General features: G+C 37.9%; 3 protein-coding genes, 1 non-coding gene and 1 pseudogene across 6 annotated transcripts; 3 read left to right on the forward strand and 2 right to left on the reverse strand.

Moving 5' to 3' along the window:
- Window positions 1-11,904: 11,904 nt before the first annotated feature.
- NAA15 (N-alpha-acetyltransferase 15, NatA auxiliary subunit) lies at window positions 11,905-79,614 on the reverse strand. Of its 3 annotated transcripts, none has more exons than XM_020902989.2 (20): window positions 79,215-79,613; window positions 54,772-54,856; window positions 52,535-52,639; window positions 50,111-50,268; window positions 48,704-48,838; window positions 47,329-47,482; window positions 43,846-43,965; window positions 42,406-42,501; window positions 42,142-42,248; window positions 40,002-40,074; window positions 37,277-37,446; window positions 35,940-36,092; window positions 35,079-35,207; window positions 33,670-33,883; window positions 29,059-29,252; window positions 23,774-23,882; window positions 20,247-20,345; window positions 15,390-15,533; window positions 14,390-14,487; window positions 11,905-13,351 (listed from the first exon to the last, which is right to left on the reverse strand). In XM_020902989.2, the coding sequence occupies exons 1-20, from the start codon at window positions 79,266-79,268 to the stop codon at window positions 13,151-13,153; spliced, it is 2,598 nt and encodes an 865-aa protein (XP_020758648.1). In that variant the 5' UTR covers window positions 79,269-79,613; the 3' UTR covers window positions 11,905-13,150. The 3 variants fall into 3 exon arrangements, with proteins under 3 accessions (XP_020758648.1, XP_020758647.1, XP_070330940.1); XM_020902988.2 differs by having other exon boundaries at window positions 15,390-15,536; XM_070474839.1 differs by lacking the exons at window positions 11,905-13,351; window positions 14,390-14,487; window positions 15,390-15,533; ... (5 more) ...; window positions 35,940-36,092; window positions 37,277-37,446 and having other exon boundaries at window positions 40,022-40,098; window positions 79,215-79,614.
- Window positions 79,615-86,970: 7,356 nt separating this feature from the next.
- NDUFC1 (NADH:ubiquinone oxidoreductase subunit C1) lies at window positions 86,971-90,807 on the forward strand. The gene is made up of 4 exons (XM_020902990.2): window positions 86,971-87,080; window positions 87,590-87,693; window positions 89,628-89,707; window positions 90,658-90,807. Exons 1-3 carry the CDS (start codon window positions 87,014-87,016, stop codon window positions 89,685-89,687), a joined length of 231 nt encoding a protein of 76 aa, XP_020758649.2. The 5' UTR covers window positions 86,971-87,013; the 3' UTR covers window positions 89,688-89,707; window positions 90,658-90,807.
- A 105-nt stretch (window positions 90,808-90,912) lies between these two features.
- On the forward strand, window positions 90,913-109,635 carry MGARP (mitochondria localized glutamic acid rich protein). The gene is made up of 4 exons (XM_070474840.1): window positions 90,913-98,380; window positions 102,301-102,404; window positions 107,253-107,346; window positions 108,803-109,635. Exons 1-4 carry the CDS (start codon window positions 97,951-97,953, stop codon window positions 109,222-109,224), a joined length of 1,050 nt encoding a protein of 349 aa, XP_070330941.1. The 5' UTR covers window positions 90,913-97,950; the 3' UTR covers window positions 109,225-109,635.
- A 9,742-nt stretch (window positions 109,636-119,377) lies between these two features.
- Window positions 119,378-120,086, reverse strand: LOC110143383 (large ribosomal subunit protein eL15-like; annotated as a pseudogene).
- A 16,688-nt stretch (window positions 120,087-136,774) lies between these two features.
- On the forward strand, window positions 136,775-136,904 carry LOC139037905 (small nucleolar RNA SNORA11). Its single transcript, XR_011490854.1, has one exon. It is a non-coding gene; the product is annotated as a small nucleolar RNA SNORA11 (small nucleolar RNA).
- Window positions 136,905-140,754: the final 3,850 nt, after the last annotated feature.

Genomic DNA, 140,754 nt, shown 5'->3' on the forward strand with positions numbered 1-140,754 from the left:
TAAGCTGTATGTTAGAGAGCTCAGAATTGGTATTGCCCTTCTTTGTCCCATATTCCCTTCTAAAGCATTTCACTTTTCTATAAAAAAACTTTCAGTCTTTTGAAGTTTATTCCATCTAATTTTGCTATTCTTTGCCTTGCTTTTGTCCTTCACATCTTAATCTCCAGGTCATTCTCTAGAAAAACATTATACCTGGATTATTTTATTTCTTTAAACTTCAATTCACTGCATGAAACATTTCCTATTTCCATATTTGTGTGGATGGTCTGTTGAACACCCAGACATCACAGATCAAGGGCTACTTCAAGCTCACTCCGTGGGCCGCAGTCTCTGCTTTCTATGGAGTGGCTGAGCGATTTCAGTGCCCTTATCCTTCCATCCAGTGTCCTCAGTACGCCTGATCCACAAGCTCATGAAGACCTTCATTCCTGTAACACTGCCTTTCCTTCCAGGTGGTTCTTCCATTCCACTTCCTTCCATAACTGGCTTTTACTTGGTGCTTCCAATCCCCCTCCATATGCTCCCTTCCCTGCTCTCTTCCAACACACATTTCTAGAACATCGCTGTGTTTTGCTGGGCACCAGTGCCCTCAACGCGCTTCCCTTTACCCTCATCTATGTTCTCTGTACCTCATCCAACTCACAGTTCTCGGTCAGTCCTGTAACATGCCTAGTTTATTATGAGCCATTCAGCTAAGGTACTAGAAACAATCAGAAAATTACTATCCTTTCATGATTTCCAAAATCAGTTCAGTGGTTAACACTGTTCTTTAATGTTTTTGTCTTTACTCAGCTTCCAAATCATCCCCATCTTCTTTTCAAACCCCTCCCTGGCTTCACTTCCCACTATTCTGTGGAAACTGATTTTGCAAAGTTTGTGAAGGGCTTCCTAACTACAAAATGTAACAAACATTAGAATTGTGAGTTTATGTTACTTTTCACTAGTGGTAATGTTTCCTCTCATTTTACTCAGGAAGAGTCACTCTTTGAAGTATACTGTTGTAGTTGGTGTGAAAGGACAAAATAGACTCAGTTATCTCAGTTTTTAATCATAATATTTTAGCAAGACAGCCTGACAATCTCTAATAATCAATACATCTATAACTTACAGCTCTTGGCCAGGTTACTATGGGTATCTTAGTAACTGCAGATGTTTCTTTCATTGCATGAAAGTTAAGGAATAAAGAGTGAATTGGTAAATGATCTTAAGGGATAAAGGAGGAACTGGTAAATGATCTTAAACATTGATCTTCACTATCTTAAAAATTCACTTCCCACTGAGTGGAAATCCAAACATAAAAGGGTTGTGGGGGAAGAAAGGTTAAGTTTGAAACAAAGCAGTGTCAACGTAAAATATGTTGCATATAGCAAAAAGGATAAACAAATACTGAACAAAAATGCATAGTTTAGAAAATACCCATTTTTTAAAATGGCAGCAACTCTTTCTTCTAAGGCAGTTCTAAATAGCCAAGGCATTTAACCTCAGTAATAGCTCTTTAAGCAAAATAATGTGAACAAGGAATACTGTGTAGTTTATAGTTTGCCTTCAAATGAAAACCTGGGCTCAAGTTCTGCTCTAACATCTAGTTTCGTGAACTTGAACACCTAGTTTATAATGGGAGAAGGAACACAAGGAAAGATGCACACAGATCCATTGAACCCAGCTTTCTACCACGAGCTGGATACTTTAGCCAGTCGTGTAACGTCTCTGAAACACGTATCTCTATCCGTGAAGGAAGGAAACACCCACACATGAGCACTTTGCTCTCCAAGGCCAAACCTGCCTGCCACTCCAGTTACTTCCTGACTTATGCATTTCAATGCTCTATGATGAAAAGGATGGAAAAAGATCAGTTTTCACTCCAATCTCAAAGGACAATGCCTGAGAATGTTCAAACTACCATACAATGGCGTTCATTTCACACGCTAGCAAGGTCATGCTCAAAATTCTTCAAGCTAGGCTTCAGAATTATGTGAGCCAAGAACTTCTGCATTTAGAAAAGGCAGGGGAACCAGAGATCAAATTGCCAACACTGGGTGGATCAGAGAAAGCAAGGGAATTTCAGAAAAACATCTATTTCTGCTTCATTGACTATGTGAAAGCCTTTGACTGTGTGGTCACAACAAACTGGAAAATTCTTAAAGAGAGAATACCAGACCACCTTACCTGTCTCCTGAGAAACCTGTAGGCAAGTCAAGAAGCAACAGCGAGAACTGGACATGGAACAACTGATTGGTTCAAAATTGGGAAAGGAGTACATCAGGGCTATATATTGTCACCCTGCTTATTTAACTTCTATGCATAGTACCACATGTGAAATGCCAGGCTGGATGAAGCAGAAGCTGGAATCAAGACTGCCGGGAGAAATATCAACAACCTCAGAAACACAGATGATACCACTATAATGGCAGAAAGCAATGAACTAAAGAGCCTCTTGATAAGGGTGAGAGAGTGAGAAAGCTGGCTTAGAACTCAACATTCAAAAAACTAAGATCACGGCATCTGGTCTCATCACTTCATGACAAGTGGAGAAAAAGTGAGAACAGTGACAGATTTTATTTCTTTGGGCCAAATCACCGGTGACTGCAGACATGAAATTAAAAGATGCCTGCTCCTCTGAAGGAAAGCTATGACAAACCTAGACAGTGTATCAAAGACATCATTTTGCCAACAAAGGTCTGTATATTCAAAGCTATAGTTTTTTCAGTAGTCATGTATGGATGTGAGAGTTGGACCATAAAGAAGGCTGAGCGGCAAAGAATTGATGCTTTCGAACTGTGGTGCTGGAGACTTCTGAGCCCCTTGGGCTGCAAGGAGATCAAACCAGTCCATCCTAAAGGAAATCAACACTGAATATTCATTGGAAGGACTGATGCTGAAGCTCCAATCCTCTGGCCACCTGATGCAAAGAGCCGACTCACTGGAAAAGACCCTGATGCTGGGAAAGATTGACGGCAGGAGAAGCAGGCAACAGAGGTTGAGATGGTTAGATGGCATCACCAACTCAATGGACAAGAGTTTAACCCTGGGAGATAGTGAAGCATAAGGAAGTCTGGCACGTTGCAGTTCATGGAGTGGTAGAGTTGGACGTGACTCAGCAACTAAATGATAAATGAATACTTTGGAAATTACAGAGGGCAATAATGTTTTAGGTATTATTTGAGTCTCTTTTCTTCTGGAAAAATTTGTTACACATCCTCCAACCGGGTCTTCCGTGCTGTTTGGGCTTTTCTCCAGTTGTGGCAAGCACGCGCTTTTCATCGCGGTGGGTTTTCTTGTTGCAGGGCACGGGCTCTAGGGCTCGTCGGCTTCAGCCGTTGTGGTTCCCAGGCCGTAGAGCAGGGACGGGTGAACAGTTGCAGAGCATGGCTTGGGTGCTCCACAGTATGTGAGATCTTCCCGGACCAGGGACTGAAGCCCTGTCTCCTGCATCGGCAGGTGACCTCTTTACCACTGCCCCACCAGGGAAGCCCCTCATCACTCGTAATACATCGGTAAAAGTGCTCTTAACCTTCTGGGAAACCAAAGCAGCGTTTGTTTTGACCATAGGTTATTTCCCTCTACATTCTGAGTTATTATTATCTTAGTATATTCTTGTCCACCCACTTTTATCAGTAGGGAATTTAAAAAAATTTTTTTAAACTTTCTAAAAAAGTATCCCACCCAAATGAACAAAAACACCTAATGTTAACATTTTGCCATATTTATCTCAAACATGTTTTTTAAGAAATAAAAGCTATAGGACCCTCACCTTCCCAACATGACTCTCCCTTGTTTGAAGAGAACCACTGTCCCGAATCTGGACAGTGGTTCTGACAGTTTAAAATTCCCAAACCTGTTTTTAAACTTTTACTTTATGTGAATATTCACATAAACCATACTTAGTATTATCTGGCTTAAAAACTTTAGAAGAAATTTTTAAATTTCTACACACAAGAAATATAATGCCATTTAACTTCCTTTTTGCTTCTGGATCATTACTGTTTTGGAGAGCAAGTCTTGATTCACTTAATGCTAGCTTATTTAACTGTAGAGCATTTAATTAAATGAATATACCACAATTTATTCATTTATGTTACATTTTATTTCCAAGTTTCATTATTATAAACAATACTGCAATGAACATCCTTGCACGTATCTCTGGCAAATGTGTGGGAATGTTTACAGGGCATATCTCTATATATCTACAGACACAGAGACCTATGTCAAGAGTTCGATCTATAGATACAGGTATCCTATCAGAATAGCTGGTTTATGCACGCTTCATTTTAGTAAATGAATATTGCCCTCATAATGATTATACCAATCTATACACACAAAGACAGGATACCTGAGAGTTCCTCTGTTGTTTTTCAACATCTTGGCCAACATGTGATATTCAGACTTATTCTAAAATGTTACCAACTAGATGGATGTGAATTATCACATCTTGATTTTGAACTTATTGACCCCAATCCTTGAAAACCTTTGCTTCCTCAAAACTATTATTTTCAAATTCTAGCTTCTTGACCACTAGGTTCTTTTACTAGCTTCTCTTCCTCTACCCCCTTTTCTTATTCTCTTTGAGCAGTTTTGTCAAGTCATATCACTCATAGCTCACTCTTCAAGTCACTTCTAAGTTTCAGACTCATACACCTAGCTGCCCACTACACGTTATGTTACATGCCTAAAATTCATGTCTGAAAAGACCTCTTTCTTTTCCCCTCAATTTCTTCTTCTCAATTCTTGACTCTGTTTAATGATAACATTAAAGATAGCTGTTTTTTGCCAAAACCCTGGGCATCACTGCTAACTTCCACTTGTCGCTGATGGAGGTCCTATCTGCCTAACGTTTCTTGTATTCTTGGCTCTCTTCACGTTAATACTTAACTGTTGCTGTCCTCTCTTCTTCCCAGTTGTTATACTGATCTGAAGCAAGCACTGTTATACTGATCTGAAGCAAGACATACCTGGGCCTGAACGCCTATTTTTCTCACTCACAAGCTATGTGACCAGAGGAAAATTATGATTCTCAAGGTGTTAAATGGGAACAATACCTGCCTCATATTTTTTTTAAGGTTTAAATGAGCTAACCAGTACAAAATGCTTACTACATAGCCTGGCACAGAGTAGGAACTCAGGAGTATTTTAGTATATGTGCTGCCGAAGCGAGCATGGAACTCAGGAGTATTAGCTCAGCTTGAGTCTTCTGATTAGCCTTGGTGCCTCCAATCTCACTCCCTATTCCCACCATCACATTGCTAGTGGAATTTTTTCAAATACTTATCATCTTTCCCTAATTCTTCAATAACTGACCTCTGCTCACACAAAGCCAAATCTAGTCTTTCTGTGGGCCATCTAAGTATCGCTAATTTGAGCTCCAGCCTTATTTCCCAGATTCTGTTCATACTATTTTTCAGTCCCTGAACACATGACCTTGTTTCATGTATCTGAACCTTTAGGCACATGCTATCTTTTGTCTGTATATGAAATTCATCTTTATCTTTCCAAGCTCAAGGAACATACACTGTTTTTCCCAGTTCATCCAAACAGAATTGAGTACTAATTCCTAGGGGTTTATATACTGCTGCTGCGATCATTTCTTGATTTGCCCGTCTCCTTCACTAGCTGCTAGGGGTTTATATACTGCTGCTGCGATCATTTCTTGATTTGCCCGTCTCCTTCACTAGCTGCGAAAACTGTGAGAGCAACGGCCATGTCATATATCCCCAGTATGAAACATAGTTTCTGGAGGTGGTAGGCATTTACCAACCACTGAATGAATGAAAGGAAAGACACTGGGACTGGTCTTATTTTGTATCTTTTAAGTAATTATAAAAGCAGCATCAAGAAATCTGCCACATATACTAACACTAGTAAATGTTTCCATGAATGTCAGAATGATGGGAGGATGGAGGTGTTACTGGTGGTTTTCTCTATTGTACGAAAAGGCAAAATAATCTACAGTGCTAGAAGATGTAAAGTAAAACACTAGGGGGAAAAAAAGCATAATTTGAGCCATTATTATCTACAAAAAGATATGATTTCCTGAGTATACTGGTCCAGTGTACTACAGGAAACAAACAGATAATCAAATAGAATGCTGACAAGTAAACAGAAGAGAACACCCTTTTATAAATGCTACTACTTAAAATGAATGTTATGCCTATGAATATTTATAATGAATCCTTATGTGTCAGGCTTTCTGATAACCACTTATATACAATATGTTACTTACTCCTTCCAACAACTATATGAACTAGGAATTCCTAGTATCTTGCCTAAGGTACCTGAGCCAGGATTTAAACTTGGTTCTGTCTGATCTAAAAACTTAAGGTGAAGGAAAACCATCCATGTCTATAAACACAAAAATGGCAATGAACAGTATTAGCTTGTCTCATTCATCAAAATCTTTAACCAATCAAGAATAAAGTAGATAACATAAGGGCTGGTCTATAAAACACTTCCTATTTCATTATAGAAAATTACTAGGTTGGATAAATTTGGGAGAACTATTCAGAATATTATTTCAACAGCTCTCATAAGCTAGTTTTTAATTTGATATATGATTCTGTAGCACATAAACCTTACCAGGTTCTATATCAATAAGCCATATTTTAATTCTGTCACAGAATCAGGGTTCCTCTCATACCTGAGATTTGTAATAGAAATTCATTCATTTATAGAAATGCAGGGACTTGCCCGGTGGTCCAGGGATTAAGAATCTACCTTTCAATGCAGAGGACAGAGTTTTGATCCCTGGTCAGGGAACTAAGATCCCACACGCTGCAGGGCAACTAAGACTGCACGCCACAACTAGAGGGCACACACACTGCGACTACTGAGCCAGCGCACTCCAGAGCCCGTGCTCCACAACAAGGGAAGCCTGCATGCCGCAACTAGAGAAAGCCCGCTGCCATGACAAAGACCCAGTGCAGCCGACATTTAAAAATTAAAATAAAAAATTTTTTAAGTTAACTTTCAATTAAAAAAAAGAAGGAAAACGCAGTCCTTTATGGAAGGAAAAAAAAACCCTACATATTTGATTGGAGGTTTAGGTATGTATATTAGGAGTGTATGAATTCTCAGGGAATAATACCACCATCTATCCTTATTTAAACGACTTTGTGCTTTGCTTTGGTATTCATCCATTAGAAAACTCAATCATGCATCTACAGGAATTATTGCTTAAATGAAGCCAAGTTACCAGGACATGTAACAAAACTATGTAGAAGTGATTCCGCCCCCCCCACTTCTTTGAATACCAGCATCTCAGAACAGGAAGATCTCCTGGAGTAGGAACTGGCAACCCAATGCGGTATTCTTGACTGGAAAATCCCATGGACAGAGGAGCCTGGTGGGCTACAGTCCATGGGGTCTCAAACAATCAGTCACTACTGAGCGCTAAGTGTACACACACACACCTCAGGTAATAGAACAGCAGAATGAGGGAAAAAAGCATGGGCTTTCAAAATAACCCAGAAGGTTTCTGACAATCTTTTCACAGAAAGTTCAAATACAAATTCTTTCCCTTAATGTAAGATAGGGGAAAATTCACCTTTTTGCACTTACAAAGTTGCTTGTATCTCTTTAAGAAAAAAATCAAATACTATGAAATATTTTGAACTTCCTCAAAAAAAGAATAGTATACCTTAAGAATCACTGGGATAGTCTTGAAAGAAAGAAAATAAAAGACCAATGTCCAGGCCTAGCTCCAGGTAATTTAAATCAGAACTTCGAAGGTGGGCCTGGCCACTGGGATTTGTGGCTTTTTTTTTTTTTTTTTTGGGGATTTGTGGCTTTTAAACAATCCCCCTGGGATTCTAATATACAACCAGGATTAAGTTTTAAAAGATTCAATTACCAGTCTTAAGCAGATAAGATCAACTTGACCACAATTTCAGTTGTGATGAACACTGGCTATCTATAGGTCAAGTGTCTAGAAATAACCACTGCAGATCTCCACCTAGTGTCTCCTTACTTGTAATGATTAAAAGTGGAGATACTACGATCCATGGGGTCGCAGAGTCAGACATGACTGAGCAACTGAACTAACTACGACGCAGGAAACAGAGCCTTAAAGGTTAAGTGGTTTGTGTTACCAATCTCCCTGTACTGTCTGAAAGAAAGAAAAACTACTGAGAGGCAATCTTTGAAATAACTTAATTCCACTGGACGTGACTGTTACCTGGCTGGTTGGTTGGTTGCTAAAGACATGAAGGATGAGAAGATTCACTGCCAACTAACGCCACAATGAGGCAAATGAGAAAGAGGATGGTCCTTCAGTTATCTCCTTCCTACAAGGCCAGTCACAACCACTCCTCTGACAAACTAGAGGAAGAAAACAAAAAATTAGATGTGAGAAATTCATTAAACATAAAAATAAAATAAAATGGATCTGTGGTATTCTGAGGAAATCTCTTAAGACTAACAGGGCCAAAGGGAAGAAAAATGGGACTATTCTAAATCAATAGATTAAAAAAAAAATCTTTAAGCCTGTGCAAATGACCTGAAAGTTAATAGTGCTTTATTGCTATTTTCTACTATCTGTAGGCCAATATTCATAGCAAATTTCACAAATATTTTAATATCAACTATGTACTTACTTAGTCACTACCCTAAAATGTACCCAATGTAAATTCTTAAGATTTCATACATCACATTAAAAATGAGTTTGAACCAAAGTATTAATCATTTAATTTAACATTGTAATTAGATATTTGTCTAAGAAACAAGCATCCTAGCAGGTCACAGAAAAATACTATGAGAAATGGAATGCGTCAGCTAACAGTAGGACTATTCAAAGGCAAATATTAATAGTTCAAAAGAAAGATGAGAAGTGGTTAGCTTAGTTACTCACTATTAAGAAAACACCAAGTTTTACAAGAATACTTAAGAAAACCCAGTACCTAGACCAGTTGTGATAAGGCATCAGGCACTAGACAATGGACTTGATAAACTTGCAGATCAAAGTAAACAAATAGCAGGTTTATCAAAGCTCAATGCCAGAAAACTATGGTAGATTGGAAAGACAGCCAAAAATGGTATGGAGACTTAGACAATTCACAGGTAACTAAATATAGAAGGCAAATTTAATTACTAGCTGAAAGCAGGCCATGGGATCCAGAATATATTAAAAAAAAATCTCTTCACTCCTATGTTGATTCTGAAACTTTATACTTATTGAGGCCAAGTTGAGGATTTAAGCAATAGCAGAATTCTTTATAACACAGATAGGAAATTTCCCATCTTTTCATCACCATCGAGTTTTTTTTTTTTTTCAGTTAAAGAGAACTGTACCAGTTGTATGAAATAAAAGACTCTTTAGACAGCAAAAACAGTGTATTAAAAAAATGTAAGAACTATATTACAGTCTTATTAGATTGCCAAGTATTACTTTTGTTACAAGAAGCCTTGAAAAAAAGTGTATTCTATTTCTTGCACATAGAACCTTTACAAATAGCACTGAGGATTAAAATTCCAAGTTTATCTATAGTTGACAGTTCGGTAAATTCTAATTTAAATAGTATCAATTTTTCTTTCTTTGGCTATAATCCCAAGATGGCACCACTTCAAAGGCCAACTGGGTAAACCAAGAGGCTGGACACCTCTCTCCTGCAACACACTGCTCCCCTTTCCTTCCGCCCTTTTTCCGTCACTATGAGGGAGGGTATGTCCTGATGGAGGCAGCAGCGTTAAATAGGCTGTGTAACCTAAAGTATGTACCCGATAATCTGCTTTATCAAAGTGAGAGCATTCTTTTCTCCAGAACCTCCTGCACACTACCAACATCCCTCTAGCAGGAGCATACTGAAAGGTGAAAGTGCAATTCAACAAAGAATAACCTTTTCCAAAAATGTTTTATTGCTACAAGTTGTAAGATTTCCAACCATCAAAACTGGAACAAAACTTGAAAGGCTCAGCCCCCTATGGGGCAGCACGGCCACTTCATGGGAGTTTTTCATGTAGATCTGGCAGTGGATTTAGCAAAGTTCAGATGACAGCAGGATGGTATCAAGAAACCTTGCCTGTAACTTAAGAGGTGGAGCACAAGGTAGAACAAGACTACCTTCCATTGGAAACATCAGTCTTTCTCTGAATTCTCTTAGTAAGAGTAATTTCAAAGTTTAAGGCTGGTTATTATTAAGACAAATAGATACACATCTTGTAAGAAAATCCAACACTTCACTTTCAAACTTTTCCCAAACAGATGCTACACGTGGTAGCTGAAACATTCCTAGAAATGGTGTACAAGAGACTTCCCTGGATTTATCACAACCTACCTGATCTAGACCGCATTTTTCTGGCCTCTTCTTACAGTCACAGCTTTCATTTCACAGCTCTAACAGCAAAATATCGTGGAGTACAAACAACACTGTGAAAAACAAGGAAGTGATAAAACCCACAGGAAAGCTATTCACTAGTATGACTACTTTTAGTCATGCTATTAGATCCTTTATTCTTGTGCATAATAAATAGGTACAGAAAAATGTTGAAAATGCTAAAAACTCAACTATCGAATTAAAGCTGAGGAAAACTAACCTGCTAGCCAGATTTTAGTTTTTAAATGAGAAATGACAAGAGTAGTAAATATAAAGAAAAACAAAAAGAACTTTACTTCTCCTATGTTAATACAGGTCAAGGGACCCTTTCTTTTCAAAAGGGTTGATAACACCATTCTTAGCAATAAACATAAGGCACTTGTTTAGATTACAACATCACTGCATTTCCCCCCCCCCCTTTTTTCCTAACCCTGTTTTCCCCCACAGCATCATTTGGAATAGAGTGAATGAGGCAAATGTGAGATGATCCAGTTCATACTATCCAGGGTAAGATAGCACAGTACAATGTTTTAGGGGTGATGTCTGGACATAAAATGAACCTATGTCAATATCCTCTGAGACCAGACAATGTATCCACTATCAAGTAAACCTGAAAGAAAATAAAATATTTATTTAATAGTTCCAGTAAAATTGGGTTGGAATACAATATACATGTTAGGAATTTAGCTCCTCATGGGTGGCCTCTGCATCAAGAGTTCTTAGTACTTATGAATATTCATTCTAAAACAATCTACATCATTTGAACATTGTCAAGACAAATATAAGAATTTCATTTCAATATACAGTAGAGTTTAAACATAATTCACACATACACCCCCTATTTTATGGCTGGTGCCTCCTCCAAACACCTCATCAGTGGCAGAGGTAGCACTAGGGTTCTTTACCAACAATAAGAACTTCAGTTGCCACTCACAGGAGAAGTTGAAAAAAGTTTTTTGTTTTTTTTTTTGCCATCTGTTAAGATGTTCCTGAGACAGGGCCAGTTAATAAACATAACAAAGCACTAGAGTCCAGTCTGTACTTGTCTTTACACCACTAAATTACTAGACTGGGATGTGGAATGCAGGTCATGTACTATGAAATGCTGAGTTTAGCACAACTGTTCAATCAGTAAAAGGATCATGTCTCCTGAAAATTCCCTTTAGAATATACTTTCTATAAACTAAAAGTACCACAAAAAGGTCAATTATATATACAATCGATTCATTTTACTTAATATCCTTATTTGCTGAGATCTTGCAAATGCAATGAGAATACAGAGCCTCTGGCTAGTTCTGTGTTTGGGTTTAAAATTTTAAGGCTCATTTTCTCAAACAAAATAGCAGTCCTCACTTTTCCTTTCAAATTACTAATTATATTCATAGTACCTGCTGCCATCCTAGCCCTCAAGGAAATCTTAATGCAGGAACAGCACTATGCTTGCTTAATGGAATTTCCCTGACACCAACACTAAGTCCATTCCAAAAAGTTCCCATCTGAACTAGCCTTACAGCACATCACACTGCCTCTGGTTTGCACCTCTGTTTCCACCTGTGTATTTTCACAGAAGCCCAACACATATTAGTTGAAATATTCACACAACTGTTTTTCAAAACAATTTATTGCATCATATTTGGTACCTTATGTTTGACAACAAAAAGGAAATTACATCTGTAACTGCAGGAAAAAGAAGCTGGTCTGTTATTGAAAAAAAAAAAAGAAAGAAAGAAAGAAATCTTGGGCCCTTTAAAAATTACAAAGTCTTGGGCTTGCCTGAAACAACTGAGCAAGAAATATATTCTTAGAAATGTAGGGCTTCAAGTATTACAAACCTGTGACACTGTGGAAAAATTCCAGAGGTATCTAAACTGCAGCACATTTTTTTCTGCATATCATGAACAAGGCCTGCTGAGGTTTTTAACTATTAGTCTCTTGATCAGTCATAGAATGGTAGTCAGGAGTTCTGCTCTTTAACTTCAAGCCATGGTAGATTTTCTTTTTTCACACTTGGGTGAAAAGTTCATGCTTGCTAATTAGTTGGTGCCACATCACAGTGCATTTGGTTCTTGCATTACAGTTTTAACAAGTTTGGCCAAAACAATGCTGAAAGGTTTGCATTGTTATTTTAGTTCTTCAAGTTTTAGTTAGAATTGAGATTGTTCCAACTGGTTCCTTCAGTTAAAAACTGTGGTACAAGAACACCAAACTGATCATGTACAGTGAATTTTGGAAACACAACAAGCGTATTGAACACCCTCTAGGTTTTCTTATAATTCTGCTTGGTATCTATATGTCCCAGCTTCTACAACATCAAGCATCTGTTGTAGGTTTCTCTGTAAATAGTGATTCACATTGCATACTTCCTATGGTCATAATCAACCCCGTAACAAAATCAGTTAGATGCTAAAGCCCCAACAACTCTTTGTGCTCAGTGAAAGAATCCAGTGCTAAAACAGCATTTATGCTGTCTGAGATATAGTAAAATCTCACAAGACAAATTTAAAGTAATATTTCTGCCACACACCTGCTTTGTTAGCTGTAACAGCCTCCAGATTTTATATAAATTAGTTTAAAAACATGGGTGGGTAGGAAGGAATAGGATAAGGTATCTTTTTTTAACCCCTCAATTTTAGCAGCTTTTAATTTTTTAAGAAACTGAACCTATATCCTGTAATATGTTAGATATTTTATATATACTTTTTCAGCAGGATAAAAAACGTAAAACACTATTTGAAGGCAAGAACATTTACTCTTCTCATTCTGTGTAAGTTAGAGCAATGCAGCAGGTGCGTGACAAAAATATTATACACTAGATATGGTCCAAAGTCATTCCGTTTGCTTAATGATGTTCAAATTTCATTGGCCAGTTCTTCAGTTTCTGCAGAACTATCTCCATTAACTGTGATCTTCATATCCTCTTCATATCCAGGAGGCATGAAAGCCAAAGCGTAAGGGAAAAGCTTATGACAATTTGCTCTATAAACTTCAGCAGCTTCTTTACAGTCTCCTAGGCTACCATCACACAAGGCTTCTAATACCTCCATACATGTCTAGAGAAAGAAAAAAGGTCACATTATAATTTGCTTAAAAGAAAAAAAAATTTATTGTGAATTTATTGGACATTTCATTATCAAAAGGTTTCTAAAACTAGAGGCAAAATGTACATATATAAGATACAGAAAAGTATTTATTTCCACTATGCATTCCATTAGAATTAGCTTCTTCAGAACTGCAAAGTTTACACAAAAGGATGGATATATAAACAGGGTCAGGACTAAGGTGAGACAAGCAAGGTGTGGCGTGCTACATCCAAAGACACTCAACTCTCAGCAAGTAAACCTCTGGCAATGTTGCCTCAGCCTACCTGGCCCTGTGCATGAGTACTGACATTTACATGCCACTGTCAATGACTATACCTAAGTCTTTAAATTTTTTGGAGGCTCAGAGCCAGATGGCAAAATCAAACATTATTTTTTAACCTTCTATTCAAATTAAAGAGAACCTTTAGGGTATGTCCACTGATGAAGAAGGAAAAAGAGTCTCAGAAACACAAAGGATATACATCCAAGGAAAATTTTTCATGAATACTAATAATCCTTTCAACCAAACCCTTAAGTCGGTCTGCTTATATTTTTAAATGATTCATGGTGACTTGGCATTTCTCATGCTTTCTTTCTTCACCTTTTCACTTGGAAAATACTACGAAGTTTCCAGATGTAAGTACCCCACAAACTCTGGCTGTCTACAAGGTAGTAACCTAACGGAAGGTGGAGGTGGTAGCTGCTCTGCCCTATGCGAGCCCATGGACCGTAGCCAATCAGGCTTCTGTCCGCGGGACTTTCCAGGCAAGAGATACCGGAGTGGACAGGAGCCATTCCCTTCCCCAGGGATCTTGCTGTATATGTGTGCACACATATACACTCTTAAATAAATTTAAGATAAATTAAGTTTCTGAGATGGAGTCATAATAGTTTGGAGAAGAGTATGCATAAATAACAAAAAAATTAATTGGTGAAAATTATTCTGGTGAAAATAGAAGCAAAGAGAGTCAAGTAACTCTTACAGAGAAATAATGAAAAACTCTTTACCTGGAGGTTTCTGTTAGTGAGGGATTCATCAAGTGTTGTTGCCAACTCTATAGCTCGCTTCTGACTAGAAGGATCTAAATAATATACCATTTTGGCAGCTAAATGAGAGGGAAAGCGGAAATGTTTTATTTCAAGGTAACACCAGCATTTTATCTTCTATCCATTCAAATATAAAAAGCAAGATCTATGTGCACACAGTGTGGCACTTTACTAGAAAAATGGGAATAGCCATTTGAAATGCTGTTATTTGAAAAAACAAAAAACACAAACCTGACAGAGTAGACCAGAAGCAGTCTAACTGTCCAAACTAAGAGAATGGTTAAGGTAAGAGAGACTAGGAAGAAATACCAATACTTCTAATAAGATTTGTCTTTGTGTGCTGGGACCATGAATAGCTTTCTTCTTTCTAGAATGAACGTAATTTGGGATTAAGGAGAACACTTGTGTGTCTGTGTGTTGTGACAGAGAGGGGTGTGGGAGATACCCAACCCTGACAGGTATGAGCACACTGCTAAAGCACTACCCATGGGTCCCATCAAGTCCAGAGTTTGGCTCATTAGCACAGACTCTTGCCAGATGATCCCTACTTGTAAGATGGTTTTCAGGTGTTCAGTACTGTCAAGTTTGACAGCTTATATAAGCATGAGAAATGAAAGATGGTTGCATCTAAGTGAATTTTAAGAGCATGCCAATGAGAGAAAAAAATAAAAAGAAAGATTCTCCTTCAGTGTATGTAATAGATAGATAAATTCAGTTATACCTGCTTCTTTATAATGCCTATGCAGAACCAGGAGAAACTATTAACCTTGACTCATAGTAATGATTTTATCCAAAACATTTAAAAATATAAAGGAGGTTAAGCTGTCTGTTTCATACGATTAAAATGTAACATACACATTTGCCTTTGCCATACAAAAAGTGTGTAACCTGTCAATGACCCACTGTAGTAAAAACTGAAGCTGTTTTAGAGGCTGAGATAAGGACAAAATAAACTGATTACCTGATAATCTATGTGGCAATGAATCAGAATTCCTTTTCAGAAAAGTTTCATTAAAGTTCTTTGGATTCGTTGCTCCAAAAAGACGATTCATTTCTTGTTTTAATACTGTTCTAACTGCATCAGGTAAATCTTTACTTTCACACACTGCTAAACAAATTAAAAACAAACTGTTATTAGGCAGTTAGATACTGACACAATTTGTGGAATTAAGAAATTATCTACCTGATGAGGTCAATGAAACAAAGCAATTATATATACAAAGACTGGATAAACTTACTAATAATCCAACATTTAAAGAAGAGCTAATCTACATAAATTTAAAGAATGTGTTGCTTCAGCAGAATAATCTAATAATTTTCTAAAGGCTACCAAATATAGTGCAGAAGATTAACAGAATTTTCCTCACCCTATCCCATATTCTTCTGTACCCACGCAAACCATTACAAATTTATCAGTTAAAAAAAAAAAAAGCCATGGATCTCTATATTCAGTGATTATGTGAACTGAGCTATCACTACGTAATAATTTCCAAACGACCACCAAAGCATTTTCCTGTAAGGAATACACTGTTGTCATCATATGCTTTGGCATTCAGAGATGGAAAAACTGACTCCCAGCCTCTCTGGGCTGAATCCTAGTTTGGTGCAGAGAGATAGTCTGGAGCTTTGAGCCAGACAGACATGAGTATGATTTTAGCGTGGACAAATCATAACCTCTCTGAACCTATTCCTTAATCTGTAAAATTAAGGTGATATCTAACCCAGAAGGATCACAGTAAGAAAAAGCTACAAATAAAATGTTACTGTTTAGTCGCTAATGGAATTTATAGTCTCCATGGAATTTTCCAGGCAAGAATACTGAAGTGGATAGCCATTTCCCGCTCCAGAGGATGTTCCCGACAAAGGGTCAAACTATATCAAGCCCATGTCTCCTGCAGTGGCAAGTGGATTCTTAGAGCTGAGTCATCTGGGAAGCCCCACAAGTAAAATAGCTAATGACATAACAGATATTCCATATACTGTCGGTACTATTTTTGTCACAGACTGAAGAAGATATAAATAGATTTTCCTTATGATTAGAAACTAATGTTGTGGCTTTCAAACTCTTGACTACAACCAAGTATCTGTACTCTGATGAGCATGTTTCCTATAAACATAACTTATTATGGGGAGCGAAAGTTTCACAGAACACTGACCCTTACATGTGCAGCACATTCTTGTATTTTATACTCTAATTTATTTCTATTTTAAGTTTTCAAATGCTTTCAAATGATGATGACCCACTCAACTTCTTCCATTTCTAATAGATCACTACCCTAAGTTTAAAAAACACTAACTTTTAAATAGCAAACATCCAAGTGAAATATTGTACATGTAGTTAGTAACTAAATAACTGATTGATATGTGCCCTTTGTTGGTTGAACAGCATTTCTTCTATCATTCTACAGAACTGGTTAACTCAAATAAATGAGTTACTAATTAAAGAATTTAGCTTAATCTCTATTATGCCTGTATTTTCAACTTGGATTTGGCAAATTTATCAATATTTGTCTTGCGGGTGGGGAATGGGCTTAGGAGAAGAGAGTGAACTGGAAGGAGAAAATCTGTTAAAATAGGTTATAGCCAATTACAATGAATATTATGTCAACAAACAGGTATCTATAAAATTTGTTACTTCTAGTGGCCTCAGTGGTTTGCCTGAAATGCTTTCAGGACACTTTATATATGCAGACAGGAAAGTAATTTTATGGCTCATAGCTGGAAGCCATACTTTTCATGTTTTTCATCACTTTCATTAACTTGTTTTCCTCAGATTAAAAAAATCTCAGAAAAATCAAAACTGCTATTTAAAAATTCCCATACAGTTAAAAATACACATATATGAATATATATGTCTTGTGTTTAGGATGTGTCAAAGAGGGAATATTTAAATAACTCCCAACATCAACTAACAGCTATTTCCCTTTTTCTGTATTAACAGTTTATATCAATAAAGCATTCATTTATTTAACAGATTAAAAAAGGAATGTTTCCAAGAACACTTCCTTACTAATTCACAAGTTGTTTCTGGTCAACTAACTCAGTCTTCTCCTCTAATCACTGATCATGTAAACTGGAACTGCAATTTCCAAGAAGATATTAATTACAATCAACCAACCAGTCAATTCTGCTGTAGCAAAATTTAGACTGTCCCATGGAAGGAGCAGCCTCAAATGTCCCAGATTTATTAAATAATCTTTTGTGGGTGAAGATTAATGGAGGCACAGAGAGTCAATCTAAACATTTTGTGACACTGATAAAAACTAACCAAAAATTACTGATGTCTCAAGAAAGTAAAAAATCTCAGACTAATTGTCTTCCATGATACATTAAACCTTTTCCAAGGGGCTTATGAGTTGAGTCCTGAGATACCCTAAAATTAAAACAACGTTTGGTTTATGTTATTAGCAGACTGAATAAGTTTAGTTATCACCAACAGTTAAAAGTCACATTAAAGAGGGGGCTGATTCTTAGCAAAAGGAGTTTCCCTGGGTTCCCAGACTAGCCAGCATTTTTTTGTTAAAATTTCAGTAGAAAAGGATATTTTGTGTGAGATAATGGTTACTTACTACTGGTTATAGTACAACCTACTGATTACTACTCAAAACAGCAAAATAAATAAATGACCATATTAAGCAAGCAAGGTTTTTTTTTTGAGGAAATACATAAGTACAGATGAGAAATAATCTGCAGAGAAAAGGAAAAAAAGAGTTTGTACAAATGAGAGAGGAAAATAATGTAAGATTCATTACAGATTAAGGTGACCAAAAACTACTAATTTTAAAAACATTTAACGGAATATAAACATGTAAGCAGGTATCAAAACAAATGAATACCTAAAGTCCTATTTCTACTTGGAACTGACCAGAAATATAATTAAAATTGCCTTAAGTTCTACAACTTAAAAAAAAAAAATGAAAACTTGGAAGAGATACTATCATTTGCATAATTAAAGGGGGAAGGGGATATCCTACATAGTAAATGACTTCATGGGGCGATTACTATTTACACTGGTAGTGTAACATTCTAAAGATTTGGAAGATGCTCATAACCATGCTAAACATTCACTTAGAGAAGCTTCTACAACTGATAAAGCAAGTGTGGAGCCATTGTTTTTTCTTTTTCCTCCATAATTTCTGGAAAGGTGTTACTGTGAGGATTTCTTCATAAAGAAATTGCTACAATATAACTTAGTAAGACAAATGTGCTCCTGACAAGTTACTTCAAAATCAAGTATTTTTCTCAAGAACCAAATATATTAATTAGTAAAAGGAACTCATAGGATGCCTAAATTTAGTGAAAATAAGTATTACTTTGTAAATCTCTTCCTGACAATGATATCAGATGAATACCTGAAGCAATGACAATAGCTAACATTAACTCCACTCAATTCTAACTTTCAATGTTAGGACCATTCTTTGTACTTGTAAAGTTCATAAGCATTTTAATTTTCTGAAACAACTGTTACAAGAAAATGGTTATATGTTCATCAAGCCACACACTCATTAGAAGTATTTGCTTGTCACTTCCAATTTATATTTCAAAGGAATATAACTCTAACTCCATTAACTTTATATGTACTGTTTTATTATCTTTCAGGAAAGAACTGACTGCATAAAAATGAATTGTGTATATATTGAAAATAGCCTGAATGCATTTCATCCTAACTGAAAATGATTTATGGCTGTTATTTCCAGCCTTAAATTTTTGATTCATGATTTCAAAAATTTTTTTTCTTTAATACCAAAAAAAAAAAAAAGACTAAAAAGAAACTTCCTTATTTTCACTAAATACAGCAATTATTTCTACTTTCTACAATATGACTACATAATTACTTTAACTTCTCTAACAGGAAATCACTTTTTTGACAAGCATAAATATGATCTAAATAAGGCTTTACCTTTTCTTCTAAGTCAAAACAATGCTAACTAATTTAGCATTTTCAAAAGAATGATTGGGATACCTAGTTTAATCTCATTATTTTTATATAATGCATGGATCCACATGGAACTGAGTACTTAGCAATGAGACAGCTAACAGTATTTTCAAATTCTGCAGACTGTTCTACTAAACATTCAATTCTCCTTATCCAGTTACTTAAAAACTGAAACAAAAAAAAACACTACTTGACTAGAGAAGCTCTTTATTCTAAATTTAAAGCTCTGGTAGTAGAAGAACAATATGAAGATCTGGGCTCTCATTCCTGTTTCATTACTAATTATTGGTGTTATCTTAAATAAGTAATTTAGTGTTTTAGCGTCCTAGATTTCTCAACTATGAGAGATAATTGGCATAATATTCCACCTTTTGTTTTCTAAAATTCTGTAGCTTTACTTCACATTAAAACTTACATATGGATCTTATTGACTAAACATTTGAAAAGGACAACAATTTGTTTTAAAGTTACTTTTACCCTACATTTACTGACAAAAATTTTATGATTCAAATCATTATGCTAGAGACAGGTAAACAAGATAATTTGTCAATTTCAAAGAGATTTTAAAATTTTAGAACAATTAACTACGTCACATAATGACGTATTCATGATTCAAAATTTCAACTTATTAACCTTTAAGAAACAGAAATAAAGATGATTCTCAAATATCTGGACTGAATGATTCTGTGTCAAAATCAGGTAACACTTTTAGCCTTAAAATAAAGATCTTCACCACAAAGAAAAGGCTTTGTTTTTTCCCCAGGCTAACTTAATACATAACAGCTTTAAAATGATTTGCGTTTATGATAAACTTGTATAAATCTCTTATTCAGTCACTATCAGCTACTGCAAATACTTAAGTAACAGAAAATTAAAACATACCAGTACTAAAGAGTCGAATCATACATTCATGAAGCCAGGGATGACTAGAATCAATAGCAAATGCTCTCTTTACTGATTGTAGCATCAAAAGAAACTTTTCTATAAAAAGGAAAAAGATATATTTTGATCATTTAATAAAAAGAGATACCCTCCTTTAGAGGACTAATAGTATCTTACAAATAGAAAAACTCATTTAGAGTCAATCACATCTGGACAGCAACTGTATGACTGAAGCAATTGACTTCCTCAGGTTAGCAACATTAGCTAATATTTTCCACGCAACATTAAGAAAAATCGTTTTATTAAGTATAAAAAATTTAGACAGCACTCAACATTATTTGGACTAATGCCATATAAACAAAAAATTTTTGAAGCCATTTCACTTCTTAATCTCCTTTATGTAGTCAAATAAACAAATTTTTCCTATTACTTAGAAAACTTCATTGTTTATGCTTAAAAGTAACATTGTTTACACCTTTCTTGTGTTTTGCAACATGTGAAATCGTTTCCCTTCTACCTCACTGTTCCTCTCCGGTCAATCCCTGGCTTCTCTTCCCCATCAGAGGTAGAGTATTGCCCAAGGTCATGTTTTTAATCACTTTCTAATCTTTCCCAATGCTATCTCTTCCCACCCCATCCCCCAAGTTTTCCAAGCTTTAGTAGTGTCTCAACCTGATAGATGAAAAAGTGCGCCCAAATACTCACCACAATTCCAAGTCTCATCCACAGTCGGACTGTGTCTTTGTTAAGACTTCTCTAATAGGGTACAATTCTCCAAATATCAAAATTTGAAACCCTAGGCTCCTCTGACAATTCCTTTTCCCCAACCCCTACATTCAGAAAGCTAACAATACGTCTATGTCCTTTATCACTGCCCATTTCAGGCTGTAGCAACAGACTCCAAATGCTGGAGAGTGATTGAGAGGTAGTACATAGCAAAGAAGCCAACTCCACAGGATTCAGACTGCCTTTCACTATTGAAAGCAGAACAGCTTTTGTATTTGACACTTTGGGGTTCCATGCAAAAATATTTGTTTAAAAAATATTTGCTTAAAAGAAAGCTGTGTTAACTATTAACAAAACTTTAAAATTATTGGACTATTTATTAAACTAATTTTCTAAATTACAACAGGAGCACTGTGGAAAATATAGAAGAAAGTATTTTAATCACTCAAACTCCATCAAAAGACAATCTCTTATGTTTTGATCTATTTTCTTCTTAGCTAGTGTTCTATTTTACATACTCATATAAGTATCTTAATAGAGATTAAAACAAACTATAGTTAGTTCTGAACCTTATTTTGAAACAATGTTATAGAGTAACCTTTCCCTAACATTTGATAATCCTGATTTTTTGATGGATACTCTACAGAGGTATCATTTTATTCTATCTCTTTTAGCAGGACAGTTACTGTTTGGAGCAGTAACTTTTGTCAGATGTTACTAACCAGTTTCTCTTTCCTTGAATACCTATCACCTTAGTGATACAATTTTTTTTGAATGAATCATTTGGATTCAGTTCAGTTCACTCACTCAGTCGTGTCTGACTCTTTGTGACCCCATGAATCGCAGCACACCAGGCCTCCCTGTCCATCACCAACTTCCGGAGTTTACTCAAACTCATGCCCATCAAGTCAATGATGCCATCCAGCCATCTCATCCTCTGTCGTCCCCTTCTCCTCCTGCCCCCAATCCCTCCCAGCATCAGGGTCTTTTTCAATGAGTCAACTCTTCGCATGAGGTGGCCAAAGTATTGGAGTTTCAGCTTCAGCATCAGTCCTTCCAATGAACACCCAGGACTGATTTCCTTTAGGATGGACTGGTTGGATCTCCTTGCAGTCCAAGGGACTCTCAAGAGTCTTCTTCAACACCATAGTTCAAAAATATCAATTTTTCGGTGCTCAGCTTTCTTCACAGTCCAACTCTCACATCCATACATGACCACTGGAAAAACCATGGCCTTGACTAGACGGACCTTTGTTGGCAAAGTAACGTCTCTGATTTTTAATGTGCTATCTAGGTTGGTCATAACTTTCCTTCCAAGGAGTAGGCATCTTTTAATTTCACAGCTGCAATCACTATCTACAGTGATCTTGGAGCCCAAAAAAATAAAGTCTGACACTGTTTCCACTGTCTCCCCGTCTATTTCCCATGAGGTGATGGGACCAGATGCCATGATCTTAGTTTTCTGAACGTTAAGCTTTAAACCAACTTTTTCACTCTCCTCTTTCACTTTCATCAAGAGGTTTTTCAGTTCCTCTTCACTTTCTGCCATAAGGGTGGTGTCATCTGCATATCTGAGGTTACTGATACTTCTCCCAGCAACCTTGATTCCAGCTTGTACTTCCTCCAGCCCAGAGTTTCTCAGGATGTACTCTGCATGTAAGTTAAATAAGCAGGGTGACAATATACAGCCTTGACGTACTCCTTTTCCTATTTGGAACCAGTCTGTTGTTCCATATCCACTTCTGTTGCTTCCTGACCTGCAAACAGGTTTCTCAAGAGGCAGGTCAGGGGGTCTGGTATTCCCATCTCCTTCAGAATTTTCCAGTTTATTGTGATCCACACAGTCAAAGGCTTTGGTGTAGTCAGTAAAGCAGAAATAGATGTTTTTCTGGAACTCTCCTGCTTTTTCAATGATCCAGCAGATACTGGCAATTTGATCTCTGGTTCCTCTGCCTTTTCTAAAACCAGCCTGAACATCTGGAAGTTCTCAGTTCACGTATTGCTGAAGCCTGGCTTGGAGAATTTTGAGCATTACCTTACTAGCGTGTGACAGAGTGCAATTGTGCGGTAGTTTAAGTATTCTTTGGGATTGCCTTTCTTAGGGATCGGAATGAAAACGGACCTTTTCCAGTCCTGTGGCCTCTGCTGAGTTTTCCAAGTTTGCTGGCATACTGAGTGCAGCACTTTAACAGCATCATTTTTCAGGATTTGAAATAGCTCAATACCATAATATCTTCTTAGTATCTACTACATTTAGCTTGTAAGAATTCTAAATCTAGCAACCAAAATCCTCCATCCAACCTTTTCCTGGCTTAGGCAACAATGGCAACCTCAACATTATTTATACACACTTGTTTTCTCTTAATAGATATTCCTCCCTTCTGTGCATCTTTTCTAAGTATGGTCTGTTCTTCAAGATACACCTCAAACATCCCATCTTCTATCTGTAACAATAGCTAATGGTTGACATTATTTACTGCTTATTGTGTACCAGACACTATTCTAAGATCTATGTGTATTATTTAGTTACTAAATTTTAGCCACATATGAGCATGATAATCACTATATTTCACCTTAATTTTAGTTATATATTGTACATCTATTTTTTATTTTAATGCCCTAGGAGAGATCATCACATCACTTAACTTCCCCATAACATACTGTAAAAAGCAGGCATTTCTTTGTGAGGAAGCTGCATTTGCCAAAATATCCTACAGTGGTGAGGCCATCAGAATTGACAACTATATTCTGAGAAATAAAGTGATCAATTTTATCAGAGCCACTATTCCCTAATTGCCTACCTTTCCTAAAGTAAATCTCAAAGGCAAAAAGATGAGTTTCTATCTTGTTCTTCACCAAGTTCTTCAATGGCGTTAAAAATTTAATAGCTTCTTCCAATGGAGTTTCAACCTAACAAAAATAAGAGATATTATACAAATGGAAGCAAGATTTGTCAGGGTGGGGATGTCAATTTTCTATTTCTACTTATTAAAAATACTTTCTCAAGAGAACAGCATTGAAACATGTATATTATCTAGGGTGAAACAGATCACCAGCCCAGGTTGGGTGCATGAGACAAGTGCTCGGGCCTGGTGCACTGGGAAGACCCAGAGGGATCGGGTGGAGAGGGAGGTGGGAGGGGGGACCGGGATGGGGAACACATGTAAATCCATGGCTAATTCATTTCAATGTATGACAAAAACCACTGCAATGATGTAAAGTAATTAGCCTCCAACTAACAAAAATAAATGGAAAAAAAAAAAAAAGAGGAAACAAAAAAAATTAAAAAACAAAAATACTTTCTCAGTAAAAACCACTTACTAGTCATCCAGAAATACACTGCTAAATTTTACCCTCCCACAACCTAAAGGAAGGGGATTCTAAACTCCTCATTCACTGAGATAATACATTATCTGTGGATAGAAACTATCCAACAAGTAAAGAAGAAGATAAAACAGAACCAGAACCAGGAAAAGAAAGACAGTAAGAGAAACAGGTAAGATAGCCAAGGGTGGGGGGAAAAAAAGAGAGAGAACGGATGTGGAACAGCATGACAAGGGCTAAGAACTGTAGAGAATATTAAAGAATGAGTGAAAGTTGAGTACAATCAAGCTATTAAAAAATAGTGCAATATCCACCCTGTGTTGCTTTGTTCCACTCCAAATTCTACAGAAATCCATAATTATTCAAATGCCATACTACAGGTGTGGTGTCATTTGAAAAGTTGTATATTTATGGAATGCTGTCTCTATCACCCTTTGAGTACTGAGACAGGACTAGTCTCTGTAGACTGGGTCCAGGACAAGGCATGACACTATATTTGCACTCAGCACCTGGGTCCTTATACTTGCCCTCTCTCATCATTGAGGCAATAACAATGTACTCGCAGTGGAATTCAGATGTGCCATATCTGTCCAACATGACTCTGCCCATACAGTAATCTGTGGTTTCACAAATTTAGATTTAGGCCAAGGAAATTATTTAACAGCATTAAAAACAAAATCAAGTTAAACAGTAAGTGGTATCTATAGGATTTACCCTGTACTAGTATATAAAGTTGGAGAAGGCAATGGCACCCCACTCCAGTACTCTCGCCTGGAAAATCCCCTGGATGGAGGAGCCTGGTGGGCTGCAGTCCATGGGGTCACGAAGAGTTGGACACGACTGAGCAACTTCACTTTCACTTTTCACTTTCATGCACTGGAGAAGGAAGTGGCAGCTCACTCCAGTGTTCTTGCCCGGAGAATCCCAGGAACGGGGGAGCCTGGTGGGCTGCTGTCTATGGGGTCGCACAGAGTCGGACACAGCTGAAGTGATTTAGCAGCAGCAGCAGTATGTAAAGCACCTAGTCATTATTCAAGGATATAAGCTCTAAACCAGAAATCAGTATGTGGCAGTATCACTACTGTAACAGTCGCAGATATCAAGAATCAGAGGAGAAAATAGGGGCCCTCATAAGTACACCTTTCTCACACTGGTGAATATCCTGCTTCTTATTCCCATGACTTTTTTAAAAATTAATTTATTTTTTATTGAAGGATAATTGCTTTACAGAATTTTGCTGTTTTCTGTCAAATTTCAACAACTCTATGCTTTAATGAGTTAGAATTTGTGGTATACAGGGGGAAAATGGTTACCAGGGAAAGTAGAGAACTGGAAACTGAAATTACCACCCAGCTATAGCAAGCTTTTCATTCCTTAAGAAGTACAGATTGAAGTGAAGGTCACTGCATTGACCAGGATAATTTAATGGAGAGAGACATGGCTGCTACCATTATAAAACAGAAACAAAAAAAAGGATATTGTAAAGTTGAATCATTACAAGCACTGGTGGTGGTGATGAAAGTCGCTCAGTCATGTCCGACTCTTTGAGACCCCATGGACTATACAGTTCATGGAATTCTCCAGGCCAGAATACCAGAGGGGGTAGCCTTTCCCTTCTCCAGGGGATCTTTCAAACCCAGGGATCAAACCCAGGTCTCCCACATTGCAGGTGGATTTCTTACCAGCTGAGCCACAAGGGAAGCCCATTACAAGCACTACTGTGACTGAAATTGAGTATTTTAATTTAAAAAGAGAAAAGAGAGAAATTACTTCTGTCTGCAACTCTAGTAAATGAAAACATATGCCCTCAAAGGAGATGTGGGTTTCTCGTCCCCACATGCTTCTGTGGGCCTCTCAAAGGTAAGACTCTGTCAAGTTAAATCTAAACAATAAAATAGTATGTACATAACCAAGACAAAGCTAACTGCATTCTACAGTTACATATATATAATGTAGTAGAGAGTGATATAAACAAAAGCATATAAATAGGGATGATGTTCTACAACAAGTGCTTTAAGATAAAACTACCCTTGAAAATCCCTGAAGTTAAGACACATAGATATAGCTATGAATATACAATATCACTAGTTTGAGTTGTATGTATGAAAACCATATATTTAAGTAGCAAAACTGCAATCACTGTAGTAAGACAGTCACACTGTGACAGGCATATAAGAACTGAGACGGCAGTCAAGCCTCTCACATCTCAAACTCAGGTGGGGTCCTAATGTTCACTGAGTAAGTACAGGGTGGAACTGCCAGCATTATGTATACTCTTTTCTGCCTCTCTCTCAAAATCACATCCAACCTTGAAGATCTGAATTTGTGTAACTTAAATAGATGTAGAAAAGAACGACACTGTGTTGATGGCACTTAGTGCCATTTAAGACAGTTATGAGGGCATTTTCTTCATATGCAATTTTTTAATTTATAAACTGACCTGAAATCTAATCCAAGTAAAATACGTGGTATAGGAGTTATCTCCTTAAATTCCCAACATAGTAACAAAAAGTGTAAAATTAGTTTAAAATTCAAAGTCGCAGAACTGAACACTACAGAGGGACCTCCCTGGCAGTGCAGTGTTAAGACTCTCCTTCCCAGGCGGGGGCACAGATTCAGTCCCCGCTCAAGAGTTCAGATCCCACAGGCCTTGCAGCCAAAGCCCAAAACATAAACAGAAGCAATAATGTAACAAAGTCAATAAAGACTTTAAGAAATGGTCCACATTAAAAAAAAAAAATCTTTAAAAATAACAACTAAAAACTATTGCCTCATGGTAAGTTGGATAAGCAAACAATACATTACATCAAGCTTTCAGATTTACACTCAGTTAACTCAATATTAAGCTAATAAACCTCCTATTTTCCTTCTCTCTTTCTTAACTAGAATAACTGCTAATTTAACAATGCTTTTATTTAAATTATCTTGATCTGGTGAACTAAATTTATCATTTACTACCTGGAAGAATAATGAAACATAAGATCACCAAAACAAAAAGAAACAAAAAAACCAACTATAGATTACAGACCCAGAATTGGCAGGCAGCTTTTAAAACAGCCTGCAATGCCCCTCCCGATTGTGACAGCTTGGTGTAAAATCTGGCCTTGCCACCACTTTGGGGTATGGGTGAGTGTGGATTCTATTAGATGCAGACATCTTGGATGCAGTCATCCTAGAAAGAGAAAGGTGTTATGTGCCTAACAGGTAAGAACAGTATACACTGAAGAGGAGTCCATGAAACTGGGTGCCTTCCACTAGGCTCCTTCCAAATAAAGGAGTCAAAAGTACTTTCTATAGTGCTTTTGCTGGAAGACTTTACAACCCTCTAGCTATAAATGACTAGACTATAACCTGACATCTGGGCCCAAAGCAGCTATCATAGGCTAAACAAAGAAAATGAAACAGTGTAACAGGAGACTAAGTGCAAGAAATCTGCTATCCAGGTACTCCTTATTAGACAGTAACTAAATACAAACAGATCCCCTTCTTTAAACTATAAACAAAAACATAAAGAGTTACAAGGAAAAAAGGTCATTAAGTCATGAGACAGAGAGAAAAATGTAAAGAATGATAGTGGCAGGGAGTCAGTGATGGTGGTAAAAGTGGCAGTTAAGAAATAAGCGGAGGCATAAAGATGGAAGGCCCCGTAAAGTTGGCATTATCCCTGAGAACTCTGCAGTTCTCCATGGGGCCTGAAAGGTCAGTTTTCTGTGCTTCTTCACAACCCTGTATAGTCTTTCAATAAACTCCCAACAACAATAAAAAGGCAGTATCTTTGTTTCTAGAAAGCACAAAATTATTTGTCAATACAGCTTCGTGAAATCCAAGCTACATTTATCAATGGTTCTTAAATAGCAATACTGCTATGAGATATTACTGTCCATCTGCTAGGATATAATTCTAAAAGTATTTTTTAACTCTACTCGTTGGGTATTACAATTTTCCTTAGTTATAAAGCAACCAATGACCAAGGAATTTTTAGTTACTAATAAGGCTAAAACTCAACTCTAGGTTTACTGTTTACTATATTGCTTTAACATAGTAAAGCATGCAGTTACTCGCACATGGAGGAGGAGGGTGTCAAGGGTCAGAAGAAAACTGCATAGGTATGTTACTGATCAAAATGATTTACATGACAATGAATGCCTTGGTTTCAGTTTAACAGTTAAAAATGGCAGATAAGATTTTTGGCTTGGGGAAAATATTTGAGGACTTTAAAGATATCAGGTACAAATAGTTAAGTACAATATATTGTAAGTTGACAACACAAGTGAGAGAGACATACAGAACTCACTTTTTAAGAAGCTCAATTTAGACTATATAAAAACTTAAATGCTACCACTTTTAACAGACTATATTCTTTACACATACATTTTCCTGAGTCCTAACATCTTGTCTAGTAATGATTTTTCCTAGTCCCATTTTATAGTTAAGAAAACCATCAAAGAAATTAGACAAAGTGTCTAAGATACACAGTGACATGTAAGAGCTATTATGTGGTCCCAGATCAGAATGACTCAAAAGCCAAAACTTTCCAGTATATCATACACAGTACTCAGAATCATTATTTCCAGTTTTAAATGTGACATACAATCAGAAAAGAGAGAAGACAGAAGAGAAAGAGGAAAGAGAGAGAGCAAAGAAGGAAAACTAAAAATAAATCTTACTCTAAAATCTATCAAATTGGCTGAAAAAGACTCTATAAAGACAATAGCTGGTCATGAAATTTCACTCAGTTGTGCTAAATACTACTTTTAAGTACCTTGGCCAGTTTCTCCGGAATAAGTTCTTCTTTTGGACCTCCAATTTCCTCATCATCATCATCCTTCTTCTTTTTCTGATTTCTCTGCTGCTTTTCTTTTTCTGCATTTTTTTTCTCTTCCTCTATCTGGGCTTTCTTTTGAGCTCTTCTTTGTTTATTACGTAGCTTCTTAAGCTCTTTATCAGACATGTTTGCTGTAAGCAGTGTTAATAAAACCATCAATGTGTTAATCAGATTTATAATGATCAATTACTACTATGTATTAATATTCCCAAACTCCCATTAAAAATGTCTCATATTACACATGTTCATGTGCCTTTAATAAGGCTGCATTTGTTAAAGAATATAAACATCTTAAAAAAATTTGTGAAACCAAGAGGAGACCTATTGTGACAACCACAGCAAAGCAGACAAGCATGAGCTCTTCCAGCAAAATTAAACTTCTTGCAGTTCTAAGAATGTAACAAGCAGTTTCAAACCCCTATGGCACTGTATTATGCTTTAGTTATGCCTTCTCTAATCCTGTCAAACAGTGCTGCCACCATGCCTTACATATTCTGCTTGTCGTAACACTTTGTCTACACATCTGTTTCTCTTTTAGACTGTGAGTTCCTTGGTGGAAGAGACTTTTGTTTTACTCAAAATCTTTGTGCTGTCAAGGCCTAGCAGCATACCAAAACACACAGAAAACACTCAAATATTTGTTGAAGGAAGAATGAATAACTGTATAGTAAATTTAAAATGTGACATTAAAAATTAACAATTATTCTTTGAGGTACAAGCCACAGAATGTCTTAAATAAAGACTAGAAATCTCTGATAAACACGCTACAATACAGTGGGAAAATTGCATTGTGTAGACTTAAAGCAATAAATCTGAAAGCCACATGTTCAATAGGTATTTGAAAAACACTTTGTTAATAATGAGAAATGAAAAAAGTCATTCTAAAATACTCTACCACTGTGGTGATTTTTAAATATGTTCACAAATTCTTCCCTTTAAAAAGTAAAGCCTATTTCCCCTCCCCTTGAATGTGAACTATACTTAGTGATTAGATTCTAACTAATAGAATGTACTAGAAGTGAATATGCATGACATCCAAGATTAGGAAATACAAGCACTGTGAATTCCTCTTTGCTCTCTCTTGGATCACTCAGAGGAAGCCAGCTGTCATGCTCTGAAGAAACCCAAACCACCTCATGCAAATACCCATGTGGCCAAGAACAGGACTCTGGCCATGAGTAAGCCATCCTGGAAGTAAATTCTCCAACCTAGGCCAATCCTTTGATGCCTTGGCTGCTATCTTGACATCAAGAAGAGAAAGATGGGTAACAGAAACCTGTGTACCGATATCAATACAACATAGTTTTCAGTATGACTTTATAATAAGCTTTGGGCTTCCCTGGTAGCTCAGGAGTAAAGAGTCCACCTGCCAAAGCAGGAGATGCGGGTTCAATTCCTGGGATGGGAAGATGCCCCTAGAGAAGAAAATGGCAACCCACTCCAGTATTCTTGCCTTGAAAATCCCATGGACAGAGGAGCTGGGCAGGCTACAGTGCATGGGGTTGCAAAGAGTCAGACACAACCAAGCAACTAAACAACAATAATAATAAATTTTAATATATTGGAGAACAAGACACCATGCCCACAACCCACCAAAATATTTTTTCAGAGCTCAGATCATGATTAAAGTGACATTTTAAACATATGGATGACCCATTCAAAAAAGTACTATTTCGAAGACAGCAGTGTTTTATTTGGGGATAAAAAAGCCACCCTTCACTTCCCATCACATATAAAAATTATCTCCAGATAATCACACAGCCAAATGTAAAAATAACAAAGCAAACATTACGAGAAAACAAAGAAGATATTTATAAATATGTTATACATTTTGAAGAAGAAAAGCCAAGACCCAGAAGCCACAAAAGACTAAAATAGTTTTGCCTCCGGAAAATTAAAACTTTTACATAATGAAAGATACCCATCATAAAGAAAGCTAAGACCTAAGCAATAGGAAGAAAACATCTGCAACACATAAATAAGGATTAAGGTCCTGAACACATACAGATCTCCTACAAACCAAGAAGTTTCAAAATAAAATAGGTCAACAATATGAACAGGCAATTCATGTAAGAAACCCAAAAGCAGGACTTCCCTGGTGGTCCAGTGATTAAGAATCTGCCTTGCAATGCAAGGGACTCGGGATGCAGGGAACTAAGATTCCACAACCTCAGAGCAACTGAGCCTGCAAGACCCACGTACCGAGCTCTGCGTCACACCCCTGAGGACCCGCACTGTGCAGCGAAGACCCTGTGCTACCACGGAGACCCAAAGCAGCCAGGTAAATAAATGATTATTAACTAATGTTTCCCCTAAGTAACAAAAATGTGAAGGATGAACAATTTTCAATGTGGGCAATAAAATAAAAGACAATCTCAATACACTGTTGGTGGCAACAAAAACTTTTATGGAAGGCTATGCAATTCTCATAATCTTTGACCTAGTTAATTTCCTCTTCTAACAATCCCTGCTAAATAAATATGTGCACAATGATGCCTTACAGGACATTTACTTTAGCACTGTAATGGGGACAAGGGAACCCTCATTCCCATTAACAAAATTTAAAATGTTGTAATTTTAAATAAAATAAAATGTAATTTTAGAACATTGGGAATGATATCATCCCATTTATGGGTTAAAAAAATAAAACAAACAAAACCACAAAAACCACCCTGTAACTGTGTAGAACATATGTACATGTGAAACTGAACATGGTAATTGTGCACAAAAGAAACTGAACACCTAATAGGGCTAGCTAGCCCTTTGAAAGGAGAAAACCTTCAGGTAGGAGAAAAGTGAAGAGGGAGTTTCACATTTGCTAGGTGTTTTTCTGAGTTGGTTTAACTTTGTATATTCCAGAGTTAATTGTGTATTGGGACTTCCCTGGTGGTCCAGTGGTTAGTACTACACACTACCACTGCAGGGGGTATGGGTTCAATCCCTGGTTCTGGAACTAAGATCTTACATGCCACGTGCGTGGCAAAAAAAAAAAAAGTTAATCGTATATTATTTGCAGAATTCGAAGAAGATGTGGAAGGCAGGAAGGGTAAATAGGAAAGTAAATAAGCAAAGCCAGAGGATCACTGATATCATCTTCAATTATAAACTGTCCTATAGATTCTCACTAGCATTTTCTTTCCAGCTGAAGCAGTAACAACAGAGATTTAAGTGAAATTTGTGCAAGGGTTTCAATATGTGACCTTAGAATCTTCTAAATTGTTCTTAGGTATTGTAAAAATAACAAATTAATAAAAGGATCCAAAGGTCTCAACAGGAGGAAGAATATAGAAAGTAACCAACCATAACCTCAGAAGAGGAAGAAACTCAGGACTGAGGAAAAAAATTCTGACAGCTTTTATGCCCCAACTCCTGTAACATTTTTGCCCTGAATAAAGACACAAAATTTTTAGACAATTAATTTTTTATCTTTTTACATGCGTAGGTCACTTTTATTCTGAGATCCTTTCCCAAATAATTAATTTAAGGAAGACTTCTTCCTACACATCCTGACATCTTGCTATTAAAATGGCATGTTTAAAATGGTCAAGTGAAAAATCACTGAGCAATGTTACTGGCTTAGTTTTAATTCTAACCCAGGTATTAACGTTCAAGCAGTATTTATCTTTTAGTATGTCATGGCTTGTGCTCAGTCGTGCCTCACTGTATTTGCGATCCCACAAACTGTAGCCCACCAAGCTCCTCTGTCTATGGGATTTTCCCAGCAAGAATACTGGAATAGGTTGCCATTTCCTCCTCCAGGGGATCTTCTCAACCCAGGGATCAAACCCACATCTCCTGCATTGGCAGGCAGATTCTTTACCATGGAGCCACCATATTAAGTTGATGAAATCCAACTCCTTAAAAGCTAATGACCTATGGCTGATTCATGTTGATATTTGGCCAATAACAACAAAATTCTGTAAAGCAATTATCCCTCCATTAAAAAATTAATTAATATTAAAAAATGGTAATGATCAGCTACAAATTTTTGCTTAGCTTTTAAAGACAAGAGTCAATAGTATTTTTCTTCTGTTGCTCAGAGAAATTCACAAAACAGCCATCACCATTTTCTAAAGCATGGATAACACTGTCCCACAATGCGCAAATAGAAAGCTCGGGGAAGAGGCTTCCCTGGTGGCTCAGGGGTAAAGACTCTGCCTGCCCATGCAGGAGACACAGGTTCCATCCCTGAGCTGAGGCGACTCCACACGCCGGGAAGCGGCCAGACCCACGTGCCACATTACTGGGTTTGTGCTCCACAGCCCACATGCCCTAACTCCTGAAGCCTGCGAGCCCCAGAGCCCTGCTCCACAAGAGAAGCCACCCCAACAAGAAGCCCGTGCAAAGCAACTAGGGAGAGTGGCCCCTCCTCTTCATAACTAGTGAAAAGCCCTTGCAGCAATGAAGACCCAGCACAGCTAAAAATTAAATTTTTTTTTTAAATCATCTTTCAGAAAAAAATTAAAAGCTCAGGAAAAATCTGTTATGCAAAAACATAAATATATATATACACACCACAAAAAAAAAAAAACTCTTTGAATATTATACCTGTATCAGCTTCATGTTCTTTATTCTCATCTGTAAGAGGGCTGTCATGAAGCTTCAAATAGATCTCTATAGCAATTCTTGCAGCCTTGAAGTAAAACGGATGCTGTCGAAGTACATCTTCTAGCTTTAGTAAGTCCACATATGATCTAAGGGTAATCTTCCTCATACAGTATGTATGAAAGTCAAACTGGTCATCAGTGATTTCTATAAAATGCTAACAAAATTATCTTTTTTACTATAGTGAAGTATAGCGACAGCAAAGAAGCTACAAAAATGAAAGCCTTGGAATTACTTGTTTCCAGGGCATGAAAATAAAAATCAGTAAAATTCTAAAATATTAAAAATTACAATAATTCTATTTAAATACTTTACATGTCAATTAAGTAAATACAATAGGCCATTACCTAGCATAGTTTGTGGCGTACATTAGTGACTGAATTATTTGTTGAATGAAAGGAAACACAATGCTTTATTTTTTTCTAGTTATTTTGTTTATTTGATGAATTCACATTTTAGAATATCAATAAATATCTTTTTTTCACAATGATGCTTTAAAATATATTTATTCCCTCCTTAATCATTTAAATAAAGCTACCATCATAAATCCAACAGAATTTATTAGCATACATAATGGTGTAGTGCAATACAGTAGATTTACATGTTAAACATCCAGCTTTTATATTTAGAACAATCTGCAAAGGATTTTAATATGTAGTATTTGTCAATTTTTCTAAGAATACAAATCTGAAATGTTGGTATGTGGGAGAGAAATAGTCAGGAAGTCAGTCAAGCAACCAGAAATTAACACATTTCAACTAACCTCCAGGATTCTCAACTTATAGTAACAAAATAAGCATGAATTTATATAAATTATATATATTAAAAAACATTTTAAAAACTGAAAGCCAACTACTAGTCATAGAAATGACTAAAAAGTGAAAGGACTAAGAAAAAAAATAAATTTATCAGAAAATGAGAAATTATATAGGTTACAGAAGTACTGTGAAAAGGCTTCAAAGCTTGCATCTAATATTTATCAAGGGCATATGGCACCACCAATCAAACTCAAAACCAAGACATTTCTGGCATAGCTTAATGAGCTTTGTATGTATTAATGAAGAAGCAGCATCAATTTGAAAGAAACATCCAAAAATCAATGAAAACACAGTCAGGATACAAACTTTCCATTAAGTTTTTTACATGAATTCTGACACTAAGAGTAGACAATGGAGAAGTCTGCTGAATATGTAATCTATATTATTTTTATTATAAACTCTGAAAAATGTGAATAGTGATTTTTAGCGATCATTTGTTATGCATTAGGAAGTGAGAGGAAAGAAAAAACTAAGCGGATTTCTGTCAATGGGTAACAGAATAAAATGAGAAACTTTTAGGTATGTGTTACTTACTCTCTCAATCTCATGGCATTTCTTAAGTGCTTCACCAAATTTATTCATTGCCTTATAAGCTTGGGCACATTCTGTCTGGAACCACATGCACTGCATTTCATTTAAGTTCTCGACCGCTGATGTTCCTTCCTATATGAAAAGCAGACATACTCAAAGACAATTTCTTACCAAATACATTATTACACCATAGGATTTAATTGATTTGAATTCTCAGAACAATTTTCTATTTTTTAAAACCATTCTCAGAGTAAGAGGGAACAGTTAATATGTGAAAGAAATTAGAATTATATTTCTAAACACTAAAAAACCCTCATAAATGATTAATCAAAAAGATCTACCTAATCTGGGATAGAAAGTAATATAACAAACAGAACAGCAGCACATACTCAATTAATATGAGTATATTCACCCCTAAAAATTTCAACTGAACATATCTCAGTATAAATCAGAGTTTAAAAACCTACTGTAGAAACATATTGGAAAAATGGTGTGTGTGTGTGTGCTCAGTCATCTCCACCTCTTTTGTAACACCATGGACTGTAGTCCACCAATTCCTCTGTCCACAGCATTTTCCAGGCAAGGATAACTGGAGTAGGTTGCTACTACCTACTCCAGGGGATCTTCCCAACCCAGGGATCAGAGCCTGGTCTCTTCCATTTTCTGCACTGGCAGGCACATTCTTTACCACTAGTGCCACCTGAGAAATGATGTTTTATAGTAATACTGATTTCATTTTTTTTTGATAAGGCAATTTAATTAAAATCTTGTCTTGATATTAAAAATATCAGAAGTAAACTTTGAAAAATAAACAAGTTATACACGTATGAACTTTTTATTCATAAACAAACTAGCTATACAAACCCTTGTAAACTTGGAGCACATTTCTTCAGCCTCTTTTATCAAATTGGCTTTTAGCATGTATTTTGCACACTTGGAGTTGATAAATCTGTCTGCTGTGTCCAAGGCCTGGGCCTCATCCATCCACCTTGCAGCTTCTTTAATATTCCCAGCATGCTAAAGTTAGAGGGCACAAAAACAAAATAAACCTGTCAGTATGCTAATTTTACTATGCAGGTAATTTCTTTCCTGTTCATAAATAACTAAGACACAAATGCTTCCAAAGGTAATCTTCTATCTCTTACAACCCTAATCAATGTAGATGCATACAATCTACTGTAAGTTCTGATACCTTTCTGGCTATGTAGACTATGAGCTCTCTGACAGTAAAGATATGTTTTAAAAATTTTGTCTACTGTTATAACCTCATTGGCGATGCACTACACAGTGCCTGGCATATAATGAATACTGAAAAATAATGGTGAATACTGAAAATTAATGGCTGAATCAAAGAAAATAATCAAAACCTTTAAGTAAGAACAACATAATTCAATATAAAGGTCATAACAGGCAAAAGGATGGCCAAATTTCTATTCTAAGGAATCGTGGAAACATTACAATTAGGACCACTTGTGGACATTCCACAATGATCCTCATTCTTAATTCATCTAACTAGTCCATTTGGCAAAGCCACAAAACTAATGAGCATTACCCGGCATTTTAAAAGTGGTTTAAAACATTACTTAATTTCATCATTTTTTGGTAAATAAACGATTGGTTTAGAACTTCTTCCCCAAGAGCTTCTATTAGTAAATTTCATTTGTATTAAAATTTTTAAAATGATACTGGAACATATGACTAGAGATTCTCAAGCAAGACACAGGAATTGAAGAGTCAGAGATAACATGTAGAATTCACAGTAGAAATCTCCAGTTTCATTTTATTAAGATTACCAGATACTGATACACGATCATATTCAGATGTTAAGAGAAACAAACATTTGACAGCAAATTTAATTACTTTTGATTATCTATCTCTGCTAGTTAAAATAAAAAAAAAACCAGATATGTATGTGTGAATGCATGAGAACATATATTATGAACAACACATATATGAATAACCATATGTATATTTGTATACATGTGTTGGTATATACATACAGATACAAATAATTGAGCAAATCAGCATGACCATGAAAAGTCTAAAAAGCAATCAGACTGAGAAAAATACTATATTTGTTATTACATGTGTTCTGAGCTATCCAATACATCATTTTTCTTAGAGCATTTACAATGTAACATATGTTCTTAAAAATTTATGCCTCATTACCTCATAAGAAAAAAAGCAGAAAATATTTTTACCTTATAGATTTTAGCTTTCACAAGAAAGAGTTCTATCAACGTGGGTGTACTTTCAATAGCAGTATTTATGTATTCCAGAGCAATAGATGGCTGACCAATTTTATCATAATGTTGTGCCAAGTAGTACTGGACCCAAAGTAATGTGGTTGGTGGTTCCTCTTTTCCATCATCTTTAAAGAGTGGGGGAGGAGGTGGAGAAGAATTAGTCATTACCTATATTAAAGAGACTAGCCACCTCAAAGTGGCTTTATCTTTATTAATAAGGAAAGTAGGTCAAATTGTGTTATTTATGCATCTAGTTATGAAACTAGTTCTAAATGTATAAGATCTTTGACCAGCACCACACTACCTGCTCTGTATCATTATAGCTCCTAGCACAATGCCATGCTTATCATAAACATGGTAGATAAATGAGATCAAAGCTTTAACAAATTACCTAAAAAGAAAACTGGGGGGTGGTGGATAGAGAAAACAAATTGCACTAGAACTATGGTCAGGATGTTATGTATGAGGGGGAAAAATAAGAATAAAGAGAAAATTTCCATTAATGTAGGGTTAAAAAAAAAGAAAAAGAAAAAAAGAAAGGCATGATTGCTTAACTGGGTTTCTAATGTACCAAACTATACATAAATATACTTGTGATGTGGTTATTTTGAATTCTGCTGATAAGATTCTTAATATATCTTAATCTTATTTTGAATATGCAAAAATGTACACTTTTGGTTAAACTAAAAATTATACAAAAAATGAGATAAGTAAAAATACTTATTCTGTATTTTAGTTCAGTTTTATTTTTATATACTCACAAGAAAATGTGTAAGTTAAATATACAACCCACACATTAAAAAATGCTTTTTAATACAAATTTCTAAAATCTAAAGAACTGTTATTTGCTTTCAAAGAAAGCAACAGATTGCTTATTTTTATCCTAGTAGAAGTAGGATGGCTCAGTGGACAAACAATAGGAGTGGAACTCACCAACTCCCGATCTGATAGATCTGCAACTAAAGTGCTGCATATTCTTGGGCATGTCATTGAACCTCTTCCACATTTGTAAAATATGTAGGAAAATGCTGATAATCAAAGGAACATCATGATGATTAACCAATGAAACCATGGTAACGCCTTCTAAAAAGTACTATTAAAATTAATCTGAGACCTAGAAACAGTGATCAACTCAATAGCAATAAGCACCCCAGGTCCCATACTGGGTTTTCCCACTGTAGGAAACAGGGGTCCTTGGGAAAAACAACTTATTACAGGTCTGTTATGGGCAAGTATACCAGATGAACTAGAATATTTCTTTATACAAAACTGCAAGGAAGCTATCAACTACTACCCTAGTACGTGAAGGCTGGAACCATTTGAAACTGCAATTATTTAAAACATCAAATATGTTTAAAGCCATGAATTCAAAATAATACTTTTCTAACACTTTTGAAAGATGCTACTAATAGTCAATTCACTAATAGTCAATTCACTATTTTGAAATTCATTAGTTCAAACTGGTAAAGAACAAAAAAGTAGGACAGGCAAAGGAGAAAAAGCAGCATTTATCTCGCTTTTTCTGTATAACCTGAAATGCTACATTAGCAGATATTAAATATTATAATATTACTAGTTTGTAATTTGTAACAGTTCATGTAACACATTTAATAAACACTTCATGCCTCCTGATCAAAGGACACACCACCACTTGTGGAATAATCTTGCTCATCTCTTTGTCTTTAAAACAAAAAGGGGGAAAAAAATAAAATTCCATCAAACCTGTAGACAGTCAGACCTGTCCATGTGAAGTTTCTGCAATGATGGAAAGGTTCTAGATCTGCCCTGTCCAGTATGGTAGGCATTAGATTTACAAAGCTATTGAGGAGCACTTGAACGTGACTACTGTGACTAATTAAATTCATTTAATTAAAAAAAATTTAATAGCCCTGTGTGACTAATGGCTACCATACTAGACTACATAGCTCTAAACTTACAATGTATAATAAATCCAGAGGACAGAGAAACAACTTGTTAAGCAACAGCATATGGGTATATTCAGCAAAAACTAGACTAAAGAAAAACTAAAAAACACACACACACGAAACTAATTAATAAATAAATTGCAGGAAAAAATAAAAACAGAGGGGAAACTTAAAAAAAGTTAAAGAGACATATCAACAAAACTCAAAGTACAGATTTCATCTGGCTCTTCATTCAAATAAACTTCAGAAACAAAGAGAAAAAATATTTTTAAGGTACCTGGAAATGTAAGCATGGACATTTTCCTTTAATATTAAGGAAGCATTAATGTTCAAGTATGGTGATGCTATTATGGTTGTGATCTTTAGAATACTGAAATCTACATGGATGAAATGATGCGATTTTGGGGATTCAAGGGAGTAGAAGGAAACAGGTAAGAAATATAGATGAAATAAGTCTGCCATGAGGAAAAAATTACTGAAGTTGAGTGGTGGGTAAATGGAGGGTCATTATATTATTACATGTAGTTTTGGAGATGTTTTAAGTTCTACATAAAATTTTCAATAAGCTACTGTTATCACATTCTTATCAAATATTTTCACATAATATACATATTAATGCATCTTAAAGGGGAAAATGTTTAAATATATTAAGGTTATTGACTAAATAATGAACAATACTGACCTTCTGATCAAGAATTTCATAATATAGTAAGATTTTTTAAGACTTTTTTAAAACATAAAACTTGAGCACTTACCATTGGGGTTAAATAACCGGCAGCTTTTTAGAGAGGTTTCATAACCTACTACTAATTCTTCTATGATTGCCACCTACAGTACAAACACACAAGCACACTTTAGTAAAAAAAAAAAAAAAGAAAGAAAAATTATTATATAGTTACTATGCTTGTGCAAAGCATGTTATTTACTATTAGAGGGCTAAATAAATATTCCAATTCCCTCTCTCTTCTGATTCCACCCCTGGTCTCTCACATACACACCTTTTTATAAATCTCTTAACCTATGGATAAAGATTTAAGACTATACACTTTTGAAGGTGTGCTTTAAGGCAAAACTTTTTTTAAAAACTTACTGACAACTTTTCCTGCCATAAAATAAACCATCAAGCTGAACTAGAAATCAGGAACAGGCTAGACAAAAAGAGGTAATGTTATGGATGGTGTTTTTTTAATCTTGGTTCATTTTTATCTTAATTTACATAAATAATACCCACAGTTAATATCTGCACTTCAGGAATCAAGAATTAAATACTGTGTGAAAAGAGAAATTCCACCAGTAGATGACAGCATCAACTCTCAATTTCATCATTCGGGGAAACCATCAGAAAAACTGAGGCATGGGATAGCAGGTGGGTTTCTGAGATCTAGGAGAATGAGTGGCTGGCCCAGTTCTGGTTTATCTTGAGTCATGACTATACTACTGACTCATGTCTTTGTAAGAGATCTGTGAATACTTTTAACTTATAATTCCCTTCTTTGCTTAATCCATCTATAATGAATTTATTACTACAGAAGCTCTCTTAAATAACCTCAACTTAACTGACTCAACACATTAACACCAGCTCTCTCCATTATCTCAGAAAACTGCGGTCACAGCTAGGCTATTCTGAAATACCCAGGTTCTTCTGCTCCCATAAGGTGAGCTACATGCTTACGGAGAGTTTTGTTTTCCCAAGCCTGTTTGAATTAGCTGCATTCATTATCATCATTGCAAAATTTAATTCAATATTACATAAACTTAAGAAATGAGAACAAAACAACTGTTTCTATAGGTTGAATGAATACTGTGGGAAGACTCAAAGATAAATTAGGTTGTTTTCTTTTTACCAATCTAGTTAAACGTTTAAATAAGACAACCATAGAGGAAAAAGTCTTAATATACATGATTCTACAATCAAGACTGCTTCACAAGCATCACGTTCTCACTCTGCCAAAACTAGAAGAAAAAGACCACATTTTATTAATGTGATTTAAGCAAGGAAAAAAAAAAGTGAAACAGTCACCACTGAGGCCCATATCCTAGACCTCTCAACCAAAGACTGGCAAGTAAGTGCCCTTCCTGTGTGCTGGCTTCCCTGGGGGCTCAGCTGGTAAAGAATCCGCCTGCAGTGCGGGAGACCTGGGTTCGATCCCTGGGTTGAGAAGATCCCCTGGAGAAGGGAAAGGCTACCCACTCCAGTATTCTGGCCTGGAGAATTCCATGGACTGTATAATCCATGGGGTGGCAGAGTCGGACACCAATTAGCAACTGACTTTCACTTACAGACTTAGACTGTGCTTTAACTGTTCAGTATGTTTAATCTGTTCCATCTTTGAAGTGTTTTTTTTTTTTAATCTAGCCAACATGTCTTGATGTCACTGAACTTAAAATAATCTAAATTAAGATTATAACACACTGTAACAAGCATTTTGAATACTGTATACATAGCTGAAAGAGTAAACTGACTTACTGGGACATTAAACAAACTCTTCTGACAGAATTTTTTTTCTACCAACTAAAAAGGATAAAGATTACTAAGGTAAAACTTAGTTTAGTTTAAAAACAAAAAAAATCACTTCTGGATTTCACCATGAGGAGGGAATAGAGACAATATTGAAGAAATCACTGCTGTACCAACTTTTCATACCTGCACTGATTTATTAAAAAGTACACACCGGAAAAAAAAGATAGAAAACAAATAGGTGGTAAATTATTCAGCTAAAAAGAGAAGACGATGAAAAGGAAATAAACAGAAAGCATTTAAACTTTAAGGGCTAGGAAGACTGTTAGCAGACTCACAAAGTGGGTACTATGTGCCTGTACTATGTGCGATTATCCAAACACTGAGCAAAGAAATCATAGTCAAAAAAAAAAAACAACCACTGTATTTTGCTTTACCTTTTCTTTATCTTTGTATAACGACCTCAAAGTATTGAAGACTGGTGGACAACCCTTACTGAAGTTCATCCTTAGGAACTTATCCAAACATTCTTTAAACTTCTCACCTTGGAAGAAAAAAATCTTGTTGACTTACATTTACCCAGATATTTCTAACACGGCATACCTTAAAATCTTAATATGCACACTCATATATTTAAAACCAAGGGCAGATATTGTATACCATAATATCATTTTCATTCCTTTGCAATTATTCTCACTTACCAGATAAAAAGTTTAATGGCAGTCTTCTTGGCACTAATCCCCTGGGATATTTAGTCCAGGCCTCCTCATAAATTTTTAGTCGTTCTAACATATTAGCTGCAGACCAAAAAAAAATTTTCCCTTATGTAATTGTACATTTTGCTAGAAAATTATAAATTTGTGAAAATATATGAAAATTACCATATTAAATAGAAAATTTGAACATGGGAAAAAATTATTCATAATCTAACCACCTAAATATATCAACAATCATTTTAGAATAATTTATTCTAAAATTTCCATATTTTAAACCATCATTACATAAAATACATGATTTTCCTTATCCGGTTCTGCTTTAGGCGGCCTTTCAAAGTATGACTCCTCTACTTAGTTCTAAGAAAGGCTCAGTTATTATGTTTCCATAATGGCTTTTCTAATGTTCTCTTCAGCCTCTTCTCTAACGTCTCTCCTTTGATTTCTTTTGGAACTTTGATTTATTATCTATCCTCTATCTTGATTTTTTCATATTTCTTTTATATTTTCTTTTACTTTCAGGTGAGAACTTTCCTTGTTCAATCAATCTTCCACTTCACTAATTTTCCTCAGGTATGCCTCTCATATTTAATCTACTGAAAATTTTAAGTCACATCAGTAAGTAGGTTTTGTCATTTTCCAGATTCCTATTAGGTCCTTTCTCATAACTGTTCACATTTCATCGCCTCTCTTCATCTTGGATTCTTCTGTGCTCTCTACTCTCCTTTTCGCTGGCAGTAATATTTCCATGCTAGTGTTACTACAGAGAATGACATTCTTTGTTACAAGGTTTCTCTCACATTTATCAATGTACCAGGAATAGTTCACTATCAGTTGTGTAGGAAATTTTGCTTTAAATTGTATCATCCTGGATAAGGACTCTCTGCCTTTTTGCAGATAGCATGTTTCGGGGACTTGTCCTCACAAGTGGGTCCCATTCATGCGAAAGAATGATTGGGGGTAAGAGTCTCTGGACGAAGTTTATTTGTGTCCTTCTGCTCACATAGGAAAGAAACAGTGCTTCCCTTTCAGTTTGGTGACATTCACTTGCCCTGGCAGGTCACACTCTGCTACAGCCACAGGTTACCACAGAGGTATGTGTCCTTCTTTCCTTTAGGGAAACAGCTCCATTTCTATAAGTTAGCATTTTCCTTTCATATTTCTGACACTACTATTCATTTGTGAACTTTTAAAACTTGTTTCCAAAACTCTTTTTACAACTATTTCTATGAATTTATAGTAGAAGAGAGGTTTTAGAAAACACCTCGCCTGCCACATTAAATGGAAGTTCACAAATGTACTTTTGTATTCAGATTTTGAACCAATTCTTAACCAGTTTTTCTAGTCGGCATTTTCAATGAATTAACACAATGTATGTTAACAAAAGATGCAATTAAAGCTTAGAAAGTAAGTTTTAATCAGTGTTACCTGGCTTGAGTGCCTTTTCCAAGCCTTTGTAATAGGCCCAGTTTTCAGGATTTCTCTCTTGCAATCCTCTGTAAACATCAGCTGCATCTTCCAAACGACATAATTGTAACAGAAGTTCCCCTGATTTAAAAAAAAAAAAAAAAACAAAAAACTGAATTAACTAAGTATGTTTAACTTTTCCTCAAACTTTCTCTTAAAACCTCTTCAATATTGGGAGGTGGGTTTTCAACTCCCTTCAATGAGACTATTTACAACATTACAGTATTGTCTCTCCTGTTTTTAAAAGTTCATATGTAGAAATATTATCCTCTTCACATCCTCAATTTATTCAGGTATATGTCTAACTCCAGGCTACTTTCTCAAATTCACTGAACACAGTCACTAAGCCATCATCTACTCAATTATTCCTGACAACATATAGACAATTTCAAAATCTAAATTAATGCCCAGTCCATTACCCTAACCTTAACTAGCTATGAAATGATTCTGCTCTAGCAGCCCAAATCACGGCCACATTGTGTCTCTTCCAACTACTGAGTTTACTCTCTTTTTCATCTACCAAATACATTTCCTGCTTTAAGCTTAACTGTCTTGACTTTCTTCCTGTCTCACCAATCCTACCCTTCAATCTTAAGAGAAAAGCTGTTCCTGTTTCTTCAGGCCTTTCAGAAACCTTTAAGACGACACTGCTTGTCTTCCCTGGGCTGTATGACCAGTGTCATCCCTGAATGACATTAGCAGCCCCAAATATGATAACTAATCTCAAAACCTAGGCTCCCTGGTTTACCAGTCTTAAGGTCTGTATGATCCCAATTATTCACTTGCTGAACACCTTCTCATAAAAGAAGCTGCCAAATGAAGGCACTGGGGCACTGGTTTCACTAGAAACATATTAGCTCCAAACTCACATAAGCCTCAAGCACTGCTCAAGAATCTTTTTTCCTACGTTAATGGCCTCCCATTCACCAAAGTTATTATTTTCAAGCCAAGACTGCACTCTTACACCTTTTTTTATGATCAGATAATAAAAATGAACACTTACTGAGTGTGAAAATGACTTTTCAAACGTTTCACAAGCATTAACTAATTCAAGTCTCAAAGCTCCATGAGATAGGCTACCATTATTTGTGTCATTTTAAAACAAAGAAAATAAGTAACTGTGTCAAGGGTCTTTCAGACAGTTAATTGTTAGAGTCAGGATTTGGACCCAAGCAATTTGGCTAAAGTAACCCATATTCTTAATGTCTCTATCCTGAGTGGTTCTCACCAGGTGCATTTTTGTCATCCAGGAGACATTTAGCAATGCCGGAGGCATTTTCAGTGTCACAATAAGGGAAGCGGGTGCTACAGTACCTGATATAAGCTACCAATACTGCTAAATATTATGCAACATACAGGAGACTTCAATCTCCAACATCTTGGTCCCAAAATGTCAACAATACCAAAGTTAACAGTCTGCTCCACACTGACCAAAAGACTACTTTACTAAAAACAAAATAATATCCTGCAACCTTTCTCCCATAGGCTACACCCATCCATATTTCCTTCTCATAATCTTTACCCACCTTTTCCTTGTAGAGGGAACTGATGGTATAACAATTAACAATGAAATTTTCTGCCTAACTATGCCACTCACCCACTCCAGGAAATTCCTAAATTATCCTGACCACCTATCACTAACATCAAGGCCTTTATTACTGGAATGCCCAATGATTGATGATTCTACTTTTAGTTCCCTTCTCCTCTCTTTATATTCCCTGTCCCCACCACCTGACTCACCATAGATATTCAAAACATATTTTGTGGAATGAACTAATAGCTCTGTTTCCTATTTCACTGGGAAAATGAAAGCAAGAAGAACTCCCAAATTATCCACCACACTGACACACCTACTTGCCCATACACTCCACCATCTCTAATTACTGTGGATGAACTATTCATTTTGTTACCTAAGGCTCACCCTTCAATTTATCCACTAGATCACATCCCCTCAACTGTATCAAACATTCCATCTCATTATCCGGTGAGCACAATAAATACGATCTGCAAAGATCTTTTGATTCTGCAACCCTTCCCCCCAACACTATCCTGGATGTGCTTCCTATACAGCAAAACTACTTGTTTGAGTCATTTATGCATCTTATCCTCAATTCCTCTACTTAAATCTCATTGAAATCTACTTGACCTGTTTGGGGTTTTACTACCCTCCTTCCCAATGTTCAGAAAGTCCTTTTGGTAAGGTCATCAGTAACTTCCAAATTGCTAAAATCCATAGGTCAATTCTGAGTCCTCAGCTTGATCTGTCATTCTTCCTCACTAATAATCAGAAGAGTAAAATAAAACAATGTACTTAAGAGTATTTTGAACAACGTCATGTATTTCCATAAAGAAACTGAGGCCCAATCTTGCCCCTCATCATAGAGCTGGTTGGTAGACAATGAAGGAACTGAGACTAGTTTTTTAATCTTATCATCTTTTCAATTAGTCAGAAACCTCCTCCTTTATAACTAATAGACTGCTCAGGAATGATCAACTCATGTGAAAGAGGCTGTCTTGGATCTAGAGTTCACAAATGAGTTCCAGGCGCCTTGGACTTGCATTTTTTTTCTTGCCAGTAGCATTATTCTCTGCTGAAAAGTTCATCAGGAGAACAATGGCTATATCCACTCTGCACACAGACACCACACTTCTCCAGTGTTCAACTTCAAAGGGAGTCAGAGAAATTTGAAACCAACAAACTTCAGCTTCCTGGTCTAACAAAGGCAAAGCAACATTTCAGATGGCAAGTCTTAGAAAGTACTCAATTACTTGTTTTTGTTTTCCATAATCAGTTCCTAAAACTGATTAAAAACTGATTTTAAAACTGTAGTTTTTAAAACTACAAAGACTCCTTTTTCACAGCCCTCTAATAAATGGTAACACTGGAGATCTTTATTTAAGGATCTATCCATCCTCCTATCATAATCCACACATACAAACCTGAGTTTCTAGTTCATGTTTTCTGTATTCAGAAAGATATTCAGGTAAACCATAAAGCCTAGGAATGTCCCATAAGCACTTTAGTGAAGTCTGATTTATCAATATTACTGACAATAAAGAAATTTGTTCTACACATTCAATTTTGCTAATAAGCAGTTTCTAAGAAACTTAATCCTGTCTTTTAAAATTGACCAACTGCCTCCTGTATTTTAATCAAACTGTAATATTTTTAGATCAGATACTTAAATAAACAATACTGCACTGAGTCACTTCATTCAACAATTTACTGTTCACCATTATTTTTTCCTATAACAACATCTACTGTTTAAATGTTTATTTTCAAAAAAAAAATGTTTATTTTCCTACATTACAAATTATCTGAAGTGCATGAGTAAGAAATAGATTTTGTCATCAAAGAGCTGTATTATATGCAACGATTTTCCAGTCTTGTTCTTTGTCATAGTTAAACATCAGAATAAATTACACTCTTAAACAAAAAAATACCTTTGGTTTCTTCTACAGCAAGTTTATCACAAATCTGCTTTTCATAGGTACAAAGATGTTCCAGAGCTTCTCTATAGAGACCTGCTTCCCGAAGAACTTGATTCTGATATAAAAGGAGTTCACTATATTCATAATCCACTTTATCAGGGGATGTCTACATATGAATACAAGGAATACTAACAGTGAGAATTTTATTTTCATATTAAAAAAATTTTCACACACTTAAATACATAGAAGAAGTCAAAGGATAATAAATGATTGATAAAACTCATTTTTAAAAATTCCTAAATATCTCTCTAGGAAGCAACTAAAACTGACAATATTAACTTAAAACCCACTGAATAAAATAAGAATCCATAAATCCTTACATATAATAAGTAAATAGGGGAGAAAGGAAAGCTTACTAAAAGTAGAATGTCAAATAAATCTAGAAGGAATAAGACAGAAAAATCACCATTTTGCAACTATCATAGTAACAGCTTATCCAGGCAAGAATCATAATCAATGAATTTTGCTAAAACTAGTGGTAAAAGTCTGATGAGGAAGAGACTACTCATAAAGCCTCACATTATTTATTAAATACAAAGAGAAAAAAAATAACTGGTTTATAGTGAAGAAACCTGACAGTCACCACCGTAAGCAAGAAATCAAACAGATGAGACAGCACCCGGCTTTTCATGTGGTCAAATGAGAGGGGCTCAACACCACTCCTGCAGTCTCCTGCAAAAATGCCTAACAGCATCTAACACTGAGGAAACATCAAAGAAGTCCAAACTGATGAGTCTACAGAAGCACTGCCACCACTCTTCAAAAACACAATGTCATGAAATAAAAGAAAGACTTCGAAACTTCCAGATTAAACGAGACTATAGAAAAATGATAATTAAATGTAAGGTATGATTCTAAATTGAATCATGGAAATGAGAAAAAAAAAAATCCTAGAAAGGATATAAATAGGCCAGTTAGTAAATACTGAATATCAGTTGTGGATTAGATAGTAACAGTCTATCAATGTTAAATTTCCTAATTTCTTGATAATTTATACAATACTATCTATAAAGTTGAGAACTACAGAGTTATTCTTAGGAAATACCACACAAAAGCATTTTAGGAGTAAAAGAGCATGGTGTCTACAATTACTCTTGAATGTTTTAGGAAAAAATAGCTAAGTACATATAGACTATAAACTAAATGTATCAAATATTAACAATTAGTTAATGTGAGTGAACTATTATGTTCTTCATACTACTCTCCCAACTGTTCTGTAAATTTGAAACTATTTCAAATAAAAAGATAGTAAATCTATATACATTTCTTTGTTTTAGTTATACTAAGAATCAGACCTAGTTTACTAGGTCTAACTTCTGGTTGTTACCTGCTGTGTTTTCCTAAATTCTTCTAAAATCTTTGCTGCCATTTCATAATCTTCTAATAAATGGTAAGCAATAGCATAACCAATCCATGATGCTCTCTGTGCAGGTCGAAGTTGAAGTAACTGATACCTCGTTTCCTTTAAGGGAAAAAAGAACACTTTTTCTTAGGTTTACAAAAAAAGTAAATGCTCCTTAAAGATCATATTAGCTTACAACAGTTAACGCAATGATGGAAATAATAATAAAAAATAGTTTTAAACATCCATATTGTGTAGCTTTGTGGAAGCATAAAAATATTTAAGCAGCACAATGACGCTTCCAAGATAATCTTAGAAATAATTTTTTTAAAAGTTAAGACATAAGACATGGTATCCTTTATTACTTACTCACGTACTTACTCTGAGAAGAAAGAAGGGAAAAGATAGTGCAAAGGTAAAAAACTTTTTAAATGCAGTGCCCAACTACTGAGTTAAGATCTATAGAAAGCAACTCAGTAGGAACTTCATGGAAGAAAGAAAAAGAGGAACTAAATAAATCTGATTTAATAGACTGATTTTTAAGGGTTAAAATATAGCAATAGTGGTGATCATTTTGTAATGTATAAAAATATCAAAACACTATGTTGTGCACCAAGAACTAATATGGGCAGTTAAACTTAAAAAAAAAAGCCAAATAACCAGCTAACGAAACTCACAGAAAAGGAATTCAGATTTGTGGTTACCAGAGGTGGGAAGGAGGTAGGATGGGGTACTGCATGAAGGTAGTAAAAAGGTACACACATCCAATTCCAAGATAAAATTAAGTTCAAGGGATGTAGTGTACAAAATGATTATATAATTAACATTTCTGTAGGCTATATGTAAAAACTGCTATGAGAGTAAACCTTAGGAGTTCTCATAATCAGGAAAAAATATATATTTTTTCTTTTTGTATTATTTTATATCTATATAACATGATGCATGTTCACTAAACTTGTGGTAACATTTCATGATGTAAATCAAATCATTATGATGTACACCTGAAATGTATGCAATACTGCACATTAATTGTATTTCAGTAAAACTGAAAGGAAAAAATCTCCCCTCACCAATGTAGCTACAAAAACAGAATGTTAGCCTCTATGGAGGTAAAAAGAACAAACGTGTGTGTGTGTGTGTGTGTGTGTGTGTGTGTGTGTGTTAATTTTTAACAAAATTAACTCAATCTTGTACAGTAATCCAACTCTGCTTCACAGTAAAGTAACTTTTAAATCTGCTTAGTCCAGTGACAAACACAACCACTATTGGAGGAAGGAGGCAAATTCAATTAATTTTTTTTAATGGAAAATTTTGTTATCAAAAAGTACTCAAAAAAGTTTTAAATACATTAATAATATTTCCTCATCAGAATAAAAAAAATTCTCTACTTACCCTGTAACCCTCAAGATCTCGCATTTGAATCTGTAATAAAGAAAGGTCCCTTAAGATTTGAAGATTGTCTTTATCCCATTTTAGCGCATTTCTGTAACACTTAATGGCTTCATCATATTTCTTGTCTGACCTCTGGAGAAGGCCATAAACATGCCAACCTAAAGGATTTAGTTAAGGATACAACCTACAAGTCAAGAAATAATATTCCAATAATATTCTCCAGGAAACTCAGAAAGTTACAGCTGTTTATAAAATTACAAGCTTAAAAAAGAGAAAATATAAAGATAGTAGTAGTTTGATACAACAAAAACAATACAGCTTCTCAAGACAAAGAAAATAGGTCTAGCCTGCCTTACTTTAATTTAATCTTACCATGTTTCCTTAATTATAAAATGTAAATAAAGAGAGAGTCCATACAGCAAAGCATAGCAGTTTGGTGACAAAACAGACTAACATGTATAAAGTGCTCAGTGGCTGACCCAAAATAAATGGCTCAATAGGTATTAGGAACTATCTATTTTTGAAAGAGAACAGGTATTCATGACATACATTAAAATTTCATAAGTCTAGTAAGGAATACAAGTAAGTAAAATTACAGTAGGTCATACAACTGTACTAAAAAGGGGGGAAAATATGTACATAATCCCACTCTCCTAATACAGGTCTTTTTTCACTTTAGATTTTAATTATTGCAATCACCCAACCTCCTGCAGACTCTCTGCTTTCACTCTCACTTGCCAGAGTAACCTATGTACAATACACACAGTCAAAAGAAAAAGTCTACTTCCCTTTCCAGAAACTTCATATTTCTCTCAGATCAGGTTTAAACTTTTCAATCTGAGAGCTTTTACAGCAAGAACCCTTAACAGAGTCAGTAAATGCAGAATGTCTAGGGTGACATGTATAACTAAAAATACATATATAATGTTATAATTTTTATTTGAAAAACGATCTTTGCTTTTATAATGCAAATCTTCTCGGCTGGAATGTGGCTTTAAAAGCCTGAGATATACTACCCTTCAAAATCTGGCCCCCATAACCTATTTTCTCCTTTAGCCCACCCCAATTTCAACAACAGTACCCTATTGTTTGAGGACTTGTTCAACTCTCTTGAGCATTGAGATGCCTTTTCACCCGTCTAATCTTCACCAGTGGCTCAGTGGTAAAGAATCTGCCAGCCAATGCAGGAGACACGGGAGATGTGGAAAGATGCCCAAGAGGAAGAAATGGCAACCCATTCCAGTATTCTTGCCTGGCAAATCCCATGGACAGCAAAGCCAGTGGGCTACAGGCCACAGAGTCGCAAAGAGCTGGACACGACTGAACACACAAGCACACACAAAATCATCACCTTCTAAAAATCCATCCTCAGAATGTTTAACACTGCTAAAAATTTAAAGAAATTTATGTTCATCAAGAGGAACAGAATTATATAAAACATGGTAAGTCAATAGAGAACACTACACCAATATTAAAAATGATGAAGAGATACCTACAACAGCCTTATTAATTAACCCTTTGCTTACCTTTAGTTTCTGGTTATTCCTAACTCACTTCTGCCTTACTGGATTAGCGATAATTTCTGAACAAGCTTTAACATTTTATGTAATACTTAGAAGTGTTAAGCTTCTATCAAATATCTTCCTGCACTAGGTTGTAAGATCCTCGAGAGCAAAATCCATTCCTTTTCTTACTTTATATTATTCCAGGGGTTGGTAAACACTTGAAAATTTGTTGTTTCAGCACTTAAAACTGTTAGCCAACAAAACAGGTAAAGAAATATTTGTTTAAAACTATTTAAAAAATAGCAACCCACAATTTTGTCTCTATCTTCCCTTAGACATTTGTACTTGTTCTAACTCTCACACTTCCCTTAATGAAGTAAAATTTATCTCATACAGTACTTAGCATTATCAGGGACTATGTTAAGCATCATTAAATCTTTACAAGACCACAGTGAAGTGGGTATGATTATTCTCATTTTACACATGAGGAAACTATGCCCTAAGATCACAGTTAAAAAGAAGCCGAGTTGAGATTCAAGCCTAAGTGAAGCATACTCCAAATCCTGGGCTTAATAAGTACATTATACTTGACTTCTAACATGCCTTATCGTACATCCTTCTCTAAATTCATGCTATGATGAAATTGGCAGGGTGCCTCTTTTTTAAGTGTGGGAAGAGCTTTCACAGATATTAAAATAGGCAAATCCCGTTTATCTGTAAATAGATATAATGTTAGGCCATGGTAGGTATACAAAAATGTTTCCTGAATGAAAGCAACTGATGGTACTCTACTGAAGAAAGAACCATCTCTTCTTGAGTTACACAGTAAGAGAGATCTAATAACACTTCTGACTCTCAAATTGCTGCCTAAACTCAAGCCATCCCAACTCAACTGTTAAATATATCTCAAAAAGGATACACACATGACTCTTCAAGTCATTTCTCAAACCTCTACGAACCAATTCATAAGCTTCTTCCTTTTTCCCCAAACAGTTCAATGTTAATCCTTTCATAGCCAGAGTTTCTATTTAAAAAAAAAAAAAAGAAGAAGAAACTTAAAGATAACCACCACCAACAAAAAAGGTACCACAATCTCAAAAATAAATGCTACATTAAGTATTTAAAACTTCAAGGAGATTATTGACAAAATGTCCAGGCTTTTACAGAATTAAAATAATTTTTAAAATTGACAAATGAAGTAACTACACATTTCTATAATATAGGCCTCCCTAGAATTGTTTTTTAGATAAAAAGATACAAAAATGCATGAATATCTGGTAATGTATATGGTAACAAGACAAAATTATTTTCCATGGGATGACCTAATTAAACCACTCCTTTCAAGTATGGGAAAGTTAAATCCTGTAACAGACTCTGTGAACCCAAGTTAAACAGAAATTAAATTCACTGTTAAATGATTAAAATATATGCATCAATTATCTACATTTCTGATTTTTACCATTTTAAAACGATTCTTTGGGATCACTATTAAAAATACAAACTAAAGATGTCAGACATCCATCATTCACAATCCAAAGAGTTAAGGAAAATACTAATTTTCAGAAAGGGAAAAACAATACTTCTAATTTTACAATGTATATTTTATGAAGCACAAATGAGTATAAAATATTCACCATGGTTAATTTGCCTAACTTTTAGGACTACAAATTAAAATGTATAGAAAAATTAATTAGGGATAAAAGATAAGGATTAAAGATAGAAAGGAATCAATATTTATAGTAAAATAGAGATAAAGAAATGGAAGTTAAAAAAAGAAAGAAAAAAGTATGTACTAATCATCATAAATCTGTATAAATTCAAGAAAAAAAGAAGAAAACAAAGTATATTTGGCAATTAGCCAAATTAGCAAGGTACTGTAGAAAGTAACACTTTGTTGTTAAACAGATAAAAATCTATTCTTGTAAGAAACTCCTTCAAGTGTTTTAATGAAAATGTAGGTTGTAAGTTTAGAATAAATCATAACTTACTGCTGTAAAAACTACTGCAATTAAATTATGACACTTCATATGCAACCTGATTTCAGATGTGTTCAAATATTCAGGGAAAGTGCACTTATAGAAACAATAAAACCTGGTTCTATGCTGTACTCAAACTCTGTGGTGTCTATACCACTAAAAGCTACATTACTGTTATGCATACTTTTGGAAAGAATATAAAACAACCTAATATCCAACTGGCTAGCAAAATTATGTATATATAGAGATATAGGCCATGCGGCATGGCACACAGGATCTCAGTTTCCTGATAAGGGACTGAACCTGTGCCCCCTGCAATGAAAGCAGAGTCAACCACTGGATGTTCAGGAAGTCCCAAGCGAAACTGTTTTTTAAGAAGGAAATGGAGAAAGAAAATTTCACATACTCAATACCCACTGCTTTCTGTCTTTAAACAATGTTATTATTATAATGAAAGTATGCAAGAGTAAAGAAAGCTAACAGAGAATTATTACTCTCTCTTCAATACTCAGAAAACATCAACTTAACAAAGAACCATGTTTCCTAACTGTACAAATCAGACCTATAAAAGTTTGCTGTTCCTTTGTCTCTTCAAAAGTTTCGCTACAAGCTCTGCCTTTGCCCTACAAACTTCTCACTGTCCCATCTTCTACCCTCACACAGGCTAAAGCAACATAACATAAACTTTCAAAATATGTATAAATCATGTCTTAAACATGACTGTCTTCAAAAGCTAAGATACAATGCCCTAAATAAGAAGATGCTGGTTCATGAGCAAAGGCCCAAATGGACACTTTCTGAATAAATTTATTGTAAGGAATAAAATTTCTTCAGCTCAACCAAAGTTGTCAAGCAAAATTTTCTTGTAACCATTTTAAATAAACTTATTAAACTTAAATTAGTATATCTGTTTTACTAGGTTCTTTTGCCTTTCCTATGGTGCTAATATTCAAAGCAGGAATAAATCAGAACCCAAGTATATCGTGTTATCACTTTCTCAACAATAAACTCAAACTATTAGTATTAAATATCTTCCCACAGGCATAAGGATAAAGTCCATTCTCTCTGGAAAATAGTCTTGGCAGCTGGGAGTAACAAAACCCAAATAAGTGAAATCAGACAAGTAAGCAGAACCTTATCTACTTATGCTTACATGCAAGTGTACTACATTTACACTTACCTCCATGCTCAGCAAATTTGGGATTAGAGAGGATTTGTTTACAGAATTTCAATCCATTTCTGTACTGTTTATGTTCATAACACCTCTGTCAAAATAAAAAAGAAAAATTTAAGTTTAGTAAAAAAATGTAAACAACTTTAAATTTGGTGCTAAACTTTTGATTCTGTTAAACAGAACAAAATGATGTCATGTTACATCCATATTCTAAATTTCACAAAAATGCCAATTACACACACACACACACACACACACACACACACACACACACACACGGAACTCCCTGGTGGTCTAGTAATTTGGATTTGGCACTTTCACTGCAGTAGCCTGGGTTTAATCCCTGGTTGGGAAACTGAGATCCTACAAGCCACATTCCACATTCAAAAAAAAAAAAAAAAAGCCATACTGAGCAACCAAAATTTTTTTTAAAAATATAGAAAGTTCAAATACAGAAAGTAAAAGGTAGACAAAGGGACAGAACACACATTAGAAAAAATAAGACAAGCATTAGCGGACTTCAAAAGGTCCAACAAGTGTTAATATAATGTGAAAATTGGGGGGAGAGGTGTAGAAATTATATTTTAAAATAACATTTTCTTTTTAACTGAAAGAAAAAAGTCTCTGAAGTCACAAGAGACAAACAAGTGCATGCAAATTAAAGAAGGGGGAAAAAGACACACACGTCATAATGAAAATTCAAAGCCAAGAAATAAAGGTCCTTAAAAACTTCCAGAGAGAAAAATAACAAGTCACATAAAAAGAATACGTAATCAGAATAGCACTGAAGGTTTATTCTAAAGTAAAAATGGTATACTGCTGAAAGTTATAAAATATCTACAGTCTTCAAAATTCAGAATTCCTTACCCAGCTAAACTGTCGATCAAGTATGTAAGTAAAATGACATTTTAAGGCTTCTCAGAAAGTTAAAATTTTATCTTTGCACTCTTCCTTAGGAAGTTATTAAAAGGAATCAAAACAAAACAAAACAAAAAAGACAATGTGGGACTTGGTAAATAATCTAATGTAGAAAAAAGAACCACCACTCAAAAATGAAACAGGATGCCAGAGGCCACCATGGAATAGGTTTCTAGCAAGGTCAAAAATCAAACCTGTGTACTTCATAATATGGGAAATATTATTTATAAGCACATGATAGAATACAGGTACATTTGGGGAAAGTGACCAATGAGTCTATAGAAAACCAACTGAATAAGTAAGATAGATTTTAACTCCAGGAGAAATAAAGGCTTATATAAGAAATTATGGTCTCAGTGTAATATTTGGCTCAATAATAAATAATACACATATAATTATAGAAATGTAAATATTTAGTTCTGGTTTATCAAAATACTGTGATATAAGTACAATGACTGAATGAGGAAAAGACGAGTGAGCAAAGGTGGTAATGAAGTTCCAAGTTCTCCTTTTCTAGAAATGTATCAACATGTGCTTTCATAACAGTAATTTTTAAAGCACTGTATTCACTACAGAAAATCTCTGCACCTTAAAGATATAATTTATGTCAGGATTTACTGTCCTAAGTTTAAACAAATTTTACTCAATTTTTTAAACAATACACTCAAAATCTGGCTGAGATAGTTAATGCAAATGATAATCACAGGAAAAAAATGTGTAGAAACAAAAATGTAAAATTTTACATTCAGCACCAAGAAATCAACTGGCTAAAGCTCAGTGCAAAAGCCAACCACAGAGCTGTTCTACAGTCAACTATGTACTCACCATCTCTATTTTATTGTTCACATCTCAAACCTAATACACAGTCCAAAACACAACTGATTTCCACCCTTCAGAATTCACCACGTCTTAACCAACTCAAGAGATGCATTTCCTTCAACTCAACCTCATTCAGATGACAAAACAGGAAACCTAATTATCCTCTGTGCTTTCATCCCTGACACTTCCATCCTCTAATAGATTCATCAGTCCTAGTTTCTCTGCAATAGCTTCCTAACTCTCTGCTTCCCCCACAATCAACAGGCAAAATGATCTGAGGGATACAAGGGAGGGGAGGGCAGAAGCAGTAACTTAACCATATACAGCCAAAGAAACAGAAGACTAAGCAACTAAATTCAATGTTCCTATTTACTCAGCAGAAAGCCTAAAACAATGTTTTTCTTATAATAATAGTAAAAGTCATTAAAGGAAGCTAATTAAAAGCGACACTCATGACTTGTCGCTGTTTTCCAGGAACTACACACAAGGGCTTCCCTGGTGGTTCAGTGGTAAAGAATCCTCCTGTTAATGCAGGAGACAAGGGTTCCATTCCTGGGTCGGGAAGGTCCCCTGAAGAAGAAAAGGGCAACCTACTCCAGTATTAGCTGAGAAATCCCATGGTCAGAGGAGGCTTGTGGGCTAACAGCCCATGGGGTAACAAAGAGTCAGAAAAGACATAGCGACTAAACAAGAACATACATGCAAAGAACAATTTAAATACATTGTTCTTAAAGGCTTCAATTAGCTTTCTACAATTTTATTTCTGTAAAAATGTAGTAAGAGAACTTCCACTTTTGGCCATAGTGAAGTAAACAACAAAATGAAACAAAATGTATAAAATACCTGTTGTCAGACCCTGGACAACAGGCAGCACGGGCTGTGAACATTGAGGCGGGGGAGGGACATGATACACTTGGTAATGTCACTGCTTTACAGATCACAGCACAGGAAGAAGGATCTGAAACAGAGCATGTGACAGTCCAGAGATGAAGAGACAAAAACTGAAGTTCAGGGAGGCTGAGGTGTTCTGTGAGACAGAGTACTGAAAATGATGGAACTATTCAGAAAAAAGACGTCCAAAAATCTGCATGGGGTCCTTCATGCATCTGTTGCCGGAAATTACAAACCAAGTTAGGGGCAAAATACCTAGAGAAGTACTGGAGGTCTTAACAGTTGAGGCCCTCTCTGAGTCAGTCCCAGTTGAGAGCTCTCTGCACCACATACAGAAATTTTATTAACGTTAAGTATTATTAAAGCCAAGAGCTGTCATCTTCTAACAGATCTTCCAATCAACAAATTCAACTTTTATCTCATCTGTTGCTTCTTTGCTTACTCAGTGTGTGTATGAGTGCATGCGTACCTGCGTGCTAAGTCAATTTGGTCATGTCTGATCCTGTGCGACCCTATGGACTATAGCCTGCCAGGCTCCTCTGTCCATGGGCTTTCCCAGGTCAGAATACTGGAGTGAGCAGCCATACTGGAAGATTCAGGGGATCTTCCCGGCCCAGGGATTGAACCTGTGTCTCCTGCACTGCAGGCCGACTGAGTCACCAGGGAAACCAAATAGGCAATAAAAATGCCAAAAATAAGGTGACAAAAACAAACACACATAAAACAATTAACCAACTGGAAAATTCCCTCAAATGACTGAGTCTGCCAAATGAAGATTAAAAAACCAACGTTTATTTGAATATGAGATGCTATACTACTTAGCTTTTTATTTTATCACACTTCAGAACAGTAATTATGTTTCAGTTCCTAATGATTATGTTCCAAATTAATGAAATTTGGTAGTCTTCCATATTGAAATTATACTAACCCAATTATCTTCTGTCAATGTGACCTGTAAAAATAATTAAAGATGGCATACCCTTCAGTGTGCATTTAAGGGAACAGACTTCAATCTATTTTTTTTCTAAAAAGCACTACTCCTACAACAGGTCATTCATTACAAATGAGAGTAGTAGTCTCATAGTTTACTGGAAAAAGTAACAACCAGATATTCAACTTACTTTATCCCAGAAAAATTCCTAAAAAACTCTGCTTTTGCCCAAGGATAAACTCTAATGGCATACAGGGTTTACAAGAAAAATAGAAAGAGTGCATCATATTTCATTCAATAATTTCTTTCCTCCAAACATAAGGCCAGATATATGCATAATTCAGCTTTAATATAAGTGCCTGTCTAATCAAAATCCAATCTTATAAAAGCAGTCTTAAAATATAATAGTATAATATAAGGTGTCCTTTTCTGAACCATTTAAATGATGTAAATGAAAAAAGAAATAGCATTTCGCTTGTTTTTGCAACTCCCATGTAACACTACCACTAAAGTTCATTCTACAGAACCATGGAAATAAATTTACCACAGTAAGATTCTTTCTTTTTTTAAATCATAAGATTTTTAATATTGTTTTAACCAAACTTGTAGACTTAAATTTTTTAGAGAATTTATTTAGGGAAAAAGAGACTGAAAATACTACACAGTATATTGTGAGCAAAGATTTCACATCAGTTCAGTTAAAACAAGCTTCGTAAAATGACATAGCGGGCAGACGTATTAAGTCTTCACAGTAAAATCATCAAACTAAATAAAAATACATGTGCAAAAAACAAACAAAAAAAAATACATGTCCACAATCCTGTCTCTGAAATTCTTGTATATGGAGAGTTCTTGAAATTTCAGAATTATGAATAAGGGTCTCCCTTAGCAGGCAATGAATGCCACAGTATTCTATTCTTCACTTGGCTTCTATTAATTCAAAATTAAACATAGTAGTATCAAAATATTAGAACACTACTGTAGACTGTTAGTTTTCCTTAGCAACTAAATTTTAAAATATCAACACTGCTACAGAAACAGTAAAGCGAAACAGGACATAATTAAAATAGAATGAACTGTTCAAATCCCATGTGCTAAATGTTGGCAACATACCCTGAGACTCCTGACTCCTGCTTCTAAATGTATAGGAATAACTGATACAGCTAGCTGATGCTCCTGCCAAGCATGAAACTGGTTAAGTAAATAAATAACTATTTTCAGCCTCTGAACAAGGGCCAACACAGGATTGTGCACTTTTAGAAGGGAAACAAGGTAAATCTCAAGAAAATGGGTTTGTTTTTTTTTTTTTTTTTTTGCCTAGAGGCATTTTCCAGACTGTAAAATAGAGAGGAAGAACAAAACCAGAACATGGCAGTCTAATTGATCTAAGCCGGTATCGGAGTTAGAAACTGCCTGAAAAGATGAAATTTATAGAGCAAGGTATCATCAGAAAGAACTGTACAGATATGAAGTTTTAGAAATCTGCACAAGAATCTTGGTCAAATATTAAATTGGTCAGGTACACTGCAGAATTCTACTCAAGTTGGCAAAGAGTAACTACCAAGTAGCATGAGCTAAACAGCTACTGATGCTTATATATGGCTGGGAGACATCTGAGTGCCAAACAGGTTTCATTAAATACTCAAAACCTTAGGAATAAGGATAATCTAGGCTCATTTTTATTAAAGTTTAAAAATAAGAACAAGCTGATGCACAAGCAAACTAACCACTTGCCAAAACAAAACTTTATTACAAAAGAACAAGATCCAGACACTTAATATCCTAGTGTCCATAATATACATTATGAAAAAACAGGAATCATTAGAAAAGTGAAGAAACAGGAAATTGTGACCCTGACCTACAGAAAAAAAAAAAAAAAAATCAATCAACAGAAACAGATTTAGAAATAATGGCAGAAGTAGCAGGCAGACTTTAAAAGTTACTGTTATGTATTATTAAAAGATTGAAAGGAAAATCATGAACATAATCAGAAAACAAACAGGAAATCTCAATAGAGAAATGGAATTATTAAGGAATGGAAATTGTACAATAGAAAAATATAGCATCGAAAATGAAAAGTTAATGATATGGGCTTAAACTATTAAACACTGCAGTGAACCTGAAACTGGTGCAGTGAACAAAACCATGACAGAGGACTCAGGTGGCTGCATGAACTTGAAAACATGTAACAGAAACAATCCAAAATGGAAAAGATGAAAGAGTAAAATGAGAGGGAGGACACAGAACTCCTACCTATGGCACAGTATCAAGTGGTCTAATAGCCTAACACATACATGTAACAGGAGTCAGAGAAGAGGACAGAAAAACTAAAGGGGGAAAAATATCAAAAATTGCAAATTTGATGAAAACTCTAAACCCACAAATCCAAGAATCTCAACAAACTCCAACCATGATGAATTAAAAAAGAAAGAAAGAAAAAAACAAAATAAAAAGCAAGCAAAAAAAAGAGGCACATCACAATCCTAATGCTAAAAAATAAGGACAAAAGAGAAAATTATGAAAGTAGTCAGGAATAAAACCTGTATTCTAAAAGATCTCCAATTATCATCTCAGCTTCTACTTTAAGAAATTAGAAACATAAGAGCAAATTAAAGTCAAAGTAAGCAGAAAAAACAAGTAAAAAGAACAGAATGAATGAAACAGGAAAAAAGAAAAAGAAATCAGTGAAACCAAATGCTGGTTCTTTGAGAAGATCAATAAAATTGATAAACTTCTAGCCAAATATGGGCATGATCACAGAAGTATGCAGCAGAGCAAAATAAGGAGAACCCCAGCTTTCTAGTCAGAGGAAAGGAAACAAAATATCAGAAACATCACAGAGGAGGAGGAACTGGGGAAAGCAATTTCATAAAGATGTTTATGAATTCCAGGGTTCATAAACATGCATGGATCTGATCACAACACACAAGACTTGGAGAACTGAACCAATAGATAACATCATGCAGGCCTCAGACCAGCTACTGCACATAAGCAGGACAGAGCCACACAGTACTACAAAGATTTTAAAAACTGAACTGATGTAAGAACTACAGTCCACAGACATAGTTGGGGCTTACAGCCTGAATCTAACCAGATTTGCTAAAACAAAATTAACATTTTCCAAAGGATTTAAAACAAGACCCAAAGTCTGATACTAATATTAAGAACATCCAGGATAAAATCCAACATTATGTGGCATTTGAAGAAACAGGAAAATCTCAACTTGCATAGGGGGAAAAAAAAATCAATCACACATATACAGAGACTTCTATTCAAGACTTTAAATTAGCTATTATGAAAATGTTGGAAGAAGTTAACTTCATGTGAACTCTTTGCAACATTTTAGAGGAGATAAGGACAGAACTCCCTGTATGGACCCAATACTAGAATGGAGATAACAACGGAAAGAATCATTGTACAGGAAAAATAGACCAGTAAAATGTATCTAATCTGGATAACAGAACAAAGTTTTAAAAACTGGTGGTGATTTAGTCGCTCAGTTGTGTTCAACTCTTGCGACCCCATGGACTATAGCCCACCAGGTTCCTCTGTCCATGGAATGTCTCAGGTAAGAATACAGGGAGTGGGTTGCCCTGCCCTTCCTTCTCCAGGGGATCGTCCCAACTCAGGGATCCGAACCTGCTTCTCCTGGATTGCAAGTAGTCTCCTGCACTGCAAGCAGCTTCTTTACCACTGAGCCACCAGGAAAGAGCAGAACCTGTTTGCCAAGAATCCCAGAAGGAAACCCTCTAGGTGGCCTGGCACTGTCCATCAGCACCTTGGCTCAGCTGAAGCACTAATATCAATAGATCATAGCATCTGAAAGTCACAACTTCAAGATTTTTCTGTCATAATATGGAAACAAAAGGAGTATGTCAAGGCTAGGAAAAGAGTATGTCAAGGTTGTATATTTCACTTATATGCAGAGTACATCATGCAAAATGCCAGGCTGAATGAGGCTCAAGCGGAATCAAGATTGCTGGAAATATTAATAACCTCAGACATGAAGATGACACCACCCTTATGGCAGAAAGTAAAGAGGAACTTAAGAGCCTCCTGATGAAGGTGAAAGAGGAGAGTGAAAAAGCTGGCTCAACATTCAAAAAAATAAGATCACTGATCACTGCATCCGGTTCTATCACTTCATGGCAAATAAACGGGAAAAAATGGCAACTGACAGACTTTATTTTCTTTATTTCTTTCCAAAATCACTGCAGACGGTGACTGCAACCATGAAATTAAAAGATGCCTGCTTCTTGGAAGCAAAGCTATGATAAACCTAGACAGCATATTAAAAAGCAAAGACATTACATTGCTAGCAAAGGTCGGTATAGTCAAAGTTATGGTTTTTCTAGTAGTCATGTATGGATGTGAGAATTGGAGCATAAAGAAGACTGAGTACTGAAGAGATGATGCTTTCGAACTAAGGTGTTGGAGAAGACTCTTGACAGTCACTTGGACTGCAAGATCAAACCAGTCTGATTTCCTAAAGGAAATCAGTCCTTGAATATTCATTGGAAGGACTGATCCTGAAGCTGAAGGTCCAATACTTTGGCCACCTGATTCGAAGACTCTGATGCTGGGAAAGATTGAAGACAGGAGGAGAAGGGGGATGACAGAGGATGAGATGGTTGGATGGCATCACAGACTCAATGGACACGAATTTGAGCAAGCTCCGGGAGATGGTGAAGGACAGAGAAGCCTGGCATGCTGCCGTCACAAAGAGTTGGATGTGACTGAGCGACTGAACAACAAGAAAATCATTTCATTGACCCTTGTAAAAACTTATTTCTAATTGTGCTAGTAAGAATATGGAGGGTAAGAAATCTCCACAACAGTTGGCTATTTATATACATAAAATAGTTGGATAAGCTGTGAAAAATCCAGACCTATTGCTGAAAGGAAGTTCATCCTCTTTTTCCAAATGCCTGTTATAGGAAAAAAAGGCTTCCTAAGATGTAGGAATGTGACATGGCAAATAAAAAGAATCTAGGCTATTTATGTTAATAGAAAATAGTGATTTAGGTGATTTAAAATAGAAGATTTAAGATTATATGTAACACAAATATATAATATATATATTTAGATTTGGCAAGTGCAAGTCACTCAGTTGTGTCCGACTCTTTGTGACCCCATGGACTATACAAACCATGGAATTCTCCAGGCCAGAATATTGGCGTGCGCAGCCCTTCCCTTCTCGAGGGACTCTTCCCTACTCGGGGATCGAACCCAGGTCTCCTGCATTTCAGGTGGATTCTTTACCAGCTGAACCACAAGGGAAGCACTACATAATGTTAACATTAATCTTCCTTAGTATTAAATATACCTTTCCATCGTTTTCTTCAGTGCAAATTTTTTCAAAATTGATTAAAATGAATGCAGCCTCAAATCAAGCTAAATGATAAAAGCAAAATTTAGCTTTAAAAGTCAGCCATTTGAAATGATGCCTGGGATCGACAAAATAATCCAAGGGGTATGGGTGACAGATGAAAAAGAATGCACTGAATCGTTGTTTTCTTATGCTTGAAATTTTCACAACTGAAAAGTTAAAAAGAAAACAAACCTTAGATATGCTAAAAACAACTCAGGAAACATTTATTTATTAACTTAATAAGAGCTCGGCTGGCACTTAGCAGTGCCAGTGTCCAGTAACTACTTTATTAGCAGAAAAGCATGGAGAAAGGGCACCTACAGTCTATACACTCAAGAGGTATGGCTACTTAACATTTTAATTAGTTAATATTAAATAAAATTTTAAAAATTTCAGCAAAGCTCCTCAGCTACACTAACCACATCTCAGGTGTTCAGTCACATGTGACTAATGGCTAGACAGTTCAGTTCAGTTGCTCGGTCGTGTTTGCCTCTTCGCGACCCCATGAACCGCAGCACCCTAGGTCTCCCTGTCCATCACCAACTCCCGGAGTCCACCCAAACCCATGTCCATTGAGTCGGTGATGCCATCCAACCATCTCATCCTCTGTCATCCCCTTCTCCTCCTGACCTCAATCTTTCCCAGCATCAGGGTCTTTTCAAATGAGTCAGCTCTTTGCATCAGGTGGCCAAAGTATTGGAATTTCAGCTTCAACATCAGTCCTTCAATGAACATCCAGGAATGATCTGCTTTAGGATGGACTGATTGGATCTCTTTGTAGTCCAAGGGACTCTCAAGAGTCTCCTCCAACACCACGGTTCAAAAGCATCAATTCTTCTGTGCTAGGCTTTCTTTATAGTCCAACTCTCACATCCATACATGACTACTGGGAAAACCATAGCCTTGACTAGACAGACCTTTGTGGACAATGTCTCTGCTTTTTAATATGCTATCTAGGTTGATCATAACTTTCCTTCCAAGGAGTAAGCATCTTTTACCTTCATGGCTGCAATCAACATCTGCAATGATTTTGGAGCCCACAAAACTAAAGTCTGTCACTCTTTTACTGTTTTCCCATCTATTTGCCATGAAATCATGGGACCGGATGCCATGATCTTAGTTTTCCAAATGTTGAGCTTTAAGCCAACTTGTTCACTCTCCTCTTTCACTTTCATCAAGAGGCTCTTTAGTTCTTCACTTTCTGCCATAAGGGTGGTGTCATCTGCATATCTGAGGTTATTGATATTTCTCCCGGCGATCTTGATTCCAGCTTGTGCTTCATCATCCCAGCATTTCTCATGATGTAGTCTGCACATAAGTTAAATAAGCAGGGTGACAATATACAGCCTTGATGTACTCCTTTTCCTATTTGGAACCAGTCTGTTGTTCCATGTCCAGTTCTAACTGTTGCTTCCTGACCTGCAGACAGGTTCCTCAAGAGGCAGGTCAGGTAGTCTGGTATTCCCATCTCCTTCAGAATTTTCCAGTTCACTGTGATCCACATAGTCAAAGGCTTTGGCATAGTCAATAAAGCAGAAATAGATTTTTTCTGAAACTCTTGCTTTTTCGATGATCCAGCGGATGTTGGCAATTTGATGTCTGGTTCCTCTGCCTTTTCTGAAACCAGCTTGAACATCTGGAAGTTCACAGTTCACGTACTGCTGAAGCCTGGTTTGGAGAATTTTGAGCATTACTTTACTAGCATGTGAGATGAATGCAATTGTGCAGTTACTTGAGCATTCTTTAGCAGTGCCTTTCTTTGGGATCGGAATGAAAACTGACATTTTCCAGTCCTGTGGCCACTCCTGAGTTTTCCAAATGTGCTGACATACTGAGTGCAGCACTTTAACAGCATCATCTTTTAGGATTTGAAATAGCTCAACTGGAATCCCATCACCTCCACTAGCTTTGTTCGCAGTGATGCTTCCTAAGGCCTACTTGACTTCACATTCCAGAATGTCTGGCTCTAGGTGAGTGTGAGTGACCACACTATCATGATTATCTAGGTCCTGAAGATCTTTTTTGTTAGACTAATGGCTAACGTAGTAATTCAGATACAGAACATTTCCATTGCAAAAAATTCTATTGGACAACACTGCTCTAGAGTTCAGAGTTCAATTCTTAGCACTTAACAGTTCTGTATCACTGGCTTAATTAAATTCATTAGCACTTCAACTGTGTCACCTGCAAAATGTGGACATTGACAATTTTGCAGGGTTAAGGTGAGAAATACAAATGTATACAAAGAATCTGAGTAAGCACTCAATAAAATGTTTATATAAAGAACAATATCAGTTCTAGCTCACAATAAATATTTAGACCCAACAAAATTTGATTACAGAGAAACATGAAAGCAGAAATTGAATTAAAATACACAATCAAGAAGAACAAGATCTCTATTCTGAGGTGACGTTAATGTTCTATCAACACATCTTAAAATGGGCATAGGCTGCAACGGTTTCTGATCTGTCAAAACTAAAAGAACAGTATGCTCAAGACAACTAATAGAACAATACACTTAAATACCTGTGCATTTTACTGTAGGTAAAAGTGTGTGTTAGTCACTCAGTCATGTCCAACTCTTGTGACCCCATGGACTACAGCCTGCCAGGCTCCTCTGTCCATGAAATTCTCCAGGCAAGAACACTGGAGTGGGTTGCCATTCCCTCCTCAGGGGATCTTCCCAACATAGGGATCGAACCTGGGTCTCCTGCACTGCAGGCAGACTCACTGTAGATAAGTATACTTTAACTTTTTTAATGTTTTTAATCTCTGAAAAACTGCCTTTATCCTCCCTTTCCTTTAATTCTTTTTGTTGGAGCTTCCATTCACAGACAATATGCTATCCTTCTCATATCCTACAGTTTTTTTCAAGCTATTACAATCATGAAAACAAACTTAAGGATGATTTCTTCCCCTCCTGGTTTTATACTATTTTAAAAAATAATCTTGTCCTACTTCTGTAATAAATGTCATCTAACACAAGTGGTCACAGAACTCTTGCTGGTACCAGCTCACACTACTGAAATGTTTATAGTTATATTGAGCCAAACTCTATCTCCCTCTAATTTTTTACTGTTTACTGATTCTAGCCCTTAAGAGTTCAGTTTTCTCTCATTCAAGCTAAACATTTTTGTTCTTTTAGCTGTTTCTCACATGAAAGTTTTAAGTCCTTTGACATTTTGTGCCATCCTCTAAAGTGGATACAATATTGTTCCCAAACCTGTATATTTTATTAAAACCAGTAAAATTTTTAAAAAATTAATTTAAATGGGGTAGCTTAATTTAAAAAAAAAATAAATCACTTTTTAAAACTGTCAGTATTTCACAAAACAGAAAGCACTTCAAAAATCCAAAGTAACAAGTACACAGTCTCAGAATAGAAATAAAAGGTCTATGAGAAATTTACACCAGTATTTTTGTAGTATGTAAGCATTAGGGAGTCATCATTGGTCTGCATCACTCCAAGTTTTGGGTCTAGAAATTAAAATTACAGATAAGGTCTTACTAGCAGCAGAATTGAATATGACAATCATCATCTGCTCTCTAGATACTATAACCCTGTTAATGCATTGCAAAACATGCCAGACTTCCCTTACCTTTCTTTTTTTCCCCATCAGCATTAAATTATGTCACTTGACAAAAGACAACTGAATTAAATTTTAGAATTCCTGCTTAATATGAGTAGAACTCTGCTATGAATGTGAGTGTTTAGGGACAGGACAAAATTCAATAATAATTCCAGGTATATACATATGATTAAGAGCGAGCCATTTAATTGTTCAGTTGCTAAGTTGTGTCCGACTCTTTGCAATGCCATGAACTGCAGCACACCAAGCTTCCCTGTCCTTCAGTATCTCCTGGAGTTTGCTCAAACTCATGTCCTTTGAGTCAGTGATGCCATCCACCCTTCTCCTCTTCTGGTGCCTCCTTCTCCCCTTGCCCTCAATCCTTCCCAGCGTCAGTGTCTTTTCCAGTGAGTCGGCTCTTCACATCAGGAGGCCAAAAGCACTGGAGCTTCAGCTTCAGTATTAGTCCTTCCAATGAGTATTCAGGGATGATTTCCTTTAGGATTCACTGGTTTGATCTTGCAGTCCAAGGGACTCTCAAGAGTCTTCTCCAACACCACAATTCAAAAGCATCAATCAGCACTCAGACTTCTTTACAGTCCAACTCTCACATCCATACACGACTACTGAAAAAACCATAGCTCTTTAATAGAACCTAATTATTTTAATGATAAATAATCCCAATGAGCTTAAGGAAAACAATGGAGTGGTCATGGGGACACAGAAAGAGAAGTACAAGCTATTACTCAATTATATAAACATAAATTATAAATTATTTTAAAGCAAACACTACTATTTTCCAGCATAACACATAAAAACAGAAATGAATTATTTATAGGGTAATGACTGGCCCCTAATTTCTAAACATTATAGAAGTCCTCATAAAAACCATACAGGCCAAGGAAGAAAGCAAATAAAATTACCCAGAGCATTACAGGAAGATGAGACAACTAAAAGCTATCTTATGCATACGTGCATAGACATTCAGGACCAGAAGCTCCAAGTTTCAAAAGATGTCCAAAAGAAGAATCAAGCAGGGTCCTAGTGGTCACTGAATGTGGGTTATATTAACTAGGATTCACCCAAGTTCACCTAAGTCAGAGGTGAAAGGACTGAGAGCAGTGACTACCGGGAGTCACAATACAGAGGCTCAAAAAGTCTGCAGGACCAAAGTGACAGTTTTAGTAAGGCACAGCTTTGGAGGAGGAGGAGACACCTTGAAAGGAGAAAGTGTCACTTGAAAGCTTGATGGAGAGGGCAGCACTGAAGACAGAGGCCCTACTAAGTCAACACAGATCAATGGGAGACAGGAAACTTATTTTATTTTTATTTACTTATTTTTAATAGCTTGATAGTTTCTGTTGTTTAGGCTGTGGTTGGTCTTCATCGCAGCACATGGGTTTCTTTAGTTGTGGCGAATGGGTTTAGTTGCCCTGTGGCATGTGGGATCTTAGTTCCCCGACCAGGTATTGACCTGAGTCCCCTGCACTGGAGGGCAAATTCTTTACCACTGGACCACCAGGGAAGTCCCAAAGGGACTTATTTTAAAAACTGCATTTGACTGTAGCAACAAAGAGAGTATTCCTGAACTAAGAGACTGAAGAAACCACCCAACCTCACCCCAAAATAAAATTATCTGTATTGCTGGTACAGTAAAACCCATCACAAATAACCTGAAGAGAAAAAAAGAACTCAGCATCCATACCAAATTACTTACAAAGAATTTTTAAAAGTGAAAAATTTGGGCAGATGAAAACACACCAAAAACTATAGCAATAAAACTGAGGAAAGATGTAACACTTCATCACAAATCAGAAATAATTAAAAAACAGATGCAGACATAAAAGAACATCTCAAGTCAAATACTCAAAATTTTAAACAGTGAGTAAAAAGTTTAAAAAACAGGAACAAAGTGAATTTAAAATAGAAAAAAATCCCACAAAACCATCTCAGAAATGAAGACTAAATTATAAGACATACAATATAAAAGAACTGAAGGGAAACAATATAAAAGAGACGTAAAGATCCAATAAGCAAAGGTCATGGAAGAATGAAACAGCTGAACTAATATTTGAACTAATATTCAAAACTACAATTACTGACTCAAAGAAAACATCAATCTACACTCTGAAAACACATACCAGGGAAAATTTAGAATAGTCAACACAGAGACATAACTAAGTAAAATAATTCAACTTCACAGATAAAGAAAAACTCACATCTTAAAAAAAAGACCACATCATCAACAAACGAAAGAAAACCAGGTTGGCAGCAGCAACATATAAACAAGACAATGGCAGGGCAATCATTTTAAAGAAATCGAAGAACATGTGAGTCAAGCTATCCTTCAAATATCAGGGCTGTAGAAAAACACTTCTGACATCTAAGCCCTTAAAAGGTTTCCACAAGCACAGTTGAGGAATCTCTATTAGACAGTAAGTTTCATCCAACCAAGAGATGATAAAACTTCAGAAAAAGGTCAGTCACTTAAATATTAACTCTATTTATAGAATTAAATCTAAAACAAAGGTATTGATGAGAGTAGAATATACATAAATTGGCATGTTTTCACAAAGTAATAAAGTCAGAGGAAAAGAGACAAAAAATTGAGTAGAATAAGTTCATCACACATTAATAATCACAGCATAAAATTCCCTACCCTCCACACCCCTAAATAAGAAAAAAGAGAACTAAGAGTATTTTTTTTTTTTTTGGCCGCACCTGCAGCTTGAGGGATCAAACCTGGACCCAGAAGGTAAAAGAGTCGACTCTGAATTGCCAAGGACTGGAGTCCAGAGTCAGCTGGACCTGCCAGGGCATCCCCAAGAATTTTTCAAAGTATAAATATAAAAGTAACTCACTAAAAAATATAAATCTCCTTAAATACCAAAAAGTATAAAAAACAAAATAAAAATATTTTTTTAATTACAAAATGAGTAACATAAAACCATGATACGGTCAATTAAGTGAAAAAGGTAACATCTTTAACAGACTGCTGCTGCTGCTAAGTCGCTTCAGTCGTGTCCGACTCTGCGTGACCCTACAGAGGCAGCCCACCAGGCTCCCCCGTCCCTGGGATTCTCCGGGCAAGAACACTGGAGTGGGGTGCCATTGCCTTCTCCACTTTAACAGACTACACCTATATTACACATTTACTAACACATACGCTTTAGCACTTACCAAGGACTTTTAACATATCTCACTACCTGACCAGTAAAGTAAGACAGAAAAATACTGTTTTTCTCTTTTTACTCCAATTTACAAACTAAGGCCTAAAAAGCATAAAAGATAAAGTAAAGCAGAGTCGGGATTAAAACCCATCATTTTAAAACACACACTGAAAAAACATGTAATATTTTATTTCTGTTTTAAAAGTCTTACTTAGCCAACCCTTTTCAAAAATCTTTAGAAGGAATTAGCCTGAAACTTTTGATATTCTGGGTACAAAGCTTCTTCGAACAAAGAAAATGTCTGAGGAAGCTTAAGTCTATTCAATGGCAGTGGCAACTAAGTTGGCAACAAACGTGACACCGTCTCAGGTACTAGTCGCAAGAAGTCTGGTTTAGTGAGTGACACACAGCAGTGAAGGAAGAGCTACTGAGACCCAGGCTGTGTGATCTCTCAGTTCACGCTGGGCCACTTCCAGTAGAATACTAGCTTTGAAAACATGTATTTGCTCCAACACGATTGATACTTAGGGGCATTTTGAGCACACTAAATTTGAAGTTTGCTTCTGTAGGATTTGTCTACCAGAAATACTAGGTGAATCAGAAAACTGCACTCAGCTGAAATGAGCTGAATAGGCACGCACAGCATTGACACACACCTCAGACATCTAAGCCCCCTCAGTTCATCCTGTGGGTTACAAGTCACTCCCATCCACCTCTGGTGGTACAAGTTTCTCTGAGTTTTAAGGTAATGTTCCTTCCATCACTTCACAGTAATTCACCAGCTGCAATCCTTGACACCCACTTCTACAAGCAAACTTCCAAAAGGCAATATTTGTAATGCAGTATTTATGTATTTGTTAGCCATTTTACATATGTAAAACTGCTTTCAGTTTTATTAGGTTCTTACCTTGGTTTCTAATTTGTTATCAATGAAGTTTTTAATTGTTGTGGCCCAACTCTATTTTTCCCACAAGCTCTGTGGGTTATTACCTGATTTCAGTCAGCAATTGCATAATGCACTGACTTTCAAGAACTTATGTCCTAATATAGCACAACTGACTGTATATAAAGCAATCAGAAATATACTTTAAACAATGCAATCGTAAGTATTGTTTACACTTATTACAATTTCTTCAAGAGTAAAACAAGATTTATATCAGCTAATATTGGGGGGGGGGAGCCTAGCACAGAATCTAGCTCAAAATAGATGAGCAATAAATGCCAAGTTACTACATTTTCCCTTTCTTAAAGATTCTGACTTAGTTCCAAAGCACTGATAACCAAAGGTGAAAAACAGGATACCATATTAAGTGAAAGCCATTAACATAGGAGAAATTTTTTTTTCTTAAATCAGAACTACCACCATGTATGGAAGTACACAACCAACTCCAGGGACTTTTCCCCACCTAGGTCTGTATTCGTTAAAGCAAACTTTCATTTCTCCTTTCACACACTATCAGATAAAACACCTCTTACAGATTACAGAGAAATGTTCAACTATTTCCTCTAAAAAAAATAATCTTTAAGATTAAAATTATCACCAGCTTCAAACAAGACTGTAATTATCCCAGGAGGTTTTAGGTGAAATTTCAAAGGATCTCAACTGAAAATGTGTTCATATTATTATACTTATAAAAGAAAATCTCAAAAAAAAAAAGAAAAGAAAATCTCAGTGGAATACAACATATAAGGTAACAAAAACACTAACATCACCATCATTTATTTCTATATTGCAATTTACATTTTACTTTTAAATAGCCAAAAAGATTGCTTTTATTAATCTATAATGGATTAATTCCATAATGATGGAATTATTTTAGTTTCAAAATAAGTAGTGAAAATACAATTCATACCTTACCCAAGGGGGGGGGGAATCACATGCAACAAATCAAACTAGCTTTGTTGTTGTTTTTTTACGTTACAATTTTAATACAAGTTTGTACAGCATGCATCTTAAAACAGCTTAAATGTAAATGTACTGCTGACATTTCAGGGAAATTCCCAGAAGTCAAGAATAAGGTTTTCCTTCCCTTCATATTCTACTATATACACTAAGAACCATCACTTTTGAATCTCTACCTGTTCTTACCATCAACACCAGCAACTGACATTATTTCTGAGATCATTTTTCACTAAGAATCTTAAGTTCTTCCCTCTTCAGTACGGCTACTGCCTACTGAGAGCAGAGTTGTATTAACATTTAGATGTGAATGCTGAAGTTGGCCAGGCTCACTGATTAAATGGCTTGCTCTGCTACACCAGCTTGCCAGCAAGCCTTTCTCAAATTCCAAGAATTCAATTTGATTTTTAAGTTTTCTAAAAAACACCTACAAAACAACACTAAATTACAAATGTTCTCCCTTCTAACATTTTATATTCCTATCTCATAGTATCATATACACTGGTCCTCACCCCTGACTTTACCAAATCCAGGTACCATTTTTCCTCCAACGCTAACGTAACCAAAAAAGAAACAATAAAAATTTTCTTATGCTTTTGTGATGGGATAAAGGCCATGTAAACAAAGCTAATACTATGATTCATTCATAAATACAACTTCCAAGGCCTTACCAAGTAATACAGGTTCTGCCTGATATCCTACAATTACCTCATATAATACTGTATCCTACAATGCCAAGGCCCAGGTTAACTCCCTTCTCCAAAATCCTTTACGCAAGCACAACATCCAAAGATAAAGATTTCTCTCTCTTGCCCCGTAGTCACTGTCTTCATGCCCACTTCATCCAAAAATATGTACTGATTAACAAAGTCGCTATTCTCACAAAACCTACATCTTAATTGTAGAAGACATGTGATAACTTGTGTATATATATGTGTGTGTGTATATATACACACACATACATCAGATATGTCAAATAATGATAAGGAGAAAAATAAAGCAAGGAAGAAAATACAGAGATGAGTTGAAGAGGGCTTTAGGTCAAGGAAGGCCACAATATAACATTTAGAGAATATCTGAGCAGAATTCTATCAATAAAAGGAGTAAGAGAAGAAATGAGCCATGCAGGTATCTGGAGGATAAAATTCCGAACAAACAGCCTCTGTGTATGATCCCTTCTATAACCTAGCTTTCTATGTCCAAAAGCACTTTTATGAACAAAGAAAAGAAATTTGAATCAATGCTTTCTAAGAAATGCATTATCAGAAGCAGAAATATTAAAGGAAATAAGAATGCCCACTAAACAAAGAGCTCCCTTCTGTTAAAGCCGGCTGGCCACTAGCTCTCCTGTCCATCGGTCAAGCAGAGCACCGCACCTGACTCTGTGGGAACTGCTTTAACCAGCCTGCAAAGTTACAGCTGGAATGGCAGCTCTGTATCATCAAATGACTTAGTTTGTGTAATCCCCCAGTAAAGGTTCAAGACTGCAAGACTTTGAGGTACTCACAGAATCGAACATTAAATTCAGGTTCCTGTTAGCTTTTGTCTGCTTTTCTACACATACAGTGTTGTCCATTACAATCGAAAACTAAAATGTAGTCATTCATTTTTTTTAAACCAGAATACTCTATTCCCAAAATATCTGCACAAACAAGTATTGTAATCTACTCTCTTAACCCCAAAGCATAATTTCTTAAATATTTCATGTTTCTAACACAATAAAGCATTTAAAAATACATATGCTTTGTCAATTTACATAAAGACAAATACTTATGTGTTCCTTCACCCTACACCCATTCCAGTAAGAATGTAGGATAGAAAGTTAAAAGAAAACAAATTAGTGAATCTGCAACATTATCAGTTTTTTCTTCTCATAAGATTTTTTAGACTTTTTATTAAAAGCATTAAAAAATATATAAAAAAAACTTTAAATGTTGTGCCTTATAAGGTAGTGTTTATTAAGAATATAGCTATATTTACATTATAGCAAAACTGCATTTCGTTTTCTAATTCACCTTTAAACAAATTCATTCCAGTTCAAACGTTTGATTACCTACTGTATACAGAAGAAAGGGGACTTCAGAGCAGCTAAAACTTTGTATCAATTTTTTGTTTTCATTATATTCTAAACATATACAGTACAGGCAAATATATATTAAAACCAATTTCAAGGTTACTATCCACACTCAGTTGCAAAACTATTATTGTCACACAAATTAAAGTCAGTTGACCTTCCCATGTGCATATGGAACTCTCCTTGTTAACAATTCCTAATTTTAAGTCCATGTGCAACTCAATCCAACCTACATATCATTAACTGTAGAAACAGCACTTTTTCCAAAAGCAATAACTAAAATGAAGTAATTTACCTACAATATTTTAGGTACCCACAACATGTGTAGCCGCCAACAATTATTAAAACTCTTTTTAATAAAGAACGAGGTGGGTGTGGATAAGTGCCCTGAAAAGAGTTTCCTTCCTTACACTAGCTGTTAACCTTAATCTCAGTGTGTTCCTTAATAAACATGTCCCTATCTTGATATGCTTTGAGACTAGAGAAGGATTCTACAGGTGCACTGTCCACTGTGGCTATGTGAATTTAAGTTAATTAAAATTAATAATTCAGTTCCTCAATCACACTAGCTATATTTCAAGTGTACAACAGCCATAAATGGTCAATGGCTATGATAATGGACAAAACAGGTACAGAACATTTCTATCATCACAGGAAGTTCCACTGTGCAATACAAAGAGTAAGTTTCCAATAAATTGCAAATATTATCACCATGCTATGCTAACTTCTCTTTCCATTTTTCTAGGAAAGAAAATTTTTATCCATTAGACTTTTAACTAACCACATAAATCATTCAGGCTATAGTCCAAAAATAGATTAATGCTGTACTTATTTTAAGTACTTCCAACTTAAGCTTTTTTTTTCTTACAGTTCACACTAACATCTAAAGAGAAGAGAAAATAAAGCAAAGGCACTGACCGTCACCAAACTAGCTTCACTGCAAGGTATCAGGGTATGTCCAACTACTTCTCCAAGTGGGCTAAAATCTAAAAAGGTGTGGATCTTACTCTACCCTGGCAATCTCATTATTCCTATGCTTAAACTACATCCCAAGAAAGTCATGTAAAGATCTGGTAATGCCCCTCAAACTATTTAGATAAACAAATAGCATCATGAGTAGGCAAATACACATTTTCTAATAACTTAGTTTTCCAAACTGTTAAAATGGTATGTAATTACAACAACAAAACACCTCCGGCAAACACAAATAACTCTTCTTTAAACTCCCACATAATATTACATTAAATTCATCACCAGCTCTTTCTATAGACAAATTAAGACATATTTGCAGACATTTTGACCAACTCATGGCAAGGCCTTAGCATTTCAGAACACAGCAGAGTAATATGGGGGGAAAAGATGGGCCAAATACGCAACAAAATTGAATTTCAGATACCAACTAGAGTAGAACAAGCCAGGAAAATCCACTACAGAAATTCTGAAATTTTTTTACACACCGACATGTAAACCAGGTTTCTTTTGAAAATTAAGGCAACCTAGAGAAGGAAATGGCAACCCACTCCAGTATTCTTGCCTGGAGAATCCCATGGATGGGAGGAGCCTGGTAGGCTACAATCCACGGGGTCGCAAAGAGTCGGGACACGACTGAGCAACTTCACTTCACTTCTTCACCACTTCTTCATATATAATCCCTGTGTAGGTTTGGATAATTATAAACATCTAATGGTGATTTGGTACTATGCAATTTACAGAATATTTTAATGTTCATAATTTATTTGATTTCACAATTGTTCTATGAATTAAAAGGAATGGACATTAATATGCTAATTTTACACATGAAATTAAGGGCAAGGAGGGTGGCTAACACTTTAAAAAGAAAATTAAGGCAAAAACATACTTCGTTATTTTGAAATCAGTGTTTCAAATTTTTTAAAAATACAAACTAATTTCATTCTTACACAACTTTACTAGGAACAAGCAGGATACAAGTAACAAAGCACTAGCTGAAAAACTGAATGCTAATGGAAGAATTTAACAGTTACTAACCTAGCAACACTTGATTACAAGGTAATAGATTATGCGAACTATCGGGGGAAGGAGGCAGGGGTTGAAATCAAAAGCAGTAACTACTACAAGTACTGAAGAAGCAGAAACAACTTTGCAAGAGCAAATACTAACCATACTTAATAATATTTTCTTCATTTTTAATGTAAGAGAACAATAAGGATATTATATTCCCTTTCATTTAATGATTTTTACATTTCCTCTGCATACACTTCAAAACAAGAAGCCCTTTAGCACCTTGATTTCAGCAATGAATTTAAGGGACTTCCTCCACTATCACCAGCAAATATTTCTTTTTTTTAAGTTTAAGATGTTTAATCAAAAATTGTTATGCTACGAATGGTAAGGTACATCCACAATGTAGAATTCTACTCAGCCATTAAAAGGAACAAACTATTGATACACTCAACAATCTGGATGAGTCTCAAGGGAATCTGGTCACACACACAAAAAGGCTAATCCTAAAAAGTCATGTAGAGTATGACTCTTTTCAGTAAACATTCTTCAAATGACCAAATTATAAAAACAGAGAACAGATTAGTGGTGGTTGGCAGAGTCTCAGGTTAGAGGAGATGGGAGGAACAGGGGAGGGTGCAGTTCTAAAAGGGCAACAGAGGGATCCTTGTGCTCATGGAACTGTTCTGTAGGTTGACTGTAGTGATGGTTATGTAATCTACACGTGTGGCAACACTGCAAAGAACTAAATATACACACAAATTAGTACAAAGTAAAATGGAGAAATCTGAATAAGACTGACAGATTGTATCAACGTTATGATATTGAACTATGGCTTTGCAAAGCATTAGCAGTGGGGAAACTGGATAAAGGGTACAAGGTAATCTCTCTGTATTATTTTTTTTAATTATGTGCAACTCTACAGTCAACCTCAAAATGTTTTTTTTTTAAGTGCTTCCCTAACAATTAGGAAAATTTAATAAACTGGATATTAGACAATATTAAGGAGTAATTATTAATGTTATTATGGTTATACAAAACGATATCCTTACTCTAAGAGGATGCTTGCTGAAGCATGTAGGGATGAAGATCAGGCCAGCAATTTCCTTTTAACTCTTGTATATGTGTAAGGACAGAGAAAAAGCAAATCTGGCAAAATGTTAAATGTTTACACAATTTACAAGGGCTCCTTGTACTCATCTCAACTTTTCAACTTGAATTTTTTCAAAGTAGAGTTGGGGAGAAAGATTAACGACAAACTACTATCCTAAAACTATGTTACAGTCGAAGCTACACACCAATTACTCCTTTAAAAGACACAAAAATAAACTTCTGGTGAAATAGTGATACAGTCCTACACTCCATTAAGTCTAAAAACCAAAAAATTGGCAATAAGGATTTCAAGGTAACTAAGAGTTACACCGTATTGGGCGTGACTTTCTTACATGTGTTTCCATACTTAATAACTAAACCTATAGGCATATGGATGTTTTTGTAAAATCAAAGTTAGTTCAACATGTGTCTAGAAAACCCGGGTCCTTGGAGTTGTTATACTCTTCAAACAAACGAAATACATTTAAATTGCAAAAGGAAAACACTTAACACTTCCGGAACACACACTCCACATTTTAAGTCTTAAGTTCGGTAGCTGCTCAGTCTCTCAGTCGTGTCCGACTCTTGGCGACCCCATCAATTTCAGCTCGACAGGCTGCAGTGTGGCAGTTTGGTAAACGTAGTTAATTCTTTCAAAGAAATGTATGCATGAAAGCGGCAACCCACTCAACAAAACCGTGCTAGAGTGTTAATTATAGCACCTAAACTACAAGACATTCTACAACGTAAACAGTGCCTCCAAACATCATCTTATTAATATATCAAAAAAACAATGCAAACTGCACCTATCTGAAATGCAGAAAATTATCGAGCCTGAGCTACCGCCAAAAAGATCCATTTCAAAAGTTCTTATATTCTCTTTTCTCTAATTTCTTGCATCCGTGTTAACACACTTCAGTCTGCAAGAAACCCTTGTCTAGAACTTTTCAACTAAAAACTCTCAACTTTTCACTTCCTACCGGACCGCCCCCTCGCAATGGGCCCCACCTCCAAGGAGGGTGTTGGGGTGGGGCTGTTTCCCGCTCGGAAACTAAGAAATAAATGTCTCTTCCCTACTCCAGAAAGGAGGGAACGAGAGAGGCCGAGAAGCTGGAGACGCAAGCATCCCTACTGACTACAAGGGTAGTCGTTTAGAAAGCTTCCTATCCCCTTCTGAACGCCTTTCTTCCTTCCCTCCTCCCAGGTCAATCAGGGACCCCGAGTCGGGCGGGGACAGGTGAATCCCAAGAGGAGAGGAAGAGGGAGGGACTGACCATGGAGGGAGAGCCGCGCTTGGGCAATGAATGAGCGGTGCGGCATCCGCACCACCTGTTCCTTCCAAGGGTGCCACCCTGGCCTGCCGGCAGCGTTCCCACACCAGCCGGGCCGCCGCTCCTGCCCCTGTCGCCCGGTTCTCTGCTAAAGGCAGGCCTCTCCTCCCTTCGCTCGGGACGAATAAGAACCGGTCGTCTAGAAGCTGGGAGCAAGGGGCCTACTCCGGAACCACGGCCTTCGGAGCGTGGGGACCGGGAGGAGAAAACCTGAGGTCCCGGGCGCGCGAGCCGAAAAGGGAACCCCAAGGAAGAGGCGAAGGAGTGCATTCGGCCTGACTAGGAGTACGAAGCCGGGGTCCCGGGCGGGGGTGGCCCGGTGCCCGGTGGGCCGAGGTTAGGGGTGACAGGCCCGTGTACCGGCTAAATCCTCCTCACTGCCTGCCCGGAGCCTCACACTTACCAGGATCCGCTTGAAGAGCGCGTTCTCCTTGGGCGGGAGGCTCACGGCCGGCATCGTTCCGGCTCCTCCCGCTGCTCCCGCCACCGCCCGGCTCGGTCAGCCTGTTTGTCCGACCGCCGCCGCCGCCGCCGTCCTGGCTGCTTCAGCCTTGATTGCCCGGATCCACCGCCGCCACCAGGCCTCAGGTGTCACCGCGTCGTCCAACCCCGACACCCCCTTCCCCTTGTAGTCTTTTTTTTTCCTTTCTCACTTAACACTGCCGCCGCCTCCCCCCGCCCCCCACGGGTCTCCGTCGGCGGTTCACGTGGTAACTGAACAGACCGACAGAGGCAGCCAAAATGGCGGACGCCGAGGGCTTTCCCACCCGGGTCACACCTACTAGCGCGCAGGCGCGATGACCTCCTTTCCCCACCTCCTCTGTCCTGGAGCTTGCTGGGAAACCTGAGGGCCGTCAGGCCCGCGGAGGCCTCAAGGGTCTCGCCAGGCCCCGCCCATCCTTTCGGTTTCTGGTCTTGGAGGCGCTGGGGAAGCGTGGGGAGAGTGACCGGCTGCGGTTCCGACCGCCTCGGCATCGCGTCTCCACTGCTAATTGCTAGATTGGCCTTTCATTCATTGGGTAGGCTCTCCCAGTCTCTCTGATCAGAGTTGAGCCTTGAAGTGCAAAAATGCGGGTGTTCAAGAAGCGCTGTGTTTGATCGTGGACAAAGTGCCTGGTTGAGCAGCAGAGGCGGAGAAGACTTGTAAACTGATACAGAGAGGATGGAGCTTAATGGAGTCTGAAAAGCGTGAAAGAGTTAACCAATTAAATGGGCCTGGCTGGGGTATCCAGGATTTACTTTGTTACTTTAAGAGGACCCTGGAAAGGTAGTCAGCCTTGCACTGCCAGAGAGACGTCTGAAGGTTAAAGTGTGTGTGTTTTTATTTTATCAGCGAGTTCATGCAATGCAGTGTTGAGTCACCTTGGGGTAGTGAAGAATTCAAGGTCACTGACTCCCTTGCAGCTGGCTTCAACCAAGTGCTTAATACTCTGACTGCCCGTCACTAGAAATCCTTAAATCTTGGGAAGCCGAAGAGTATCCGGCAAGGATACTAGAGAACTGCTGCAGTAAGCAAGGTCAGACTGGATACCGAATAGAGCCTCTTTGAAGTCATTTCACTAAAAATCGACAGTGAAACTATTTTAAAAGTGGCATTCTATCAATGATCACAAATTTTCACATCATATGAACAATTTTTATCTTTGATTGTTTTTGATTATCTCTCTCCAGATCCTGAATTCCATCAGTAGTAGCATTCTTTACATCGAGTCGTTAAATAAGACTCCCAGTAGCTTTGATCTTTTAATCATAGTTACACAGATATTTTGCTGGTTTTGGCTTGCTCTTTAATGCGCCATGGAAGCTGTGAGTTCAGTAAGATGTTTCCCTGTGGAAAAATCTGGGACTAATACTTGGGTTTTCTGGCTGTTATCCTGAATGCCCTCTCCTTTTGCATGGGTCACCAATAAGATCGTTGCAGTCAAATCGCAGAATTTCTTGAAATTCTGTGATCTCTTTAAAAGTTTCATTAAGAAAATTCTGGGTATAAGAAACAGTATTTAAGTTTTGAAATATGACCAGTTTTTTAACTTTAGTTTTAAAAGAAAAAAAAAAAAAACAACTAAGAACTAATTTAGAATTCATAAAAAACAGTTGTTATTTAGTGATAACCTTTGAACTTCACACCCCCCCCAACAGGTTTTTCAACTATCTGAACTATTAAAAAGTAGAAAAATTGTGTAACTTAAGGTGATAATTTTAGCTTAGCTTCTCACTCAGGTTTCCAAATCTCTAGCTTCATATCCAAAAGTACTTTTAGCAATATTATTTGCTATATTTTTTCAGAGTACTTTTAGCAATGTTATTTGCTATATTCTTCTAAATTTCTCCTGTAAATAATCTGTTTTCACCATGAGGGAAGAAAGTTTCTGATCTTTGAAACACCAGAAGCTGACTAACTGAACAGATGAGCCAGCAATATAGTTTGGCAAATATGTTCCTTTTGGCTGATGACAAATAACAATATTTAAGACTCACTGAATACTAGTCTGATTCAACATTTATGTGAGTTACATCCTAGTTCAAATGCACCTACTAATAGTTGGACCACACAGTCAGTGATTTATAGCCTGAACTCAATAAAATGTCTACTCTGATAGATCACCACTATTTGACAAATAGAAATCCCATTTAACAGGTTATACTCTGAATGACAGCTATGTAGGGAGTTAACATATCCAAGGCTAGATGTGAGGTGGTGCTGAAGATAATGGTTAGTTCATTCATCTTACCCCATGTATTTGCATGTCACTTTTGTGATAAATCAACCATAACCAGATGGCTCAGTGGTAAAGAATCTGCCTGCAATGCAAGAGCCGCAGGTTTGATCTTGGGTGGGGAAGATCCCCAGGAAAAGGAAATGGCAACCCACTCCAGTATTTTTGCCTGGGAAATCCCATGAAGAGAGGAGTCTGTTGGGCTCCTGTCCATGGGGTTGCAAAAGAGTGGCTAAACAACTAAGTCATTAACACTAAACACAAACTAAACACTAAGTCATGACTTAGTGACTAAACAACAACAGTAAATATATAACTTTGCAAACTTCAATTCTACAAAAGGGAGATGTGGAGTAAAATTCCTGTCTTCAGATATGTAATGTGTTCTCTATTGACACTTTTATATCTTTACATATTTAAATTTTATAGAAGGAAACAAAAGAAATCTATGTATTTGCCACTTAACGTTTATAAAATATTAACATTCTGTGATTGCTTCTTTCTTTTATGTTTTTTTTTTTTTTGTTTGCTTCTTTCTTTTAAATAAAAGCTTTCAGATACTCCTTCCATCCCTCTCTAGATTCTGAATTTGATATAGAGTACTCTCATGCTTCATAAATCAATAAACATGTTGTAGTTTGGTCACGTCTTGACTCTTCACAACCCCATGGACTACAGCACGCCAGTGTTCCCTGTTCTTCACTGTCTCCCGGAGTTTGGTCAAATTTATGTCCATTGAGTCAGTGATGCTATCTAACCATCTCATCTGCCACCCCTTCCTCCTTCTGCCTTCAATCTTTCCCAGGATGAGTCTTCTCTTTCGCATCAGGTGGCCAAAGTATTGGAGCTTCAGCTTCAGGATCAGTCCTTCCAATGACAACTGCTCATGATTGATTTCCTTTAGGATTGACTGGTTTGATCTCCTTGCTATCCAGTTCAGTTCAGTCGTGTCCGACTCTTTGCGACCCCATGGACTGCAACACCCTAGGCCTCCCTGTCCATCACCAACTCCTGGAGTTTACTCAAATGCATGTCCGCTGAGTCAGTGATGCCATCCAACCATCTCATCCTTTGTCATCCCTTTCTCCTGCCTTCAATCTTTCCCAGCATCAGGGTCTTTTCCAATGAGTCGGTTCTTCGCATCAGGTGGCTAAAGGATTGAAGCTTCAGCTTCAGCATCAGTCCCTCCAATAAATTTTCAGGACTGATTTCCTTTAGGATGGACTGGTTGGATCTCCTTGCTGTCCAAGGGACTCTCAAGAGTCTTCTCCAACACCACAGTTCAAAAGCATCAATTCTTTAGTGCTCAGCTTTCGTTGTAATCCAACTCTCACATCCATACATGACTACTGGAAAAACCATAGCTTTGACTAGATGAACCTTCATTAGCAAAGTAATGTCTCTGCTTTTTAATATGCTGTCTAGATTGGTCATAACTTTTCTTCCAAGGAGCAGGCGTCTTTTAATTTCATGGCTGTAGTCACCATCTGCAGTGATTTTGGAGCCCCCAAAAATAAAGTCTGTCACTGTTTCCATTGTCTCCCCATCTATTTGCCATGAAGTGGTGAGACCAGATGCCATGATTTTAGTTTTCTGAATGTTGGGTTTTAAGCCAACTTTTTCACTCTCCTCTTTCACCTTCATCAAGAGGCTCTTTAGTTCCTCTTTACTTTCTGCTATAAGGATGGTGTCATCTTGATATCTGAGGTTATAAATATTTCTCCCTGCAATCTTGATTCCAACTTGAGCTTCATCCAGCCCAGCATTTCTCATGATGTACTCTGCAAAGTTAAATAAACAGAGTGACAATATATATACAGCCTTGTCGTACTTGTCAGTAAACATGTAGGAAGTACTTTTATTTTTCTGTACTGTGTTCAGTCCTTGCCTTACTTTAAGCCTCCCTAGGATATGTGAGTTGAGTAAAAGTATCTGGGACTTAAAATTTGGTTTTCCAGCAACACAGATAGACCTGGAGATTATCATACTAAGTGAAATAAGTCAGACAGAGAAAGACAAATATATGATATTGCTTATATACTGAATCTAAAAAGAAAAAAAATGATACTAATGAATTTATTTACAAAACAGACTCACAGACTTAGAGAACAAAATTATGATTACAAGGGGGAAGTGAGAGGGGAAGGGATCAACTGACAGTCTGGGATTGACAAGTACACATTACTATATTTAAAATAGATAACCAACAAGGGCCTACTTTATAGCACAGAAAACTCTGCTAAATATTCTGTAACAACCCAAATGGGAAAAGAATTTGATAAACTATAGATACATATATATGTAAAAACAAAATCATGATTTTTTTTTTTTAAGCTTCTAACTCTAATCCTTCCCCTTTGCCTGGGTCATAAATAAGGTGTTAGCATTCAAAGTCTGGAGCTGCTTAAATGAATGTCATGTAGCAGCTTCTACCAAAATATAGCTATTAGCTCCTGGATAGAATTGCTTCATCAGGATTCTTTTCAAGATGGAGTTTCACCTACAGCTGCCTACTCCAAGTGTAGGGTTCCATCAGCTCTAACACACTGAGAGAAATGTGATTATACTTCATCACTTTCCCAAAATATACACTAGTAAAAGGATACAGGGGAAAAGAAGAAAACAGCCTTTTTCCAATAGCAGGAGTGAAATTTAGTAATTTGCCTAATGGTCTGTGTGTGTGTGTGTGCTAAGTCACTCAGTCATGGCTCTTTACTCTGACTACATGTGGCTTCTGTTCCAACTTGTTGGAGTCTAGCAAAAGCTGTGTCAGGACAAGCTTCCAAGGGATGGTGTGGAAAGGATATACAACTGACAGGCTGCTGACTGGACAAGAAGCCAAGAATTTGAGAACCAACAACTGACTCAGCATGTTAGTCGGTTGGTTTGCTTACTTGAGCATGAGCCCAGGAGGCTCAAACTAGGTTACAAACTATAAAGAGACCTACAGTGTAGCAATCTATATAGCCACCAGTTGAATGTAAAAAGGAACCAGAAAAGATATTTTACTCTTTGGTCAATAATTTTTGGTTAAAATTTTTTTCAATAACATTGCTAAATATATATATATACAGAAGGAAAAAGAAATTTGCTAACATTTATTTTGCTTTTACAGAGAAGGCAATGGCACTCCACTCCAGTACTCTTGCCTGGAAAATCCCATGGATGGAGGAGCCTGTTAGGCTGCAGTCCATGGGGTCAATGGGAGTCCGACAGGACTGAGCTACTTCCCTTTCACTTTTCACTTTCATGCATTGGAGAAGGAAATGGCAACCCACTCCAGTGTTCTTGCCTGGAGAATCCCAGGGATGGGGGAGCCTGGTGGGCTGCCATCTCTGGGGTCGCACAGAGTCGGACACGACTAAAGTGACACAGCAGCAGCAGCATTTTGCTTTTAACATGAACCTACATGACATTATGTTTAAAAGATTAAAGTATTAAAATTTATTATTTCTTGTTAGTTCAGTCACTCAGTCATGTCCAACTCTTTGCAACCCATGGACCGCTGCATGCCAGGCTTCCCTGTCCATCACCAACTCCCAGAGCCTGCTCAAACTCATGTCCATTAAGACAGTGATGCCATCCAACCTTCTCATCTTCTGTCATCCCCTTCTCTTCCTGCCTTCAATCTTCAGCTTCAGCATCAGTCCCTCCAATAAATATTCAGGACTGATTTCCTTTAGGATTGACTGGTTGGATCTCCTTGCAGTCCAAGGGACTCTCAAGTCTTCTCCAACACCACAGTTTAAAAACATCAATTCTTCAGCGCTCAGCCCTCTTTATAGTCCAACTCTCACAATCATTCATGACCACTGGAAAAACCATACTTTGACTAGACGGACCTTTGTTGGCAAAGTAATGTCTCTGCTTTTAAACATACTGTCTAGGTTTGTCATAACTTTTCTTCCAAAGAGCAAGTATCTTTTAATTTCATGGCTGCAGTCACCATCTGCAGTGATTCTGGAGCCCAAGAAAAAAACAGTCTGTCACTTTTTCCATTGTTTCCCCATCTACTTGCTATGAAGTGATGGGACCGGATGCCCTGATGTTAGTTTTTTGAATGTTGAGTTTTAAGCCAGCTTTTTCACTCTCCTCTTTCACTTTCATCAAGAGGCTCTTTAGTTCTTCACTTTCTGCGATAAGGGTGGTGTCATCTGCATATCTGAGGTTATTGATATTTCTCCAGGCAATCTTGATTCCTGCTTGTGCTTCATTCAGCCCAGCATTTCTCTGCATACGTACTCTGCATATAAGTTAAATTTTCCACAGTTTGTTGTGAGCTACACAGTCAAAGGCTTTGGCATAGTCAATAAAACAACAGTGGATGTTTTTCTGGAACTCTCGGTTTTTGTATGATCCAACAGATGTTGGCAATTTAATCTCTGGTTCCTCTGCCTTTTCTAAATTATTTCTTTTACCTGTACATATTTTTACACGGTCTTCAAACATCAGTTTGAATTGAGAGCTAAATGCATTAAAAATTTTGGTTCAAATGTAAAAGATAAAAGCTATTGGTCAGTATACTGGGTATCAAAAAGATCAGCAAAAGCAAGTTGTTTACAACGATCAGATATGCTCTAAGCTTCCCAGGGACCTATAGCGTAGGTGTTCTGTTACAGATATAAAACTGAGGCACAGAGGTTAATTTGCTTCAGCATCATTTAGAATGGCTCTTTGAACTTGGTACTTTGAGCCTGCTCTGCAGCTCTTGGCCTCAGGGAACTGTTTAAACCTGTTGGATGGGGTAAGGAGGATAGATCTGGAGTCTAAAAACCTCAGTCCAAGAGTCCCTGTTTCCCTAAATGTGTGATCTTGAACTGGTCAAGGCACTTCTAAAATATTAAGATTCTCTTTTCCTCACAGGGTTGTGAGAATTTACTATGTTGCTGCGTATAAACAAACTCTGGGAACTGTACGAGGTCCTCTCAAATGTAAGGTATAATAATAGGTCACCTTGGATGAATAGCTTGTCTTCTTTGAGCTTCATCTATAAATTGAGAATAACCATGGCATGTTATGTGACTGTTGTGAAGGTGAAATGAGACCATGCATATGATGGATGCATATAAATCATATGATAAATTAATGCACAGTTCCTGGAACACCAAAATCAATCAAACTGATACTATTCAACATACCTTCATTTTCAGTTTTCTGGTTCACTTAGGAAGGTTTTGGTAAATCCCTAGGGTGGGGATCTGAAATAAACTTTCAGAGGACAGAGAAGTGGCTAAACTACCTTCTCCCGTACCCCTTCCCGTCTTGCAATCATCTCCTTCCTAACCCTACTTTACAGACAGAACTGAGGACAAGGGTCTAAGGGTACCTGGCCTTAACTGCAATTCTCAGGGTTAGGCAGGCGCCCATGCAGCGTGGCCGCCGAGCCGCGCAGTTCCGCGCCTCCACCCGCCAGGGGGCGCTCGGCCCGACGTCGGCCCCGGGAGCTGCGCGGCTGGAGGAGGCGGAGCCCAGGAAGCCAGGCAAGATGGCGACGTCCGCGTTGATGCGCCCATTCTGGAAGCTGCTGTCCCCGGCTAGGTTCCCGAGTGTCTGTAAGTGTCCTTCCTTGAGCAGGCCGGCCCGAGCTTCCAGCCTGCCGCTCCCAGGGTGAGCCCAGCCCTGCGAGGGCAGGAGGGGACTGCGCCCGGGCTTGTCCTGCAGTGACCTTCGCCGACCCTCGTCCCGGAGCCCACGCCTGCCTCCATCCGCGACTCTTGGCTCCTCATCACCCGCCGCCCACCCTCCTCCCAGTGCCACCGAACTCTCTGGGTCTGTGCGAGTGGACTTAAGAGTCCGTCCTCCTGCAGGCGGGGGAAAGGGGAACCCTTCCGTAGGCGCTTCCGAGTCGTCTGAGGGTTCGCAAAGCCAGTGTAGAGGGTTTGAAGGCGTCCTGGACGACGGAGGCCCAGGGAGAGTTACTCGACCTCTCTGAACTCTCCGTGGCTGTTCCAATGCGGAAGTAGAAGGGGGAATGAAATGCGATTACATGCATTTAAATGTCAGGTTTATTCCTACAAAGCGGTAGATTACAGATTTGGAGACCCTTTCTGTCCCCTTTCAGCTTCATCGCGGTCAAAGTTCTACGTCCGGGAACCGCCGCACGGCAGCCCTAACTGGCCGAAAGTTGGATTGACCTTGGGCACATCCGTTTTTTTGTGGATCTATGTAAGTACTTACTCCCTTCAGTCGTGCCACTCCAACATTGGAGGGGACAAATACCAGCGTGAGAGTGAATGTTACTGAGCAACTCTCCCGTACGATAGGATATTTATATAGCTTGCTAAATACCTGTTTCTCCATGAGGGAAATCCTAAGGACTAAAAAATGTGAAGATTTCAGGCATGTACACACTACTATATTTAAAATAGGTAACCAGCAAGAACCTACTCTATAGCACGGAGAACTCGGCTCAGTATTCTATAATAGCCTAAATAGGAAAAGAATTTGAAAAAGAATAGATACGTGTATGAGTATAACTGAATCACTTTGCTGTACCCTGTAACACATCATTGTTAATCAAATATAAAAAAATTTTTAAGTGTAACCAGGATGAAACATATCATTGCTCTTTTGCATGGTTTTGTGCATGGCAGTTTTACTACATATTATTTATCCTTTATTTCTTAATGAAGGTGGAGACAGGTTGAGGTTTTATGAAGGCACTTTTTTTCAGATGCCATAGGGACAGATCATTAGTGAAAAAGAAGGGGGCAACAGAGGATGAGATGATTGTATGGCATCACCAACTTAGTGGATCTGAATTTGAGCAAACTCTGGAAGATAGTGAAGGACAGGGGAGCCTGGCATGCTGCAGTCCATGGGGTCACGAAGAGTCAGACATAGCAACTGAACAACTAATACAAATTAAATCCCATTAAATTTATTAGACATAAGACTTTAACAGTGTAAATACATTGTTGGAAATTATACCTTTTTGTTTACTGTATGCCAAATGTTCTACCTATGAAAACTTCCTTAATCTTTTCTAAATACAACACTATGTGGTAGTACTGTTATAATTTATGGATGAAGAAAACATTTGGAGATATTAATTTGCTGAACCCATTTCTAAGTGCAGAGCTACAGTGTAGACCACTCTGAAATAGTGTCTCTCTGTAGATACGTTTTTTAAAAGTTGACTTACAGGATTGATGCTCTATTAGCATTTAAATTTTTTGTTTTGTGGCTAATGGTTTTGAAATTTCCTCCATTGCTGCCCACCTTCAACTCCTATACCTATTATTTGGGATTTTTTTCATTAAAGTGGTTCAGCTCTTTGACACAGAAAGGAGTAAAAGATACTGAAAGTCACTTACAACTTAATAATGGTAGCTAATCCTTTTTTAATGGAGAAGGAAATGGCAACCCATTCCTGTTTTCTTGCCTAGAAAATGCCATGAACAGAGGAGCCTGGCTGGGCTACAGACCATGGGGTCAGACAGGACTTAGTGACTGAACACCAACAACAATCCTTTTTAAACAATGTTTGAGATAATGTAATTTTGTATGTTTTTAAAGTTTTCCTAAAAATGAAACATGTTGCTAAGAGCTCTGATTGATAATGAATCTTTGCAACAAGTGTCACCCGGTGTTAAGGCATTGTTCCAGTTGCATAATCCCTCAGACAGTTCTAAGAAAGCGGCTGCCCTCCATGACATCTAATTAACACATGTATAATTGGGGAGCACAGGTTGGTCATTCACTCACAGTATGAAACTTCTAAGGTTAGGAGTGTAATACACATTCTCCAAACTCATTTAATAACCGAGTTCTGCTTTGTCATGTTGATTTGGCCCCTCTGTGGTAAGGCATTCCAGTCCATTAATTACCCACTGAATAATTTATTTGCAGAAGTTGGTTTTAAACTTCGGAGGGTTGCCTTCTCAAATTAGTATGTCAGATTGTGGTGAACAAGTATGTATCATTCATTGTTTTTTGGACTTTTTTATCCCTTAACCTTTTATTTCTAACTAAAATAGTTGTAATTTTTTTAATCTGTTCTCATTTCTCTTGTGAAATATAAATATCAACTGTTGGTTTCCTTCTTTTAAGTTGCCAGGAAAATTACATTTCTGATTTTAACTGTTACCTACTTCTAGCTCATCAAACAACATAATGAAGATGTTTTAGAGTATAAAAGAAGAAATGGGTTGGAATAAACTTTTGAAATACTAAAATAGTAAGTATACAATTTTATAGGATGAACAGATTAACAAATACAGGATGAACAAATTAACTTGCATCAAGTTAATTTAACCTCTTTAAATAATGTGTTTTGCTTGTTATTTTATCAGGTTTATACTTTTCAGCACCTATATTCCTGTCTTTGAAAAATGTATGATTTTTTAATACCTGGTTCAAATATCTCAAATACCTGGTTCAAATACCATAGTCATTTTTAACCACTACGTTTTGACTGCCCTCAAAGGAAGTTGTGCTTAAGAGTGAAACCAAAATCATATTTTCTTAAATCTAATAGTGTTGTACACAGTGCCTTTCTAGCACTTAGGACAAGTTATCATTGCTTGTGTATGTATTTCTTAATATATCTTTGTCATATACCACACTTGATTGTAAAATTCAAGTAAAACAGGGCATTCAATTGTTTAAAAAATTTTTTTAACTGCATACTGATTTCGTTATGATTGTCGCTACAGCTAATACCTAGTTGGACAATTCATAATAAAACCTAGCTACGTATATGGGTGCTATATTTCTGAAAATCCTTTAAAGAAATTCTGTATTGATCCTTTTGTAAAAGGAAAAATCACTTCTAAATCTCAGCTTTCATGGATTAGGTTGATTAAACTAGATAACTTAGATCTGCCGGATAATAAAATAGTAATCACTAATGTGCTTATCACCTTGCCCATTTCACTGCTTCAGTCAACCAGTCAAGATAAATATAAAATAGGTATTTAAATTGAAGTCAGATGCTTTTGCTACTCCTGTAGTTGGGATGAGAAAAAATGTTTTTTGCTAAAAGATAAAAATGAGGAGTTGATATTCTTTGTGGATTTGGTTTTTAGACTTCCCCTGCTGCTATAAGATAAATTATTCAAAATGGCTAATTTTAATATTTTTTCTGCTAGTTAATGCTATAGCTTTCTTTTCTTTTTTTCATTTTAGGTATGTTCCATATAGTGATTACAGCAGTTCCTCTGGATTCACGAAATCTGTTGAGTTGAAAACGTGAGAGAAGGAATTACGTGTGAATATATGTCAAGTCAGCATTTGTGTTTTACATGTTTAAATTAAAAAATACTTCTGTATTCTTCAGATTATGTATATTGTGACAATGTATAGAATATCAATTCTAAGGAAAATTATTAAATGTATTTTAATGTGGAAAGTACCATCTGATAATAGGGTCAATGATAATTAAGGACACATTGGTAAGAAAACTTTTTAAGGGTATAGACTTTTTAAAAAATCACTGCTGGAGGATTTACTCATATCAACTTTTAATTTATAATCAAAACATTTATTCTTTAGTGATCAGTCAGGGTGGTAGAGCTAACTCCTATTCTATTGTCTAAAATACAAAAGAACCCAAATACTGTTTTCTTCTAGAGGAGAAACTGAAGGTGAATCCTCTCAAAAGAGTTTCTTCTGACTCTTATTTCCTTGAGTTTGGATGGTTTTCATTTGGGTAACAGTTTTTACACCTATATGGTCACACCGTTTGTGGCCTCTTTTTGCTAACATGAATTTCATCCAGTGAATAGCAGACTAATTCAAAAAAAGGTGAGAAAGAAAGGGTTGGTGGAAGTTAATAGACACAAATTAACAAACACCTCATTTATCCCTCATCAGAACCCTTTCTTATGAATCAGTTAAAACTTCTTTATATGCCATTTCATTAACTTAAACATTTAAATGCACTATACATTTAAATTATCATTTATATCTCCATTCTGATGTTAAATAGAAAGTTTCATTGGCTTTGTGTGTGTTTGGGGCTCTGGCCAGCACTTATTCTGGGAGATTGATGGCCCAATGTCTTTGGAAGTCACTTCCAAACATAAGTTCACAGTTAAATTATTTCAGAATAAGTATTTAATCCAAGTTCAGTGAAAGACCAGATATAATAGTACCTACTAGCATTTGTCAGTTCAGAGTCTTAACTGGCAGAAGTGGAAAGGGCCCTAGGGGTCATATGGACCAGTTTCGTAGTTTTAATGTGCAAAAACCAGAGATCAAAAGTCATTTGCCCAGCATCAATGCAAAGCAGAATAATGGATCCTAAAAGGCGACCATGTCCTATTCCCTGAAGTTTGTATATATGTTAGGTTATATGGCAAAGGTGAATTAAAGTGGCATATGGAATTAATTTGCTAATCAGACATACAGATAGATTATCCTGGATTATCTGGCTGGGCCCAGTGTAATCACAAGGGTCCTTGTAAGTGGAAGAGGGAAGCACCAGAGTGTGTCAGAGTAACGTGATTGGAGAAGGTTCAGTCTGCTGTGGTTAGCTTTGAAAAGGGAAGAGAGCCACGGAATGGAGAAGGCAAAGAGCTTACCCCCTGGAGCCTCCAGAAAGGAGCTCGGCCTTGCTGACACCTTAATTTTAGCCCGGTGAGACCCATGTTGGATTTCTCACCTACAGAAATAGAAGATAATAAATTTTTGTTGTTTCAAACCACTAAGCTTGTTAACAGCAGCAGTAGGAAACTATTATTGTCACATGTTTTTGGACCAAGAAGTCAGGTCCCAGCTCCCAATTCAAAGAACTTTAAAAGAAACACTTAAAATTCACATCCCTAAAGGAAACAGAACACTCTAATAAGATACTTTAAATTCTGGAAGCTGATAGCCTTAGTTGGAAATAAAAACAGCTTTAATAAGCAGGATCTACTGTACATCGGGCCTTGGATCTTGCTACCCTGTGTGGACCTTGATCTTGATTGTGCCAGTGTAACCACATGGAGAGCCACCATGAAGACGGAGGCTGTCCAAAAGAATCTTCTGCAGCAGTGGAAGTGTTCTGTCTTGCTAACCAGGGCAGTAGCCCCTACTTCCATGTGACTATTGAGTTATTTCATTTTAATTCTTTTAAATAGCCACACGGGGCTGGTGGCTGCAGTGTTGGACGGTAGAGGTGCGGATTCTGAGTAACACCTCCTAGAATTGTGCCACATAGGGGCACTGGTAGAAGATGGTTTCTAAATATTGAAACCTAACTCAAATTATATTAAACTAAAAAGGAGGCTACAGAATGACTCTTAAGACCCCTTTAACAGGGACACGCCTGTGCCCAGGAATAATTGAGGCCTGGAACTCAAATGTCATCAAGACTTTTGGTCTTGGCTCTGCTCTCTGTATATCTGCTTTATTGCCTTTGCATACAGACCATCTCTTCCCCAAGTCACATTCTAAAGAGAAGGCCACAGTCAATAGCCTCTGGGTTTACACCTCAGTTTAAGAGAGAAGCCGAACTGAACAAGAATCATTTTTGATAGTAGATACCTAAGAGAAACTTGGCCAAATGACAGTTCTTTAGCAATAACATAAAAGAACTTCCATAAAGAAAATGCAGGCAAAATCATATGTCCAATGCTGTCAAGTTTTTTTGGTCAGAATCAGACCTTTTTTCCCCCAGATTTAGTATCTGTGAGATAGTCATTTAAATTATTTTCTTAAGTTGCAGTAGGAAAAAAGCAAGCTTTATGAGGTTAGTTTTAAGAAGTTGTGGGTTATATTTTGGCCCCAAAAAGATAAGTGAAGTCCTGACCCCCAGTATCTCAGAATGTTCCCTTACTTGGACATAGGAGATTTGCAGATGAGTGTACTGGAGTAGTGTGTGTGCTTAGTTGTATCCGCAAAGCTCCTCTGTCCATGGAATTTTTCAGGCAGGAATACTGGAGTGGATTGCCATTTCCTTCTCTGGGGGACCTTACCACCCAGGGATTGAACCCGCATTTCCTGTGTCTCCTGCATTGCAAGAGGATCCTTTATCCACTGAGCCATCGGGGAACCCTTTGTAAAATGGATCCTTAGTCCGATATGACTGATGCATTTCTAAGAAGAAAAGAGGCAGAGAAGATAACCTTAAATGAGGGAGGCAGAGATTGGAGTGATGCGTCTGCAAAGCAAGGATGACTGGTAAACATCAGAAGCTGCAAGAGGCAAGAGAGGATTCTTACCTACAGGTTTCATGCCTTGATTTCAGACTTCTAACCTCCAGAACTGTGAGAGAATAAATGTTGTTTTAAACCATTCAAGTTTGTAGTAATTTGTTTTGGTAGCTTTAGGAAAATAATATGGAAATGGTAGCAAATGTCATGTTTCTTTTACTACAGAAGAGAAAGTGAATAGATGAGTGCTGAGGAACCTCCAAGAATAATTAAATTACCATCTTGATTACCCTTTCTCCATTTTGTTGAAATATTTTAGGCCATTAAAAGGGTGCTTATCAGCACCTTCTCAATTGCTTGCCAATTTGTCTTCCTAGATACTTTAAAAAAAAAATATTTGTTTGTCTGCACAGGAGTCTTAGTGGTGGCATGCAGCATCTTTAGTTGCAGCAGGTGAGATCTAGTTCCCTGACTAGGGATTGAACCCGTCCCCCACCCACTGCTTTGGGAGCACAGAAGTCCACCACCAGGGAAAGTCCCCCTATATTCTAAATTGTTTCACCTCATATCCATATTGATCTGTTGAAAGTACAAGTTATAGCCTGCAGCTGCTGCTAAGTCACGTCAGTCGTGTCCGACTCTGTGCAACCCTATAGACGGCAGCCCAACAGGCTCCTCTGTCCCTGGGATTCTCCAGGCAAGAATACTGGAGTCTGTTGCCATTTCCTTCTCCAATACGTGAAAGTGAAGTCTCCCAGTCATGTCCGACTCTTAGCGACCCTATGGACTGTAGCCTACCAGGCTCCTCCGTCCATGGGATTCTCCAGGCAAGAGTACTGGAGTGGGTTGGCATTGCCTTCTCTGAGTTATAGCCTAGAGATTTAATATTAAGAAAAACAAAGCTGTTTCTAGCTTTCTATGGAGTCTAGGGAGTCACTCAGTTTTTGAAAATTGACTTTAATTATATGGAACTTAAGCCTTGAATAAGTATTAATATTGTCAGTAGAGGATTCTTAGAATATGTTTTCAAAATTAATACTGTCTTTGTCAACAATCACAATTAGGTGGAAATCATTACATAAACCAAGTTAACTCCAACCCTAGATTCTTGTTTTCTCAAGACCAAGAAAAAATGTCAAGGATATGCTCAAGGGCAGCATTATAAACAATGTGACTCACAGCTGGGAAACTTGTCTGAGCCTTACAGAGTCATCTCTAGCAAAGACCTACTGTTAAAATTCTCTTGGGGTTCTGGAGAAACAGCTTGCTATAGAATGAATTTGACAACCCACAGGCATGTCCTCTCTTGGAAAGTATTTCATCAAGATGTGAAAAGAGGTTGGTGTCAAAATGGAAAGCCACATATCCTACAAGAGCAGTAGAGTAGGTAGCAGATTCTCTTTGATCCAAGAGGCACAAGCTAGCTAAGATGGAAAGGGATCTGGAGAGGTGGCACTGTATCTCACAGCTCTTGCCTCTCAGCTGGGACGGCCACATCCAACATAGAGGACACAGTAAACTCCCCACTGGACTTTACCATATAATGAGATGGTGGAATATAATGGATCCTGTCATATGCCCACCGAGCGCCTTCAGAACATTGTAAGGGAAACGAGCTTCAGTTTAGACTGGAAGTCAGAATCTAGCACTGCCTCCCCCAACTAGCTGAGCACATTTTATACCTAATGTGCTTTTGCACTTCCAAAAACCCTATGAGTAAAGGAATTACCCACATTTTACTCAGACCAGTAAATTAGAACAGGTATGTGACTCCCAAACTCAGACTCAACAACAGTGTTATACTACCTTGATTTTTTTCATGTGTAATACAAGGATAATCAACATTCCTCCACCTACTCCTTAGGCTTATGTAGAGGACAAAGCACAAAGACAGATGTGAGAACATGTTGGGAAAAATTTTAAAGCCCTATATACATGTGATCTGGGCTTCCCTAGTAGCTCAGCTGGTAAAGAATCTCCCTGCAACACAAGAGACCCTGGTTCGATTCCTGGGTGGGGAAGTTCCCCAGAAGACAGGATAGATGACCCACTCCAGTATTCTTGGGCTACCCTGGCAGCTTAGATGTTAAAAGGATCTGCCTGCAATGTAGGACACCTGGTTTCAATCCCTGGGTTGGGAAGATACACTGGAGGAGAGCATAGCAATCCACTCCAGTATTCTTGCCTGGAGAATTCCCATGGACAGAGGAGCCTGGCAGGCTACAGTCCATTGGGTTGCAAAGAGACACGACTGAGCGACTGAGCAAAAAACAGCACATACATGTGAGTTATTTTTGTATTGTTTGAATTAGTTGGTTTGCATTGTTTAAACCAGTTTGGCTCTAACCAGCACTCTTCTTTTACATTTATTATTGATACCTGGTCAGAGATATCATTTGTGATCATTGACCCCCATTAATGGGAGGCTTGGCAGCCACTGCTGAGAAAAAATGTTGCTTCCGTGTCTCTGTAACCTGAAACTGTGAGCGGTACCAGAAATCATATCTTGTTCCTGGAAAAACGTGCTGGAACACCAGCGATCAGATACTCGGTGAATATTTGTGCAGTAGATTATAACCAATCCCCAGCATCTAGAACACGCATGTTGTAGGCATTCTGAAGATCCTGAAAGACAGTGTGAGTGACTGACAGCAGGGGGCTGCTGTGGACCCTGGGGATGATCTAGAGAAGCTCAGTCTATACTGAGACCCTGAGTCTACATCGGAGTTCCGAAGGGAGAGGTCTAGAACGGTGTTCTGAGAGCCATTATCATTTACAGATGTTTACTCAGAAAGAATCCTGTTTTAGGGGAGCTGCCAGTACACTAAATACCAGTATAATGTACACACTAGTTCTTTTTTTTTTTTGACTGTGTCACCCCTCTTGCAATATCTGAGTTCCCTGATCCTGGATTGAACCCAGGCCCCTGACAGTGAAAGAGCCTAGTCCTAACCACTGGACTGCCAGGGAATTCCCTGGCATTCTTTTTTCTCCCCCTACATTAATTTATTAAAATGCATTTACTGCCTTTGACTATTTCCTCTCCCTGGCAACTTTGAAAATTCAGACCTAAATAGGTGAAAGAAAGAATGAGCTGTAGTGGTAGACAGATTTTTTTTTAAATCAAGCAGCACCAAATTGAAAATGGTTAGGAGCTCTCCCCACTGATTTGATTCTATTTGTCAGTCTGTTGTATCTGCTGGCAGTTCATTCTAGGATGTGTGCTTGATGCTGGCCAAGGTAGCAAGTGTACTAATCTGCATTTTGTTATATTTCAGGACTACCTAACTTCTTGGTGAAAGGTCTGGGTCTAGCCCCATCTTCCAGGCTTGCAAGTCTAAATTAGACCTCTCACTAACAGCTTACCTAATTGTTCTTAAAATTTAGTCGATAGGAGTAACTCATTATTCTGAGCATCAAAAAATAAAAAAACCAGTTCTGATCATTGGCTTGTACTCGTTAAATGAGAGTATATTAAATATCATTAGAATTGGGTTAAAACTAGAACCTCTGAGGAATGTTTAGTTATTTGCAAAGGAAATGAGCAAATATTTTGCCTGTAATATACCAAGAGAACTTGGAACTAGAAGGACCATGTTCATGTCCTTTAAAAAAAAAGTCACCACCTGTTTTTTTGCTAAATGGAATAATTGCCACCTTCCTCAGAGGGGTGAAATGAAAAAGGAGAAAATTATGTGAAAGTGCTTTGTAAACTGTCAAATGCCAAACGTGCATAAGGGGTTATTACAGTAGGAAATGGTCCCTTTCAAAGGTTGATCATTTCAGGGAAGTCCCAAAGATTAATCATTTAAGAAATGTTATAAGCATAAATTACTAGTTTTCATATTCAAACTATGACAGATTCTTGAAGACATGAGGAAAGTAATTGAAATTTGGAGGAAAAGTCTAAATAGTGTTTTTAATTGATTTGGAAATACTAGTTTCACATCCCAGAGAAGGAAATGGCAACCCACTCCAGTGTTCTTGCCTGGAGAATCCCGTGGACTGAGGAGCCTGGTGGGCTGCCGTCTATGGGGTCGCACAGAGTCGGACACGACTGACGCGACCTAGCAGCAGCAGCAGCAGCAGTTTCACATCCCGTAGAGGAATATGCAGCACTTTTGGAGATTATATTTAAAAGTCATTGTAATAATGAATTGCCTAGAGATTCAGCCATTACCTGGGAATTTTCTTAGGATTCTGAACAATGCCTAGAGTACCAGTGGAATGCTGAGGCTGTCTCTTTCTTTGATTCGTCTCCTGGGAGCTTGCAGCTACCCTTTCCACTCCTAGGAAAGCTAGTGGAGTATATGAGATAAAGTGGGTTCCGATTTCATGTGGCATGATCAATCATGTCTGTCTTATTCCAGATGCGAGGTCCGAAACATTTCCAGTCCACTCCGAGTGGAAGATAAGGCAGTGGGCAGTGGGCAGGCAGATGACGGCCACTTCACGGTTCCCTGTCATTCTGAGAGGCCGCCGTCAGCTGAGTTCTCAGGCCCAGGAGAAAGCAACAGAGTCTGGAGATTGGGTTGTGGGAGGATGGTGCAGAAGACCAACCGCTTTGCACGTCCCCAGAGACCGCCCGGGCGGGGCGGGCAGGGGTCGGTGCCCCTCCCCGGGGCGGGGCTCGCAACCCCGCAGCCGGCTCTGGGCTAGAGAGGCTGCTTGGCTGCTAGCTGCTGGCGCGATGTACCTCCGCCGGGCGGTCTCCAAGACCCTGGCGCTCCCACTGAGGGCGCCCCCAGGCCCCGCGCCGCTCCGGAAAGACGGTGAGTCCCAGGTGCAGACCGGGGATCCTCTCCCGGCGTCCAAGCCCGAGGACAGGTGCCCCGCGCACAGATTGCGCGGGCGCCCCCAGTACCGGTCTGCCCTTGGTGGGTCAGATCCATCCCCGGGCAGCAGAAGCCTGAGGTTGATGGGGGAGAGATGGGGGAGAATGGCCGGGAAATCTCCCCGAAATTCTTGGAGATCTTGGAAGTAGGGAACCTTTCCAGCGCGGGCTTCTGAATCCGGACTAGATTCCCTGAGTTCGAATCTTGATCTTGGGCAAGTTATTTAACTTCATTTTCCTCAACTGGTAAATGGACAACACTTGTTGTGAGTTTTAATCAATTATTATGTAGTTAAAAGCGCTTGGAAAACTGCCTGGCTAACGTAGGCATTAGCTTCCCACTGGTATTGACATAGGGACCAAGGCGTTCTCCATCTTTACGAGGAAGCAGAGGTACTGGTGGGCAGATGGTCACAGATCTGCGGGCCAGGCGGGTTGCGGGAGGCAGTGTCGGTCCAGTAGAAATTGGGTAACTGCTCTTGAGAAATAAACTCCAGGCTTGGCCAGGACTCGGCCCGCGCGGGCCGTGGCATCCCCGCCGAGGAAGCGGCTTCGTCGCACCTTCCTTGGGGGCTGCAGAGAAAAATGGAGCTTAGCAGCTGTTCGACCGCGTCGCCCCTGGATCTGACACCCGGAGATTTTCTAAAACATGGGGAAAGGGACATATTTCCTAGAAGAGAAGTGGCAGTGCGAGTTGGAAGCTTATTAAATAAAAATTGACACGTACGAAAGCGCCTAGCATAGGGCCCGGGACATCGCAGATGCTTAAGTGTGCGCACTGCGAGCATCTTCCGCGAGCAGCCGGCGACCCTGGGCCCAAGTCCGCGCTTCCGGAGAACTTCTGCCCCGGCCGGCTCATTCCTAGTCCCCATCCATCTCCCCTGTCTTTTCTGTCCGTGATTGGGGCGCCGGCTCTTAGACAGCCTCGTGGAAAATTCTTAGTTCTCCCTTCAATTTGCCTCTCTCCTAAGGCTTTTAGCATAGTTCGTGCGTTGGAGTCGGGGAGGGGGAAAGAGAAAGACTCCGGCGGAAAATTCCATGGCCCATTTCCACACCGCCCCCCCCCACTTTGATTAAGCCTGTGGTGGTGATTAGTGATAGTGGGAGGGAAGCAAGGTCTGCCTAACTAGCATTATTTTTCCTCTTAAAATGCTCCTGGGAAGAAATTGCCTCCATTAACAGAAATAAGACTTCGTTTTCCTTGATCTTTATGCCGAGTAAGATAGAGCAGGTTTTTCGCTGGTGAAATAAGAGGAAATCATTCATTTGAAATTTCTGAAGATAACGGGGCTGTTGTGATGGGGGCTGGGGGGAGACAGATGAGCCCCCTGATCGTGGCCTTTCGCATTATCTCACCGCAGCCCCCACCGGCCACACGGGCAAGCATATATGTCTTTTTTTTTTTTTTTTTTTTTGGTAGCTACACATATTTCAAATAATTATTTGGGGCAAAAGAAAAGCAGCTTTAAAATTCTAAATAGGTTAGCAATATTGGTTGTAGCAGTACTACAAAAAAAGACCAGTACTTTTTCTCATTTTCACCTAATTTTTTGATTTAAGTATTTTCAGAACTGTTATTGACTGAAAATTTGGCTTTGGTCGTGAGCATTAACCTTTTATTGGTTCTTTCAACTTTGATGAAAAATGTAATTGATTCAGTTTATTGAAGGATAAAATTTTTACTGTGCCTCATCAAATTTTGTTCTCTTGTTTTTGCTTTTAAAAATGTAAAATTTTAATGAGTAAATAAATTAGGTTTATAGTAAATCACTGGAAAAACTCAGAAAGGCAAAATAGAAGTCGCTGATAAATCCTATCACTTAGTGAATACCACTATTTATTTGTATTTTAGTATACACAGTGTTCCACACCTTTTTTTCTCCCTGTATTTTTTTCTTTTGTACATTGCTTCCACAAATCTGGGATAGTCCTATAAAGATTACTTTGCTGTAACTTTTCACTTAATATATTGTAAATATTTTCTCATATAGTCTTCTGCAAAAATTAAAATATTTTGTTTCACATTAAGAATATGCTAAAATTTATCTAATCCTTACTGAATATTTATTTCCCATTTTACTGTTCATTTGAATATCTTTGTCATAATTGTATTTGTATTTGTATGTACTTAAACGTTCGTAATTTTCTCTATTTCTTCCTATTAAAAAAACCTTTATGTTACTTATGCCTGGTTGCTGACTATGAAAGCAACATATTCCCTATTTAATAACAGATGTATTTGTAAACCAACAAAAGCTCCACTAGAAGTCAAAGACCTAACTTCTTACCATAGCCTCTCCGGGCACATTTGTGAAAAAAAAAATGTTTTTTTTCTGAGCAATGTTCATTTATATCCAAACTAAGAACATATATACAAAATCTTTCCAGTTTTGCTACTACAGAGATTTGTAGTTTGTGAAGATGTCCTAAGATTTGCTTTCTGCAAATCAGAGCTTCTTCCTGGTCCCTACACCCTTATTCTCTGTATCACATCAAAATACTGCATTTTCCTCATGACACAGGTCTCATGCTTTTGCACATGCTCTGCCTTCTGCCTGCAGCGCCATTTCCCCTCCCCTCATTTATCTGACAAACTCCTCCTTTCCCTCAAAGCTAGGTCATGTCTCTTCGACTGTGACAGTTGCGTTGTGCCGGCTAGCTGAGTTCTTTCACTGCGTCTTCATGCTGCTGTTGCTTCGGCTTTCATATTTCATCCATTACATCATTTGCCATACTGCATTGCAGTTATTTGCCTACAATTACTTGTCTCTACATCTTCTCCTTCTTTTTTTATGCTAGGGACCTTGTGTGTTGTGCTTACAATCATATTTTTGTTAAGATTATTTAATTAATTTATTTATTTTTGGCTGTGCCTCAAGGCATGTGGGATCCTAGTTCCCCAACCAGGGATTGAACCCACACTTCATGCATTGCAAGTGCGGAGTCTTAACCACTGGACTGCCGGAGAGGTCCCTTCAGTTATAGTCTGAATGCTTCTAACAATGCCAAACACATAACTGTCCAACTGTGTTTGTCAAATGAGTAATAAAGGTCTCTACTTTTTTATCTTTTTTTTTATCTTTAAAATAGAGAATTTTGGCTTTAAGCTTCTTCTAGCTTTGAGTTTATTATAAAAAATTTCAATTCCACAGCATATGGTATATACAAATCCTAGCACTACACAGTTAATATATTTAAGTAGAGTAGTATAGTACCTTATCTATTTCTATTAATTTGTACAAAATTGCCCTTCTGTTTTAGATATGAACTTATTGGCAACATTTGTCTTTGAAACGTTTATATCTGCCCATCTTTAAAGGTTTTATATTAGAAGAATTAAAGTTTCTTTCTATGCCTACATTTGTGTTATAGATTTATAGAAACATGTAGGATTTCAACATAAGTTTTTATTTAACACATAAATTTTAAGCACAAATTATTTAATTCATTTTAAAAAATAAACTTTTCCATCGAATGCTGTGGTGTGGTATATATAATATTTTTTTTTAGTTTGGTATATTTAATAAATGGATTTCTTTTGCTAACCTGTATTTCCTTTGACTGTTAAAATTATTTAGTGCTTTTATCATTTCTCCTTACTCACGCGTGCATTCCTCCTAAGAAAAGCATGATTCTGAGCATCAAGATGACAGGTTTCATAAGTAATTATCAAATCAGATTGAGAAAAATGTCAAGTGGAATTACTGCCCTACCTTGTAATACTGTATTCCTTTAAGCTAAAATCAGTTGAAGTTAATATAGTCCATGCTCACTGAGGGGAAAAAATTTTTTTTATGTAATCACTTAAAATAGTTTTGCCCATGGTGGAGCTAACTGTGTTTAAACTTGTTTTCTTAGCGTCTCTTCGCTGGATATCATCTAACAAATTCCCTGGATCATCTGGATCAAATATGATCTATTATCTGGTTGTAGGTGTCACAGTCAGTGCTGGTGGATATTATGTAAGTGATTAAATAACCTTGGTGTTCAGGAATCCATATATTTTACAACATGTGGTAAAACTCAAAGCAATGTCAAGATCAGGACCTAGGAGTGATTGAATATACAAGATTATGAAAAAAGAATTTAAGTATAAAATGCTTAATACCACTAAGTATGTATCACTTCCAGTAAAAAACAATGTTATTATAAATACTAGTAGTACTAATAGCTGACATTTGAGACCATATTTCAGACTCATGATTCATTTAATAATTACAACAATTCTTTAAGGTAAGTACTATTAATGACATTCAACAAGAACCGTTTCGAGAGAGAAACTTTTTAAAAAATTAATAGACTTTACTTTAAAGACGAGTTTTAGGTTTACAGAAAAATAAGCAGGAAGTGCAGAGAATTCCCCCCTTACCCCTCTGACCCCCTTTTCCTTATCAACAACCTCCCTTTAGTGAGCTACAGTTTCTTAAGACTGATGAGTCAATACTGATACATTGTTATTAACTAAAGTCTGCAATTTACATGAGAGTACACTCTTAGTGTTGTACATTATATGGATTTTGACAAAGATATAATGACATGTATTCACCATAATGCCTTCCCTGGTGGCTCAGCGGTAAAGAATCCGCTTGCAATGCAGAAGTCTCAGGAGAGGCAGACTCCATCCCTGGGTCGGGAAGATACCCTGGAGCAGAACATGGCAACCGACTCCAGTATTCTTGCCTGGAGAATCCCCATGGACAGAGGAGCCTGGTGGGCTACAGTCCACAGTGTCGCAAAGAGTCGGACACGACTGAAGCAACTTCGCATGCACATATGCACGTGCACATTCGCCGTTTCAGTATACTGTCTCACTGCCCTAAAAATCCTCTGTGCTCCAAGCAGTCATTCTTCCTTCTTTCCCCACCGTCCTTTTATTGTCTCCATAGTTTTTATTAGCTTTATATTTTTTTGTTAAAAAGTAATATTTATCCATATTTTTTAAAAAAATTCAAATACCCACATATATAACATCAAAAGAATGTTTCCCTTATTCACTCCCTGCACGTAATCACTATAAAACAGTGCTTTTATTTTTTTTTTTCATTTATTTTTATTAGTTGGAGGCTAGTTACTTTACAATATTGTAGTGGTTTTTGTCATACACTGACATGAATCAGCCATGGATTTACATGTATTCCCTATAATAGTATGATTTTGAAGCTAAAAAAAAAAAAAGCTGAAACAGGGAATTCCCTGGCAGTCCAGTGGTTAGGACTCAGCACTTTGGGAGTTGTGGGCACAGTTCAATCCTTGGTCAGGGAACTAAGATCCCGAAAACTGTGTGGTGTGGCTAAAATAATAATAATAATTCTATTAAATTGAATCATTCCTCATTTTCTTTCTAAATTGATATCTAATCTTTATTATGAATAAGAGTAGAATAAGTGTTATTCTTCAGAAACCATAAGACTACACAATCACTACATTTTGGTTTGGCACTACAGAAATATACATAAAAGGGATTTTTAGTCTTAATTATGAGCAGTTTGTAGGACTGTGAAGACAATGAAACCAAAACGCATATTTTAATCTTCAGGAATTTGAAAGCCTCAGGAATCTAGTAAAGTTCAAAGATGTCATTTTTATTATTGTCCTCCTCTAATCGGCTTTCACTCTTAGCTAGATTTCTTTGCTTTTACCATCTTCCCACTGCTGAATATTGAATTCATTGCCCAGGGCTACTCTAGTCAGATATAGGCCACTGGATAAAACAGATTAAACTAGGTCATGTGATTATGTGGGAAGCTGGAAGACTGAATTTCATCTGGACCTCACCACATCCCTAATTATGCTTACTAGTGCCACTCATGAACCTCTCCAGGCCGCTAAATTTTTCTTTGCAAAAGCAGGAGTAAACCGGACGGTTAGAAACTGGCTACTCGTGAGAGCTCTTTCTGAGCTTGTTCTCTGACAGTGGGAGTGGAAATTGGGCAAGGTGATGATCTCTAAGTCCCTTTCCACCTCTAAGATTATATAGTTTTAATTTTGAATGCTGGAAGCCTTAATTCCCAAGAGTCTTAGGCTACTTTCCAGAGGAAATACAGAATGTGAGGCACTCCAAAAACCTGTATTCTTATAATATTATTCTATTATACTAGAATAATATTATCCTATATTATTCTAATATAGAATAATTCTATATTAGATTTAATCCAAACTGAATCTCAGATGTTCTGTAGAACACTTTTTCATTTCCAAGTAAAATCTTCTACTACGAGAGCCTCTTAAAATCTGAGAAAGGCCCAGGTCACTTCAATTTTTTGAGAGTCCAGCTATATTTTAAAAAAATTATTTATTTACTTCTGGCCACCCAAGCAGCATATGGAATCTTAGTTCCTCAACCAGAGATTGAATCTGCACTCCCTGCATTGGAAACGCAGCATCTTAACCACTGGACCACCAGGGAAGTCCAAGGTCTGGGTATCTTGAAAAACAAAATGCCAGACTGGGTTTTAAAAGCTGTGGTAGATTTTAAATGCTCACATTTAATAAATGTATAATGTCATGGAAATTATTTCCAAAGTCTAACTCTGAGACCCTCTCTTTTAATCGATCTTTTTTCTACTCTGCTTGATTATGTTAGATTTTACAAAGCTAGATCCTCTAGGTTACACATCAGTGTGAGTTACTCTTATAACTCTTTGATTCTGCTTTAACAGCTCAATTGTGTTTTAGCCCCTTGAACAATAAGACTAATGTCCTTGGGATGTTGTTGCTGGAATAGCCATTTCAGGGCCGTGAACTTGGGCACAGGTTCAGCTTTACCGTACTGAGAAGTGACTCAGCATACTAGTCCTGTAAGCCGTCAGGATCTCCCACCCCACTGGGAAAATATTCCTTGCTTTTATACAAAAATGTTGACTCTCTTTCCTGCTGATCCTTTTTGCTCTCTGTATTTCAAAGCCCGATGGTTCATGTCAGAACTCACCAAACCCTGAGGGTTTCTCAGGGGCCACTTTTGCATCATTTTCACCATGAGCTTATACAGTTTCCATTTTCATAGTCTAATTTGAACATGCCAAGAAATAGTTTGTAATTTGCATAAGAAAACTTTTCATGAGATTAATGACTTATGATTATTAGAAACTTAGGAAATGCTACATATAAATTTGTTTTTGTTGTTTAATTGCTCACACTCTTTTGCAACCCACCAAGCTACCCCATTCATGGGATTTTCCAGGCAAGAATACTGAAATGGGTTGCCATTTCCCTTCCCAGGGAATCGTCCCAACCCAGGAATCGAACCCATGTCTCCTGCACTGCAGGCGGATTCTTTACCACTGAGCCACCTGGGAAGCCCCACATATAAATATACAATTTTAAAAATTTATCATCCTACCACTAAGAGAGAAATCTCTACTAACATTTTTTAAGCTGAGATAATACAAATAATATTATCTAACTAGTGAGATTTTCATTTTTAAAATATCATTGTCTAATATGAATACAGGCCAGAGATTACTGCTTGAATTGGGAATAAAAAGACACCAGTACATTGTATCTAAGGTTCAGATAGCTTTATTCCCAATTCTGTTTTGCAAGTAACCTATGGCAGGTCATATTTCTGCTTTTAATGACTAACCCTAGAAATCTTCACTGGGGTCTACAAAGCTGTCATTTTGGAACATTTTTTGAAAACTTATTGTGAGAGAATTGAATTGAGTTTCATATGCGGTTATAATAACTAATACCAAGACAGCTTATATACCTTTCACCTCATTTCCCCTGTGCCAACATCTCTCCTAACTGTAATACAATATCACAGCCAGGAGACTGACATTGATAGGATCTGGAGACCTTATCAGATTCCACCAGCTTTACATGCACTTGTGCATGTGTTTGTGTATGTGTGTGTGAACACTTAACTGCATGTATTTAGTCCTAAGCAATTTTATCACGTGTGTTTACCATCACAGTCAAGAGACAAAACTATTCTGTCATCACAAGGATCCCGGTGTTGTCTCTTGTAATTGTGCTTCCTTCCCTCCTGCTCCCTTCCTTTTACTTCCTGGCAACCACTAATCTATCCTCTATTTCTATATTTCTTGTCATTTCAAAAATGTTACCCACCCCTCAAATAACATGAAGTAGATGGAATCTGAAGGTATGTAACCTTTTGAGACTGGTTTTTTTCACTCAGCATGATTTACCTGGAGATTCATCCAAATGGTTTCCTGCACCTGCAAGTTCACTCCTTTTATCCATAGTTCACCCCCTTTATGGCAGAGCAGTATCCCATGTCATGGGCGCACCACAGCCTGTGTAACCAACCAGCCTATGTAGGACTTCTGGACTGCTTCCAATTTTTTGGCTATTACGATTAAAGCTACCATGAACGTGTGTGTTCTGGTTTTTGAGTGCACATAAATTTCTGCTTCTCTGAGATGAATGCCAGGCGATATTTTTTAATGCTTATCAGAATATTTTTACTCTAGCATAATTTATTATTTTCTTCTTTGTCTTATCTACTTTGTGTGTTTTCAGTTATCTTTGACCTCTCTCAGAGCATTTCCTTCTTTTCTTTTTTAAATTTAATTTGGCTGTGAGGCATGTGGATTCTTCGCTCCCCAAGCAGGGATAGAACGTACAGCCCCTGCATTGGAAGGGTGCAGCCTTAACCAGTTGACAACCAAGGAAATCCCTCTTTATTTTTAGAAAGCATTCTACTTAATGACAAAGATTTCCAAAGGGGAAATAAAAGAATAGATGGTGTGTGTTGCTTTTTCCTGTTTGAACTGTAAACACCTTTAAACTTGGCATGGTGAACCTTCTTGCTCAAGAAATAAATTTAAGCACACATTCACTTTCAGACTTACAAGAAAGTCACATCAGGGAAGACCAAACGCAGCGATCATGTAACAGATTTGAAAGAAAAAACCAAAGCGGAGTTACATCCACCTCAAGGTAAAGCGAATTCACTATTTTCTTTTTCCTTGAGGCACTGATTTTCATCATCATATTCTAGCGATGAACACTATTTGATTTTGTCTTCTTTACTTAGTCCCAAATGGCGTGGGTAGGAGTTTGTTCAAAAAGGAAAAGTCAAAAAAAAAAAAAAAGGAAAAGTCCAACCAAAGTCTAAAGACGTTTTGGATGAGTGCACTTGGTAAATGAAAACAGTATACATTTAAACTGCTGACCAGCATCTTTGACTTCTTTCTGTGATGACATTACTCTTCCCCTACTCAGGCTTCCATTCATGCAGGCATGAACTTGACCTTTCATTTCTCTCACTATTTTTTTAAGTCACGAAACCCATTTTGTTTCAATTTTAGCTAAGAACATCTGTGTGCTGTGACATTAGAGTCAGTTATCTCTACTGAGTTCCTCAGTTCAGATTGATAAAATGGCAATTAGTAAGAAGAGAAACTTCATATTTTCATCCTAATGTATACTTTTTGCCTTAAAGTGCTTGCTTTATACCATACTTTCTTCCATTTCAGCTATAACATCATTATTATCAAATACTATGATCGCTATTAAGGGACAAGGAAAATAGCTTCTCATGGACCAGTTTTAACCTTTTTGTCATGAGAACAATAAGAATATCATTAATAAACATAATGAATATAATCATGAAATGATTGTCTGTAATAATACTAAAATACAGCATTTCCATAACATTTCCTTGGTTTTAACCCTTTTCATATATATTATTTTAGTTAATCCTCCCAATAGCTTTGTTAGGTAGATATTATTAATATCCCCATTTTACAGGAGACAAAACTGAGGTTGAGGGAGGATTAGTAACTCTTCAAAGTCATCAGTTAGTTGGTTATTTTCCCATGCTATTTCCCATGACACATGGCCTGTTTATTTTCATGACCCGTATTTGAATAAATAATACATGTAAATTATTATTTTTTAAAGTTCAAGAGTTTCCAAAGGGTTTGCAAAATAGCAGATCCCCCATTTTTCCTCTCCAGAGGCAACCAGTAACACCAGTTTCTTTGTGTCCCCCTGGAGAGTCTTTACAAATATAACTATTTAGCTTTAATCTTACTCTCCTTTTGTCCTGATACAAATAGTACCATACCTGTACACTGCTCTTTTCCACGTAACAGACTACCTTGAAGACCATTTCATATCAGTACTTATTGATTTGTCTCAGTTTTTAATTTTTATATAGTTATTAAAAAAATTTTTTTGGCGGCAAGGCAGAACATGTGGTACCTTATTTCCCTGACCAGGGATGGAACCCACACCCTTGGTAGTGGAAGTACAGAGTCCTAAGCATTGGGCTACCAAGGAATCCCTGACTCAGCTTTTAAGATACTGTAGAGTGTCCACTGTATTCCGTAGATGTCCACTGTATTCCCATGCTCTTTAACACTTTTTTTTAATGGACTAAATTTTAAAGGTGAGAAAGAGAACCTTGTGGCTGCCGAGGAAGCCAGTTTAGAAGCCCCTGAAGTATCTTCAGCGGAAGCTTCTCCGGTGGTTACTGAAGATATTCCCGATGCTCCAGCTGTGGTCGTAGAAGAGGCTCCCCCCTGTCCAGATGACGCCGAGGCTGCTCCTGCGGAGACCGAGGTGGTCGGTGCTGAGTCTCGGCCAGAGGCGACAGGGGAGACCGCCGAGGAAACGACCTCAGGGGTCCCGAGCGCAGCTCCGGAGGAAGCTGCTGCCCTGGATCGTGATGAAGGTGCAACAGAGAACGAAAGCTCTGGTGAACGTGCTGAACTGGAAGAAAATTCTCCAGTTGAGTCAGAATCCTCTGCCGGGGAGGCTTTACAGGAAGAAGCCTGTGCTAGTTCTGAGGCCGCCTCAGCCCGAGGCTGATCCCAGGCTGATTGGCTTCAGCAAAAAAATGCCGTAGAGTGGCTGATAGGTGTCTTCGTAGTTTTAGTAACCTTAGATTTAAAAAAACAACAACAAAGGCTTCTTTTCTGGAAGATGGTATTGTGCCTTGAGGATTTTTGTTTTTGTTATCTACTGATCGATTTCAGAATGGAGAGATTTGAGGTTTTACATGTCTGAATAGTTTTCTGCTCTCTGGGATCAGAGTATGACATAGCAGTAAAGAGCTTAAAGAGTTTCATTGTGAATTTAAATTTTATGTGACAGAGATTGAGCTATCTTTACAACCTTCATTCACATTAGTTTTGCTGTAACTCTGCCTTTCTTTAATGTATGTAAATCTAGGTTCTTGAGTTTTAATTTGAACTCTTAAATAAATTTAGAAAATCTTTAGTGCTTCTATTATTATTCACTCACATTTATATATATGAATAGTATATATTAACATGCACACATATAACATCACATGAACATTGCACTGTCATCAAAGAAAACATAATCTACTGAAAGCTCTGTGTATGGCAACATGTGTAACCTTTCTCCCATCTATGTTACATGGGGGCTGTGCCGATATTTTCCATATTAGCTTAGTTCTCTTTGAGCAATGTTTATTGAGGACTTACACTTCATGCTAGGGATCATTCATTCATTCCCATATTCAGCAAGTATTAACTGAGGACGTATAACTTACCAGGCACTGTTTAAGTGCTGAGATGAAAAAAAAAGCAAAAATTCCTGCCCTTCCCAGTTCATGTCCTAGGGTATATATGTTAATAAATGCTCTGTGCTATGCTTAGTCGCTCAGTCATGTTCCGGCTCCTCTGTCCGTGGGGATTCTCTAGGCAAAAATACTGGAGTGGGTTGCCATGCCCTCCTCCAGAGGGTCTTCCCAGCCGGGGATCAAACCCAGGTCAACAGATAATAAATAGTAAGCAAGATAAATAAGAAAACTCTAAACAGATATAAACAATAAACAAGATAAATATAGTCTGTTAGATACTGATAAGTATTTGGGAAAAAGTAATGAAAGTAAAGGAATCCTATGTGTTGGTTTAGGGGTGGGAGTTGTTTTACAGAGTGCAGCCAGAGAAGACCTTACTGAGAAGCTGTCTTGTGAGTAAAAACCTGAAGGATGTAGAAGGGACCTTGTCATGAGGGTATGGGGGGGTAGAGAGCAGCAGAAAAATATTCCAGATGAGAAGACTAAAAGGATCTGAAGCATGAATGCGTTAAAGAATTTGAGGAATTGCAAGGTGGCCAATGTGTGGTTGCTGCTAAGTCGCTTCAGTAGTGTCCAACTCTGTGCGACCCCATTGACGGCAGCCCACCAGGCCCCCCCGTCCCTGGCATTCTCCAGGCAAGAACACTGGAGTGGGTTGCCCTTTCCTTCTCCAATGCATGAAAGTGAAAAGTGAAAGTGAAGTTGCTCAGTCATGTCCGACTCTTTGTGACCCCATGGACTGCAGCCCACCAGGCTCCCCCGTCCCTGGCATTCTCCAGGCAAGAACACTGGAGTGGGTTGCCCTTTCCTTCTCCAATGCATGAAAGTGAAAAGTGAAAGTGAAGTTGCTCAGTCATGTCCGACTCTTTGTGACCCCATGGACTGCAGCCTACCAGGCTCCTCCGTCCATGGGATTTTCCAGGCAAGAGTGCTGGAGTGGGTTGCCATTGCCTTCTCCGAATGTGTGGCTAAGGTGGAATAAAAGAGAGAGTAGTGAAGATGATTTCAAAGAGAAAGAATGGTTATGCAGGGGTGGGCTAGATCACCCAGAATCTAGTACAGTTTTGGCTACCCAAGTAAGTTGGGAAGTTGCAGTGGATGCTCTTGATGCTCTGACCAGATCCCTTTAACTGGGCCGGTACATACACTCCCAGCCGCTGTGAGTGTTACACACACCCCGCCCTAACCGCACCTCCACTGGCTCACAGCGATGACTGACTACCAAGCTGGTACAAAAGGTGGGACTGACACCCTGGGACAGCTCAGAGCTCCCCAGGGGCTCAGGTTGAAGCTGGTTTCCAGCTGAGATTACATCATTGCTTGGCTTTTTCTCCTGTTACATTTTGCTTGCCTCCCTCCTGTTCTCCTGAGAGCGCTCCTTTAATAAATCACCTGCCTCCGAATTCCTGTTTCAAGCTGTTGCCAAGAAATCCACCTAAGGTAATTGTACCAAGTGTCCTAGGAAGCAGACCCTAAGAATAGGGCTCTGGAATTTTATTACTCTCCAGCTAGATAGCAATAAGGACCGCATCACTGGCGGCGGGTGGAAGACTGTTAGTTCCTGGCCTTCTGTAACAGTGTGGTTGCTAAGATGTTCACTCGAGGTAAAGGAGGGTAGACTGTAGGTGGAAGGTGGTATACTGGCTGATTTAATCCCTTTGGAATTTGAGAGGTACCAAGAAATAATAACTAGGACTTGATCATCGCAGAGCAACATTTCATCCTGAAGTTCAAAATGTACCTGGGATTTGTTTTGAATTTGCCTCAACACCAATTCTGCATTAGACTTGTAAGTCTAAGGCCTATGCGCAATGAAGGGATGCTGTTTCACTCAACATTCTGTAAAATGGAGCAGAAATACTACCCAGTACCACTTTTACAACCTCAAAATACACACAAAAATGCATTCTTCTCCAATCTTTTGGTTAGGACGGTTTCTGCTGCAAATAACAGAAACCAGTTCAAACTGAGTAAACAACAGAGATAGTTACTGTCTAACCAGCTCTCCAGAGGTCAGGCAGCTGCCGGGTTGGTTTATTCTGTGGCTCAGCTGTCAAGAACCAGGTTATTTCTATTATTCTGCTGTACTATCAAGAATGTTTTGGCTTTATCCTTGGTTGGCTTTCCTCATAATCACAGGATGACTCACCGGAATTCTAGGTATTTTATTCAGCCACAATAATGTCCACTCAGAGTCTTTCAAAAACAAGAATTTCCTCATCTTAAAAAATATATTTCTTTTTAATGTTATGTTGTGGAAATTTTCAGACCAAAAAGCGTAGAGAGAGCAGTGTAAGAAATCTTCATGTGCTCTCACTCAGATTTACCAGCTATCAAGTCTTGGCAAATCTTGTATTCCTATTCACCCACTTAATCTTCTACCACTACCACTGCCTGTATGTAAAATAATAGTAACAATTATTATTGTTATTATTAAATAATAATAACTAATTATCTATCAGAAAGCAAATTTCCTCAAATGCCTCATAAAGGATTTTCTCCCCACCTTCAATTTGTTTTTTGGCTCAGAATCTGAAGTCCACAAATTGCAATTGGTTAATATATCCTTAAGTCTTTTTTCTATAGGTTCCCCCTTCATCTCCCTTTTGTTTCTCTTTGTCATTTTTTTAAAAAAATAAACTGAGTCCTTTAATCTGTAGAATGACCAGATGATTCACAATCTGGGTTTTACTTATTGCCACTACATGGATTTTTTGGTTTTATTTTCACATGTTCTTCTCCCTTGTACTGCCTATAAGGTGGTGTTTAGAAATATAGAGGTTTGATCAGATTTAGGCTTATTGTTTGGACAGGAATACCTCATAGGTATTCACACTTCCATCAGGGCTTACAATATATAATTGTTTTTTTCTTTTTGATGAAGTCATCCATCCATTATTGGAATCACCCATTATTTCACTAACAGTTGTAAAATGGTGATATTGTAATTTTATCATTACATATTAGCAGAACTACTTCTATAATTGAGAACTTCACCAACTCTTTGATTATACTGAGGTGATTTCATATAGGAAAGATAGATTAAATACTTGGGTCTTTTTTTTTTTTCCTTATCTTTTTGGTGTGGACTATTTTTTAAGTCTTTATTGAATTTGTTACAGTATTGCTTCTGTCATGTTTTGGGGTTCTTTTGGCCCCAGGAATTGTGGGCTCTTAGCTACCTAACCTGGAGAAGGAAATGGCAACCCACTCCAGTGTTCTTGCCTAGAGAATCCCAGGGACGGGGGAGCCTGGTGGGCTGCCATCTATGGGGTCGCACAGAGTCGGACACGACTGAAGTGACTTAGCATGCATGCATGCATGCATGAATGTAACAGAGATAGTAAACTTTTGTCTATGATGTAGACAAAGATATAAATATTTTTCAAGCTTGTCATTAATCTTTTTCATTTGCTTACAATGTTTTGTAATATAAGAGATTTTTAGTTTTATGTAATCAAAGTGATTAATCTTTTTCTGCATGTATCTGAATTTTGAGCTATGATTAGTGTAGCAGATTGGGAAAAAAAAGTAGCTACACATTCTTCCCTTGTATGCACACTCCTGTGAAGTGTGACTTTACATCTCTTCCTGTCAAGAGATGGGGACTATTTTTTTACCTCCTTGAATTTAGGCTTGCCTTGTACTTTCCTTGGTAGAATGCTGAGGAAGTGACCTCATGAGAATCCTCCCTCTGTTGGATCTCTGGGACCACACTGAGTGGAAAAGCCTGGGCTAGTCCATGAGGATGAGAGACCATTGGAGAGAGAGGCCAGCCCCAGATCTGGGAGTGAGGTCCCCCTAGATCAGCATGCCTAATTGCTGCAATTGTGAGTGAGGCAGGCAAAACCAGATAAGAACCACCCAGCTGAACACAGACCAAACTGCAGGTCCTCAAAATTGTGAGCAAAAAAACTGGCTGTGTGTTAAGCCGTGAATCTGGAGCAGTTTAAGTAGAGGTGTAGTTAAGATACTAGGAAATAAAATTTTGAATTTGGTGCAGCCCAGCTTTCATATGTTGCATTTCACATTCCTTAACCAGGGTGAAGAAAGAACTAGCTGTGCCCAGCAGATACAGAATTGATCTGGCTTAACCTCCTGGCCAGCTGTTGCCTTTTCTGAAAATTTTTTTTAGAACTACTAAATGCCAAGTGTGACTGTACACAGAGGATTTTTTTTTTCTTTTAAAACTCAATATTTATTGAAAATAATCTTTTCAAGTCTAACAGCAACCTATATTTTATTAACCTTTTTTTTTACTTTAACAACCAGTGTAATGAAAGTTTAACAATGGTATTCTATAAGCAGCATTTTAATGATCAGACCATTGACTGATTTTAATAGAACAAAAAGATGCATCTAAAGAAAAAATCAAAATGGGAGAAATATAGGGTGTGGGGCCTAAAATGGAAAACCCACTGCAAAAGATAAAAATTGGCATCAAAATCAGACAACCAAGTTACTTCTCTTTGATGAAGAGAGAGATATAAAGGAAGAGTAAGTTTAGGAAAAGGTAATACACATTCTAATCAATGACATGCTCATGAAATTTAAATATTAGTTTAACTGTTGAAAGAAATGTGTGGAGCAGTCTTGAACAGTGGATCTGAGGTAAATACTCTGTCCAGTGTTTCAAAATGTGAATTTTCTATTACAAAGTACAGTGTATTCCACAGCCAGCTTTTGAGAGTTGAAGCTGAATTCAAAGATTAGTTTCTGGATGTGTTAGTAGTTTCTGTGCCAAGTATTAGTCTGTCAGAGAGCATCTGTTGACCAGAGGCAACACTGTCCTTTATAATAAAGCACATCATACAATGTTTTCCCTCAGTTAAAAATTCCTCTAAAGAAATTTCTAGAAAAAAAAAGTATTTATTTTAACTTTGGGGGTAAGTTTTTAGTGAACAAGCTGGAGGAATTTAGAAAGTTAAGCATTATTATTTGACTTCTTCACATGGATATATAATTTTAAATATTCATTGCCCCTATTAGTATTTAAACTTAACCTTAAAAACTTAACCTTTATTTTCTGAGATTAAGTCATATGGAGTGCTTTCTAGGTTGTAGGAGGAGAGTAAAGAGAAAATTAGCATTTAGGAGGAATTCCCTAGTGGTCCAGTGGTTAGGACTCTGAGCTTTCACTGCTGAGGGTGAGTGTTCAGTCCCTGGTTGTAGAATTAAGATACCACAAGACAGGCAATGTGAACAACAACAAAAACAAATAGAATGACCAATTAAAATGATTATTAAAACCCATATTTAGATGATAATTGATTGAATTAATACTGCAGTGATTTTTATATGGAACTTTCAATAAGGAAAATAATATGTTTTATAAGAACTCAAAGAGTAGCAAAATATTCTGAAAGTAAGCTTTTTTACAAATTTTCACCATCACATCTCTACCTCCTCCCAGTCCATTTCATCTCCAAACTCTCTTGAAATTGTCACCTTAGTTCAATTCCTTATACCTGCAGCCTCTTAGCAAATCTCCATATTGGTCAGTTAACTGTTATTTTTCTAAAATGGTTAGTTGATCATGTTATCTCTCAATTTAAACTCTTCGCTAGTCCACCAATATCTGATTGAGGACATTTGAATTTGTGATTACTTTGAAGTCAAAATTCTTATTTTATAGTATGTTATTTAGGGCCCTCCACAAACCACAACTATTCAATCTCTCTTCAATCTTATTTTTTTGTCTTTACTCCTATTTTCCTACAGCTTCCAGCCACCTCCCCTCTCCCATGACCCAAACAGCCTCAGTGATTTAGCAGTATCGTTGCTTGAACTTGCTATCTTGTATTTTGCCTCAAACTACACGTAGTTCACTCCAAATGGAAAGACTCTCCCAATCCCTCAGCTGGCTCAACCTCAACTTCTTTCCGATTACTCGGTTCAAACATTATCTGTTCTGCAACACTTTTCCTCACCTGACTGAGCTGAAACCACCACACTTCTTCTGTGTCAGTCTATACCTCACTCTGCGGCTTCCCAGGTGGCACTAATGGTAAAAAAAAACCCGCCTGCCAATACAGGGAAGATCCCCTGAGGAGGGCACGCCAACTCACTCCAATATTCTTGCCTGGAGAATACCATGAACAGAGTAGCCTGGTGAACTCTGATCCATAGGGTGGCAAAGAGTCAGACACAACTGAAGCTACATAGCACGCATGTACATACCTCACTCTATTATTGCACTTATCATTTTGTTTTTCAGTCATTTGTTTATATTTTGGAACCTCTGAAGAGACTGGAAGTTGCCTGTGATGAAAGATCATATTAAGGCCCTCAATAAGTGTTTAGTGAATGAAATCATGATGCTCACAGAGTTTGGCCTGTTTTGTAGAGTTGCCTCTATGAAACTGCTGATCTTTGGCCATTCTTGACCTACCAAAATGGCATTTTTTATGAAATTCAACATAAATATATTCCAAGAGGTAAATCTTGAGAAAAGTTCAGATTACCAATGTTATTAAAATATTTATAATTTTGATTGTAAACCCAGAATTTTCTCAGATTATTTGGAAAATCAACTGAAGAAATCCCCAGTTGTAAATACATATATGTATATATGTGTATATATATATATATTTTTTTTTACTTTTTTATTTAGGGTAAAGAAATCAGCCTATATTTTTCTTCTTTTAGTACCAAGCCCACTTGTCATTTTGAATGGAATTTTCATCCCATTTGCACCTTTTTTTTTTTTTTTTTTAAGAAAACATTACTTCATAGATATCTTGCTAAGGTTTCCATCCAGACCTTTTCCTTCCTTCCTTTCTTGACAGTCTAGAGAGAGCAAGCACAGGCTTTTGGTTCTTTTTTTTTTTTTTTTTTTTTGGTCTTATGTGCAGCAAAATAGTTATTAAACTGAGACAGTGTATAATCAAAATTAAAAGTCACATTATGTCCATAGTTAAGGTACAGAGTATTACACCAGTCCATTCTAGGGTTGTTAGATGTCACCAGACGAAGAAGAGGCATCATATGTGATTGTTGTTGAAGGTATTCGCAGACTTGGAGAAAGTCTTTTCCTTGAAGTGGAGATGTCCACCACGGGAAGCCTTCCACTGATGAAGTGGGGAGTGCTCCGCAGACCCAGCAGTTAGACCGATTGTGGAATGCAGCATAGGAGTGAGCCCAGGACAGGAAGGCATTGTCTTGAGGATCAAATGGCAGACTCAGGATTTCTGGAGTCAGCAGAAGTAGGCTCACATAGATTATCAGGCCCATCTTGTCCTGAAGGAGCCCGGACGAGCCCCCAAGATGAAAGGTTGTTGCTGAACGATTAGACGCGGGATTCTTGGCCTCCGGAGGAGACGAATTCAATCCGGGGCCAGAGACGAGGCTGGATCGCTCAGAGCTTTTGTGTAATAAAGTTTTATTAAAGTATAAAGGAGATAGAGAAAGCTTCTGACATAGGCATCAGAAGGGGGCAAAAGAGTACCCCAGGCTTTTGGTTCAATGGTGCTCTGGGAAGACTTTTCAGCTTTGGAACAAGCATTACCATGTTAATCAATTTACACGAGAACTGTAGCTGCAGGCAGATTCCAGTGCAATTACATGTGCCACCTCACATTACTTTAGCTTCACTGCTCCTGAAGAGATTGTTTCCCAAGTATTTCAACGTGACTCCACAACAATGACTGTCTCTGTCCTGAAGGGGAAAAGTTGAACAGAAATGCCCAATATCTTTATATTATTCCTTAAAATTCATTCAAAAATCAAGTCAGTATAATAAAGTTGATCTGGGAACTTATAAAAGTTTTTGTAAAAACATTTCTCGTCCAACAAAAACTCACTTCAAAAGATCCATCCATGAAAACAGCAGTAGTGAAGCAGAGTTCATCTGACCCTTTTTTACCTCTTGGCTATTTTGGTTACTGTAGTATTTTTTGCTTCTCCCTGAAAGTCAATTTCCTCATAACTCAGCATTAATTGGAAGCAGAACTTCTCATGCTCTTAGTGCACGCAACTGGCCATCATCTGGACTGTGTGGATTATCTTTGTATGGATGAGTTCTGTCTAGTCAAGTTTCCATAGCTTTCAGTGTAATATAAACATATGGCTAAAAATGTATGGTGAAAAATGAAGGTAGTTGTGTGATTGTTTACTAGATATCAAAACTTATAAAGCTATAGCAATGAAAGTATTAATAGTTGGTATAGCTGAATAGTGGAGAAGGAAATGATGATCCTCTCTAGAATGACTGAGCGACTAACAGCAATAGCTAAAGAAATGAACAAACAGCAGTGAAAAAGAATAGGCAACTGAGAAATAAGCCCACACATATCTGAATAGGAGTATTATGTTTGGTTTGAAATCGCTGGGGAAATGATGAACTCTTTAGTAAGTGGTACAGGGACTACTGAGTATCCATATGGAAAAATAAAATAAAACTAGCTTATCTCACAACATACACTCAAAAAAGTCCAGAATGATTAACAATTTAAAATTGAGAAGAAAAATTCTGTAATTTTTGTAAGGAAATATTTCTTTGACTTCAGAAAAGAGAAGGATCCCTCAAGACACAAAATTACAAAGCAGAAGAAAAAGACTGATACATTTGATTACATTAATATAAAACCTCTATACCATAAAAATAACCACAATGAAAGCGAAAAAGATAAGCCACAAGATATAAAACCTTCAGAGATATAAGAATCTAGGCTATTTCAATAATTTCTACCAATAAAAAGAAAAAGAGAAACATCCTCAGCAGTAATTCACAAAGAATAAGAATTCATAGATGAAAGAAGCTGAATGTCTAATATATATACAAAAAGATTCTCAACTTTACAGGTAACCAATAAAAAAGCAAACAAAAGCAATAATATGCAAAAAATGCATACTATCAAATTTGTAAAAACTTCAAAAATCTAACAGTACCAGTTCAGTTTAGTTCAGTTGCTCAGTCATGTCTGACTCTTTGTGACCCCATGGACTGCAGCACACTAGGCCTCCTTGTCCATCACCAACTCCCGGAGTTTACACAAACTCATTGTCCATTGAGTCGGTGATGCCATCCAACCTCTGTCGTCCCCTTATCCTCCCGCCTTCAATCTTTCCCAGCATCAGGGTCTTTTCAAATAAGTCAGTTCTTTGCATCAGGTGGCCAAAGTATTGGAGTTTCATCTTTAGCATCAGTCCTTTCAGTGAATATTTCCTTTAGGATGGACTGGTTGGATCTCCTTGCAGTCTAAGGGACTCTCAAGAGTCTTCTCCAACACCACAGTTCAAAAGCATCAATTCTTCAGCACTCAGCTTTCTTTAAAGTCCAACTCTCACATCCATACATGACCACTGGAAAAACCATAGCCTTGACTAGAAAGACCTTTAATGGCAAAGTAATGTCTCTGCTTTTAAATAAACTGTCTAGGTTGGTCATAACTTTTCCTCCAAGGAGCAAGCATCTTTTTTTTTTTTTTAACGTCCTAAATAGTTTATTAGGTAAGAACTTTACAAACATTACGTATATTAGCGGTAGCGGTGGAGCTGGAGAGCATTGCGCCTTCTCCAAGCCGCACGACGAGAGCGGATAGTGTGATGGAACTTGTGGCCCTTGCCCCGGCCGCGGCTCTTTCTGCCTGCAGACGTCAGCCCCCGCATCCCCCTGTGCTTGTGGACTGGTCTGGTGATCCACTGGGTGTCAGGGTTTCTTCTGATGGCTTTATGGGATGGATCAATGAGGATAACCTCAAAGAATTTGTATGTAGCATCTTCACCATCCCAATAGGAATTCAGGACCCCCACGGCCCCACAGTGGCTGCCAGCGAGCCCCTCCGCAACCGACTGCAGGCTTCGAGCAAACTTGAGCTCGTTGACACATGGTGGACAGGCTTGCCGTAGGTGGCACCCTTAGGAACGCGGCATTTGCGGCCCCCGCGGCGCACACGGACCCGGTATATGGCATAGCCTTGCTTGGCCTTGTAGCCCAGCCCGCGCGCCTTGGCGGGCCTGGTGGGGCGCGGAGCGCGGCGCGGCGCAGCGCCGAGAGCTGGCGGTGCTGCCAGGAGCGCGCCCGCAGCAGGAAGCGCATCACGTCCGACTGCTTCTTCCTCCACAGCTCCTCGGTGTACTTGTAGGCGCCCATGTCGGCTCACCCTGATGGCTGCCGCCTGACGAAAAGCAGCAAGCATCTTTTAATTTCATGGCTGTAGTCACCATCTGCAGTGGTTTTGGAGCCCCCCCCAAAATAGTCTGCTACTGTTCCCACTGTTTCCCCCATCTATTTGCCATGAAATGATGGGACCAGATGCCATGATCTTAGTTTTCTGAATGTTGAGTTTTAAGCCAACTTTTTCACTCTCCTCTTTCACTTTCATCAAAAGGCTCTTTAGTTCTTCTTCACTTTCTGCGATAAGGGTGGTGTCATCTGCATATCTGAGGTTATTGATATTTCTCTGGGCAATTTTGATTCCAGCTTGTGCTTCATCCAGCTGAGCATTTCTCATAATGTATTCTGCATGTAAGCAAGGTGACAATATACAGCCTTGACGTACTCCTTTGCCGATTTGGAAACAGTCTGTTGTTTCATATCCAGTTCTAACTGTTGCTTTTTGACTTGCATACAGATTTCTCAGGAGGCAGGTTGGGTGGTCCAGTATTCACATCTCTTTCAGAATTTTCCACAGTTTGCTGTGATCCACACAGTCAAAGGCTTTGGCATAGTCATTAAAGCAGAAATATATGTTTTTCTGGAAATCTTTTGCTTTTTTGATGATCCAGTGGATGTTGGCAATTAGATCTGTGGTGCCTCTGCCTTTTCTAAATCCAGTTTGAACATCTGGAAGTTCATAGTTCACGTTCTGTTGAAGCCTGGCTTGGAGAATTTTGAGCATTACTTTGCTAGCGTGTGTACACAGCGTGTACAACTGTGTGATAGTTTGAGCGTTCTTTGGCATTGCTTTTCTTTGGGATTGGAATGAAAACTGAACTTAAAAAAAAAAAAAAAGAAAAGAAAACTGACCTTTTCCAGTCCTGTGGCCACTGCTGAGTTTTCCAAATTTGCTGGCATATTGAGTGCAGCACTTTCACAGCATCATCTTTTAGGATTTGAAATAGCTCAACTGGAATTCCATCACCTCCACTAGCTTTGTTCATAGTGACCCTTCCTAAGGTGCACTTGATTTCACATTCCAGGATGACTGGCTCCAGATGAGTGATCACACCATCATGATTATCTGGGTACCAAGAGATGTGTTTAAATATTCAATGTTTATTGGCAGATCCAATTTGAAAAGGAATTTGGCAAAATCGCGCACAGAGTCAGACACGACTGAAGTGACTTAGCAGTAGCAGCAGTAGCAGTAAAGATGAAGATACCCTGTGACCCAACAATTCCATTTTTAGGAATATTTCTAGAAATGGAAACTCTCACATGTGCTCTTGGTGATATGTACCAGAATGGTCAGAGAAACACTGTAATAGTGAATAAAATAAAAATAACCTAAATGAATCTCAATAGAAAATGGAAAAATGATTTTGTTCGTTGGTATAATTGTTTCCTGGAAAATTGAGATTCTGGGTGGATATTCAATCTATTTGAGTTCCTTATTCATTTTTCTACTTGGTTACAAAGAGGAATACCCTTATCTATTAAATACACCTTATAATCAATTATATATCCCACATTAATAAGAAAAAGTTTAGGGAGTTCCCTGGTTGCCCAGTGGTTAGGATTTCACCACGGTGGCCGGGGTTCAATCCCTGGTTGGGGAACTGAGATCCCACTGGCCATGTGGCTTAGCAGGGGTAAAAAAAAGTTCAGTGTTTTACATTAGCAGTCAGGTGACAGTGATTAAATATGAGAAAGGTATTGAGCAGCAGCAACCTCCTATGCAAATGTAATTTGTAAAGTAAACAAACAATTTTCTGCAGCAAATATTTTAGCAAACATAATTACTTACTCAAGTAAACCTTAAACAATGTTTTTGGCCATTTTTAGTTAACAAACTTAGAAAAGCTATTTTCTGTTGATAGATAGAAAAAAAATACGTGTATAGATTTCATTTAAATTTTTGGTAACTGGTATGCAAATACAGTATTAATCCTCACATTTCTTTCCAAAGAAAGAATACATTGTTAATGTGGTTCTTGAAGTTCTCAAAATCTCCTTTCACTGGCTTCTTAATATTTTCTACTAAGTGCCATTGAAATTGACGATTTATTATTTCAACTTCTAGTCAATAATGAATTTTAAAAATGGAGGATTATACATTTATATAAGCAGAAAAGCACTGAGGTGGGTGGAAAGAATGTGGATAGTATATAGCAATGAAAATGAAAGAAATAAAATGATATATATCAACATGGATAAATCTCAAAAATATAATGTTGAATGGAAAATGCAAGTTGTCTGTAATGTATAATTGTTTAAGTTGCTAAGTTGTGTGACTCTTTGCGACCCCGTGGACTGTAGCCCGCAAGGCCCCTCCGTCCATGGGATTTCCCAGGCAAGAATACTGCAGTGGGTTGCCATTTCCTTCTCCAGGGAATCTTCCCCACCCAGGGATCTAACCCATGTCTCCTGCACTGACAGGTGGAATCTTTACCACTGTGCCACCAGGGAAGATGTGAGAATTAATGCAGAGAAATGTAGAAGCAGGTAGAAAGAAGAGGCAATACTTACAGATTTATGAGCAAGTTTATTGAATATAAACTCTTTTAGTACTTTAAACCATCCACTCAAAGTTAATCATTCACTACAATGACTTCAGTCAGCTGTCATTTTAAAGAATGAATATTATATTTCTTTAACAGGGAAAAGAAGTATAGTAATGAGTAGTCATTCAATTATAATGTAGTTGACTCCTACTTAAAACATCTTAGAACTTAGGAGAAGTCATAGAGGGAATCCTTTTCTGCCTCCCTACACGAGTCCCTGGGAGACACGGAAAACATGAATAAATTGCATTTCCCTATCACATTCTCCACCCTCAGAAAAAATAAAACCAGGGACCTCAGTGTCTAGGACTCCATGCTTCCAATGCCAGGGGTAGGGAGGTGGGAACAAGTTTGATCCTTGGTTAGGAAACTAAGATCCCACATGCCACCCTGCATAGCCAAAAATAGCAATAAAATTTTTTTTAAAAAGATAAAATAGCTAGGCACTTCCCCAGTTACTTTTGGCTTGGAAGCAGAGCTGCAAGTGACAGCCAAAATGCTCTCCCCAGCCAAAAGAGGCAGATAAGAAGCTGTCTTCTCTCCTCTTTTGGACTCCTGTCATGTAGGAGGTGAGAGAGAATCCTGGTGTGGGCCCAGGTACGAATGATAAATGACTCAGTGGAAGGCGAGTTGAATCATGGTGTATGATGGTATGGATAAAGGCATTATAGCTGGGTTTTTTTGTTTGTTTGTTTTCCTCTTTGAGATTTTAAGGATTACCCATTACTTGCTTTTTTCTCCCTTTGGCAAGTTTTAATTTTACAAAAATTCCTTTCCTCTGAAGGGTTTGAAAATATTTGATTTTCTTCCAGGCATTTTATTGAAGCAATTTCCTGCTTTATTTTTTTAAAAATGTAAAACATGGAATGGGGATCTACCTGACTTTAGAACCAATCATGCTTATTTAAGGCCTTATCCAAAGTATCCCAAGAGAACTACATGCTTACCATCTTTCATAATTGGTTGAAAAAGTTTAAAAAAAAAGTCTGTTACTTGATTGCCCTACAATAGATATGGAAAATGATTGCAGTTTCATTTTGAAGCTGCCCAAGTTATAGGACTGAGTACTTTCCTATGATTCCTTTCTGGAATCTGTTACAGGTTCTGTGATTTGCTGAGTGATCAAAGACCTGTGATCATGCCCCTCTGCATAACCTCTCAACTGGAAATTTAAGAACAGTTTTTCCCCTTAGCCATAGGTGTTGCAGATGAGAGGCTAGGTTCTCATTTTTCGTGGTCAACAGGAAATTGGGAATGGGCCATCCAGAGCTTGGAAAAGAAATAAATGGTCCAGATTGTCCAGAGCAGTTGTTTAGTCCCTAAGTCATGTCCGACGCTTTGCGACCCCATGGACAATATATAGACCACTAGTCTCCTCTGTCCATGGATTTCCTTCTGCAGGGGATCTTCCCGACCCAGGGATTGAATCCCAGGGATTCAATCTCAACCCAGGGATTGAGTCTCCTGCATCTCCTGCATTTGGCAGGCAGATTCTTTACTATTCCACTACCTGGGAAGTCTTATATACATATATATATATTTACATATATATATATATAAATTAATTAAATAAAATATTTGGGATTTGCAGGTGATTCCTGTAGGGGGCACTGCTACTGTCTAATTAGGCTGTATGCCCCACTAGGCTGGATGAGTTTCAGTGCTACCTAGAGCACTAAACTGGTGGATATAAGGTTATATATCTTAGTCATCACAGAGCAGGGACTTGGACACGATCATTGCTTTTCTGGTCCTTTTCCACAGTTAGCGCTGTCTTCAGGCCTAAATCATTCCCATGATTTCACGTGAACCAAAAAAAAAAACCAACTAATGTAGGTGTTACATAATCAGAACACTAGTACCTAGAGGCAATGCTTTTTGCCATTAGTCAAATATTTTATTTGTCTCAGTTAACCCATCTGGACTGCTTTGTACTATTTTTCAACCACAGAAAGTTTCACTTTATTTTAAAGCAATAGAACATAAGACAATTATGATATTCTTGGGCATTTCCTTGGTTCAGAAGTGAGAAATACAAAATAAGGCATTTTATTAGATGATTTGAATTTAAATTTTCATTTTTCAGGGGGAATAATACATACATCTACAGCCTAACCATTAAATTCTAATTATGACCCATTTAAGAGATAATTTTTTTTAAAAAATCATTATTTGAAAGGTATTTTCTGATATTTCCATCTCTCCCCACTCCCCTGTTAAAAAAACCCAAAACCCTAAGCAAGATTACAACTGGACCATGGAAAGGATGATTTTTGTTTCTGAAATCTGGTTACTTCTGTCTAGAACCAAGTCAAAAGTCCCTCTCTTGGGAAAGAGTCGAAGTTTTTGGAGGGCACACAGGAGCAGGGAGGGAGTTAAACCACTCCTGAGCACCAGTGGGATGACAGGGCAACTTCACTCTTTACTTGCTAGAATGAGCTAGTAAAAAGTTTTCCTTTAGATGAAATCATGCTTTAGATGAAATCACTGATTTCAGACCTTGCCTACCTTCACTGTGGCCTCCAGGGTCCTTGCCTACCTGCCAGGATAGCTGTTGTGCTGAAACTCAGATAGAATCATAAGTAAAGGGCCTGGCTGGGTGCTCACTCATACATTCCTTCTTTCATTCATTCATCTTTACATAAGTCACTGTTGAGTACCTGCTACATGGCAGGCACTGTTCTAAACAGACACTAAAACAGACAAAAATCCTTGTCTTCAACAGACTTCTATTCAAAGGTACATTTCTAGTAGCTCTGGTGTCCTGCTTTCTGTTTCCATGGTTACTGATATAGGTGTCTGCAAGTATGGCTGGGGTTCAGTGTTTCTTCCGGGTACTTTTACTACATGCTAGCAAAGTCATGCTCAAAATTCTCCAAGCCAGGCTTCAAAGTACATGAACCGTGAACTTCCAGATCTTCAAGCTGGATTTAGAAAAGGCAGAGGAACCAGAGATCAAATTGCCAACATCTGCTGGATCATCAAAAAAGCAAAAGAGTTCCAGAAAAACATCTGCTTTATTGACTACACCAAAACTTTTGACTGTGTGGATCACAACAAACTGGAAAATTCTTAAAGAGATGGGGATACCAGACCACCTTACCTGCCTTCTGAGAAATCTGTATGCAAGTCAAGAAGCAACAGTTAGAACTGGATGTGGAACAATGGACTGGTTCCAAATTGGGAAAGGAGTATGTTAAGGCTGTATATTTTCACCCTGCTTATTTAACTTATATGCATAGTCTTACATTATGCAAAATGCCAAACTGGATGAATCACAAGTTGGAATCAAGATTGCTAGGAGAAATATCAATAACCTCAGATATGCAGATGACACCACCCTTATGGCAGAAAGCAAAGAGGAACTAAAGAGACTCTTGATGAAAGTGAAAGAGGAGAGAGAAAAAGTTGGCTTAAAACAAAACATTCATAAAACTAAGAACATAGCATCCGGTCCCATCACTTCATGACAAGTAGATAGGGAAACAATGGAAACAATGACAGACTTTGTTTTCTTGGGTTTCAAAATCACAGCAGATGGTGACTGCAACCATGAAATTTAAAAATGCTTGCTCCTTGAAAGAAAAGCTATGACAAACCTAGACAGCATATTAAAAAAGCAGAGACATTACTTTTCTGACAAAGGTCCGTCTAATCAAAGCTATCATTTTTCCAGTAGTCATGTATGGATATGAGAATTGGACCATAAAAAAAGCTGAGCACCGAAGAATTGATCCTTTTGAACAGTGGTGTTGGAGAAGACTCTTGAGAGTTCCTTGGACTGCAAGGAGATCCAACCATTCCATCCTAAAGGAAATTGGTCCTGAATATTCATTGAAAGAACTTATGCTGAAACTAAGCTCCAATACTTTGGCCACCTGATATGAAGAGCTGACTCACTGAAAAAGACTCTGCTGCTGGGAAAGATTGAAGGTAGGAGGAGAAGGGGGCAACAGAGGATGAGATGGTTGGATGGCATCATCAACTCAATGGACATGAGTTTGAGCAAGCTCAGCGTGTTGGTGATGGAGATGGAAGCCTGGTGTGCTGCAGTCCATTGGGTCACAAAAAGTTAGGCTGAGTGACTGAACTGAACTCTTAGAAGTGACTTTCTCAGTGTGGTGCTTCTGATTGATTACTTGCAGACACTTTCCCCCCACTACAAGGCATTTCATACTATTTAAGGAGGGAGAAATTCATGCCTCAGCTTACCCCGTGCCCCAGGCAATGATTCAATGTACTCCAATGTACAATGATTCAATGTACCTCCAATGATTCGAGTACTTTCGAAAGGTCTGGATCATCAGCTACATTGCCCCTTCCCAACAGTAAATTTTTCCCCAAGCATTTTCCTCTCCCACTGCCACTTTTTAAAAATTAATTTTTATTGGAGTATAGCTGCTTTGAGCTTCACAGATGGCTCAGTGGTAAAGAATCTGTCTGCCAGACAGGAGACACTGTTTCAGTCCCTGGGTCAGGAAGATCCCCTGGATAAGGAAATGGCTACCACTCCAGTATTCTTGCCTGGGAAATCCCATGGACAGAGAAGCCTCGTGGGCTAAAGTCCATGGTGTCACTAAAGGGTCAGACACGACTTAATGACTAAAATAGCAACAATATTGTGAAGTAAGGGGTAATTTTTTAAATTGGAGGATAATTGCTTTACAATGTTGTATTAATCACTGTACAGCAAAATGATTCATATAGATATAGCGTATGCTTATCTTCTCTTTTTTGGATTTCTTTCCCATTTAGGTCACCATAGAGCATTGAGTAGAGTTCCCTGTGCTATACAGTACATTCTCATTAATTATCTATTTTATATATAGTATCCAAAGTGTATGTATGTCAACCCCAGTTTCCCAATTCCTCCCACCCGCTCTTTTCCCCTTTGGTATTCATACATTTGTGTCTCTATTTCTGTTTTGCAAATAAGTTTTTCTGTCACATTTTTTCTAGATTTCACATATATGTGTTAATATACAATAAATGTTTTTATCTTTCTGATATATTTTACTCTGTATGATAGTCTCTAGCTCCATCCACATCTCTATAAATGACCCAGTTTTGTTTCTTCTTATGGCTGAGGAATATTCCATTGAATATATGTACCACATCTTCTTCATCCTTTCCTCTGTTGATGGACACTTAGGCTGCTTCCATGCCCCAGCTATTGTAAATAGTGCTGCAATGAGCCCCGAGGCGCACGTGTCTTTTTGAATCATGTTTTTCTCTGTATATGGCCAGTATCTCCCACTGTCATTTTAACTGTATGAGTCTTACCAGGCTTCCCACAGCCTTCTTTACCATCACACATGTGCTACAAATGTGATCTTAAAAGGGAGGGTCTACATCCAAAACTCTAATCTCACAAAGGTGTTTTTTTTTTCTCCCACCTCTATATAATTTTGTAGATGTAAATAAAAATGAGAACAGAATACTTTCCAGCTTCACTAGACAGAATCAAGCTCAAAGTCCAATGGTTGTTGCCTCCCTTTATCTAAGTGTCTAAGCTCTTTTGTTAAGCTAAAATAATCTCCCATACATATGAAATATTTCTGTTGTTCATTTGGTCAGTGTGTCCAGCTCTTTGTGACCCCGTGGATTGCAGCACGCCAGGCTTCCCTGTCCTGCACTCTTTCCTAGAGTTTGCTCAAACTCATGTCCACTGAATCAACGATACCATCCAGCCATCTCATCCTCTGTTGCCCCCTTCTCCTCCTGTTCTCAATCTTTCTCAGCATCAGGATCTTTTCCAATGAGTCTACTCTTTGCATCAGGTGGCTAAAGGATTGGAGCTTCAGTTTTGGAATCAGTCCTTCCGATGAATATTCAGGGTTGATTTCCTTTAGGATTGAAGTATTATACACACACACACACACACACACACACACACACAAACACATATATATATATATAATAAACATTTCTACTAAAGGTGACTTTTAAAAAAGCTATTTGAATATTTCCCGGTTTTTTATTTTAAATTAAGTTATTTCCATGTGCTTGCTTCAGCAGCACATATACTAAAAGTAAGCTCTTTCCAATTTTTATTGTAAAAGTAATATATAGTCATTTTTAATTAAAAAATAAATGTAGAGAGACAAGAATATAAGCAATGTTTTACTAACCAAAGGAAATGATACTTATAATTCCATTACATTTTATATATTCCTATCTCACAAAAATATTTTAAAATAATTTTAAAATAAATTATTGTCCCCCATACAGAAAAACATAAAGAATTAAAAAGTTCCCAGTTTTCCCCCCAATAGCATTGTTTAATCACTAAATAGTGGGTGTCCTTCTAGAAATTCCTATGTGTACTTAAACTTATATTATCAGGCTTTTTGAAAACATAGGGTTTTGGGGGGAGGTTGGTTTACAAAATGTTACCTTTCTTTTTTTTCCAGTAATTATGTTGAGGCATATTTTACATATCACATATTTCACTCAAGTGTAGAATTGAGTAATTTTTTTTTTTTTTTTTTTGGCCACACCATGTGGCTTGTAAGGGCTTAGTTCCCCAACCAGGGATTGATTCTGGGCCTTCCGTGATAAGACCATGGAGTCCTAACCACTGGACCATGAGGGAATTCTCTCTGATTTTTAATACAATTATTTTACTGTTTTACATGTGCAATTATCCCCATATATCACCATGTTTTAAAACACTTCCATCACTCAAGATCCTTCACACACATTTGCTGCCAAGCTCTGTTCCCCTGAATCTCAACCCAGGCATATACTAATTTACTTTCTGTTTAGAGCTTTGCATTTTCTGGGCATTTTATGTAAATGGAATCATAAAGTATGTAGTCTCTTGTGCCTACTTTCTTTCACTTAGCATAATACATTTTCAGAAAGTGGAGAAAAATGTTTATGAATACTTCATAAGTTTTATTTGAAAATTATCTCTCACAGGTAAATACAAAGAAGCTTTATTACTGTCAATGTTAAGGCAAGAACTAACAGTATTTCAGCCATTGAGAACCCATGCAAGATATCCAAATTTTTTGACATTCCACTCTTCCCTCTAGTGGCCAAGATGAAAAAAGCATATTGTGTTTATTGCTAGTCCAAACACATTCTAGATTCTTCAAATGCTCCTAAATGATAGACATTATGTTTGGGAATTTCATGTGAGAGAGATTTCCTTTTTGTTTATTAGAGGCCTTTTATAAAGCAAGTTTCCTGAGAGGCATCATTTATCATTCTCTGCAGTTCTCCCCACCATCAAATCTACTAGCCTCCCCATGTGGAGGGATTTAGTATTAGTATTAAGAACTCAAAATGTGGTGTCCAATTGCCCAAGTTCAAATTTCAGCTCTGCCACTTCCTAGTTATGGGATCTGGGGCGAGTTACCTGCAAGGCAGTGGCCGAGTTTCTTCTGTAAAATGAGGATATAGTAATACCTGCCTCATGGTGGTGTTGGGTGGACTCAGTGGATTGAGATGTATGGAACTCCTTACAGTGTCCTGGCACATAGTAGGAGTTGAATAAATCATACATATCCTTCATTCCAGGCTTCCCTGGTAGCTCAGCTGGTAAATAATCTGTGTGTGATGCAGGAGACCTCTGTTTGATTCTTGGATTGGGAAGATCTCCTGGAGAAGGAATAGGCTACCCATGCCAGTATTCTTGCCTGGAGAATCCCCATGGACAGAGGAGCCTGGCGGGCTACAGTCCATGGGGTTGCAAAGAGCTGGACGTGACTGAGCGACTGAGCAAGCACAGCATAGCACCCTGGGTTCCGTTTCTTCTGCCTTCATCCCTGCCACAGCAAATGCTCAGGCCAGCCCTCCCATGTGCTGTTGGCCCTTCCCTTCTTCCCAGTGATTTCGCTTTGGTAATTTTCTTATCTTTCTCCATTCTGTGCTTTCCTCCACTTCACCTGATCATCCTGCTTCCCTCCATCACCAATTCATGCCAAAGACAGTCCCTGCAGTCTTGTGATCGGTCCCCTGCTTCTACCCCTACAGTGCCGCCACTCAGCAACCTGAGTGTTTAAAAAATAGTAACCAAAATTTACTTGTTTCTGCTCAGAATGAATGTTTTGTGGGACTGAGTAATTGACATGTGTGTGATGGATGCTGAAAGGCTTTCTTGTCAAAAATAGCTCCTCCAGGGCCAACTCCTGATGCCCGAAATTCCTTGCTTTTCTGTATTCTGGGTCCAGCATTCTAACCATCGACTTCTCAGTTTTGGAGACAGTCCTGACCAAGGCAGGCAATATATAGAGAGAGCCCATTTTCACCCATAGATGGTGTCTGAGATTAATCGTACTGTTATTAGTCCTACAAACTTGCGGGGTGAGCCAGGGTATCCTAACACTACTAACCTGTAAGCTGCACAGCCTCCCCAGTTGTTTGCTTGAGGTATGTCTACTATAACCCTATGTTTGTTTAGGGTATGTCTGCTTTAGACCCCAGGACCACCTGCGGGAAGTAGAATCATTCCTGACTACAAACACTGGATTTGTAAAAATGCTTAGGCTTTGTCATTTTTACCCCCAAGGGATTAGACTGGGCCTCCAGCCCCCATAGCTTATCTGAGGTCTTGCTGGAGGCTAGGAGTGCCACCCAACACTGCCGTTCACCTCACTCTGAATAACATCCCTCCCTAGGAGAGCCCGTTGACATGTCCTGCCTGCTGGATGACAACTCCTTGGATATCATGGGGTGTGGGGATGCTTGAAAAGTGAAAGTGAAAATGTTAGTTACTCAGTCGCCTTGCCTCTGATTCCTTACAATCCCATGGACCGTAGCCCCCATGGACGATAGCCCATCAGGCTCCTCTGTCCATGGGATTCTCCAGGCAAGAATACTGGAGTGGGTTTCCATGCCCTCCTCCAGGAGATCTTCCAGACCCCAGGATTGAACCTGGGTTTCCCGCAGTGCAGGCAGATTCTTAAACGTCTGAGCCACCAGGGGATAAGCCCGTGGGGATGCTTATTTTCCCTCAGTCCTAATGTATGCGACTGGCCAAGTTCCATGTAGCAGCTTATGTTTATTTTGCCACAAGAGTAGCGAATAGGTCTGCTCCTCTCTTACCCCTGTCATTCCCAAAGCACTCCCACGTGGTAAACTCACCAGGACAGGCTCCCTTTCATTTCTTGCTGCAACGGAACTACAAGTTATGGAGGCTAAGTCTAGGAAGTAGGACAAGAATTCAAATGGAAGCCCTCATATTAAATGTCTGTGTATGTATAGATCATCAATCAAGTGGACAACTTGTTCAAGAAAATCTATTCCATCCTCCAACCTTGAGAAATATACCTTCAGAGTAATAAAATTGAAATATGTGTAAATATGTGTATTTAAAGGTCTTTAAATATGACCAAAAATTGGCAAAATATTCAAGATGAATGATTTTAATTATTACTGCATGTCTGAGCGTTCTATTGGTGAGTATAAAATAAAGGTGATCATAATTCATAAATTTGTTATGTATTTCTTTTTCTGGTCATCATTTTAGCAGATAATTAATTATGATGTTATAATCAAGATTTTTATGATGATTGGCCTTGACACTTGCTGTTTCAGTACTATTTTGGGGAATGGCAAACCTCCTTTGCTCTGGCTTCATGTCTAACATTCCTGGCCTTTCTCTGCTCCTTTCACTGTCTGGTCCCTAGGGGAGGAGTGGAATGGAAAGTTTGAGAGACAAAACTGAAATTATCAAGTTCATCCTCCTTTTTTCTTTGAGTTTTGTCTGCCCGTAGGGTGCACAGTCTGCTCTGCTTTTCCAGATGATTGTCCAGCACTGCCTATGAGGAGGTAGGTAAGTTCAGTTTAGAGATGACATAGTAAATTGGCTACCTAATCTACATCCTTCAATACTTTTAATGGTAACAAAGGTGGTATTTTTGCTCTCTTGCTGCTTACTGTTTCATTTCTCTCAGTAGGTTTCATGTTTCGGCAGGAAACAGAGCTATCATCCATTGGGTCCTATCAACTCACACGTGGTGGATGAGGTTCACATGAGCACATAGCCTGGACATTGTGCTTCTTTCATTGATTTGCCCAAATGTGGGTATTTTTTTTTTTCCCCCAGAATCACAGTTCCCTGACCAGAGATTGAACCTGAGCCACGGCAGTGAAAGCCTGGAATCCTTACCACTAGGCCACCAGGGAACTCACCAGTGTGGCCCAACTTTTAACTAATTCTCCATAACACAATTTAAGCCATTGTTTTATCGGGCAGGATTTCAACACAGAAAATAACTTACAACTACAGCTCAATCCCAAATCTACCCTGGAGTCCTGGTCTAAGTTAGTGCCCTGCTTGGCTCGGGCACTATTGTAATTGCTCTCAGAGAGCTTGCTCTTTCACCCAAAGATCTGCTTCATTGCTCTAATCTTGCCCTTCTGTCTCAGGAGCCAGACACCACAACCCCCCAGTCCCTGCAGTGTCTCAGAGAATAGGAAGACTTCTGTCACAATCCACTTCTCTTAAGTCCTCAGCTTCTTCTGTGCCTGAACCAACTTTTTCCCCAAGTTGAGCAATCATGGCAACATAGTTTGTCAGAGAAAAGTTCACCTCCACATATATGTGTGAATTCTGGCCCCACGGTTCTTACAGTGCAGTTCAAAAATATATTTTCCAAAGTGTTAGTTATATAGTGTTAAACAGTATTATGGGTAGGCATAAACCAATCGGTTATTACACAGTTCACAGTGAACTATATCAAACCCTAAGATCATGGTATCTGGTCCCATCATGTCATGGCAGATAGAATGGAGAAAAAGTGAAACCAGTGACAGATTTTATTTTCTCGGGCTCCAAAATCACTGTGTACAGTGACTGCAGCCATAAAAATTTAAAAGACATTTGCTCTTTGAAAGGAAAGCTGTGATAAACCTAGACAGTGTATTCAAAAACAGAGATATCACTTTGCTTACAAAGGTCCATATGCTCAAACTTTGGTTTTTCCAGTAGTCATGTATGATGTGAGAGTTGGACCATAAAGAAGGCTGAGCACCGAAGAATTGATGCTTTTGAACTGTGGTGCTGGAGAAGACTTTTTAAGAGTTCTTTGGACTGCAAGGAGATTAAACCAGTCAATCCTAAAGGGAAACAACCCTGAATATTCACTAGAAGGACTGATGCTGAAGATCCAATCCTTTGGCCACCTGATGCTAAGAGCCAACTCATTGGAAAAGACCCTGATGTTGGGAAAGATTGCAGGCAAAAGGAAAGGAGGGTGGCAGAGGATGAGATGGTTAGATAACACCCAGACTCAATGGACATGAATTTGAGCAAACTTTGGCAGAGAGCAAAGGATAAGGAAATCTCGTGTGCTGCAGCCCATGGGGTTACAAAGAGTTGGACACTACTGATCGACAACAAAAACATCAAGCCCAGAGCCTTTCCTTCTGCCTGAGAGAAGACTAAGCCTGTACATTTCTCCTTTATGTTTCTCCTCTGAATTCTGCCCCTCCAAACAGCTACTCCAAAACAACGCAGGACTCCTTGGAAGCATCGGCAAGGTTGGTTGCCTAACACTCTATAAAACTTTAGCAGAGAGAGAGAGAAAAAAAAAAAAAAAAAAAAACTTTAGCAGACACTTAGTGAATTACTGCCTAGCAGTTGTAACTGCTTTGTGAAGATAATGTCACAGTTGATCAGATATCCTTCATCAGCTATCTCTAACCTCATTATTTTTCAGATGTGTCAGTAGGGCCTAAGGGAAGCAGATAATGAGACAGAGTTAGGAGATTTATTGGAATTAAGGCTATGAAAGATAAAGGAAAAAGATACAGGAAGGGCCAAAGATAGCCTTCAGATCTTGACGTAGATCTGACACGGAGGAGCAAGTGGGATGGGGCAGAGAGAACCTCGGGCAAACATAGATCTGATAAAGGCTCAGCCAACTGTCTGGAACGGATTGCCCATGAGAGCAGATTTCTGTTTGGGTAGAAATATTCAGACCTAGTAACCTCGCTGCACAGTCATTGGCTGGGGCTGCCTGGGAGGAGCAGTCTGAAAGCCAAGATGGATAATTCCTTGCAGCTGACCAGCAATTTCTTCCCTGAAAAGAGATCCAAACATGGACACTCCTTGGCTTTCACAGCAGGGAAATTTCTATCTGTCAGCTGACTTTGCATCAGTGAGAAGACCAAGGGAACCCTTAAAAAGTGTCTTGCTCATCACTTTAGCAAGATCTACATCCTAACTATTCTCTTTCTTGTTTACTGCTTTCCATCACTAAAGACAGCACTCCATTCCGAGCCATTACTTCTTGCAAGGACTACTGTAGTCGTCTCTACTGGTCTTCCTATGCCCATGGTCTTCCCACGGTCTTTCCATGTTGTGCCTTTCATTCTGTTCTGCCCACTGCATTCAGAGCCATCTTTTCAAATACAAGTCTAATTAAAACCCCTGGTAGCTTAGCATTTCTCTTAAAATACACAGTTAAATTCCTATCATCTTTTTCAAAGTCCCGAGGGTTGCTGCCGACTATCTCTTCAGCCTAATCTCATACGAAGAGTATGGCTATGCTCCAATACAGTAGCCGTCTTTCTATTCCTAAGAAATATGCCTTACTTCTTTCTTTCACCGGGCTTTTCCATATGCAGGTTTCTCTGTCTGGGATGTTTCTTGCATTCTTTCCATGTCTGAGAAACACAGAATGAAGCAGCTGGGGTTTGTTTTTTCCCTTTTGAACATACTCCAAATTTCTTTTTTAAAATTAAACAAAATGTAGATCGGAAGGCAGCACTTTTTATAAAAATAAAAGTATAAATAGACATGTAAGGTATTGAAGGACAATATTACCATCCAAGTCACTTGTAGAAAAAATTTGAATACAACATTGTTTTTAAGAAATAATTTATTCATTATTTTAAATTATTTTTCAGATCACTATAAAGAATAAATTTGCAGGCAATTATTTCTATGGAACCATGAAAAAATTATGTAGTGTCCTTTGAAAAAGGTGAAAAACAAATTGATAAATATAAGACTTCCATTTCTAGCTGTTCAGGCAACCAGATAACTGGAAAAACTCCTTGCCATATAATATCTAGAAATTGTAGATAAAAACATAATAAATATTCCTTTCAATGCATAGCTGAGAGATATCTCTAAGAGAAAGAGACAGAGGGAGAGACAGAAAGAGAGAGAAGATACTAATAACTGACAAAATCAGGTGAGGTGTGTATGGGTATTCTTTGAATTATTATTATTATTATTTTTACTTTTCTATGTGCTTGAAATTTTTCAAATTAAAATGAAGTAACACAATAACAAACATAACAAGATAGGCCCCAAATTAACACAATATCAAGTGAAGCAGGAGGGAGGTTGGGGGGTGGGGTGATCAAAATTACAGCATTTCAAGGTCCTTGTGTTTTACAGGAAAGTAGAGATAACGCTTGTAACTAGAGAAAAAAGAAGCTGTACATATTTTTCAATTTCTGATAAGTATATATTTTTTGTATTAATGTGTATTAATTTTTAGTGTGTATAAATCCCAAAGACATTACACAGGCTCATTTAAATACTTCTAAAAGTAGTGGAAAATATGCACAAGGACATTTATCACCACATTGCTTATAGTATCTTCACAAATTGTAAACAGCCTAGTTTAGGGTAATACTGTGCAGTCATAAATAATAATGATGATCCCCCATAGGTACTGACTTGAAAAGATTTCAGGCTTACGACTGAGCAAAATAGGTCACAGAATACATGCAGAAACACATTTACATAAAATTGCCTTTATACATCTATGATTATGACAATGGTTGTCTCATGACAAGTGACTAGATGGTTTCACTTTGTGCCTTACACTACTGCATCTGTATTTGTTTAAATGGGCATAAAAAAATAAAAACTGTAAAGATGTTCTTAAAGGTAAATGATAAAATAAATTACAAGTACATTCTGCTCAACATGGAAACACGTACATTATCATATGTAAAATAGATAGCCAACGGGAATTGGCCCTACGACTCAGGGAACTCCAGCTAGGGCTCTGTAACAACCTAGAGGCGTGGGGTGGGAGGGCAACTCAAGAGGGAGGGGACATATGTACACCTAAGGCTGATTCATGTTGACGTTTGGCAGAAACCAACACAATACTGTAAAGCAATTATCCTTCAATTAAAAATAAATAAATTTAATTATTAAAAAATTCCGGGATGTGCTAAGAGCAGGGGGCCTGAAGAAATGGCTTGTCTGTTTATAACACACCCGACAGGAACCTGGGTTCACTGTGACGAGGGGCACAAAACGTGTGGCCTTCCTGTGAGCAGAAACCCAACTCGTGTTCCCCTGCACCTCCATGTGGCTGCTGGGCAGGGCCAGTGCTGGAAGGAAGCCACAGCATGTGGTGGGGAAGCTTGCCACCGGAGCCTGTCCGCTCCACGCCTGGGTGGGCCAGGAGTGGTCTCATAAATGGCCTGAACCTCTCATTTCAAGGAGAAAGAAAAAGATTCCAACTGTATGCCATTCTGCGAAAGGCAAAACTCTGCAGACAGTAAAAAGATGAGTGGTTGTCAGGAGTTTGCAGAGAGGAATGTACAGAGCACAGAAGTTTTCATGAGCAGTGAAAGTACTCTGAGCGACATTACAATGATGGATATATGTGGTCATACTTTCGTCCAAACCCATAGAATATGCAACACTGCTCTGCTCATTAAAGTGAACCCTAAGGTCAACTGGGGATGTTTTTGTAGGAAGAACAAACGGAATGTAGGAAGAGCAAACATAACGCCATGATAGGAGGCAGAAGCAGGAAGACCAGGCCCTCACCCTGGCAACTAAGGCGACTATCAGGTCACCAAGACACAACCAGTCAGAGACTATCAGGCCACCCAGATACAGCCAATCAGAACTTGTTTACGGAAAGATCCCACGCGCGCGAATGTCTGACCAATGAAAAGACCCCCGCGAACATGTAACCAATCCGCTTCGCTAAATGACCCCTGCTTATGTTTGAAATTGGATGTTCTATAAATATGGGTAGAAAACCGGGCTCGGGGCTCTCAGCCTGTGCGCCACTGCGTTGGACACAGCGGGGGCCCTAGCTCGAGCTAGCAATAAACTTCCTTCTTGCGTTTTGCATTGTCTCTTGGTAGCTTTCTCTCTTCCCGCTCGGGGATTCGGACATCGGGCATAACAGTTTTGATTATGTGTCAATGCAGTCATCCTTGGTCTAAAAAGAAAAAAAGAAGAGGTATCATTCTGTTGATAATGGCTGTTCATGTGAGGGGAGGGAGAATATGGGGAATTTCTGTACGTTCCTGTCAAGTTTTATTGTACACCTAAAACTGCTTTAAAAAAAAGAAAAAGATCTCCAAAAAAAATTTAACACTCAGGGTAGACATTTTTGGCAAAACTTGTTTCACTTTTATGTATGTATACATATTATATATGTGTGTTTGTTGGATTGTGATATAAACTGTATTTTTTTTTAGATCAAAGAAGCCTGCAGGCCATTGTGGTTAATTATACTGGCAAATAAAAGCACAAATTAACCTAAAAAAAAAAATTCCAAGTACTTTCTGCTCCTTCCTTTTCACCTGGGCTCTGGAGCAAAAATGTCTGAAACCATTGTACCTAGAAATGAAGAGAAAGCAGAGACTAGGGCACAGCTCCTCTTTTGTAAGCAGTTGAGTCTGCACTTTGCAATAGGACTTCAACATTCATAACAGTGAGTATTGTATTCTTCTTATCTGAAAGTCAGGAATACTTGGCCCATTCCTGTCTGGCCAGGAGATCCACCCAGAGAAAGTGGTCATCGTTTCCCCAGGCCAGTGAAAAAAGGGCTGCTCAAGGCTCAGCTGCCACTAGGGATTAGAAAAGCAGCTGTGATCAAGTAAGTGCCCTAAGGCTGAGGAACTCAATACCAAAGAGTCCTTTTCATTCCAGCATTCAAGATGACCCCTCCCTTCACATTCTTTCAATCGTCCTCCTAATTCATCTACCAGAATACTTTCCAGTTCCTTCTTAGCAATTCATTCCTGTCTTTTCTAAACCTTGCACTGACGCACTGCTTCCGTCAGGGATTTAACACAGTATGCAGGTCCACTGGTAAACTTTTTTCTGAGTTACGACATCGGGGTGCCTCTTGGGGCCCAAAGGTTTGTAACTATTAGTATCATAGAAAAAGAAATGCATCGAGAATTTAAAAAGCATTTAATATCAGAACATGTCTCCTGACCTCAGTGCTTTCGTTGATCCTCCTGTCTATACAGTTATGAACATCTGTCTAGCTTTAGTGTTAGTCACTCAGACGTGTCTGACTGTTGGAGGAAGGGGGACCCCCTTCCAGGACCCGAAGTTGGGCTCTTGTCTAACACTCGGAAAAGAATTGTCCGAGGAGACACAGGCTGACAAAGCAAGAGATTTTATTGGGAAGGGCACCCAGGTGGGGAGCAGTAGGTAAGGGAACCCAGGAGAACTGCTCTGCTGCGTGGCTCGCAGTCTTGGGTTTTATGGTGATGGGATTAGTTTCCGGGTGGTCTTTGGCCAATTGTTCTAATTCAGAGCCTTTCCTGGTGGCGCACGCATGGCTCAGCCAAGATGGATGCTAGCAAGAGGGATTCTGGGAAGTGGACGGACAGGCAGTGTCTCCTCTCGACCTTTCCCTAACTCTTCCAGTTGGTGGTGGCTTATTAGATCCGTATTCCTTATCAGGATCTCCTGTCATGAAACAACTCATGCAAATGGTTATTATGGTGCCTGGCCAGGGTGGGCGGTTTCAATCAGTGTGCTTCCCCTAACATGACTTTTTGTGACCCTATGTACTGTAGCTCATCAGATTCCTCCATCCGTGGGATTCTCCAGGCAAGAATACTGGAGTGGGTTGCCATCCCCTTCTCCAGGCGATCTTCCCAACCCAGGGACTGAACTCCAGTCTACCGCATTGCAGGCGGATTCTTTTATCATCTGAGCCTGCAAAGTCCATTTTCAAAACACTATAGGTAGGAGTGCAGGGGAGGCACTCTGGCGCACTGCCAGTGGGAGTATACATTTGTACAATCTTTTTGAAAGAGGAAAACATTGCTATGGACTAAACTATGTCCCTCCAAATTTGTACGTTGAAGCCCTAGCCCTGCCCCCACAATGTGCCCGTATTTGGAGACAGGCCCTGTAGGGAAGTAATTCAGGTTAAATGAGGTCATAAGTTCAGTTCAGTCACTCAGTCGTGTCTGACTCTTTGAGACCCCATGGACTGCAGCACGCCAGGCTTCCCTGTCCATCACCAACTCCCAGAGCTTGCTCAAACTCATGCCCGTGACTCGGTGATGCCAGATGAGTGTATCTTTCAGATGGGTGTATCTTTCTTTTTCTCCTTTGCTTTTCACTTTTCCTCTTTTCTCAGCTATTTGTAAGGCCTCCTCAGACAACCATTTTGCCTTTCTTTTCCTTGGGGATGGTTTTGATAACTGCCTCCTGTAAAAAGGAGGTCTTAAGGGTGGGGCCCTAATCCAATACAACTGGTGTCTATTTGAAGAGGATGAGACACCAGAACTCTCTTCCTGTCTCTGCTCGTGCACAGCAAAAGGCCCTGTGAAGACACAGGGAGAAGGCAGCATCTACAAGCCAGAAAGAACTCTCATCAGAAAGTTATTTGCTGGGCCTCTAACCTCCAGAATGTTCTGTTGCTTAAACCATCCAGTCAGTGGTATTTCGTAGCCTGAGAAGACTAATACAGGTACCAAAACTTTAAACAATGCTTAACCTTTTACACAGTTCTACTCTAGGAATAATCGCTAAAGAAATCATCATGAATTTACACAAAAATGTAAGTTCAAGGGCAGTCTTTGAAGTCTTATTAATAATATGAAAAAAATTAGAAACAAATATCTAGGTCCAGATGATTGAATAAAGGTACACGTGTGCTCAGTCGCTTCAGTCATGCCTGACTCTTTGTCACCCTATGGAGGTAGCCCACCAAGCTCCTCTGTCCCTGGGATTCTCCAGGGCAGAATACTGGAGTGGGTTGCCATGACCTCCTCCAGGGGATCTTCCAGACCCAGGGATGGAGCCCAGGTCTCCTGCAGTTCCTGCATTGGCAGGGGGGTTCTTAACCACTACACCACCTGGGAAGCCCTGAATAAAGGTAGATTAAACAAGTAAATAAATGATGAAATTCTGTCTTTTAATATGT

The sequence above is a fragment of the Odocoileus virginianus genome, chromosome 12, assembly GCF_023699985.2.
Source record: "Odocoileus virginianus isolate 20LAN1187 ecotype Illinois chromosome 12, Ovbor_1.2, whole genome shotgun sequence".
In the NCBI taxonomy this organism is placed as follows: domain Eukaryota; kingdom Metazoa; phylum Chordata; class Mammalia; order Artiodactyla; family Cervidae; genus Odocoileus; species Odocoileus virginianus.

Bases quoted from the DNA above. Each gene is read 5' to 3' on its own strand.
- MGARP (XM_070474840.1), top strand. From the start codon at position 97,951: ATGATCAATCATGTCTGTCTTATTCCAGATGCGAGGTCCGAAACATTT. The intron at 102,405-107,252 runs GTAAGTGATTAA...ATTCACTTTCAG, and splicing joins TCAGTGCTGGTGGATATTAT to ACTTACAAGAAAGTCACATC. The intron at 107,347-108,802 runs GTAAAGCGAATT...TAAATTTTAAAG, and splicing joins GGAGTTACATCCACCTCAAG to GTGAGAAAGAGAACCTTGTG.
- NDUFC1 (XM_020902990.2), top strand. From the start codon at position 87,014: ATGGCGACGTCCGCGTTGATGCGCCCATTCTGGAAGCTGCTGTCCCCG. The intron at 87,081-87,589 runs GTAAGTGTCCTT...GTCCCCTTTCAG, and splicing joins GGCTAGGTTCCCGAGTGTCT to CTTCATCGCGGTCAAAGTTC. The intron at 87,694-89,627 runs GTAAGTACTTAC...ACCTACTTCTAG, and splicing joins CCGTTTTTTTGTGGATCTAT to CTCATCAAACAACATAATGA.
- NAA15 (XM_020902988.2), bottom strand. From the start codon at position 79,268: ATGCCGGCCGTGAGCCTCCCGCCCAAGGAGAACGCGCTCTTCAAGCGG. The intron at 52,640-54,771 runs GTAAGTGTAAAT...TTTTTTAAATAG, and splicing joins CAAATTTGCTGAGCATGGAG to AAACTCTGGCTATGAAAGGA. The intron at 37,447-40,001 runs GTAAGTGCTCAA...CACTCTTTAAAG, and splicing joins CCGGTTATTTAACCCCAATG to ATGATGGAAAAGAGGAACCA.